This window comes from Malania oleifera, chromosome 3, assembly GCF_029873635.1.
Source record: "Malania oleifera isolate guangnan ecotype guangnan chromosome 3, ASM2987363v1, whole genome shotgun sequence".
Taxonomy (NCBI): Eukaryota; Viridiplantae; Streptophyta; class Magnoliopsida; order Santalales; family Ximeniaceae; genus Malania; species Malania oleifera.
The window spans coordinates 57,432,543-57,576,721 of NC_080419.1; the positions used below are offsets into that span (position 1 = coordinate 57,432,543).

Below are 144,179 nucleotides of genomic sequence, written 5' to 3' on the forward strand. Positions count from 1 at the left end.
AATTTCTCCAAGTCAAGAGAGTGGAGTGCTACAACTGACTTTGATTGGCTTGGTTCCACTCGGTTGCAACCTTAAACGACAGAGATTTTTCCCGGATTAACTTTTTTTTTAAAAAATATATTAAATAATACCCCTATTTGGGAAGTATTTCCCTAAATGACTTTGACGTAATCTCGCTACTCCAAGTAGCGAGATTTCCCACGTATTGACCTTAAGCAAATCTCACTGAGTAGCGAGATTTGGTTGCCACCCGTCTTTATCAGAATAGGTCCGGCATTTAAATCTCGCTACTTGGAGTAGCGAGATTTTCTATGCACCAGGTTTTCATTATTAATTAAATTGTTTTCTAAATTATTTGAGTGAAAAATCAATTATTAATTTACATTTTCACTTATAATAATTTACAGTTTGTAATTTAGTTAAAAATATTTTTTTATCAAAAATTAATATAACAGTCATACACTATAAATATACACTAATTATATTTAATTAAATAGGGAAATCTTCATATATTTTATTGAGAATGAAATATTTAAATATTAGCATGTTCCATTTGTTGCCGCTATCTCAAGCACAAAGAGAGCCACTGATCCATCAATTTATCATACTGTTCCTTTTGATAGAGTTAGGATTTTAATTTTCGCATTTCTAACATTTCGTATTTTGTGTTTGTTCCTCTTTTATCCTCTCTCTCTCTCTCTGATTTTGTTTCACCATTTTCCCTATAAATTCTAACGTCATTTTTATTTTGCTAATATGGGTGTTTCGATTTTCTTCTGTTAAGGGTTAACCATTTTTTTTTTAAATTACTGAGAAAATTGGAATGATGAAGAGTAGGGAATAAAATGTTGATAATGAGGATAACTAAAAGATTGGGATCTGCCTCCATTAATTTGGATTGTTAAAAGATTGGGATCATGACTGCCTCCATTATTCTCTCTCTCTATGTGTCAACTAATATATTACTCATTAGTCATTACTATAATTAATTTTGTTCCTTGGGAGCAGTCAGGTTGTGGGATGACCGCCTATATGGCTTATAGGATGAATAGCTTGGCTAACCAAGTAAGGACACCGCCTATATGGCTTATAGGATGAACAATTTGGCTAACCAAGTAAAGACTCTAACCTCTAAAGAAGATGAGACATGCGAGGATGATAAATTGAAGCAAACTTCAAAGAAAAAAGTGTACAATGGTAGCAATAAGAACAATACTGTTGCTATGGAAAAAGAACATCTTTGGTTTGTTAAGGTTAACATGGATGGATTGCCAATAGGGAGGAAAGTGGATCTAAATGCTTCTTCTATATATGAGACTTTAGCCCAAGCACGGGAGGACATGTTTTAGTGAAAAATCAAGCATCACTTCCATTCGTGAGTGTAATCTTTATTTTTTTATATTTTTTATCAGTAATGTATAATTTACTTATTTTCTATCAATTCGATTTTAAATGTTTTGATGTAAAACTATTGTTAAATCATTGTTGCACCTCAATCTAACGACTAACTTTTAGAACCAAGTGGTTTAAGATGACATAAACATTTTGATAATCAAGGTCAAATTAGTAGGACTAAGACAATAATGAGTTGCATAGATAATTCCTTTCTAGTTTTAAAATGTAATTATGATTGTATAACTAGGTTTGAGTGGAGAGAGTGAGCAATCAAGAAAGGCCACTAAGCCTTTATATGGATCATCCAAATTTTTGCTTACTTATGAAGATAAGGAGGGGGACTTGATGCTCGTACGAGATGTTACTTGGGAGTATGCACCTTTCATTTCATTTTAAATGATTCTTCTAATGCAATGTATATATACTTATGTATACATCTTTTTGTGAATGAGTCTTTGTGTGTATATATGCACATATTTATGCCTGATGTTTGTATATGCACTACTAAGCCCCAAATGGCAACCCATCAAATGTAACCTTGTGGAAGACTAGCTGGTCTATTTCGAGCAACATTTTAAGGTGTAGGAGCAGTAACTGCACTACTAGTAACGTAATATTAAACATTTTGGATCATGCTTTTAAGGCTTGTTTCATTCAAGTTCCTAGGTACTTTGGACTAGTAGAGGCCTATGTCGTTGGAAAAGATAATATTGTCTTTGGAAATTTAGATGTTATGTAAATGCTGACAATATATATGGTAAACATATGTTTGTTGGTTTGTATATAGGATGTTTCTCAACACAGTAAAGAGGCTTAAAATCATGTCGACATCGGCAGCTAATGGACTTGGTACCTAAGATTATTAATTATGAAGACATCGAAGTTTGGAAATGGCTAGATGATACGAAATTATATGTTAACTAATTTATTTAACACAATTATAAAAATCAAGAAAATGTCAAACGAATAGAGGAAAAACACTTTAATACCTATAAACAAAAATAAAGAATGTATTTACAATTGTACTAATTACTCTGCAATTACGCTTATGAGTCATGGAATGGAACTGCGGTAAAGGATAGTGGAACTAGCATTAATGTTAGAAGCTAAGGTTTCAAAAAATCAATTTAGTTTTATACTTAGGAGCTCTATTACAAAAGTAATATATCTTCTAAGAAGATTAAGCTTATAAAAATTCAATTCACAAGTTTTGTATACATTCAACCTATCAGAATACTATATTAATTTTGACAGAGTCCTGTTTACAAATTGAGCATATCCATCCATGCACCTGTTCAAAGAAAACATTCTTCAAATACAATTGATACCGGTATGTTCACAACGTTACATTCACAAGTTTCGTATACATTCAACCTATCAAAATACAATAATAATTTCGGTAGAGTCCTGTTTACAAATTGAGCATATCCATCCACGCACTTGTGCAAAGAAAACATTCTTCAAATACAATTGATACCAGTATGTTCACAACATTACATTCACAAGTTTCGTATACATTCAACCTATCAAAATACTATAATAATTTTGGCAAAGTCCTGTTTACAAATTGAGCATATCCATCCATGTACCTGTGCAAAGAAAACATTCTTCAAATACAATTGATACGAGCATGTTCACAACGTTACATTCACAAGTTTCGTATCCATTCAACCTATCAAAATACTATAATAATTTCGGCAAAGTCCTGTTTACAAATTGAGCATATCCATCCACGCACCTATGCAAAGAAAACATTCTTCAAATATAATTGATACCAGTATGTTCACAACGTTACATTCACAAGTTTCGTATACATTCAACCTATCAAAATATTATAATAATTTCGGCAGAGTCTTGTTTACAAATTGAACATATCCATCTACGCACCTGTGCAAATAAAACATTCTTCAAATGAACAAATTAACATGCTTGCCACTTTACATATGAGTCCTCTACACATTTAGAATTAAGAACAAATACATTATGTACAAATGAAGTAATGAACAAATACATGATGTACGAATGAAGTAATGAACAAATACATGATGTACAAATGAAGTAATGAACAAATACATTATGTACAAATGAAGTAATGAACAAATACATCATATACAAATAAAGTAATGAACATATATATGATGTACAAATGAAAGAATGAACATATATACATGTCGTACAAGTGAAATAATACGACCATCATCTCCTACTTGGTGCCGTAGGGAGGTCGTCTCCGGTGTCGAGGTGGCTGCTGTCTGCGTCTGCCCTTGCCTGGCTACTCATTCACGTCTGGCGTCCAGACACGGCGATATGCTGCATGTCTGTCATCTCCACCCATAGGTACTAGATCATCTATCTCCACGTGAAGCGGACAGGAAGCTATATCGTATGAAGTCTCTAGACGAGTCCGAGGTGGTAACGCGGGTGCGTCCAACTCCTCCATATCAAGAGGGTCATCTAGTAGGTACGACATCAATGGGATTGCGGCAGAGTCAGATGGATAATACGCCTATCTACTGGAGGGGCCCGAAATATCGGTGGCTATCGATGGGGTATACAGTGCGCATGGTCTAAATACGTACTCCGCCTATACAACGGGCGGCAAGAAGGCTGAACTCGACGGACGACTAGAGGAAGCTGCTCGACCACCTCGTACTGGAGCTGCTCGACCTCCTCGTGGAGCTAGGGCCCGAAGTGGGGTAGGGATCCGTCACCCATCGTCAAAAACCATGTCCAAACCTGCTTTCATTAAATCATTCACAGTATGGTCTGATGATAGTACGTCAACTTGGTGTAGTACGTCCGCCTGTAGTATACGAAAAGAGTGGTTACGACATTGAACTGTTTATGTAAATGTTAACAAATTAGGTATGCGTTCGATTATTCGTACGAGGCTCATGTAGACCACCGCAGTCCTATTTACGAAGCGACGTGTGATTGACTTGTACCACGTGTAATACGGGTCCTCCGGACCCATCGGGCCGCCTATGTCCCCACATACTCATATACATCGCGTGCTCGGCAGCTCAATCCGTGTTCCCCTGACTGTGACCATCAATCTCGTGTAGATCGTCCTCACGTACATCGACCCCCGACGTAGAGAAGCGGTCTGGGATGCCCTGTCGAAAGCTGAACTAACGCATCACTCAATCTGGGAGATGCCACTCGATAATATGAAAACATATGAGTGGCACTCGGGCAACCCAGAGGTCCTTCCCAATTGCATAATCAGTCGGTCAGTCGGCTAAAATGTCATCCGTGTATGGCACCCATATGAACTGCGCGTAAACATATTGTAAATGTAAGAGGTGGGTAGGGATATCTGCAAAATATGCAATACGGTCAATACACATGAATGAGACTATACCCCATGATCCCGGTGTATGTCCATCTCGAATCTGTACCAGGGCAACGTATGTTGCGCAACATTAGGCGCCAACAACTGATCCCTCCACATGTACAAAATAAAACGTAAGTGAAAAAGGTGTAATGACTAGTACGTAATACGAATCAATATTCGTAGCACTCATACCAGGAATAGATTGTTAGTGGAGTTACTAACCTCTATGCGAGTGGAGTTGGGTCAATTGGGCGTCTGTCCTGGTCCCTCTGAATAAGACGCCGGAGACTGTGACGCGTAGGAGCTATGGACGTGAATATCTCCCATGCCCAAACCTGTAATAAGTGGAGTGCTCCTCCGATCTGGGAGTGGGAAACGTCAGCAGCACGACACATCTCCCGGTAAAGCTATGCTAACGTCGCAGAGCCCCAACTGTACTGTTGTATATCTGCTCGCTCCGCGAGGAGTGGAAGGAACATCAAGTGCGCATAACTCCCCAAAAGGTTGTATAACAGCTTCCTGCATATCAATCACAGCAAGTGGGCACGTGCATGGTACGCTACTGTGTGATCATTGGCAGCTGCTGGGAGCTGGCGAAACATCTTGCCCTCGAGAAACCATATGTGAATGCGGGCACCAACCAGCTCACCCTCAAGAGGCACCATTCATAATAATCTTTCGCACAGTGACGAGCATCCCATCAATCGGCAGACCGAACAACACCACCACATCCTGTAGGGTGATAGTCGCCTCCCCGTACGGTAAGTGGAACATGTGTGTCTTCAGCCTCCATCACTCCACCAAGGCGGTCACGAGATGCCAATCCAACTGGATATGGCCAATCTGATATATCCCATAAAGCCTGCCTCTCGTATCTAATCAACAATGTGGGGGGTCTGCTCTTATCCCGTCGTGTATGCTCTGAGTGTCCCCTCGGCAATATAACACGTCAGCGTGCGAATCGGTCCACGCTCGACTGGACCAGTGACGATCGACCATCGTCGGTACACTGGGATCGGACGGCCCTAGATCGATCCTGTAAATAAAGCAACATTGTTAAAGAGTCAACATAACAATAATCAGAATTGAGTATCTGTTAAGGCTACTTTCTCTGGGGTGGAACTGAACGGAAATCTCTGGTTTCATCCTAGATGTGAACAACTGAAAATATCCCACCTAGCTCTTGTTCTCAAGATGCATTATTCACCATTGATCAACAGAGTGACTGAATTGCTCCAAAGCCACCAATAGCATGGAAGGAGATGTGTTCACCAAAAAAGGAAGGCGACTTAGGGCTCTTAGATCTGGAATCTAGGAATAAGGCTCTCCTACTCGAGCCCAAGATCTGGAATCTTGGGCTAAATGGATGCATCATATTTATTTGAAAGACTCACAGTTTTGAGATGCAAAGGCTAAGCATGATGCTTCCCAACTGTGGAAAAATAAATAGTTGATCTTAAAAATCGCCTTGTTCAGAAGGAAGGAAGTAGTATGACAGTTGAAAACTTGTTAAAATTATGGGGCTACAAATGGGCAAATTGATTCATCTATGGCCTATGGAATGTGTGTGAAACAAGGAGTTAGAAGTAGTATGACACAAAGATGTTTGGAAATGTGGTAGTATCCCTAAACATGCTTTTACCTTATGGTTGACATGTGGCTGCACCCATAATCATTCTTTCGCCCCTTTTATGGCAATTAAATATGTAGGACACGTCGTTTAACTTATAAGTAATAGGTCAGTGTGAAGGTCCAGCTGCATCCCCAGGTTGTGCGCTTCTCGGACACCTCGTACAGTTATGTCCTTCATGACGACATATGTTGCATGTGATATTTTTCCTACCTTATTGGGTGTCCATCTCGTTGTGTATACGTGAGCTCTTAGGCCGACCTTTATGTCGAGCATATGCAAGATTTTCTTGCAATTTCGACAACGAGGAAGCTGGCCAATATGCCTCGTGCATAATCAGATGAAAATCCGCAGCATATGTGGCATAGTGCTTGGCAGTACTCCAATATGGCTCAACATATTGGGTTGCATTTAGTCATGTCTTGGCACAGGCGGTGAGAAGGTGGGAGCAGGGATAGTGTAAAGATTGCCACTTCCCGCAAGAGCATTCGCCCCCCTGGATGCTCAAAGTTTGGACATTGTTTCTTTTATGGGGTCCCAACTGCGCGGTCGTGATGCTAAAAGTACCCCTAGACCGATTGAACGTCGTGACTCGATGTCCGGTCACCTTAAACTTCCTTATTTCCATCGTTAGCAATATATGCGGAGTCAACGCATTTCCTCCAGATATTGCATTACTAGTAGCCTCCTGTCGGCTATTGAAATAATGTGCAATGCGATAAAATGTTAGTTACACAAGGGCCGTTATGTGAAGGCTATGAGCGCCTTTTAGGACGGCGTTGAAACATTCAACAAGGTTAGTAGTCATGTTCTCATACCTCTTTCCATCGTCATGGCACTTAGTCCACATATGAGGAGGGATCTAATCGAATAATGACTTCGTTGGCTCCCCACCCTTATCGAATATTCTCTCCATCCACATGTCAAATTTTCTCACCTGATGCTCCCTTCCCACTCGCTCAGCAATTCTCTTCAGATTGACACTCTGCACTTTCATATTAAAGTTGCTCACCACATGTCGAAGGCAGAATCGGTGGTAGGCACGTGGTGGTTGCCAATCAGGATTGCGCTGCACTGCAGCGAGAATCCCTGGATGCCGATCTGATATCAGGCAAATGTCATCTCTGTCGGTAATGGAATGCAGACAACACAAAAACCAATTCCATGTGTCGAGGTTTTTCTCTTGCACAATAGCGAATGTAAGGGGAAATATTTGACTATTTGCACCCGGGCAAGTCGCAACAAGAAGTTTGCCTTGTACTTACCGTACAAGTGTCTTCCGTCCACACGTATAACGGGAGGGCAGTGACAAAAACCCTGAATAGCTGCTGCGAATGACCAAAATACGGATACGAAGGTTGCGCTGTTCTTTTTACCTGGAACAAAAGTCGACCTCCACCTAACTACAGTCCCAGGATTGTATGCGCACATCGCTTCCATCCACTTCGGTAACGTTTCATAGGATTTCTTCCAATCGCCGAATACTTGGAAAATTGCCTTCTGTTTGCTCAACCAAACCTTCTTATAAGAAATTGAATAGCCAAAGCGACGATCTATGAACTCCTTCAATGTAGCGATCGACGTCGACGCATCTCCCCTTATCATATTCACTATCTCCCTAGCAATGAGGGATGATGCGATTTGGTTATGGTCCTGCGACATAAGTTCGTTCAAACACATGTGCGGACCACCATATTGGGTGATTTCGAATAAACGGTGTTTCATCTAATACATGACACACAATCTCCATATGCAATCGTGGTCCTTACACCTAGCAACCCATAAATATGGGGTAGATCGCACGACGTGGAAGTCATGGTTGGTGTGAGCGTGATATATCCGCACTGCGGCAATCAGTTGATCCTTCAATCCGAAGAGCATCCCCCTACTCAACTCAGAGGATTCATCCCAACAAGTCACGCATATAGGAAGCTCATCTACCCCAATTAAATCTGCAGCATCTAGTCAATATGAATGTACATCGGAGGCTCGCCCATGAATTGGGAGTCAAACGTTGCGTCATCCGTGTCACGGTGGGATGAGTTCACATCATCGAGGACATCATTTAACCCTTCACCCATTTCCTGCTCTTGCATGTCTTCATCTTCAAGATGAACCTCGTTCGTAATGTCCATGCCCTCGTCCAATGCATCCTTCGCAATGGCGAACAACGATGTTGGTCCCTCTGTCGGGATGTCTTCGCAACCTCCCTGCGGAAACGTGTCAGGAACAGGTGCTTCGTACACCGACGGATCGAATGACGATCCCGGATATTCGTTAAAATTGACTGTAGACATACCATGAACCTCCGCACTAATATCGAGATGATGTGTTTGTTGGGTGTCTTCACCGACTTCATCCAAATGCTCGGCAGGCACGTCTGGCTGCCTAACCGCGAATACACCCATTTGAGGAATGGTCTCAACATATAATTGTACCGTTAAATATGTCTTACCTACGCAGTGTGCGTTCAACACAATGCGCAGACCATAATCATCAGATATGGAAACAACCACGTAGAAGCCTGTATTATTTAACCCTCGCAAAGGGTATCTTGCGGTCACCCGTAATGCATATTGATTTGGATCAATATGCAAATATTTATATATCTTCGTATATAATTTATTTAATTTACACATATGGTCAATTTGAATAGGTCGAACTGACGAACTACTATAACTAACACCGTCTGATCCGGTTATGATGTCCCCCCTATATATAATAATACCGTCACCGGAGTACTGCTTGAACTTCCTACCACTTAGATCAGCGATCGGGAAATAAAAAAAACCTACGCAAAATAAAATTGTATGTATAAGTGATATGTGTTACTTATAGTAATCAAAAATTAATTTCACTCAGTTTAGTCATCATATAACTCTATTATGATCATTAAACTATCTTATAGCTTTTAAATTTTTGTGTATATAAATTGTAGAGTGTCTTTATTTCGTTAAAAAAAAATTTGATCTTAAATTTGGATTTGGATGTATTTGAATAATTTGTAATATAATTTTCCATTACATTTTATTTAAATCCAATGCAAATTCACATTTAAATCCGAGATCTCTCCAAAGATAAGGTAATAATATTTGTTTATTATAAATACCCTTAGTGACATTCATATATCTACTGCAAAGTCACTTCCTTTTTAATACTCACCAAAACACTTCCCTATTTACTCTATCATGAACTTTATTTAGTTTGATAACTTAATTCTTTTATCAATTTAAAACAAGGTTCACTCGAGTTGAATTTGAGTTCAAACTTGCGCTTGAACTTGACTCGTTCATTAAAGTGAAATAAGTTTTAATTGATTTGGGTTTAAGTTATATATTAACCGAGCTCAAATAAAAAACTTTATGCTCAAGTCAAACTTGAACTCATTTCTTAATAAACAAACCAAGCTTACTAGTCATAGCTTCACTTATTTGTAGCCATAGTTTTGATTCGTATTTTTGTTCTTTATATTTGTTTTTCTAGACTGAATAAACATATTATGAAAATTATTTATTCATATTGTTAGTTTTTTAGTTATTTATTGAAAAAAGTAAAAATTAAGTTTATAGTTTTAGATGTTTAAACAACCTACTGTTAAGATACTTTAATATTCACGATTTGAAACATAATTTCAATTAAAATTGAATTAAAAAGAATTAGTAAATTTAAAATGTAGTTAAAATAAAGCTTTCAAAATTTTTTTTAAAAAAAACTCAAAATGATAAAAGTCAGCTAGAAGTATATTTATTTTTCTCAATTATCATGTCATAATTACGTAAAACAAACTTAATAATATTTATTTTTATCATAATATTTTCAAGTTTAGTTATTTTATAATTTTATTATTGTACTCATGATTTTGATTATTGTTTGATTCATAGCCAAAACCCAACATTTATTCAATCAAGTTTATTTATTTAATTATTTTAGTTTAAAAATATTAACTAAGCATGTCATTAGTTTTCAATTCATACTTTCTCATTTTAATTTTTAATTTTTATAATTTTTTTTATAATGATACTAAAAGTAATTTTTATCATAATAAGCACTAAGCTTCTTTTATATTTTTTTTATCAAGGCTCTCAATCAGCTGGAAAAAATAATAATAATAATTATTCCCAATTCTCTTAATTTATTTTATTGATAAAGCATACCACAAGCCTATAAGTTTTATTAATTTAGTAATTTTCAAATGGTTTAATTTTGATGATTATATTATTCAAATTTCATCAAAATCTTTGTCTATATATGTCATACAAGTTGAAGCTAAAATTTTAATAATTTTGTCTGCATAATTAGAGTTTTGAAAAGCTAAATGTGATTCATAAATATTTTTAAATATTGAGATCTTCACACAATGCATCATGCTTAGATTAGGCGCATCTCATAATTAATGTGCTATAAACAATTGAATTTTATGAAACATTCTTACAATTAAAATTTGAGATTCTTACACTAAAGTTTCCCGTTCTAAACCAAAATAACAGAAAAAAAAAAAATACAAAATCGAAAATGAGTAAATAATGTTTTATAAATTGCCATCTCACAATTAACATGCTATATACACATACGGATTTAGCAATGCAATAATCAAATATTTATGCAATACGAATCTAAAATTTATGTAAGTCTACAACTTAAAATAAATAATAAAGTATTATTCTCGAATTTTACCATTGGAATATCAGTTTTATCATATTCTATTTCATGATAGAATAATAGAAACTTTTACAATATTAGTTGTTTTAAAATTACAATAATTTATTTTAAAAAATACATAAACTTTTATACTATTATCATTTTATTCTTAGAATAAATATTCCGCAGCCCAGTTAATACAATCTAAGTGAATTATTATGTGTTAGGTATTTTTGCAATTTTAAATATTTCACTTTCGAATACAAGACACACAAAGTTTTATTCAAAATATTCATCTACTATTCAAATGTATGTATATATAATGGGAATTGCTTATGGACATGACATTAAAATTTTTTCTTTGAACTTTTGTTTCCACATATTTTGAAAAACATACCATCTTTATTTTATCCTAACATAAATAAAAAATTTTAAATATTATTGATTTTGGTCAATTTCGACTATTTAACATTATCAACCTGCATTTTCAAAATATAAATATATATTGCATACAAAATTAACCGAAATAATGTAAATGAAATGGTTTCAAATTTTCAACTATTGTATTATGTTATTATTATATGATAATATTATTATTTTTATTTTTCTTGATTCATATTATGTTATAAGAGAGCATAAAAATCCAATGAGATTCAGGCATGAAAAACAACATGCATTTCATTATAACTTAATGAAAACATGCATTTAGACATAAAATTGTTACTATATCATAAAAATACAAACAAAAAAATTTCAGCACTCTAAACAAAAAAATTTCATGTATGTTTTTGTTTGGATAGTATCATAAAAAATAAAATTCAAATACAAAAAAAAACTCTAACCTTAAAGAAAAGCGTTTCCGAACGAAACTTTCAGCACTCTAAACTCAATTAATTTTGATTATCAAACAAACATTCGACCAAATAAATTAATTTCAAAATTTATGAACAAGAAACATTCAGAATGTGTCTTACCTCATCTCGAGTTTATATATGCACGCCCTAATGGTTAGAACCCCTCTCGTCGCAACGGTAACCTGCGCAACATGTCCGGCCTGTCTCCTTTAACGGTAACTTGCAGCTCTGCTCCTCCCCGTCTCTCTACAAAGGTACCACTCTCTATTCGCGAAGACAATGGAAGGAGGAACTACTGAGTAATGGCTGAAGCAAATCTCGCTGATTCAACCAGCGAGATTTGTCACGCGTCGAACGCCGGGTGGACTAGCATTTAATATCCAAGTCAAATCTCGCTGGATGAACCAACGAAATTTGTCACGCGTCGACATGAGTCTCGTCTCTCAAAAGTAAATCTCGCTACTCCGAGTAGCAAGATTTGTTTAAACTCGCTATTTGGAGGAGCAAGATTATGGCATGAGATATTATTTAATATATATATATTTTTAAAAAAGTTAAAACTGGAAAAACTCTTAAACTACACCTCATTTTATGAGAAAAATATAATAAAAAACTAAAAAAAAGATGTCGAAGGGGTGGAGGTTTACTTTCACCGTCTTTTGCAGCAGGCAGCACAGCATCCATGGCAGGATGCCTTCCCCCGCCATCGCCAGCGACTGGCACCATCACCGGCATCGCCAGAAGATTGGGCAGCTCTACCAGTGGCTCGCTCTTTCCGGTCCTCTTTCTGCAGCAAGACCTCCATGGCTGGAGAGCTTCCAACGCCGCTTCCAGCGCCTGGCACCAACAAAGCCGCCGTCAGCAGACCCCGCAGCCTCGAGGCGGTCGCCTGATGCAGCCTCCATCTGGTAATCCTATCTCTCTATACCTCAATATGTAGAATTTCACGCGCCGCCTGGGGCCCGCATTGTGACCACCAGATTCAACTTTCTTTCTATTCTTCTTCCACAGTCCTTCTACCGTCCCACTGCTTTCATTATGCTGGTGATTGGTATCTGGGTTATTTTCTGATTATTTATGAATTTTCAGGAGAAAAGTTGAAAGCAGTGATAGAGAGCACAATTAACACTTCTGATTGAAAATTTTTAAGCCAATCCTGGAGTGCAGCTTTTGGTTTTGGATGCAATTGCCTTCCTTCTCTACTTTATTAATCCAATCTCACAATCTTTGGAACAACTATTAAATGAAAATAATCGACCGCCAAAGGCCCGGGATGTGATAACTCCATCCTGAGCAACAGAAAAAATGAAAACGGAATGGAGAAGAAATGAGATGTTCTTACCAGAATAGCAACTAAAAAAAGTGTTTTCAAGAAGGTACCCAACTTGAGGGAATGTAGATCCTTTAAGCAGGAAGCCCATGGAAGAAGAAGATTGACGAACATGAAATGAAGTCTAGCAGCAGTAGCAGCAGCATAATCCTGGGCATCCAAGGTGAATGTAGATTATATTTGTTAGAGGTGTACCTGTATGAACTGCAACAAATTTCTTAACACATATGGACCAGTGAGGACAAAGAAGAACAATGAAGGATGAAGAGGAAAGTGGTTACTGAAGGAGGAGGTTGAGATTTACGTTTGATTTGAAAGAATATTTTATTGTGCAGGGGTGGTGTTTTTCTTTTAAGTTGTTTTTTAAATGGGTAGTTGAGGGGTATATGAATGTAATATTGAAAGCAATTTTAGGAACATTTTAGAAAATCAAAAGACCTGACTAGTGCAGGGGAATCCTATTTCTAGCATTAGAAATTAGAGATTAGAGATATTTTAATGTGTGAAGCCCTAATTTTTTTTTGGAGGGAATGATGTACTGTTTGTGATGGGCAATTTATTCTGCCCTTTTTCATATTTGAGTGCTTGGTCACACTTATGAAATTTTAGTTGACATTTTATTTCTTTCCTCTATGCAATCTGACATCTAGCACCATGTTGATGATTGCACAAATCCTTGGGCCCCTGCATGGTTGTAACTGTTAAGTACTGTGAAATGCCAGGTTCTCACTTGGTGGTTAATCCTTTTAGGCTCCAACAATCTTCTCTTGCAGCAGTTGTCAGAGATACAACTACAGTGACAAAAGACTCTTCTGGAGATCAAACGGCAATCTCCGATTCATCTAATTCTGGCATTATCGATGGAGCACGCATTGATTATGATGATAAGGAATACGGAAAAGATGACTCTAAGCATTTGGATGACCAGAAAATGATACGAGTTTGTGACAAACTAATAGAGGTTTTCATGGTTGACAAACCTACTCCGACTGACTGGAGAAGATTATTGGCTTTCAGCAAGGAATGGAATAATATTCGGCCTCATTTTTATAAGCGTTGTCAAGAGCGAGCTGATAGTGAGGATGATCCTGGGATGAAGCACAAGCTACACCGCCTTGGAAGGAAGCTAAAAGATGTGGGTCACCTAATTGCTAAAATATTTCATGTTTTTTTTTTGGCATGCACCAGTGGTTGGACCCTCCCTGGGCTTACTGTGGGGCCCATCCCTGGGGAGCTTGCACCATTGTTGCCTCGCGATTTAAGTAATGATTGTTTGATGGAAATGTATTTTAGAATGTTATAGCCAAACACTGATGCTGGGGAATGATGCCTTTCTGCAGTTGAAGTGCAGGTGGCTTGTGAAAAAAAAAACTTATTATCTTATGGTCCCAATGTGTAATGTACCGAGGGTCATGGATCTTTGCTCTCTAATAAGAATCACAGATCTCCTTGATTATCCTAAATCATGATGTTGAAATATATATATATATATATATATGTATATGTATTTATTTATTTATTTAAAGCTAAAAACAGATTTATTTTTTTCTACTTTTCTCTGTAAGGATCTTTTATTTGAATTTAAGGAACGGATGATCGTAGATCCTTTGCTGGATCTGAATACATCAATGATGTTGGCAATTCATTTTCCCAAATAGATAATACTTTCTTTAGACTGTATTTCAATGTTCTGAGGACAAAATTGTTTGTGCTTGTTTTATTTGGTGCTTTGGTACAGAATTGTGCTAGCTTATCTAATTTTGAGTTTCACATTCTCTTCCACAGATTGATGAGGATGTGCAAAGACATAATGAACTTCTCGATGTGATAAAGGGTGCACCATCTGAGATAAATGAAGTTGTTGCTAGGCGTCGTAAAGATTTCACCCAAGAATTTTTTGTGCATCTTCACACTGTGGTTGAATCCTACTATGACAATCCAACAGAGCAAAATGGTATGATAAATATGTATAAATTTTTGCCTTAGCATGTTTGTGGAGCTATTTTTGCCTATTTTCTATGTTCATAGTATCATTGGTTCTAAGCATTTTGAGGATCACTGCTAAGTTAATTTTGTTTTGAGTTAATTATATGCACTAGCTGCTGAATCAATGCATATTAGATCATGTAAATGCAGGGCAATAAGTTGTATTCATCTATCCTTTTCTTCTTGAAGCATGGAATTGTAGTTTTCTTGTCTGATGTCAGTGTAAAACATTGACTGTCAGATCTGTGCTATCTTATTGTACAAGCTTGCCTAACAGTTTAAAGTTTATGAAACTTCTACATTGCACCATGCTTCATTAAAAAAATAATTCTGAAGCTCAGTAGGCCAAACACATTCAATGCTTAAAGAATATAGAAACCAACCCACTGGTATTTTTAATTTCAAACCTTTTCTATATTTTGACCATATTTATTGAAACGGCAAGCTGAGATTGGCATATGCTCAAGTGATGGGCCTGGGGGATTTCATTTGCTGTTCATTCAAGACGTGCATACATTCACATATCTGTGTTGTGTTTCACTGTTTATGCATTTCAAATTTGTTTTTAGTTCTGTATTTTTGACAAGGATGTTAAAAAAAATTTCTTGATGAAAAATTACAATTTTTCTTTATCTGAGAGTTTTTTTTATTTTTTTTATTTTTTTGAAGCTTCCTTCATTATCTTCACCATATGTGCAGTCCTGTTGCCATATAATTGATCATGATTACGTGCAACAGCTCACATCTATTTCTATGTAGTATTCAGGGTTTACATGAAATGAAAAATGATATTAACTTATATCGTATATATATATATATATATATATATATATTTGATAAACAAAGAAACCTATTAAGAGAAGAGGTAGAACACTGATCGAAGTTCAAATTGAGTTTTTGACATTACAGGCTTTTTGACTGAAAAATAAAAGAAGAAGAACTTGAATGCATATTTTTGGTTGGACTGGCAGACTATACCATTTATAGTTGACAGGCCAAGTATGTTCAAACTGTGTACTGAGGCCCAAGTGCCCAATTATATGCATTTCAATTCACTCATTCCTTTTTTGCTAAAACTGTTCGCTTACTGGGGGAATAGTCCCTGTTTTGTTGCATGTGGCTTGAATCAGAAACTCCTCGTGTTAGCAAATTGATTTGATTATTCCCAAAATAGGACGAATACATTTGTATACTTAGTGATACAATTGAGGTTGGGTGGACCTTAATGAACTTGTGAGCTAGGTTTTGTTGTAAACATTACACCTGTAGATTCAGCCAGGTCTGATGTAGCCTACGACTCCTTTTATTATTATTTTAACTGTACAGAGTCATCCTTGCATAGGGACCATGCTAAAATTCAATATATTCTCTCTATTTTTTTTAGATTCTCCCTAGAGGACTTGATACATATATATTATCTGTGCAATTTTATTATTTAATAGGCTGGACTGGAGTTTCTGTTATGGTTCACACTTAACACTTATAATTATAGAAGTAGGATGAATACAATTTTTTGTATAGAGATATATATAAGGGAAAGGACTTGCAATGAATCTCTCTCTCTCTCACATACACACACGCAGACAACCTCCCCTATTCTTCTGGCCTTTCTCACAGAATGTCATGCTGCATTAGAAAATGAATAAAGTGGTTTGCAAATATTTGCCTTTGATCTGAGATTGGATAAATGTGTGACATTTTTTCTTTTTTGTTCTTGAACACAATCAGGCATGTTATAGGTGGGTGAGATCATCTTCAATTACTGATAATTGGTCCACTTATGGGTTTTGTTGTTTTTGGGAAGATTGGGTAGGGATTTTTTTGGAAGCATTCATGTTGGAAGGTGAGATGTTGGATGATTCATATAACAAAGGTTGGAAAGTTTTTGGAGTTAGGGTTTGGGTGAGACTTTCGGTGTTTGTTCCTGGTGGGTCTAAAGGAGATGGGTGGTGTCTTTTTGGGGAAGAATTTTGAATGTTGGTTAGGGATCTTCTTCCTGGCGCTGGTGGTGAAGCTGATGAAAAGTGGGAGGTAATGGTTCATGAAGCCAAGTTGTCTTGGAAAAGAAGGAAAATGTAGGTGAAGTTAGTTGTCCATAAAATAGTTTGTGGAATAACGTTGTGGTAGTAGAGAAGCAGCAGATTGTGTTGGTTGTGGTGGGAAGATGCTAATGGTTGATCCTGGTTATTTGTCACTGGGAATCATTAATGTTCATCCTGAGATTAGGTCTCCTACAGTCGAGATGGCTAGGGTTTCAGATGGGGATACGAGGGTATGTCAGAGGCAGCTAGGGTTTCTTTTTGGGAAGATGGGGTGATTAGGATTGGGTGGTGTGGGTTTCGATGATGGATTGTTTTGGATTTGGGGCAGATAGTGGAAAGGAAGAGGGGTTTGAAGTGCATTTGAACCTGGTTAGTCTATGGAAGGGAGGCCCAGTTAATTTTCAGTGGGTGGCCTGTGCCATTTAAGTGAAAAGGCCCAAATTCCTAGCATTATTGTTAAAGAGTCCAAGAGGCTTTTGTAGTAGCCCATGGATCTAACTAAAATTTTAATGGCCCGGGGGGGTGGGGTGGGTCAGTCACATGTAGGATATATTTGTAGTGAAGTTCAGAATGCCTAACTATAACATTCCTGGGCAAAGGGTTCAGAGCAGGGAGCAGTCCAGTTCTCATTTTGCATTTGATGGTGTGGGAAGATGCCTCTTGTGGTAAAGAAAGGACGAAAGAGTAGTGTTATATCTGTGTCTGATTGTGGAAGATGCCTCTTCCTGTGGGGGATGCTAAGGGTGGAAGAACCCATATGGAGCTGAAGCTTCAGTCTGTTGGAGGTTAGGTGGGAGTGTTCCTAGGTGGGTCATACATCTGTGGACAGATGCAAGTGAAGTAATAGTGCTGGGAATATGAGGGTCTATAAGCATTGTTTTGAGGGGTGGGGGAGGGTGCAAGTAAGAAGGGACTTCTTGCTAATAATCAAATGACCTCAAATCAGCAGGGTTGGAATTTCTTAAAAAGAGATTCTTCAGAGAATTTTTATTTTTTTGAAGAATCTCAAAACTGTCCTACGGCAGTCTTAGGGAAGGATTAAGGAAAATATCATGTTGACTTTTTGAGTATGATCCCTGTTTTGATAATGACAAATCACAACATCTCATTGTGTGCTAAGTGTATGAACAGATCTATGTTTCTGGAAGCACGAATGACAGATGCCTAATGGAAGCCGTGAAAGTACCTAAATGAACATACCTCGGCGTATTCCACGGGAATTAAGACGAGCAAAGTGTGAAGACTTTATTCATTTTTTAGTTGTAATGTTTGTAAGTTTAATTTGTGCATGCATTTCATATGATTTAATTTGAAGCTCACACATGACCTTAGATTGACCCTAGGAAACTCCAAGTTACATGAAAAACCTTTCATTTAAAATGTTTAACTTACACAAAAGGTTTGAAGTGGTTTTGAACTCAAAAGAAGGCAAAACTCAAAAATATATTGGGGTCGGTCAACTGGCTGTTAAGGCCCAGTCAACCGGATGGTGCTAAATGGCCAATTTACAAAGGCTTGGCAGATTGGCTCTTAAGCTTGGTAGACCGAATAAAACAAACGGGCCAAAATTCAATTTTACAAAGGGGAGTTGACCGGCCTTCGAAGCCCAGTCGACTGGCTTTTATACGGACTTCTATTTGTCAGACCAGATCTTGAAAGCCCTGTGAAGTCCAGTCGACTTGTCAGGATCAGTGCTACTGGTTCTTCTAAAACCAATTAGTGTTAGAAGGGGCTCAACTAATTCCTTTAAACAGCAGTGCAAAGCCCTGCACTAAGCGTCGGGTGGACATGAGGGGCTGCACCAATCCACGCAGGAGTGCCGTGGGCTTGGACCGCCAAGCCAATGCGATCCTTGGGCCCCTGCTATAATGCAACAGAGTTGACTGTTGGCTCCCATAAAGCCAACAATCTCCCCCCCAGCAGCTACCCTAGGTGCTCGAACCCGCGACCTCGCTCTGATACCGCTTGTTAGGATCAACGCTTGTTAGAAGGGGCGCAACTAATTCCTTTAAATGGCAACGCAGAGCCCCACACTAAGCGTTTGGTGGACATGAGGGGCTGCACCAATCCACGTAGGGGTGCTGCTGGCTTGGCCCGCCAAGCCAATGTGATCCTTGGGCCCCTGCCAGAATGCCACAGGGTTGATTGCTGGCCCCCATAAAGCCAACATATCATATTGATAAGGGAAAGAATTCGGGGAATATTTTGGACAAGGGCAGTGAGCATGATGGTGATTTTTCCTGTGATAGTGGATAATATGGGATTGTGGTTGGTTATTTTCCTGGAGGAAATGTAGTTCAATTAGATGGTGATAAAAGAAAGTAATGAAAGGACAGTGTGAATTAACAAGTTTACCGTTCTGCCATTTAATGGAAAGGACTTAAAAAGGGGCTCTTTTATTTAGAGTTTGTTAGGTTTTGCTTTGGTTTTCTTTTCTTGTTATTAGGATCTCTTGTCCTCTTATAGGATGTCTTTTCATAGTTTTGAAACTCGGACCAGTGACTGATTGTCACTGAGTTGGTCAGACTGGGTCAGATTAGCAGTGTAACTGATGACCTACATTCACACACACACAAACAGTCGTAATCACCTATTAACAAATCAAAGTCAAAAAAATAATAGAAATAATTATTATAATTGGAATATTTTTCAAATGTTCTTGAAACTTATAATTTTAATAATAGTAATTAAATAAAAGAATTATTATCTTCTGTAGGAGCGAAATAAATAGTGAAGGCAAGATTTTGGTTTGCTTAAAAATTGATTTAAAGACTAAAAGAGTTAAGTGTAATTAATTTATGGGCATAATATGTATCGTTATATTTGGAAAATATATTTATCTATATATATTTTCTCTTTAATTTTACATCACAAGTTGAAAGCTGACTAAGCTGGTAAGACCCTCTTTGTATCAGCAAGTGGACTAAGGTTCAATTCCTGCCCTCGCATTGTGTCCCTGCATTTTTTTTTTTTAATAATAAAGACATGGTCGGGTCAATCCATCCTCTGAGCCCATATGAGTCAGGCCGAGTTGCTCGGTTTCAGTCGGGTTGACCCTGATTTGTAATTATTTCGGATTCAGAGATAACCTGGACTGGCAATTGGACCGGGACTGGTTTGTCTTGGCTGAATTTCAGAAGTATGGTACTTCATCTCCTCTTTCTTAATATATTTCTTTTGCTATAGAAAAAAGACACTGATTATATCTTTCTTTCTATATCACTAGCTTTGGCGAAGATTGGAAACATGTGCTTGGCTGCTGTAGAAGCCTGTGATACAGCATCTGAAAATATTGGGGCGCTGAATGCTGCTGAATTGAAATTCCAGGATATTATCAATTCTCCTTCTTTAGATGCAGCTTGCAGGAAGATAGACAATTTGGCTGAGAAAAATCAACTTGATTCGACATTGGTTCTAATGATCACAAAGGCCTGGTCAGCTGCCAAGGAGTCCAACATGACGAAAGATGAGGTAGAGTGACTATTGGCCTCAGAACATTCATTTCTTTTCTAGCATCGGTTTTTCTTTTACCTTTTTCCAATTTATGATAGAAGAAATATGCTACCTGTCTTTCCCTATTCCCATTTATTCTATCTTGTGGTATATGCATACTGTGCATAAGAAGTATGAATGGTGCAAATGATTTCGCAGGCAAAAATGTCGCTATTTTTTAAGACAAAACATCTCTAAAGAGAACCATGTTTAATTCTATTACTGAATATCATTAATTTTTTTAATACTATGAAGAAAAGTACAAATTGTGTAAATGATTTTGTGGACAAAAATACCCACATCTTCTAAAATAAATGAAATACCTTTTAAAAAATAGGGCTAATTAGTTTACTAAATGTTATTTTTTTTTTTAAAATTTGAAAAATATCCTTAGAAAGAGTGAGGTGTAACTAGATCAATTACTTCCAATTTAAACTATGCTAGTTCATTTGTTTCGCCTTTGGACTTCTGCTCACTGTAAAATGTAGAACAATCACACAGTTGATTACTGTACATAAAAATACAGATACTGTTGATCATTTTTTATATTAAACATCCTTATCTTTTAAAAATAGGACAAAACATTCCTAAAAAGAATTAAATTCCACCCAAATTAGATTAAATTGCATTTATAAGGTTTATTTTAATATATTAAGATTTGAACTTAAAAACTGAAAGTCAATTTGGATAAAATATAAAATAAAAACAATAGTATCACTAATACTAAATAATAAAAGAATATCTTGTGTTAGTCGTTGTAGCCCGGGAGTATGTATGTGTGCCCCGCAGCGGATATGCAGTATAGAGTCTGAGGGGGGTGAATGGCTCTTTTCGTGTATTTAAAAATTCTCTGTACAAAACAAAATACTTGGCAAGATTCAACCAATTATATCACAATATATGGAATTTAAATCATGCACAAAATAAACAATAAAGAGTAGGGAGAGAGAAGCTTAACACAGAGATTTAACGTGGTTCGGAACCCAGTCTACGTCCATGCCTTAGCACCAAGCTAAGGATTCCACAATCCACTATAATCGCTCCTTCCGCAGCGGAGCAAGCCTTACAAACTCGGGAACAAATCCTTACTGCTCGCAAAGAGCTTTTACCGATTCGGTTCACAAAGAACCGTACAACTTGGTTCACAAAGAACCGTACAACTTGGTTCACAAAGAACCGTACAACTTGGTCCACAAAGAACCTTCCATAAGAAGATGGAAGATTACAAAGAATGCTCTTTATAATGAGCAAATATGATTTATAATTCAAACCTCACACAACTCTCTTAAGAAATGATTCAAACAAGATTTAGGGGACAAGAGAGTTTGAGCACTTTGTGAATTGCAAGGTGCAATGTGCTAGGTTTTTGGATTTAAAGATATTTCTCACAAATATGATCAACAATAATGCAAAACCTTCTTAAACAAGTTTAGGAACTTGTATATATAGCCCAAAGCCCCTCATAGCCGTTAACTAGCTGTTGGGAGCACTCCCCAAACAGAACTAGCCGTTTTCTGCCCGTTAGGATGCTGGGCTCGAGACCGCTCGTCGACGAGTCCACATACACGTCGACGAGCCCCACATACGCACTAGTCGACGAGTGCCTGTTCTCGTCGACGAGACTCCTCTGCAAGTCTCAAGTGGGTCTCGGTATCTTTTCGTCGACGAGTCCCCTCTAGGATTTTAGGTGGTCTCGGGATCTCTTCGTCGACGAGTACCCTGTGTACGTCGACGAGCCCCCTTCACACACTAGTCGACGAATCCCCTATATTCGTCGACGAGTGTTTTGGGGTTGAAACTCACACACTGTTTTTCCTTGTTTGAAAAACCTTTTAACACTTAAAACATATCTTGGACAAAATATAAGAAAGATATTAAGTCTAATGAAGTTCAAAACTTGTTCAAGTGAGTTTCCCTTTGAATATAAGATATCTTGTTAATAAAAACACATTTGAAAGCTCTTTTGATATCTTATATGCCATTATGCCCCTTTAATGAAATATACTTTACTTCTTTGAAGCTTTAGGACATAAGACTCGTTTTGATACATTTGGGACCAAGTATGAAAATGTTTGTAAAACCAAGATGTTAAAATTTGTCCTTTTGAAAACCATGTTTGAGTTTAGGATTCATTTAACAAACTCTTTAAGTTTAACTTTGAAAACCATGAAAGGTGAGTTTGTGTTTATGACTTTAGTGCAATCATATAAACTCATGTGTCCTAGTATGCATGTGCATTGCTCAACTCTTGCTCAGAAATCATGCAGAAACAAAACGCAAGAGTTACAACAAGTTCCTACCACACACAACCCTTATTACAAATAATTCAACAATTATAAAACATTTGGTTGTGCTTGGGTCCTTCCGAGTATGTGTCCATTTGATCTTTCCTTCTTGACGCCTACTCGGTCCGATCTTTGCCTCTCACTCGGTACTTCAAGCATTTGCCACTTGTACCTCTACTAACCATAACTGCAAAGATAGGAAAACATTAGCAACACACAAATAGGTTAATATCATCAAAACACATTAAATATGATATTGTAGCCAACAAGGCTAACATCTTGAAAGGAAAGTAGAATAGATAAGGGACTGTTTGGTATCACTGTCAAAAATTAGAGAAAAGAAAACCAAAAACAAAAACCAAAAATCAGAAACAAAAACCAAAAACCAAAAACAGAAACTAAAAATTAGAAATCAACAACATGTTTGGTTAACATTTATAAAACAAATATAAATTAAAAATTTACTTAAAAAATGCTCATTTTCATCTTTAAATCAAATAATGTTGTAAAAAAATTATTAAAATAATAAAATTACAAAAATACACATTAAAAAATTACTTTAATAAAAATAAAGTTATTATAATTATTTTACTTAATTGTTCTACCTTCAAATTTTACTTTACATTTCAAATTTTATTGGACATGACAATTGAAAAATAGTGAAAGTATTTTGTAATTGGCTTTATTATTATTTTTAAAAATTTATTTATATTTTTCTTTTAATTATATCTAAATTCATATGATGATTTAATTTTGATTTTAATTTAAAAGTGTATAAACTAAATAATTTAATCCAAAAAAATATTTTGGATATTAAAATTTCTGGAAACAGGTTGTCAAAACAACTGAAACTATAAAATCTGATTTTTAGATTTTTGGTAAACAATTGAGAACCAGCAACAGAAACAGAAAACTAACAGCATAGGCAAACACGTTTTTATAATATGTTTCTTCACCATGGAGGAAAAAAAACAGAAAAAAGAAAATAGAAAACAACAACGATACCAAATAGATCCTAAATCTTGGCCTATTCTATTCTAAAGTGTCAAAATCACCCAATTGAGTATTAACCTAATTTTTAAAGGATAAATACTAAGAATAAAATAATACTTGTGAAGGTACTCTCGAAATAAGGTCAATTTTATTTGAAATTAGAAGAAGCCCATTAATTGACCATTCAGTAAGCGAAAAAAAGAAGTCATACATATTTCCATTAATTAATCACAATTTTAATATAAATAGTTCACAAATGGGTATATATAAGAATTGTGTATGACAATTAATTGGATTATGCTTGTGGGTCTTCTTGTATCACTTTAGGTAAAGTAAACATATTTCAATATTATTTAAGTTGGAAGCATAACTTGCATTCACACGAAATAAAAAGTTGATATTATTCCTCTAAAAATTAATTAAAATCAGTTAAAGTGGCGTTTAAAAAATATCAATTACAAAGATATTAGTTAGCGAATCACAATATATATAAATGGTTTGCAATGGATATGTGTAAAAATATGAGTTAGATACATGATCCATAAATTAATATAATTTCAATAGGAATTTTAAATTTATACCCAAAAAATTAAATTCCATCTTACCCTTACCAAAAAGTTAGGATTACTATCATATATTTAAGCACCTATTTATATTCTAAAATTAAATAACAGCAAAATCTATACTATAGATTAATGTATGGGTGGCCCTAATATTTTGTGGATGTAACTATCATTGTCTATTTAAATTAAGGAAAACTATTTTTAAAAGGAATTGTATTTAACCAAAATTAGATTAAATTGCATTTAGCTAATGTATTTTAGATAACTTAATGTTAAAACCTTATAAATATTCATTTGGTTTAAAAAAAAAGAAGGTAAAAGTAATACTATACGCTTCCAATAGCTCATCAAATTGCTTCCTCAACTTTGCTAACTTTGGCGGTGCCATCCAATATTGCCCTTTAGTAGGAGGCTTCACCCTTAGTAACAATTTGATCTCATGTTCCACATTCCATTGTGGAGGCAAGTTGTGAGGTAGCTTGTTTGGCATCACAACTTTATTATATTCATCCAACATAGCTTGGATGATAGTAGGCACTTGCTCTTGGCCTACCTTTTCATTCACCACCAATTTGTTGAGATATGTTTGTTAACCCTTTCTCAATCCCTTCTTGAGTTGCATGGCTAATAGGAACTTCTTGCCTTTTTATTTATTTATTTATTTTCTGCAATGGCTTGCACCATGCAAGGGTTATCTCCCATTAGACAATGGGAACTAGACAACGAAATTGATGCTGCCTTAGTCTCCCTCAAGAATTCCATGTCATGTATCACTTGGAAGGCATCCACTAGCATGATTGTGAAATTTGCATGTTTCCCCCACTGTCCAAGCTTCATAATCATTTGCTTGGCTACTTCCATTTGAGCTGTAGAGTTCCTTGTTTTCATGCGTCCTAAGTCTTTCTCCAAGTTCAAGTTGAGGCTTTGCATTTCCACTTCTAAGACTAAGTTATGTGTAGCTCCGGTATCCACCATAGCATAGGCGCTCATTCCATTGATCCATAGATCCACAAACATTAACCCTTTGGTAACTTTTGGTTCTTTTAGCTTGCCTCTCCAATGCGTTGAGTAACCGCATTGCACCCATCCTTGGGGTTTCCTCCTCATCCTCATCATCTCCTTGTGCCCCCTACCAAATGGAAGCTTGCAAGGTATTGAGTGATGACTTATAAGGGCAATTAACCACTCTGTGAGGGCCTTGACATAGAATCATATGAGTTTTCCCTTACCATTAGATGTGTTGAAAGATCGAGCGACAAAAATTCATTTGAAATTGATGCCATGGTGTTGACTCCTCCACTTATGGGTTTGCCCTAGAAAGACTTTTCGCTATTTCCCCATGCCACTCTCTTTGGACATTGTGGAACACTCTCTAGCATAGTAAATCAAGCATTCGCCGACAACCTGTGTAGTAGGCAAGTCTTGAACTCTTCGTTGATGAAGTTCTGCCCCTGCCCATGGTTTCAACCCTTTTAAGAAGTTCAATAGCTTTTTCATTTCTGACATGTCCCGAATATCCAACATCAAAGTAGAGAATTGTTTCAAAAACTCCTTGATTGCATTAGTGTGTTTGAGATCTCTCAGTTTGCACCGAGCATTGTGCTCAACACTCCTGAGAAAGAGTTGGGTTTTGAGCTCTCTCTTCAAGTTTACTCAACCATTTCAGAGAGGAGTAGTGGGGAGAGTCGGGAATGAGAGAAGATGGGGGAGTATTGGGGAGAGTTGGGATTGGAGTGGAGGGTTTCCTACTTTAGGTTAGAATCAACATTCCTCCATTTTAATAATGGAATCCCTATTCTCACTTTTAGTGGGAATGAGTATTCCCACTTTGAAAAATATAATCAAACATAGGAATGAAAATAAAATGTTGGAGTGATCATTTCATTCTATTTTACATCTAATTCTTCATGAAAAAATGTAACTTTGTAAGTCGTAGGGAGGAAAAGGAAACCTAGAGAGTTACAAGTGAAAAATGAAAATAGAAAATAAAGAGACATGAAGTAGCCAATAAAGTCACTCCTCTGACCCTATGCTGTCCATAATTAGAAGGAAAATGCTGAAGGACGCAAGCCCGTGATGACACGGGCCTACATGGCATAACACTGCTCTAATAAGAAGGATTCTAATGCCATGCTACATGGCACGCAAAGAGACACAAACTCAAAGTAATACATTCATAGATATAGATATGTTTGCACATACAAAGCCTCCGCTAAAATTTTCTATAAATTTAACTTTAACTTATGGAATGAAGGTAGCCTTATTATTCAAACATTTCCACAACTTCTCTGTGGGATCAAAATTTAAGCCAACACTCTCTACTATTACAATCTTAACTAAATTCAAGAAAATATATAGAAGGTAATGATAAACAAAACCTAGATTGTGTATGATTTGTAGAACAGAATAAGAATAAGAATAGTGTAACAAAAATTTGAATAAAAAACATGATAAAATTAAATAATAAATTTGATTCCATTCCACCCAATTCCATTTCATTCCTAAGTACCAAGTATATAGTGTAATTACCATGTTTGAACCCCTACCCCCTCTCACTTTGAAAGGCAAAGAGATGATCATTGGATCGAAAGGCTTGCGAGAAGTACTTTTAAATGCTCCCTTATCGTAATAGTTTGTTTGAGAGATGAACAAGAGAAAATCGAAGAGATTTTGAAGATCTGAAAGGAAGTTGAAATGGTGGAAGGGATTTTGAGGCCTCACCTGTTCAAAATTTATTTAGCTAAAAACAAGCAGGAAACCCACAGGTCACCACACAAGAAGAACTCAAAAACAATCAAACAAAAACAAATCTCCAAAAGAGTGCAAATTCCAACACTTGCACACACACTGAAAGCTACTGCAAAGTATCTGTCCTTCTACTGTAATTAAAGAGGACATTGTCTCTCCAATCCTTGAGGCAACTGCCCACACAACAAGGCCGAGCTCAAATACCAGGCATGGGAATTTGACCCATCCTCTTTTTCTTTTAAGCAGCCAAAGGTGCAAAACCATTTGGATCCTGGGCCTTGGCTATCCTTAGTATGGTCATTTGGAGAAAGAAATAAAAGTTGCACATCAAGTACAGAATAAGGCCACAACAATTACATCCATCCTACAGTGGGATGGATAGTAATTGAATGCTTTCCCTCACATTACTAGGGCTCCTACTTTCCTGAATTCCCAACCCCAAGAAAGCAAGACTAAACTGAAAACAAAATAAAAAAGTTTCAATCTCTCATTTCCTCTTCTTTTCAGGTGACTGACGAATCTCCTATTCATCCTCTTCTTCCTCTTCCTCTTCCTCTTCCTCTTCCTCATCTTCATCCTCTTCCCCATCATCTTCATCATCATCCTCATCTTCTTCGTCCTCATTATCCTCATCTTCACTTCCATCAGCATCATTGGCCTCAGGGTCATCCTCAAGATCCCCTTCATCCTCATCATTCTTTCCATGCTTACCATCTTCATTGTCACCTTCATCATCCTCTTGTTTATCAGCACCATCATCCTCATCCTCATCCTCATCTTCAGTTCCACTGTCATCTTTGTTCTCAGGAATAGGTTGCTTCACTGAGTGAAACTCCAGTATAGAGACCCTGAAAAGGGAGAAAAAAAAATGCTACCAAAATATTTTCACCATTTCTATGCAATAAAGAAAAGAACACAAACACAGCAAAAGACATCATGTCACCGACCAATCAAAAGTGACAGGCTCTCTGGGGAACATATCCATGCCATATGGAAAAGACAGCACTTGAAACAACCCCAAATTGAATTAACATACCACTTTAATAAATGTGCTGGTGCATGTGCGTGCGTGTACGAGAGAGAGAGAGAGAGGAAAACTATTGCACAGGATGCAGCAGCAAGGCATGTTGAGGAAAATTCCGAGGAGGGATGGGCAATATATACTAAAAACACCCATATGCATCTGCTTTAACAAGTGAAATCAATTTCTCAATATCCTATTATTGATATTTGACTGCAAGCGAGGAAAAAACAAAACATGTGCAGCACATATATATGATGTGAAGAAAGAAAAACACACACACACACACACACACTCAACAACTACTAGGAAGTCTAAATGGTTAATGCATGACCATAACAGAAACCATGTCCAATAATCAAAGTAGTTCCTTGACTAATAAAGAATAGGGATGGGTCAGTAACCTTGCTCTAGATCACATTGTTTAGTATGCACTCTCCTGACTCTGGTGCTTTTAGTAATCACTAGTGCGTTGACATCCAAAAGATAAAAAAAATCTATGCAGTACTAATTTTACCAATTCAATTACGTTCTGTTTGGATCAAGAATTTTGTTTAAGGAAAGGAAAAGAAATTAAGAAGGAAATTCATTTTCCATTGTATTTTTTCTCTATTAGAAATGAAAATTTGTTCTAATATTATTAAAAATTAAGAAAAACCAAATGTCAATCATGTATGGAATCATATGTTTGTTCATCGATTTTCCATATATGTTACTTTTGTCACTTTGATAACCAAAGGAGAAAAAGTGGATTCGTTCACATTTTTCTTTCCTTTCCCCAATATTTTTTAAGTTCCAAACAGGGCCTTAGAGAGAATATTACAATCACTTCTAAAAAGGACATTAATAAAAAAAATTCTTACAACATAACATAATGGTTCTTTCGTTTGATTTGAGTATTACAATCTTTGTTAAATGCCATAAAAAAGAAGAAGAAAGAAATAAGAAAAACATAAACTTTAATTATTAGTGAGAATAATGTTTGGGTTCAAGTCTTCAACACTCTGTATGAATGCTAGAATAACGCCAAGGCTGGAATGCAATCAAGGTAGGAACAGAATTGAGGTAAGAATGGAATGGAGGTCAGAACACAATTGCAACCATCTGGATATATATGCAGAGTAACAACCAGAACAGAATGGAAAAATGCCCAATTCCAGAAATGCCCTTAGTGGAACTTCAATGAAGCCTCACTTTCTTTAAAATAAAATTTATTTTAATAAATTAAATAATCAAAACATAATGTGAGATGCCAGCCATGGACGCCAGAATACCATGAACAGCAACCAAACTTTCATATTTACAGATGTGCTGAAAAAATAGAGCATTACATGGCTGGTGACGATAAATGTATCACTCTCCTTCATAAATTTTATATTCAATACCTATTGCCATTGCCAAGTTAGCCATCACAATGCGTTCAATTTTTTGCAATCAATTGCTGATTACAATTCCTTCATGAACATTGTTACCGCCGCCTTACATGTTTGGCTGTGTAGATACTTTCCAAGTTTAAACCAATCCCATCTTAACATCAGTCGAGTCTTTGACTAGATCTGTTATGTTCAGAATCACGTGTATAAATTGATTCATGTATTAATTAGATTCAGGGGGTGATAGATTCAGCAATGATTCGTTTGTTTTTTGATTCTCCAGAAAGATTCAAATTTATTTGGTGGGGAATCGATAGGAATTGAGATATTCAAATTTCGAATCATAAACAACAATGCTTACATCACATGCCCCCAACTAATCTTCTTCACAAAAATTGTTAGTATCACCTTTACAAGTCGAAAAGAAAAAATGAGAGAACCCAAAAAATAAAATAAAAAATGATGTTGCCGTGGACATCAGCAACTGTGGGTGCCCATGAAGAATTTTAGAGAAGGGAGATTGGTGCACAAATGATCACAAGGGAGTTGCAAGCAGACGAGAGAAAGAGATGGATTTCCTATGCATAGGCATGGAGTCGTATTAATTATTAGAGGTCATATTGGTCTTGTGAAATATAGGCTGGAATGGAACAGGATTCCTATGAACACAGTGCAGTTAAATGGGGAATTGTTGTTTCACCCACATTTACAGTAACCCAATGGCAGGATGGGAATTAAGGCCTGACTGCTATTGTATTCCAACCCTAATTTTTTTGGAGAAGGGAAAATATATTAACAGAATGACATTGTAAGAGAGAAGAAAAGGATGCCCCTCAAAGAAACAAAAGAAAAGATATAAACAATTACAACAGACCGGCCCTCCAATCAGTTTGCAGGTCGGGCAGCGCCATCCACTGAGAAAAACCGAAAAGAATGAGTCCATAAAGAGGCACAAAACATAACTCTATTTCATAACAAACTAGGAAAAGTTGTGCAGTCCTTGAAGATTCTCAAGTTCCTCACAATCCAGAGGGTCCACATCAATTTCACACTATCCATTCTATATCATGTTGTACTTGGTACTCCATAACTTAGCGTCATTGCTCAAGTACATTATCACCATGGATAAGTTCTTCACCACTTACAAGTATTGTTCCATGTTAAATAAGTTCTTCAACTCCGTAGCATCATGGGCACCCCCATATGCTCAAGTTCTTGGCACCTTTGTTCTTCCATACTCTATCATTGAAGAGTTGGAATTTCCCCATAGCACAAACCATCAGGTTCATCTTGGCATTTAGCTCGCTCATCTAGATCTGTAAAGCTTGTACTGTATTGTGGAAGTCCTCTGACATTTCCACAATAGAACCCTGTTGATGTTTTTGTGATCCCTCCAATACATCAATTGTTAAAATCCCAAGTATCTTTGTGAATAATGAATAAATTAGGAAAGTGGGTAAATGTAGAAGATTTTATATTATTCTGTAGGGGGATTATTTCCTTGTTTAGAATAGTTGATTGTATTATATAATGTAAGATTGGGATGTACATAAATATAATAAAAAAGAATTCTGTTCACATGGTATTAGAGCCAGGGTTTCTAAGCCATAGCTAATAATGGCAGATGACGCCGTCAACAACAGAGGGTCGAGCTCCTCTGAAACTCTCGACGGCAACTCTGAAGCCATCTCCATCGTGGGTTCGTATGGGCTAGACAACACGGCCTTTCTACTCTCGGTGGAGAAATTGAACGGAAAAAATTTCCATGAATGGACTCAGTCCATTAAACTTGTGATTGAAGGCAAAGGAAGGTTAGAATCCTTACCGGCGAAAGGAAGAAACCCCCCACAACCGACGTCGTAGCTCTGCAAAAATGGAAGTTTGAGAATTCCATGGTGATTGCGTGGCTCATAAATTCGATGAAGCCCTTAATCGGCAAGATCTACTTGTTCTTACCAACGACGAAGGATGTTTGGGACGCTGTTCGTGAGACGTACTCTAATGCCGAAAGCTACTCCCAGATCTTTGAGATTAAGACTCGACTGTGATTTGTGGGGACCATCAAGATTCCTCAATTGCACCTAAACGAAATGGTTTGTTATTTTTATTGATACTCATCTTTGTTGGGTTTACTTGTTGAAAGATAAAACTGAAGTCCGTTCCATTTTTGTCAGTTTTCATTCTATGATTCAAACACAATTCCAAACTCAAATTCAAATTTTACGTATTGATAATGGTACGGAATATTTTAATGATATTCTGGGAACTTATCTTCAAGAAAATGGGATTGTTCATCAAAGCTCTTGTGTGGATACCCCTCAACAAAACGGGGTTGCTAAAGGAAAAAACAGACATATACTTGACGTAGCTAGGGTATTGATGTTCACTACAAACATGAAAAACTATTTTTGGGGAGATGCCATCTTAACAACTACCCATCTCATTAATTGAATGCCGAGTCAAGTACTTTCCTTTGCCATTCCTCTCTAGAAATTCCAGGAGCATTTTCCTACCTCTCGAATCTCCTCCAGTTTTCCGTTGAAAATCTTTGGATGTATTGCATTTGTTCATGTTCATGCTTACCATTGGGATAAATTGGATCCTCGTGTTGTTAAATGTGTTTTCATCGGTTACTCCCCTACCTAGAAAGGCCACAAATGCTATAACCCTGTCTCAAAAAAGATGTTTGTTAGTCTTGATGTCACATTCTTTGAAACCACTCCTTATTTCCCAAAGACCTCTTTTCAGGGGGAGACATGGAGTGAAGATCGGTTCTTTGACTTCTTTACTACTGAATTTGTGCCATCTAAATCTATACCATTTGAACTTGTGCCATCTATTGAGCCTCCCATTGCTTCATTCCCTGACCCATCTATTGAGCCTTCCATTGCATCACTTCTTGACTTGTCAAACACAAAAGAGCACTTAACCTCAGGGGGAGATGCAGGAAACCAAAACAACGCAGACATACTTGTTTACTTAAGAAAGCCGAACACAAAGAACAGGGAGAATCTCATACCTGAGGCACCAAAAGCGTTGGAGCCGGTGATGGCTCCGAACAACCATGAGTCCACGCCCAATCTTGATATGGTAATAAAGCCCTCTTCTGATAATCCTGTACCTGATGAAATCAATTTACCTATTGCAATCAGAAAACAAACCAGGTCATATAGTCAATATCCCTAGTCTAAATAGATGTCTTATAAAAACTTGTCTTCAGGATATCGTTATTTTGCCTTAAACCTTGACAGGATGAGAATTCCAAAGAATATTCAGGAAGCTTTGGAATACCTATATGGAGAGAGGCGGTCATGGAGGAAATGTGGGCCCTAGAAAAAAATGGAACTTGGGATGTAATGAATTTGCCGAGAGGGAAGAAGCCAGTTGGTTGTAAATGGGTCTTTATAGTGAAATATAAATCTGATGGGACAGTTGGACGATATAAAGCCATATTTGTTGCAAAAGGATTTACACAGACTTATGACATTGACTATACGGAGACATTTGCACTAGTGGCAAACTTGAATACAGTTCGGGTCCTCTTGTTCTTGGCAGCCAACTTAGATTGGTCACTCCAACAACTTGACATTAAGAATGCATTTCTAAATGGCGAGTTAGAAGAAGTCTACATGACTATACCACCAGGTTTCAGTAAGAAAGGTGAAGAAAACAGAGTGTGTAAACTCAAGAAGTCCTTGTATGGACTCAAACAATCTCCCAGAGTTTGGTTCGACAGATTTGCAAAAGTAATAAAGAACCAAGGATATCAATAAGGGCATTCATATCACACCCTGTTCTTCCAACAGTCTGAAAGGGGTAAGAAAACAATTCTAATAGTGTATGTTGATGATATAATCCTAACTAGGGATGATACAGTAGAGATGGAAAGATTGAAGAAAGTTCTAGCTATTGAATTTGAAGTTAAAGACTTGGGAAAAATGCGGTACTTCTTGGGCATGGAAGTTTCTAGAACAAAAAAGGGTATCGGTGTCTCTCAGCGAAAGTATATTACTGATCTCCTAATTGAAACTGGCATGCTTGGATGCAAACCTAGTGAAACCTCGATTGAAGCAGTAAAGAGGGTCGAAGACTGTGGAATACCAATTGAAAAGGAGAGGTATCAGAGATTGGTTGGTAAGCTAATTTACCTATCACATATTAGACCAGATATTGCATTTGCCGTCAGTGTGGTAAGCCAACACATGCATTCACCAAAAGAAGCCCATTTAGATGCTGTGTACAAGATCCTTCGATATCTCAAGGGCTCCTTGGACAAAGGACTCTTCTTCTAGAAATGTGAAAGCAAGGAAGTAGAGATCTTTACATACGCAGATTGGGCAGGATCAGTGGAAGATAGAAGGTCCACCACAGGTTATTGCACATTCGTTTGGGGAAATCTGGTAACCTGGAGAAGCAAAAAACAAAATGTAGTGGCTCGTAGTAGTGCCGAAGCTGAGTTCAGGGCAGTTGCTCAAGGAATATGTGAAGGACTGTTGTTACGGAAACTCTTGGAAGAACTACAAGTCCCGGTGAAATTTCCTATCAAACTCTACTGTGACAACAAAGCAGTCATCAGTATCTCTCTTAATCCAGTTCAACATGTCAGGACTAAACATGTGGAAGTGGACCGACACTTTATCAAAGAAAAAATTGAAGAAGGAACTATCCGTATGACTTATGTTCCAACCAAGGAACAAACTGTAGATATCTTTACTAAAGGGTTGACACGACAGAATTTTGATGATCTTATTAGCAAGTTGAAGATGATTAATATCTATGATCCAACTTGAGGGGGAGTGTTAAAATCCCAAGTATCTTTGTGAATAATGAATAAATTAGGAAAATGGGTAAATGTAGAAGATTTTATATTATTTTGTAGGGGGATTATTTCCTTGTTTAGAATAGTTGATTGTATTATATAATGTAAGATTGAGATGTACATAAATATAATAAAAAAGAATTCTGTTCACATCAACATGTTCAGTAAGTTTGACCATTTCCATAACCACATTGTTGGTGTCTCAGCCTGTGCCTCTAGCGACTTAATTCTCTTGGTATTGGTTGGCATGGTCTCTTATTGATGCTTTACACAATCCCATGATATGAAGGCAACTGAATTTATGAAGCAGTTAACCCAGCTCTGATGCCAACTGTCATGGATTGAACACTTGACACCTTGTGAAGGGCCGCGCAACACTAGTTAAAGCACTCTTAACTAGTTAGCTAGAAGTATACCGCACTTTACCACAAGAACACCTATACAACCATCGAAGGCAAAGTAAGTGGAAGTAGTAAACAAGTATGGAAGCAAATAAGAATCACGTGATAAACAGTAAAACAACCATTAACAACACATCCATAGGCAAGCAATTTCTTTGCTATTCTAGCTCTTGCACTAGGAAACGTAAAATTGATCAAACAGTCATACTCCCATTTTACACTAATGCACAAACACGCTAAATGAATAAGCCCTATACTACTATTTACATGATGGTTACTTATTCCATGTACACAAGGCAAGTGGTCACAGGCAAGCATAAAATGCCTTGAACAAGCTTGGCTTGTGACAAACAGAATGGGATTGCGGGTATGGTACATGCTTTAAAATGTGAAACGTTAGCGGTATACTTGATTGAATATATTGGTGAAAAAACTGTAATGGCACTTGTATATTTTATGAGAGGATGTTGAGGTGTTTCTAAATCAAGAAGAGATTTTCCTTGAACATGCTCATTTTTGTCTAAATCTAAAAGGCATGTTATGTTAGAAGTATTGAATTAAAACTTTGGATCATTAGATTTAGCTTTTTGGAACAAAAATGTACCATGTTTTGGAACGTTCATAGCAATATGTGATTTTATAGGGTGTTAATGTTTTCTGGTTACTATGGAATATTTAACTGTTATTTGATGATTCAAAGAGAAAAATGAGCATATGTTCAACAAAAAATTTAATTTTTTTTAGTTTTAAAAATATTAACCAAACAATTTGCAAATTTTCAGTTTTTAGAAAGTTTTTGGTTTTAGTTTTCATTTCTTGTTTTTGTTTTCATATTTTTTGATAGTGATACCAAGCAGTCGCTCATCTTTGTTTTGGTACTCTTGTTGATAAGAGTTGGAGACATTGCTATGTTGAGGAGTGGGTGGGTTTTAGGTTTATGAACTTGAAACACCTTAAGGAGGTGACAAAGAAGGAGTGTTGAGGTGTTCGGCGATGTGAGGGTTAGGGCGACTAATATCCTAAAGGAGATAGGAGCAAGACTCTATTGATTGGATGAGGGACTTGAGTGATGTTTCCAAGGACATGGCTTTGAGGAGAGTTTTTTTTTTGTTTTTTTTTATTTTAAGAATGAGCTAGAAGATTTGCTTTTGCAGTAAAATGTTTGTTGGAGGTAGAAGGTTGGATTTTATGGGTTAAAGAAGGAGATTGTGACTCTAGGATTCTTTGTAAGGTTGCTAATGGTAGGACGAAGAATGCGACTAAAACTTGGAAACTAGTGCTAGGGTAGTTGCAAGGGATCCTAATTTGATAATGTTGAGGAGATAAACAAGTTTTTATTTGGAATCTTTACTTGGTGCCTGGAGGAGATTTCGTTTAGGCCTATGATACGAGGGTTAGATTGGTGTCCTCTTTTGGGGGACAAGTTGTCGTGGTTAAAGATGCTTGTTTGAGGAAAGATATTAGGAAAGTGTATTTGGTATGGGGAGAATTAAAGATCAACGGCTTGATGGTTTCAATTTTGCATTCCTTAAAAGGTATTTAGATGTGGTTAAGGTTGATCCTTTGAAGATTTTTAGGAATTTTATGCTAATTGGGTGATTGGCAAAACATGTGTTGAAGTGTTGTGTAAATTGGAAGTCCTAATCCTAATGATACATTCCTCCCTCTATTTAAAGTATATGCCAAGTACATCACAATGACCATAATACCCTCACTAACTCTTATTTACTAACATAAGTAATAATATTAAATAAACAAGAACCAATAACGCTCCCCTCAAGCTCAAGTTTATATATCATTTGCTCCTAACTTGGTACAAATTGATTTAACCGGAGCATCCCCTAAAGCGCTTTAGTGAACAGAGTAACACAGTGGCTTCTTTGGGGACAATCTGGAATTGGCTCACCATACTACTTGTGAAAGATATGTCTAGTTGTGTGATAGGTAGGTAATTTAACTCCCCAGCAGTCTCCAATATCATCCAAGTTTGACCAACAAGTCACTCGCATCCTTAGGATCCATTGGTGCATTAGAGGATGGCTCCTAACAGCCCAATACTTTGATCTCCTTTGTGACATGATGGTCCCTGTACGAGGTTTGGATACTTATATAAGTATTTTAATGGACCCAACTTTTTTATTTTGAAGCTTTTCTTGTAGAAACCACTTCAAACTCTAGATATCCAAATCATTTTTATAATTAGCAAAACTACCAGGGGTAGGGTGACAATAGAATATGGAGTGTCCAACATCGCTTAAGGCAAACTGAAGCACAATTGCACTGAACCTACCAAACCATGCTCTAGGAGATTGCCTGAGACCATGTAAAGAATTTTTTTAGACAACACACCACGACTTCCCTTGAGCTACAAACTTATGTGGTTGCTCCATTTAGACCTCCTCTTGAAGATCCCCATGTAGGAAGGCATTCTTTTCGTCTAACTGATGAAGGCCAATGACAGCTGGTGGCTAAGGAGATAAACAAGGAACTGAGGCAAGTGAAGATGTGTTAGAATAGTCCAAACTGTACACTTGAGTGTATCCTTTAGCAACAAGACAAGCCTAATATGAGCTTCACAATATGCATCCAAACAACGACCAACAAGATATTCTTGAGTAGGAAGAGGTACTAGTTCCCAAGTGTCATTGTCCTGTAGCCTATGCATCTATTCAATCATTGCGGTCTTCCACCTAGAATGGATAAGGCTTTAGAGTCGATAAAGTACTAATGTAATCATAACAAATGAAATTAGGAATTGGATGCCAGCCAGGTGCTTTTATCATTTTGGGCAACAATAGGAAGATCATCTTGGAGAATTGGATCATCAAATGAGGAAACTAAAGGCATAGTAGTAGAAACTGGAATAGACTCTCCTCCTTTAAGTGCTTGTCGTGTTGTACACTTGCAAATTAAGATGATCCAGGCAACTAGAACGACTCGAACTAGATGATGTAAGAGGATCATTGGAAAACCAGAATTTGGAATTCTTGGTAAAGGAAGGGACTAATAAAGATACACTCAAGAAATCAAAATAGTATGGTGTGGACTTCAAGAAGGTAACATCATCAGAATCAAAAGGGCAATGCAAGGTTGGAGTATAGTAACGATATCCCTTTTGCGTACATAAGTAGCCCAAAAAAAACGTGTTTGATAGAATGAGGATTCAACTTATCCACCCTAGTTGGTAATTCTTACAAAGGACATGCATAAATATAAGGGGATGCAATAAGAATAAAGGAGCTTTTGGGAAGAGAACATAATAGGGTATTTTACTACCAGGAGTAGAGAATGGCTTTCTCTTGATACGAGAGTAAATAGTGAGCACAACATTACTCCCAAACACTTTATATCATATAGTATGAGTGACTCCAGAATGTCGATACTCCATTTTGTTGTGGAATGTGAGCACAAGATGACCATCATATTAGACTAAGTTATATAGGAAATAAATTGGGTACTGAAGTACTCTTTAGCATTATGACTAGATTTTAGCATTCCAGAACAAGTTGAGTCTTTGCCTTGGAGCAAAAGGCACGAAAAATATGACTCAAAATAATCCTTTATTAAATAAAGCTAAATCATCCGTGAGTAGTCTTCTGCAAAAGTGACAAAATATCTTAAATTCAACTTTGACATAACCCGACTGGGATCTTGAAGGACTAACATGAAAGGGCTTATTATTGTTTGACTCAGAAAACAAATATATCCTAATTGACAAGACTCATACTCAAGACTAGACGCATAACTCAAAGTAGGAACCAATCGTTTTAACTTGTCCAATGAAGATGATCAACATGACAGTGGATTTGAAGTGGTGTAGTAGTAGCACTGTAGGCAATAAATGGAGATAGCAACTCAAAGTGGTAAAGTCGACCAGCCTCATGTCCTCTACTAATCGTCTTCCTCGTCTTCAAATCTCAAATGGCTATAGAACAAGGAAAGGAAGTTATGAAACAATTTGTTGATTCTGTGATCTGGTTGACTAGCATAAGATTAGAGGACAGTTATGAATATGAATAACAGAAGAAAGAAAGATAGTGGGAGTAGGATTATTGGCCCTATTCCCTTAATGGCTGTAGTGGTACCATAACAAAGGTAACAAGAGGTAAGCTTTCAAATATTGGAGGATGGAAAAGAAATTGGTTATACATGTGGTCAATAGTGGTTGAATCAATAACCCAAGGACTAGTAGGAGAAATATTGGACCATAGGCAGACTGTAGGGGTTACCTATATGAGCAATAGATGCAAGGGAATAGAAGCCTGCTGGGGGGATGCCTGATATTGCTAGAACTTTGAATACTCTTTCTTTGAAATAGATACAATATGCTCCTTATTTGCTAAACTCAGAATGTGGTGGTTGCATTGGTGACGTGTGGGGATTTTTCATGAAGATCCCAACACTGCTCAATCATATGACCTCCTCATCCACAATGAATACACTTGCATGGTAATCTCTACCATGTTAATTTGTTTGTCATCACCTTTTGAACCACCTTGGGAAGCTATCCAACTAGTTGGTCGAAAATTAGAACCACCTTGTGTAGCAAAAGCAGTCTTCTCGGAGCTGGAGGTCAAAACACCAGAACCATTGACTGAGAAATGGGTGTTGGAGGAAGCACGAAGTATGCCATAATAACCATCAGCAAAGGATGACAATTCCACTGCCAAGAGTCTAGGACCAGATTGCTTTGAACTTGGTTTCAAACCTACTAGGAAGCGAAGGACTATCATTTGCTCCTTCTGCTTTTGTTTCTAAAGGTGTATTCTTGTCTTGTCAAGTCAAGATATTGCAAAATTCAAACTCGACTCGATAAAGGAAAATTGGGCTTGGAAATCAACTCGAACTTAATTGAGCCTATATATATATATATATATATATATATATATATTATTATTATCATTATTAGTAACTCAATGGAGCCTATATTATCTAAACTCGAATTGGCTCGATGAATGCCTCTAAACCTCGGCTTTGCTTAGCTTGATTAACTCGATCTGAAGTTCAAGCCAATATGTTGGAATTGGTGTGATCCCAAGAGGGGAGGTGAATTGGGTTTTAAAACATTTTTTGACTAATTTAAAACATTTCTCCGATTCACCACAGTTCATATTCCATTCAACATATATACGTGTATGTACAACAATTAAGTTATTAGTGTGTGCATACATACGCATGTGTTGCATTTCTCATTTAAATCAGTTCTCTGTGCATGCAAGATGATTATAACAAAATATGAACAGACATACACATGCTGAAATTTAAGTGCAAGAATTTAAATGAGGTAGAGAGAGAATGACACACAGATTTGTTAACAAGGTTCGGCCAATACCACCTACGTCCGTGCCTTGGGCATACTCCCAAGGATTCCACTGTACCTGCTCACTTAACCGGGCGGAGCAAAAGCCTTTTACATCCTCTCCTTACGGGGTGAGGAAAACCCCAACTCAATTATTAGGCTGAGCCAAACTAATCTCACTTGCGGGGTTGAGACTCTCCAATTCAATTCCGGGTTGAACCGAATCGGTCTCACTTGCGGGGCTGAGACTCCCCAGTTCAATTAACGGGCTAAACCCAACTGTTACATGAAAACCATTTTTGTACATGAAAATGTTTTTGAAATACAAGCAGAGATGTACACACTAAGCTTATACAAATACACACTCTAATGATGTGAAATAATGCTTAGGGGAGTAAGGGTGCTTGATTATATTTAAACCCTAATAAAAAGTTTTTCTCCAAAAAGGTATTTCAATAATAATATAGGAGAACCTAGGGTTTTGCTCTTTCAATGATTTTGCACTAATAAAATGTGTGTGAAAAATGTGTACTATTGTTCTCCAACAAAGATTTATGCAAATGAAAAACTACTTGGAGAATCTAGGAGTTAAGCCCAAGATAAATATTTGTGCACTAAATAAATTCTCCCAAAATATTTATCATGAAAATAATCAGGAGAAACCAAAACTATGCTCTCAAAAAGATTTTCAAAAATAAAGCATAAGTGAGAGTATGCATGTGAAAATAAATGCCCCAAAAATAAACATGCTCTCTTCAAGAGTGATTTTGAGATGAAAGAGTGGAAGAGAGTTGGAGAGGTTTGTTTAAAATATTTTGCCCCAAAAGAATGATTTAAATAATAAAAAACATTTTGGGGGAACTTTGATTAACAATGGATTAGAGAGAATATTTGAGTTAATCAAAGTTGCTAATCTGAAGTAATGAAGGGGTATTTATAGAGTTTGTGAGAAATATGACCGTTGGGGATACCCTCGGTATTTTGGAAAAGTTTAATTAAGTTTTAATGATGTTTTAAACACTTAAAAAATATTCCAACCCGAGAGCACTGATCGACCAGAACACTTTCGGTTGACCGAAGTTTTTGAGGTTTGGTCGACTAGGCATGAAATGAACTAAAGGTTCAGTCGACTGGAACATTTTGAACTGAGAAGTTCGGTCGACCAGGTAGTTGGGGCATCTCCTGAGGACCCTCGGTTGACCAGAGTGTTAGAGTACATTTTGGGCTCGGTTGACCAGGTGGTTAATATGTTGACTCTAAGGGAGTTCGGTCGACCGGGTATAAATGAACTGGTAAGTTGGGTTGATCGGGCTGTGGTCAAACTGTTGACCCAGACAAGGTTCGGTCGACCGGGACCATTTTGAACTACATAGGTCGGTCAACCGGGCTGTGGTCAACTAGTTGACCTGGTCCGGGTTCGGTCGACCGGGACATTTTGTACATGGTAGTTCGGTAGATCGAATGTGCACATTTTGTGCATTTCAGTCCTGTTTAAGCCACCAGTTAGCCTATTTCAAATGACCAAACATGTGTATGCATAAGTGAGTGTCCTAAGGTTATTCTAGGTCTTTTTTAGGACACCGAAAAAATCCAGTGTCGGTCGACCGAAGTTTTTGTAAACTTCGTTTTGGCCCCAATTTTGACCCTAAAGCTATTCCAAAAACTTTGTATGATTTTAGTCTTTTTAGGAAAAAGGTTTTTGGTGAGATAAGATGATCCCTAGGGTCTATCTACGGTCGTTCTGAGCATTTAAACACATCATGTAGATGCATGCATTATTACAAACCAAAGATATAAAATTAAATGCAAGTACAATAAATAAACGTCTTTTTCATCTTTTTGCTCTTCTGACTTCATGGAATGCGCTTGATCGTATGGTGTCCTTAAGTCCCGCAAGCTTCCATCGCCGTTTTCTTATGTGTGCGGTAAATAAATGAATATGTTCACATGCTAAATACACACATAAGAAATATGTGCTTTGTCAGCATCAAAACAGGGATCGGACTCAAAAAGTCAACACAATATTCTTGATATAAAATATTCCCTAAAATATTACTTGTTAGGCTGCTATTTTTTTTACTCAAACTTAAACTCAATTAGAAATTAGCAAAATGCTATTTAAGCATAATAACAATGTCCAAACATAATAATGAAAATCTATAATAATAACATAAGCATGTCAATTTGCCAAGTGCCAACAAGGCAATTAAGGGGCTGTTTGGTAGCACTATAAAAACTTATGAAACAAAAACCATAAATGAAAATCAAAAAATAGAAATAGAAACTAAAAACTAGAGACGAACAACTTGTTTGGTTAATATTTGTAAAGCTAAAACAAATAAAAAACATAATTAAAAAATGCTCATTTTCTTCTTCAAATCAAATAATATTATAAAAATATGATTAAAATATAATAAAATTGAAAAATAACACAAATTAAAAAAATATTATAAAAAAATAAAAATTATCATAATTATTTTACTTAATTGTTAAATTTTTAAAATTTACTTTACAATAACAAAATTATTGTACATGTCAATTGAAAAATAGTAAAAATATTTTGTAATTGGCTATTGTATTTTTAATTTTTTTGAGATATATATATATTAATTAAATTTAAATTTATATGATAATTTTATTTTAATTTTAATTGAGAAGTGTGCATAAAATGAATGATTTACAAAATTTTATTTCTGGATATTAAAATTTTTGGCAGCAGGTTCATTGTTAGAACAACCAAAAACCATAAAATCTGATTTTAAGTTTTTTTACGAATAGTTGAAAACCGACAACAGAAATAGGAAACCAGCAACATAAACAAACACGTTTTTATATTTTGTTTCTTCATTGTGTAGAACAAAAACAGCAAACAAAAAATAACAATGGTACCAAATGGACCCTAAAGTTTAGTTCTGTACCCAAATTGGCAAGTACCCAACATACAAATAGTCTCTAATATAATTAGTTAAATGAAAAAATTGCTATGAAATATTCTTCTTCAATTCCTCTTGTTCTTCATTTTTCTCTTTTGTATTCTAACCTACTTTTCCCTTTCGCCATAACAATTACTTGAAATGAAATAAAACAAATATGTAAAATATTATATAATATGCGCCAATTTTGACTTATAAATTGGGAGTGAGGACAAATATATTAATTACTTTAGAAAATAAGAAATGAGAGAACACAAGCAACAATTATATTATTACTAGTGAAATAAAAATGATTATTAGTTCTAAAATTCTAAATCATTCCAAGATCATTAATCATTTTTTGATTTTCATGATAAAAGAAAAAGAAAGAAAATGAGTTGATATGAAATTGATTACCTCAACTACAAATAACATTAAGGGGTTGTTTGGTTTGCGGTATAAAAAATATTCTCATGAAATGACATTCTTGGGAATCTTATTCCTGGGAATAGGATACCTGTCTTATGGGAATATTTTTTTTTGGTTCGCATTATAAGATTTCCAGGAATGTACACAGGATTCTCATGTCAATGTTTGTTTTAACATGAGAATCGTAGTAGGTACTTTAAGAGGATGACTATTATACAGTAATTTATTATTTAAATCTAATAATATAGCATAATTATATTATTTTATAAAGGCGTTCCTCCTTTTTCTTATTTTAATTGAAACCGAAGCTTATCATAATGGATTTTGAGGTTATATGAAAAATTAAACTTCAATGTTAGCAACAACATTTTGTTTAGAGATTTATGTCTAAATTAGCTTTCTTTGTATGATAAATTATATTTAACTGATTTTTGAATTTCATTTATGTTAAATGAATATGTTTAGTTCGAGTATTATATTACATCTACTGCACTTCATACACAACATACCTGTCATTGATATATATAATTTATAATATATTAGTTCTAAAACTTGCATTATTATGTCTATTAACCATTTCTAAAGTTTCATTAAAGAATTCCATGCTTTATTACAAATGCCCATCATTTTCTAAAATCAAAATTGAGAGTGAAATTTCCACCAAAATTTCCATACTTTCGAAGCTTCGTAATTTTAGTTGAAATTAGGTTTAAGACCTTGCTTTTAAGCAGAGTTCCAATGTGTTTTGCAAACAAGAATCAATTTACAATGTGGCAGTCGTAGCTGCTGCACAATCTCAGAGAACATTTTGATCCTTATCTCACTTCCATTGATATAACTCACATTTTCATTAATATTGTAGTTCATTTTTTTTTTCTGGGGTTGAAATTTCATTAATTGAAGGATAAAAGGTATTAATTGGTCATGATGCAATTAAATGAGGATTCTTCACCCTTCTCTTGGTCATTGATTGTGCAATTCAAAATTAAGACTCAATGTCACTTTTTAGGATTTAATTGCTTTAATTTTGTCCAATAGGGAGTTATCCTTAATTGAGTTAAGGATTTTACCTTATGATAGAATGGGGCCTGCGTGCTTCCATACACCTTTATGGGACAAGGAAAGGATTTCCTTGTTTCTGAAGGGTAATTTTTGAAATAGGTCATTAGGGCAAACACCTAACCTATAAAAAGGAAGCTAAGGCCCCTCCCTCACACACATACACACATGTTCCATTGCAAAGGGGCGAGAGGGGGGGGGGGGGGGGGCCCGTTCAAGAGTCAAGGCAAGAGAGTGTACGCTTATTGCAAGAAGAAGAGGAGGAAGAAGAAGAGTAGGAAGAAACAATGTGAAAAGGAAAAGGGAAGAAAAGAAAGAGAAGAAAGGTATGATCTTTTTTTGGCAAGATGTTGTGCTAGGGTTAATATTTTGAGCTTGGTTTCAATATTTTAGCTTTGTTTTTGGTTTAAAATTAAAACAAATATCTTCATATCATGTTGGGGTTATACTAGGGTCTTTACTTCATCATTAATGTAAAAGTGTGATTTTTAATCCTGACCACCCTCAAAGTAATTTCTTGTGTAAACAACACATACTAAGTAATGCCCGATCTTGGTGTTCTTACTTTGATGGAAGGGGAGGGTGTAAGGTTGAGTTTAAGACCGTGAAGAATGAGAGGAAGTAGAGTAGAGAATTGAAAATTAAGAGGGATGTCGATTTTAGTGTTTCTGTGTGCAGGGGGTGTTTTGGGCACTTTGGGGATTAATAGCACAATTTGTAGATCATGGGGATAGTTTTAAAAGGTCAGAACACCCCTGGGATAACCAAAAATTGATGCTTTCACCATTGCTGCTGGTGATGGCGAGTCCAGATCGCACATGGGAATTCTGGCCAATTACAGCCCGGATTTGGGGCTCCATGAGGTTAAGAGCCAACCCCAGGAGTCGAATAGTGGCGATGGGAGGCAGTTTCCAGTGTTGGAGAAGCCATGACGACATTTCTAAACCCCTGCAGCTGCTAGGGTTCTGGCAAGAACCCCGGTGGCTGCAGGAGAAGATGATCAGAAGGGTTGTGAGGGGTGCAGTTTTGTTTCATGTGCCGTGCACGTGTTCTATTTAAAAGATGTGGACCGATCAACTGGTTTTTTCCTTCTTTTTTTTTTCAATTTTTCTTTTGTTTATTTCTAAGTCTAGTTTAAATTTCTAAAATCATTTTAAAGTAGATTGCCTTTGTAAATGGATCTAAAAAAATTGGGAAAAATCAGGGAAAAAAATTCTTTTACATTTAAGGATAATTTTCATAAGCCTTTCTGTTTATTTGCCATCGTTTCTTGTGTTTTTTCCTTTATTTAGTTCTTTTAATTAAAAGCATGTTTTTTTTAAATTATCCTAAAATGAAAAAGAATTTTTTTCCTAATTTTTTCCTATTTTTTGAGATTTTTTACACAGGAAATCTATTCTAAAATGATTCTAGAAATTTAAAACAGATTTAGAAATAAATAAAAAATAAAATAAAAAGGGAAAACCAGTCTATTGGTTTAAGTGGACTGGTTGACCAATCCACATCTTTTAAACAGAGCACGTGCATGTGAAACAAAACCTTGCCCCTCACAATGCCCTCTGGTCATCTTCTTTGGCAGCCGCTGGGGTTCTCACCAGAACCCTAGCAGCTGCATGGGTTTAGAAATGTTGTAGTGGCTTCTCTGATGCCAGAAATGGCCCCCACCGTTGCTGTTCGATTCCTGGGGTTGTCCCAAATCCTTGCTCTAACTAGCCAGAATTCCCACGTGTGAGCTGGACTCACCAATGCCAGTAGCAATGGTGACAACTTCAATGTTCGGTTATCCTAGGGTGTTCTAACCTTTTAAAACTACCCCCATGATTTGCAGATCGTGCTATTAATACCCAAAGTGCCCGAAACACACCATGCATGCTGAAACTCTAAAATTGACATCCTCTTAATTTGATTCTCTCCTTCACGGTCTTAACTAAACCGCACATGCCCTTCCATCAAACTAAGAACACTAAGCTTGGGCATGACTGACTAAGTGTTGTTTACACAAGAAAAACTATTATTTTGAGGGTGGTGGAGATTAAAAATCACACTTTTACATCAATGATGAAGTAAAACCCTAGTTTAACCCCAACATGATATGAAGATATTTATTTTAATTCAAACTAAAACCAAAACTGTAATGCAAAAATGGAGCTCAAAATATGAACCCTAGCACATCTTGCCAAGAATATGGAGAAGAGAGTCAAAGATCATACCTTTATTCTCCTTTCTTTTCTTCCTTTTTCCTTTGCATGTCGTTTCTTCTTCCTCTTCTTCTTGCAATGAATGTGCACTGTTTTGCCTTGACTCTTGAATGTGCTCCCCCATTTTGCAATGGAACGCATGGTGTGTGAAAGTAAGGTGTTTGCCCTAGTGCCTTATTTCCAAAAATGCCCTTTAGAGACTAGGCACCCCTTGTCCCATAAAGGTGTTTTGGAAGCAAGCCCCATTCTACCCTAAATCCTTAATTTAGTTAAGGATCTCTCTATATGACAAAATTAAAGCTGTCAAACCCCAAAAAGTGAAATTGAGAGTCTCAGTTTTATATTGCACCAGCAATGACTTAGAGAAGGGTGAAGAGACCTCAATTACTTGCTTCACGACCAATTAATACCTTTATCCTTTAAGTAATTGAGAAATTTACACCCTGGACAATTGGATGTCTGCAAATATCTTCAATGATTTTTTTAGTCTCTTTAAGACCACATTGAACCATAATATTTAAAATGTGAGCTGCACAAAATTGAACATGAAACATCTTACCCCCACAAACCAACCTTTAGTTCTTTAGAATGTGTCGTTCAGTATTCAAATACAAGAATCATTGGCACCAGCATTATCCACTGAAATAGTGTAGATCTATAAAAGCATAAGGAAGAAAAATTTATGTTAGGCTTACATTATAAAGATTTTATATCATTATAAAAATAATAGAAAAATAACTGTTTGACCTTATAACAGTCTGCCATTTCTTAAAAGACACCCAATAAAATATGTAGAGAATTGGAGCAAAATTTTGGCCCCCAAACTATGAGATCATCTGGCATGGACAATTAAGTTAAAGTAATTTCATATCAACCATGTTGTCCTTATTAATATCCAAACTCTTCCGAGGAAGTAGTTCAATATGAATCATAAAAGATACTGAAACGTTTGCAAAACAAGGAATTGCTATTAGGGAACATAACATTCATCTATGAAAGTGAAGAGAGAACTAGCAGTATTCGAAATGAATTCCCTCTTGCTCATTGTCACTATAGTAGGAAGATAATGAATATGGGAAAAAAAGATACCATAGTCACAAAGAAGGAAGCAAAAATTTAGCGAGGTAGAGAGGTAGAGAGAACGTCACCTACCGGAGGAGGACTAGATCTGCTGAGGAGGACCTGCACAGAGGGGCAAAGGCAAACCATGAGCACACTAAGTCTGCAAGGAGCTCAACTTCTCCCCATTTTGGAATGAAACTCCATGAAAATATCCCCAGAAGATCCTACATGGTGACTTTTGTAAACCCCTGCAACTCAAAACCAAAACAAGTCTTTCAACTCTCTTTATCAATACACCCTGAAGAGGCAATGAACAAAGGAAAGCAAGCATAACTTAAAACATTAGTCTCTGATTTGAAGAAGCACTTAAACCTTTGGGACAATGCAGAAGCCCTTGAAGGGAGTTCTGATTCTGAAGATTGAATATGATCGCAGCTTGCTGGTGCTTTTCGTGTGAACAGTGGGTGCTACTGTTTCCAGAGTTTGCAGGAGTAGAGGGAACCCGTTGTACCCGTCGTGTGCGTGGTGAAGTGGTGGCTGGATTGCTGGAGCCGGGAACTTGGAAGAAAAGCCCTAATTTTTGATTTGTGTGCTTTGTTCCACTCGCTCTGCCGTACCACCCTTACCTTTTAACTTTTCTACCTTTAATTTGAAAGTGTAAAATAATATACTATTATAATAGTATTTTTATATTATATACTCATATTTTATATCATATGTAAAAGCTCGATTAAGGTCACAAGCTTGTGGGTTAAGTTCCTAGGAACTTGAACACTCTTTAGGAAGCTCAAATAGCTCGAGTTTAATTTGAACTTGAACCCAGTTGAGTCGAGGTGAATTCTAGGTCAAACTAAGCTCGAGTAGCTTGCAAGTAAGCTTGACCTGCTTACACCCCTATTTGCATCACGATGTTACGAATTGCAAGATGTTGAGCTCCTCGTGGATTAGCTTCATCTTTGAAAATTACTTTGTGATACTCTTGTCACCCTATTGTAGTTAGAAGTACGTCAAGGAGAGGTCATACATATGAGCAGTGGTATTGGAGTATGAGAGTTTGACATATTCCCAAATCTACTTTTGTAGTCAGTAATTGGATTGGCCCATAGTTACTAGAAAACACTAACATCCTAGCAAACCATGCATTGGTACGAATGATTCTAATGTGGCACATTTTCGTTCTGGAATGCTAAATCTAACGATCCGAAGTTCTAATTAATACTTTTCACACAACATAACTTTTTACTAGCTAAAAGTGGGGAATCATTAAATTTAGTTATGATTCTATCATTATTAATCTATTTCACAATAGAAATTCTCTTCTAGATGTAGAAATACCTCAACATCCTCCCCAAAAATACATAAGTGCCATTATACTTTTTTTCAGCAATATATCCATTTTAAGTATACAGCTAAAGTTCCACATTTTAGAGCATGTGCCAGACTGAAATCCTGTTCCCGTTCCATAGACTAAAGCATTCCACGTTGATGATTAGTTCAAGCCATGTGGGAACATATTAGGGCAAAAGTGGTGCTTAATGAAGCCTCATAGAGCAGTGTATGGCTTTCAGTAATGTGAGGTTCCACGGATGTTCCTCTGACAATGAAATTTCAGAGGGCTACAGACTGGCATTATACAGATAACTGTGAGTATGTTTTTGCAAAATCTAAAGGGATTCTTGTGGTTTTGAATTGGCAGCGGCATCTTAGATTTTCCTGCAATTGTTGTGTTTTCCTGCAACTGCTAGAGTTGTTTTAGGCGATTGGTCGTGTGGACAACCCTTTTACATCAGCGGACTTGCATCGGGTTTAAGGTTATGAGGTTTAAGATTTTGTTATGCACTGGCTGCAGCGCCTAGGGTTTAAGTCTCCAGATCATGCTCTAATACCATGCTAAAGTGTTGCGTAAATTGGAAGACCCAAGTCGTCGGTCTCTCTTATCTTTATATAATTTTATAATGAAAACCAAGTGCATCACAATGACCATATCCTCATTGTCTAACACAGATAATAATACTAAATAAGGAATGACAAATAACAACATGACTTCTACTTTTATTACCTTGGTTTCAAAAAAGGATTGGTCATATTGAAATACATTAGACCTATTAGCTTGGATACAAGTTTTCATGAGATTTTGGCTAAGGCTCTCGTTAATGTGTTGGGTGAGGTTTTGGATGCTACATCTAGTTCGTGGATTGCCTTTGTTGGTGGTGGGTAGATTCTAGATGTTGATTTGGTGGCAAATGAGGTTAGTGAGGATGCGAGGAGGAATAGAAAAGGCTGTGTTTAAGGTGGATTTTGTGAAAGCTTATGGCAGTGTGAATTGGAGTTGGATGGGGCATTAGGTAGATATGATTTCATGTCAAAATGGAAAGGTCGGTCTCGGGATTATTTATCATTTTCTTTGCTTTTTTGAAACTATTAAGGGAGAGCATAAGACCTATTTTTCAGTTTCTAGACATGTGACACTGGGAATAGAGGATTCTCTGTCTCCTTTTTGTATATGTGGTAGGGCCGTGGATAGGGGCTTAGTGCACTGGGGGTGTTGTTTCTCATTTGTTGGTGATATCATACTGGGATGTCGTTCTCATTTGTCAGCGATACCGTTTTCTTTTGTTTAATGATGGGTTGCCTTGTGGTAATGTCCTTACCTTTTTACAGTTTTTTTGTTGAGATTTTTAGGTTTGTGTATCAACATGGATATGCGTGTTTATGTGTCATTAATATGAACTAAGATGTCACTCTGGTAGTGCGTTGGCAATTCTGGAGTGGTCTAATCAAGGTGTTTCTTTGGAAGGTAATCTTGGCTAGGTTTGTTTTAGGATCTATGAATGATAAGGCCTCTAAACACCTTGGTAGTTGGAGGGGTGCTCTTTTTTCTTAAGGCAGCCAAATTACAGCCCACAGCAGTACCTTGACCAACTCCAGGACCAATGGAAGAAATCCCTATGGTCAATCAAGCAGCTAGTTGGCCCTTGCGAACAGCTTGATGCACTATCTCCGTTCGACCCTTCGAGTGAAATGCCGCAGAAGGAAATTTTGGTTCAGGCTTCTCTTCTTTTGATTTGCCTTTATTTTTTGTTTCTGAGATTCCTGCTGCGTGGTTGCTAAGTTGGAGCTTGTGCAAGGGATTTCATTGGTCTAGGTTTTGATGAGGGCGGATCATTTAGTGATCTGGTGGGTGTCTTGTAGGTCGAAAGCTTTTGGTTTTGGTAACTTGGTATCTAAGAACATCGATCTAGTGGAAACTGGTTTTGATATTTCCATTTAAAACTAATTCTTTTTGGTACATGGTGATCAAAGTTAAATTTGACTCGTAGGAAAATAAATGTGATACTGATATTGACTTTAGCTTTATTACCTATGAAATCCCTTCAAAATCCATTTCCCGTATCTCATTCTTGCTCTTCTCATTTTGTTTATTATAAAGTGGGGAATGGTCCTTGGGTTTGATTTTGGAAGGGAAGTAACAATGGTGGATGCAGGTTCCAGGGATGAAGACTATCACCTAAATTTTTAAAAAATATATATATATATATATATATATATATATTAAAACGTATATTTTTTTAGGTGGGGCGGGAGATGTGTATTGTTTTTATTTTATGAGAAGATTGTACCATGATAAGGGAAAGACCCAAAAAACATGATTCCTTGGTGTTATATAAGAAGGGATTTGATGAGACTATTTTTTTTTTAGTTGTTTCCCATCTGTTTTCTGTTTTCTAACTATTCATAATGCACTTATTCCTATTTTCCCTTTATTACTCAATTTGTTAGCCTATTTCTGGCCTTCTTCTAGAAGAGATTCCACGGTATACTTGGCTTTGGATCCTTCCAGGGTGATATTTGTAAATCCTTTTATATACATCTGATTCATTCCTCAACTTTTTTTCTTCCCATAATTTATATTTAGGAAGCTAAGGTTTTGTCAAAGTCGAGGCCTTTGTTTTGTTGGCATAGAGTTAACACAAGCAATCTGCTACTAGGAGATAATACGAGGCTTTATCTTCTATTCGAATTTGATGTGTTATGCTAGTGATGGGTGGCATTCTGATCCATTCTTGCATAGTTTTATTGTCTTAGAGCTTTGGAAATTAGTTATTTGACATTTTTTCAAGTGTTGGGTGTGCCTGAGCCCTTTGAAACCTTTTTATTGACTTCTTTTGACAGGCCTTGGGAGGCATAAGCAGATTGTGGTTTTGTGTGACCTCTGGTATTTTAGGGCATATGGCTGGACCTGAACTGGTTATTCTATGCCTTTATGTTTGCTCTGGGACCATTGTTTTCATTGGTTCTGTGTGGGCTTTTTCATTCAGTTGCTGCTTAGGTTTTTGGTGTATTGCATTGCTTTTTTGGCTTGACTTTCTTTTTGTATTTTTATTTTTATTTAGTTATTTTTTTTTAAATTTCCTCATTTTTTATTAATCTTTTGTTTTCTTGAAAGAGGATATCTTATCCTCTTCTTTGTACCTATATTATATGTGTTTTGTCTTAATAAGATTTCTTTTTCTACATAAAAAGATGGATTAGTTCTGGAAAAACATTCTGTATTGTGCTATTGCTATGGTTTGACATTTATGAATCAAACATGATGTCAAGATGATGAAGAGGCATGCCATAGCTTGGCATGTTCTGTTCATCCTATGTATCATGTAAATTTACTAGTTTAGCCTGTTGTGATTAAATCTGTGGTATTATTATGATTCCATCTTTACGAGCTAAGCATGATATCAAGCATAATGTTTTGCAAGGAAGTTTATAGAATGAATGATTTAATCTACAAAAACTGATTTTGGATATTAAAATACTTAGGCAATTAACGTAAAAGCTAGCATTCATTTTTTTGTCAAAACAGTGGAAAAACGATAATAGAAATAAAAAATTGGCAACATAACCAAACAAGTTGTCATAATTTGTTACATTGTACTGCGACGAAAACAGTAAATAGGCATAATACAAGCAAGTATTACTTGTGTTTGGGAGCATGGAATTTGAATCTTGGATTTGTGTTTGCATGAAGTTGGATAAAAAGTAGTACAAAATTGTATTGAGTTTCAGCCAAATAAATCCAATTCCAATTCCCAAAATCTGTGTTCCCAAATATAACCTTAGAAATTTCTTGTAAACCTAAAGGATAACTTTTTTATCAATGCATTTTGGAAAGAGATGTTAAGGGGAACAGAGAACTAGGGCATGTCATATTCTAGAAGACACTATTTGGTGCATTTTTCTCATTTTAGATATCTTGTTTTAGTATTCTAGTAGATTTCATAGGAAAGAAAAACTGGAGTAGTTGTCGTGTTTGGAAATCCTATAAACATATTTATTTATGAAATAACATGTTCTATCAAATTGGAATGGGGCAAAAAGAACTCATTATAAATGTCATCCAAACAATCTGCTGTGATTTAGTTGTATGGTGTCGAAACACTGCTTTGGTGTTTGCCATTATTAATTTATTCTGTTCTGCTTCAGGTAAAAGACATAATGTATCATTTGTACATGACCGCAAGAGGTAATCTTCAAAGGCTTATGCCAAAAGAGATAAGAATACTTAAATATCTTCTTATGATCGAAGATCCCGAGGAGCTCAAGTGTGCACTGAAAGATGCATTTACCCCAGGGGAAGAACTTGAAGGAAAGGATGTAGACTGCCTGTACACGTAAGTATACAAGAGATTTTGATCAAATTAAACAATTTGCTTTTAATTCTAGTGCTGTTATTAATTGGATTGTGAAGACCAATGGCTTTCAAGAATTCGTCAAATCATTTGCTTTCCTTTAGGGACTTGCACCCATGCCATCCCTCAATAGGGCACTCCTTTAGGGGGCAACCCGCTGCCTAAAAGCTAACACACGCACACTCACACTCACTTGTTTATGTGGGAGGAATGGAGGATCCTTGATATTTTTTTTTTTGTTAGTGAAGGGACTTGCACACCATACAATGGATACTTTATTTTCTCGTTCATTTTCTTTTCCGACAAAATCTTCAATCCTAATGGATTCTAAAAGACAATTTGTTACAGCATGATTAATAAAGAAAATAGTGATGCCGCTGATGATAGAAGAAGAAGAAGAAGAAGAAGAAACAGTATAAATTGATAATTTTTGTTGATTATATGCTGATGCTCTTTCTATACCCTTTTATGAACTAGTTTTAGTGACTCATTATCTGCATTCTATTTTCTAATGTAAGGTGCTGGTATATGTGTATCACAGGACCCCTGAGAAGTTGCACACCTGGATGAGGACGGTGGTGGATGCATATCATTCCAGCAGAGAAGGCACGCTCATAAGGGAAGCCAGGGACTTGATGAACCCAAAGATCATCCAGAAACTGGAGGAGCTCAAGCGGTTAGTGGAAAACAGCTTCATGTGATATTGTTGAATGGAATTTGACCTCTAAGCTGAACTCTTGAAGATGATCAGGAACAGTGCCAGCCAACCTTGAACTATTCCTGCATCCTTGTAATTTAAGACTTCAGATCTGAATAGCACCCCATCTTCTCCATACTAGTGATGCCTCAGAGAAATCTTGTATAGGGATATACATTAGCTAACCAGATTTGTAGGAGAGTCTGTATCCTTAGGTAGTGCTGTTGGCTGACTGTGAACCAAGATAATCTTTCAGTTGGTTACTGTGACCATTTAGAAGTTTTATGCAGTTGACTCATTCTTTTGAATTTGAATTTCATAAAATTCTTATACAAAATTTTATTTTTAACAAAAAAATTTATGATTGTTTGAAAGACAATATGTGAAGACATAATTAATATGAAATTCATCTCACAATAACAGGAGGGCCCTGAACTTGCCTAAATATGGTATTTTCTGAAGAAAATGATATATTAAAAAAAAAAAGTGAACATATTCCCATAATTATTCTTTATTTATGTGATATTTAGTTTATGGAATCAAAGCTAAAATGAAGTTGAAATTTGAGTCCTGATTCCCATTACTATATTTATGAAAAACAAACTAGGAATGTGATCTTGTATGAAATCATAATTAAAAATAGTAAGCATGTCAAGTACGTATTCCTTGGGCTCTACCACGAACCAACATAACAACACTTGGGACTCTCATGTGTTTGGGGTCCATTATGATATCTATTTGGGAAGCAAGTTGGGGTATATACCTGGAATGCACAATGAAATCAATCCTAATTCCTACAATTACTGCTCTCTCTCTCCTTCTTGGTCCAATATATGGGGGGTAAATTGGGTGACAATATTTTTCAAGAGTAATAACAAAGATAATATGCAGAAGCAAGTCTATATAAACACCCAAGCAAATAATCAAACCACATAATAAAAGACAACCAATTTATAGTTGGTTCTGTCAATTGTGACTTAGATCCATTCCCCAAACAACTTACTTGAGATTTAGTTATTTGTAAATAATACAAAGCTCATGCTAGAGAGCACACGAACAGCTTGTCCACACCCTGAATAAAAAATCGCTTGGGATAAAAAGCCATCAACAAAATTGTGATAGGAAACACTTAGACGACGAACTGTCCAAACTAATAACCTTCAGGTTCAAGTCCCACATAGCTAGAAAGCCCTCACCCATGTTTTTAAACCTGGGTTGGGAAGTAAATTGGAATGATATTCGGTTCCCAGCTTAGGCGGTTCAACCAATTCAACCAGTCCATATCAGTATGTATTTTAGCTTGGGCTAATAGATTTCAAGCTTCTACTTTTGTTCTTGTGGTCAAAAGCATAAATCAAGTCATGCGAAAGAGTAAAAGGGAAAACTGTCCTTAGTCAGGTAGAAACCCCTGTCAGATCATAAGATCCTTCACAATAAAGTAACAACAAAAACATACTAAATAAAAAGCCTCTCAAAACGTAAAATTATAGTAAAAGAACTAGTAAGCTTTTAGGTTGTCAAGAGGATGAACACACAACTCTTGAAGTTTCAGAAAAAATCTGCGACAACACTTTCTTTCACTTTAACAAGTGCATCTACAAACAAAGCTCTTTGTGCTGTTTTACTCTTATGAAGAACGACTTGCATATTTTTAGACAACACAAGGACAGACTTCTTTGCAACCACCAAGGTCCAAGAGTTAATGTCTAATTGTCAACAACTAAAATTAATATATAGTAATGGCGCATTTAAATTTTAATATAATAATACCATGATACACATGATATCAGCAACTCGAGTAAAATATTAGACAAGTTTAAATTCACATTTTAAGCATCGAAAACTGAAAGGGCAGTACAATTAAGTGTAGATAGAAAGAAAGCAATTGGTTCCAAGAGCCAACAACAATATTTGATGTACAACATAATTCAAATTCAAATTTAGAGCTTAAGGGAACACAAAGAACATCAAATGCTGCTGGGACATAAGGTAATTCCAAGAGGTTAGTTCCCAAAAAAACATTAAATACAAAGAAACGCAAAGTCATCATAATTTGAAAATCGTCCAATCCTATAAAATACAACACATAATCTGTTAATATTCATTTCTTAGTTAAACAATCTTAGTAATTCAAATTCAAATAAAAATAATTTCTTTTTCTGAATTTCTTAGCAACAAAAAAAAATAAAGCCTATTGGGAATGCATTTGAAGATGCTGCACAAAGTCAACATAATTTGAAAATCATCTAATCTTACAAAATACAACACATAAAATATTTTAATAATTATTTATCATAATAAGTTAAATTGAAATAAAAATCAATTCTTTTGAATTTCTAGACAAAAAACACAAAATAGGTCTGTTAGGAATGCATTTGTAGATGCATCTGTTTGATGCGTTTATGAACACATCTGATGTTGCTTCTATTGATGTGTGAAGATACATCTGTAGTTAACACTAAAGATGCATCTAAAAATAATTTTCATACGAAGTTGACTTCTTAAACAAATGATACAACTTATATATACAAACTCAATTCTTAAATATATTCATAAGATAAACGATCTTAACATGCAAACTCAATTACCAAATATTAATAAGATAAAATGCAAGATCATCAAATCAAATAATTTGAATAGAAAAAATTTACAAGATATTTCAACATTAAAACTAGTGTATTGGAAATTAGCAAAATAAACTCATAAGCATGCAAGGTAGATCAAAACTTATCTTTTTCATTTATTTGGGGAGAAATATTTAGACTCACTTGAAATGTGGTTTTATATAAAATCATAACAAAAAATACTAAGAATCCTGGGTGTATGTATCTTGGCCTCTATCCTAAAGAGACAACAATGGATCCTACACTTGGGACCATATGGATGTAGTCTCCATCCTTGTGTATATCTCCAACACAAACCAATTTTGCAAACTAAACTTGTTTATTCATCATCATTGGTTAGGTTGTTAGAAAGTCTTGTTGAATTCGAAGATGTGCATAAATGAGTTCATGTGTACATGGTTAAATTTTTATATAAATCCTACAAATAGTCATACTCAAGTCATTTTCATCAAGTGTAATCAAAGTTTCACAGTATTCCATAGTTTCTCCACTCCTCTAACTATTTTGAATTTTCAATTTTCCAAGAAAGTAGTATCAAAGCTAAGTGTATGTATAGTGCTTTAGATGATGGCAAGCCCATTTCAAGTCTATCTACTCACTAAAGATAATTTTGATAATTGGACTTTTCAAATGAAAGCCTTGCTTGGATCTCAAAATGTTTGGGAGACTACTGAAAAAGGCTATGTGAAACCTTAAGTTGAGGATACCTTGAATCAAGAGGGGCGGCAGGGTGAATTGGATATTTAAAAACTTCCTAAGTTAATTATGTCCTAATTCTGGACCACAAATTGTATTACACAACCTAGGGGGTCTTTCTAAGTAATCTCAATATCCCATAAATGTTTAAAGCATGTATGCAAAACAATTAATCACAATAAATAATCAAACATATATGTGTGGAAATTAAATAGCATAGGGAAAGAAAAAGACACAATATTTGTTATCGGGGTTCGGCCAATCTTGCCTACGTCCCCACTTCAAGCCTCAGTTCAAGGATTCCACTATTTTCTCACTTAACCGGGTGGAGGGACGCCATTTACAATAATACTCCTTACGAGGCATAGTCTCCTCAGCTCAATTATAGGGTTAAGCCACAACCAGTTCTCCTTACTAGGCGGAGTCTCCTCAACTCACCAAATTGGGTTAGAGCCAAATCGTTACACCTTACAAGACGATGTATTCCTCTTCAGGCCACACATGGAATACAAAGATATAAATTATTTATACAAACAAAGTGCTTCTACAAAAGCAGAGATGTACAAATTAAAGCTTTAAAATGCACTCTCGTATGATATGAATTATGCTTAGTAGAGTATGAGTGCTTTTCTCAAAATAATTTTGCAATCTTTGAAAATGATGTATATGATAAAAACTTTAAAGACTAAACCCCAAAAAATATTTATCCAAAAATAATTTTCAAAAGAGATGCAGGAGAACATTGGGTTTACTTTCAAGTGGTTTTTGCCTAGATAATAGTATATGATCTTTGATGAAATATGAAATCTGTACCGACCCGGAAAATGGGAATAATAAGAAAAACATAGAAAAAGAGGAATTTGGTTTGGTGTAGACCAAACCGTAAACGATTTGGTGGTCGAGTAGGAAACCATCGACGATTTTGTTATTACCGCGACAGGGTAAGGGTAAAACAGTAAAAACGGCTTGGTTAAAAGACTAAATCGTTGACGGTTTCACTTGCGTCAGCAACACTATATAAAGGGTTTAAATCATTTTAATTGATTAAAAATCAAATCACTCTCTCTCTCTCTCTCTCTCTCTCTCTCTCTCTCTCTCTCTCTCTCACCTTGATTTCTCTTATGATTTTAGCCCGAATCAGTTGATAAACATGATTTTGGGATCTCGATAGAGATTCTCAGCAGTTTAATCGGAGTAATTTTGAGAATCAGGAATTTAAGGCACCACTCCAAAACCAGGGTAAGAAGGTTATTCTTAAAAGTTTAACTAGTTATTGGTAATATGTGGGCCTAGGTATGTTGAATGGCCATTATTCTGGGATTAAGTTGATTGAATTAGGGTTTATAGGTACATGCATTATGTAGGCGCCACAAGCATAGTATTGAATTCCATGCAGGCATAGTTCTAGGAAATAAGTAAGGGGATATATTATTTCAGGTATTTTCAGAAATTATATCGTTTAAAATATAGTATTTGATTCATAAATTATATATATGCATTTTATGGATATTCAGATTTATGGAAATAGATTTAATATTATTTTTCAAAAAAATCTAATCTTTCCAGACAGTCAGCATATTATAGAATAGCACTCACTCGTGTGACATGAGTATAAATATTTTACTACAGATATTAGTATGTCAGGTTATTTTATGGTTATATAGAACAAGCATGTTTTATAACGATTTTTTTTAGAAAATCTATAAACAGTACAAAACTTATGATATTTTTAGTATATTATGATTATTCAATCGGCCCAGATGTCGTGATTATTCAGCCGACCCAGATGTCATGATAATTCAGCCGGCCTAGATGCCGTAATAATTCAGCCAACCCAGATGCCGTGATTATTCAGTCGGCCCAAATGCCATGATAATTCAGCCGACCTAGATGCCGTGATAATTCAGCCGACCCAGATGCCGTGATATTTCAGCCGACTCAAATTCCGGACTAGATATATTTATAGCAGTTTATTCAAAAACATTATTTTGAAAGATTTTACAATAACCATGAAATAGTTATATTACAGTTAATTATGAAATGTACTATATGATAGCAAAACCTAGATGATTTAGTTTAGTTTCAGAGCATGGTACCATAGCTATCAGTTCAGATTAGTGCCACCACACATCTCAGATAGAGTGTTGGTGTATGGAGAGTCAATTGAGCCCAATGTAGTAGTGCCCCCCCCCCCCCCTAACAATTCAGAACAGGCTAGGCAGGCCAATCGTACTCACAGACGAGTCAGTTTTGACTTAGCATGGTAGGCCAACCATTACTATGTCTCGCCTATGGGCCACACAACCCAATCATGTGGGGGGGAATACATGATATCAACTAGCTAGCCATCTTGAAAATGATTTCAATATTGTACAGATATAGTAGACAATTTTTATACATACAAAATTTTAGTATTATACAGATGATTTATATGCATACAAAAATTTATTATGACTCAACATGTCTATGTTGAAATATGATTTCTTCAGATTCATATAGAACATATTTACTTGATTTATCAGATGCAATTAATTATGTACAGTATATGATTATAACACAATAGAACTCATGTGCCACACACTGATGCTAATCTATCCCACTTACTATGAGGCGTCTCACCCCATAATTCAAACATTTCAGGAAACCCAAACAGACGAGCGGAGCGAGCTCCGAGATAGAGGAGGTTTTAGTACTACCCTAGCTGTAGGGTAAGTGTTTGAGTTGGAAGAGGGATTTTGTGCAAGTTCCTAGAATATTTATGTAGATTTTTGGAGATGTATATGTATAATTATGAAGTTAGTAGGACTCTGGTATTGTGTATAAGGTTCAGGTATATCATGTTTTCCACTGCACAATTGATAGGTATTTATGAACAAGTATATCCCCGGTACCCCATTTTGGGAACGGGTTGACTTTGTTTACATTTCATGGTATCAGAGTTTATTAAGTAAAATAAAAAAAATATAGCCAAAATTTTCGGGACGTTACAAAATATGAAAATATATGCTTTTTCAAAGATCTTGAAATCCCAGGTGCTTTCTTCTAAAAATAATATTAAAAAATGTTGTTCATGAAAGTTAGGGTTTTTGGGTCAAAAATATTTTTGCAAACAAATACAAATGAGCCTTTGGATCTTGCAATAGATGTGCACAAAGATCCACAAGCTATATGAAGTTTTCCCAAAAATATTTATCAAGAAAAATATGTGAGAGAAACTATATACTTACTCTCAAAGAATGATTTTCAAAATAAAACTTAAGAGAAAGTAAGTGCTTTCAAATGCTCTGAACTATGTCCACTAGAATGTTTCTTCAACTATCTTTTAGAGCAATGAATTTTCTAAATAAGAAAGTGAGAAATAATCAATGCTCCCTTTCACAGAGATTTTTCAAAGAGAAAAAGAGAAAGAGAGTAAAACTTTAAGCACAGAATATTTGGGAAGATTTACAATATTAGCATTAGTTAAAAAAATGAGTAATGAAGGGGTATTTATAAATTTTCTAAAAATATTACCATTTGGGGATACGAAGGGTATTTCAAATTTGTTTAATTAAAAATTAAACATGTTTTAGCATTGAAAAATTGGGCAACCCGAGAGGGTCGGTCGATTGACGACTTCGTCGGTCGGCTGACCTAAGCCAAAATTCAATTTTTTTATGTTGGTCGATCGACTGTTGAAGGCATCAATCGGCTGGCCAAAGGTGATTCCGAACCCTTTGTTAGTTCGATCGACTGTCTACAAGAGCCGCTCGGTTGAATGAACAGCTCTGGTCGATTGAGCATTGTTAAAGCATATGTCTCAATCGGCTGGGCTTTGGATTTTAGGCCTATAACCAGCGTTGGTCGACGGGTGCTTTTATGCTTTGAGATGGCCGGTCGGCTGAGCTTAGTTAAAATACAATTTTGGCCTTTAGGCATAGTCAGTCGATTTAGCCAAATAAAGCTGTCAGGGGCCGGTCGACTAAGCTCTTGCTAAAAAAAAAGAGTTTTAGCCTAATTTTGACCCTAAAGTTATTCCAAAAACCTTTATATGATTTTAATTTTTATGAAAAAGGTTTTTGATGATAGTGATGGTCCCCTATGGTCAGTCTATGGTTATCTGAGCTTTCAATCATATTATGCAAGTCATGCATTATTACAGTCCAGAACTTAAATGCATTTACAAATTAAAATATATGTCTTCTTCTTCTTCTTCTTTTGCTCTTCATTTTTCCATGGAATACGCCAAGTGCATAAGCTTGAAGTCCATCATTGGCTTCCATTTTCAATCCCCTTATGTGTGTGTTGAAATATAAACTTATTCACATGCTAAGTACACACATATGATACGAGTGGTTTGTTATAATCAAAATGGGATCGCACTCAAAAAGTCAACAATCTCCCCCTTTCTGATTATGACAAACACACATGAGCAAAATGAGTTCAGCCTGAAAAGGCTCCCCCTAACAATATGTGTTTGTTTTGGTGTATTCCCAAGAGGAGGGTGAATTGGAATTTTAAAATTTATTCTTAGGTTTAGCTAATCTAACTGCAGTGTATTATGCGCATATAAATATAACATGCGGAAATTAAAATCATGCGCAGCACTCACCAACTATAACATACATGTGCAGAAATGTAAATTGCAGAAAGATAAATAGTGCACACAAGATATGTTATTGGGGTTCGGCCAACTATGCCTACGTCCCCGCCTCTAGCTTACAAGCCCGAGGATTCCACTAAAGGCTCACTTAACAGGTGGAGTGGCACCGGTTACAACCAGGTCAATTAGCACAGTGCTGACCTTAACCTTTACAAATTCTCCTTGTGCGACAGAGAAGACCCTAGGTCAAATTCACAGGGCTGACCCCAACCTGATCTTTCCGAACTAGATCAAGCCCCCTCAGGCCACGCCTGGAAATACAACAGATGTGTAATAAAAATTTCGTGTACAATTTCAGTGCTTCTCCAACAAGAAGATTTGTACCAATACGCACAGTCACTAAACAATGCACATCAACACAATAGGAACTATAAGCTTAGTGATGTGAATGTGTGCAATCTACACTCACTACAATATGTGTTCTCAAATAAGCACAAGAGTGTATACTAGAACTATCTTTGAAACTATATATCAATATATGTCAATCATAAGTCTAGGGTTTCAAAGATGTCTGCCAAGAGTATTCTAAATATCTCAAAACAATATTTTCTCAATATTCAAGCACAAGGAGATATTCAAAAATTAAATTTGTAAAATATTTTTGCACAAAAAAATATAAGCCCAAATGAGTCTTGCAATAATAATGCAAAGACCCACTTAGCTATAAGATTTTTCCCACACAAAGATTTATCGAATTAAATCAGTGGAAAAAATCTTTGCTTAACTCTCAAAATGAAAATCAAATATCAACAAATGTAATTAGAGTTATAGCTTTGTAGGATCTCTCAAGATATACTCACTTAAAAAGATTTGACAAAGGAATGATACAAGAATGAGTATATGGGATGTGTATGAAGAAAGGGCACTCAAAAATTTAGAGAAAATGCTTCTTAATCAAACTCTCTAATCTTGCCTTAATTTTTGCAAATGAGGACCTATATATAGAGATAGGAAAAATTATAGCCGTTAGGACATGTAGGGTATTATTAATATTATTTTTAACCATTTTAACCCTAATTAACCCCGTTTAAATATTTTAACCACGGTAAAAATATTGGGGCAACCCGAGAGCACCGGTTAACCGAAGGAAGTTCGATTGAGCGAGTTGTGCTAAGTTCGGTCAACTGAGCATAAAATGAACTACAAGTTCAGTCGACCGGACATGGAGGTTTCAGGGCGATTTTCCTAATTAGCGTGGTTCGGTCAACCGGGAATAAAATGAACTATAAGTTCGGTCGACCAAACCATTGAGTTCTCATATGTGGGAACTCAATCGACCAGGTGGTTGGCATGCAATTTTGGCACGGTCGATTAGATAGTCAAAGTGTTGACTTCTAGGGAGTTCGGTCGATCGGGTGAAAATGAACTGGGCAAGTTCGGTCGACCGGGCCATGGTCAAACTGTTGACCCGACACCAGTTCGGTTGACCGAGGGAATTTGTACTTAAGCAGTACGATCGACCGAACATGCAACTTAAGTGCATTTTGGTTCTTTTCACTTATGTAATCACTCATTCCATTTAGCCACATATATATATATATATATATATATATATATATATATATATATATATATATATATATATATATACATATTTGCATGTATGAGTGTCATAGGGTCATTCTAGGTCTTCTTTAGGACACCAAAAAAATCTGGTGTCGGTCAACCTTTGGTCACTTGAAGGGTGATCCCTAAAGTCTTTCTAAAGTCATGATTTTGTGTGGGGACCTAGAGTCGTTCTAAGGTCTTTGAACTTTGTAGTTCCTACATGTATGATATGCATTAAATATTACAAACATTTTTCACCTAATTACTATTACAGACCCAAATTGAATGATAATATAAATTACAACATCAATGAATCTTCAGGGTCTCTAGGCTTCAAGCTTTCACATGCCATCAAATATGAACTTGCTAATAAGAACCTACACACAAACTTGAAAGCCATCAAATACTTGACTATTTGTCATTATCAAAATCGGAATATGACCCATAGGGTCAACAATATGTATAACTTGAAAATAGATAGTATAACTCAAGCATTTTTAAGAAAAAAGACATTTCACATAATCATGCATTTAGTTTTCACAGTGAAGCACAGTTGCTCGCAACTTAGATATTTAACTCATTAAAAATATTTCCCTATAAAAAATTTTCCTTTTTTTGGATAAAGTCATTTATCATTTTGCTCAAAAAATTCTCCCATTTTGGCATCAGCAAAAGGGTTAAGCTAAAGAACAATTTGATCATTTAAAGCAAACTTAGGTTAAGAGAACTCCCCCTTTTTTAACTCAACAACTAAGCATAAAAATTTATAGCTTGTTAAAAAAAAGTAAATAGTTTAAAAACTATTTGATTTAAAAATTGGGCATAGCAAATAGTTTTATAACTGTTTAAAAAGATTTGACATTTTGCACACAAAATAGTATAGCTGGTCATTTAAGATAAAAAAAAATGACATTATAAACATGGCCAGACCAGAGATATCTTCAAACCATTTCAATTTAAACATTATATAAGACCCGTAAAAGATTTGAATTTAAAACATACGACATATGGTAGCAAGTGTAGGTTTGATCATAAGATCGGTCTAACTATTTAGCATGCATTTTTACATATATGATCAATGACCCATTCATGCTATGCATTTTTTAAAAAATAATTTAATATATATAAACTTCATGACACAAAAATTTGTATAACAGTCCTAATAGCACATGTCATGAAATTAAGCATACTAGCAAGAGATAAGATATATTTTAGTCTTGAAGTCTTCTTGCCATAAGAAACTTTCCCTTTAAGATATGTCTAATAAGAATAGGGGACAAATGCTTGCTGAAAAAGAAACTTTAAAGATCATTGTTGACTTTTTGAGTCTGATCCTTGTTTTGATTATGACAAACCACAGTATCTCATCTGTGTGCTAAGTGTATGAACATGTTCATTTTTCTAAGCACCGATGATAGATGAGAAATGGAAGCCGAAAAGCACTAAATGTGCACACCATTCGGCGCATTCCATGATATTGCGAAGGAGAAGAGAATGAAGATTTTTGTTTCAAGTTGTATTGTGTTGCACTCATTTTATTGGGTTTGTAATATTTAATATGGTCTGTAATAATGCATCTGTATGCATGATAGGGTTTAAATGCTCAAAAAGCCATAGACTGACCATAGGGAACCAAACCTGACTTCGGTCAACCAACGCCAAATTTTTGGGCTTAAATTAAAAGCTTAGACCATAGATAGATTATTAGGTCCTTTGACATCACTTAGAAAATACCTTTAAACTCACAACTCATATCTACGCAAGTATGGGGTGAAATTTAAGCAAAAAATTGGACCAACCTTTAATTTTGAAAGGGTCTCGGTCAACCAAACCTAGCTAGTTATATTTAGCTCAGTCGATTGAACCATTTAGGGGTCAACAGTTTCACTAAGGCTTAGTTGACCGAACATTTTTGAACGTATCTTTCTCAGTCGACCAAACCTTGATGTGACTGATCCCCCAACGGTTTAATCGACCGAATGTTCAGTTCTCTTTTGACTTAGTCGACTGAACCTGATAAGTAGCCAACCGAACTTTGCCTTAGTCGACCGAACCTCAAAAGGGTTCAAAATCGCCTTAATTTAGTCGACTATATCTTTAGTTCAAAAGTGCCTTAGTCGATTGTACTAATTAATATAGCCGACTAAACTTAAAATACAGTCGACCGAAAACTCTCGGGTTGGATATTTTTACCGCAAGTTAAATGAGGTTAATTTTAATTAACCTTCAATAATCTTTTCTAAAATTCCACCTATGTCCCCCAATGATTATATTTTTATGAATGTCTATATATACTACTTCATTTGGGAAGATTAAGTAGAGATTAGCAAATAGATTAGCGAAAATTCTCTTTGATTTTTCTTAAACTCCCATTGCATATACTTCATATTTTCAAGCCTATATTTCATACTCTCATAGATTCTTGCTTGAAAAATCTTTTCAAAACTAGAGAGTATTATTTGCTTACTCCTTTCTTGCAAACTGATTGCAAGTTAGAGGGAGTTTGATTTTCACTTGTTGTGTGCTTCATACATTATCTTAAAGCTAGTATACTCACTCATTCATAACTGCTGATTTTTTTTTTTTAGAGAGTTAGCTTGAGTTGATCCTAGATTATTTCATTGATAAATATTATTTGGGGATAACTCTTTTCAACTTGAGGATCTTTACATCTTTGTTGTAAGATTCAAAGGCTAGATTTTGTGCTTATTGCAAAATATTTTTGAGATGCTAATCTTGACTATCTCCTAATTTTATTGCTGAAAAATATTATTGAGGTATTTGTTTAAGGTTATTTAGATTCTGTGATTGCTTACATTGTGAATACATATTCTAGAATCAAGGACCTTACTCACTCACACGTATACTTCGATACATATCTTGTCATGAGTAGATACACTGTTTAGAACAAATCTCACTTGAGCATTAATTCTCTATCATATGTGAGTGCATTGTTTACTGTGCTGAATTGTAGTACATATCTGCTTATGTAGAAGCATTTGAAATTGTACACAAAATTGTATTGATTATCTTTTGTATTCCAAGCGTGGCTTGAGGGGGTGTTGATCTAACCCATAAGGATTGATTGTAAAGGTTGAGGTCAGCCTAGATAATTTGACCTGGTATTGTCTCTAATGCTGCTCCACCCTTTAAGTAAGCATTAGCGAAATCCTCGGGCTTGCAAGCTGGGGCGGGGACGTAGGCAGTGTAACAACCCAAAAATTACACCATTTTTTTCTATAACAATATAAATTATTCTGATACCTTTATATTACCTGCTATAACATATCATGCCCAAATGGCACTGAGGTATCCCTGTACAAAAACCAATACACCTATGTAGCGGAAAACAAAAAAGTCATACATCCATATTTATAATACCAGAATTCAGTGTTTCCAAACCATATATATGTATATATAATTACACATCACCCTAGTATCATCTACTCAAAAATGTAATCCCCTGAACACACTTACCCTATAAACAGGGCAAAATAAAAGATCTCTCTATCTGCGAGCCTAACTGGTTCACCTGAAAAATGTTAAATCACTAGGATGAGACAACGCTCAGTAAGTGAAAATATGCTATTACTAGTGTGTGGCGACTGAGTTGCATAAATACTATGATGACAATATCTGAAATTGTATAAGCTGGTAAATCAATATAAAGTATAACTCACATTTATCATAGTTTAAAGTATAACTGTATCATCTGAGTTTTCTATTTTTCAAACTTCTAATATCATATTATATCTACTGAAAATTCTGTAAATTTGTATACATATACATAACTGAGATTTTTCCCTTGAAAAACTGTATGTCATGATTTAATCCCTCGTGATAGGGTTGTGCGGCCCGTAGGTAGGACTTAATCCTGGTTGGCCTACCAGGTAAGTCCACTGTACTCTACCAATCCTTAGCTTGGCCAAACTGCGTCCTTTTCTAGGCACCGAACTAGTAACTACCTCGTCAAATTGGCCCCCCTCAACCCAGAGTACTGGGGAGACTACACCTCTCTAGGCTCGGTTGATGGAATCCATATACTATCTGAGATATGTGGTTGCACTCTGATATGAAAATAGCAACGGTACCGTGCTCTGCTGACTAAATCTGTCTTAAATAATTCATTCAGGGATTTGATACTGTATATACTATTACTATAAATACCCTATTGTTTTTATCATGTTTCCAAAATAACCATAACACTATAAATCTTATCTGTAAATATTGTAATATCAGAATAAAATAAATGTATGTCTGACTGTAATATTTGATTGAATAATTTGTAATTTCTGAGTGTTATGGTTTTGGAAAACATGGCATTCTGTAATTACTGTAAAATATTGGTCTGTAAAATATTTGTAATCTTTGTCTGATAAAAATCTGTCTGGTAAATATATTTGTCTATATATATATATTGTAAATCATGATATTATGAAAAACTACGTAGATTATGTATCAAGCAAACATCTACTCAGGCCACACAAATAATACAACTCATATTTTGGAAAAACTGAACAATAAACTAATATATATACATAATTTTCTATTAAACTTGCTAAAATTCCTAGCATAGCATATTTCCCTTACCTAACTAACTAAGAGGCTTGCCTCCAACTTAATCCTCATGACGACTATTCCCCAAAATCATGAAATAATACACATGCATATTTCCAATAAATCAACTAGATTTCCTCAAGCCTACATACTCATAAATTTCTGAATTATAATTTACCTAGGCTTCTAAAAATACTCACTGGGGTCTCAAACCCATATCTGCAGGGTCTCGAAACACCCTATTCCTGAAAATATAATACTCAAATTTTACTTCACAAAACTTCAGTATATTCCCATATAACTTAAAATCTAAACTCAAATAAGTTTGATACAACTTAAAATACCCAATTATTCAACTTACCTAAATTTTGGGATGGTATCTAAGTTGGCTTAACCAACGATTTACTCCAGCAGACTTGAAGAGAATCTTCCCAGGAGTAACGTGATGATTTCTGATCGTCGAACCGACGAAAAACAAAGCTGAAATCGTAGAGAGAAGTGGAGAGGGTCGATTTTGAGAGAGAGAGTTTCCTGTGCGACTTTTTGCTGAAAAATCTGATTTAGGCCTACTTATAGACTTGGATTGGTTGATGAGTCCATGAAGGAAGTTCGTCACCAAACACGAATCCCTCGTCGATGAACTTCAGGCTTTGCAAAACCCCCTCTTGGTAAATTCTCGTCGACGAGACATGTGTCCTCGTCGACGATCCCTAGAAGAATACTCGTCGATGAAATTCCTGTATTCGTTGACGAGACCCTATGAATCCTCTTTGAAATTTTCCTTTCCTTCTTCTTTTTTATTTTTTAATTACTATATATTCTCTAGGTCTTTACATTCTCCATTCCTTATAAAATTTCGCCCTCAAAATTTACTATCTGTACTGAACAACATCCATTAAAGAAAATAGGCTACTTATTTTATTAATTACCCTCACTTGTGGTGGAGGAATACCATGGTTACATTCAAGGTCCTAGGAGATTACAAATATACCCATAAAAGAAAATTCTCCCAAAACCAAAACATTACCTATCCTATAATCTAAAACACAAACATATAAGTTGTTGGCCTAAATGAGCTTTTCAATCTTGTTTTGATGATAACAAAATGAAGGATGTTTTAACATGTGTTGTTGAGTGGTTTTATTTCCAAACCAAGCCGAAGGACACTCATGGTTAATCGGCAAAGCAAGCTGTAAATCAAAGACAATCAAATGAAAGTTTCTCAAAATATTGAAGAAATAAAAGACACATGAAGAGCTTAAAGGCTTGGTAGGACTTAAAGTAAAGATTGAACCTCAAGAGGCTGCAAGACCTAGTGATTAAGGAGATCATGCTTAGAAGAATGTTTGTAAGTACTTCGAATTCATTACTACTTAGATATGTGAAGCTCTTTAGAATAAGAAGACTTAGAAACCATTTCTTTTAAAACCCTTGAAAATAATTTTGAAAGAGTGGTACTTAAGCTTTTCAAAATGAACTAGAGTTTAAAAATCAAAAATGAAAAAGAGGACTGGTCAACCGATTGACTCTCTAGTTTGTCTATCTGACTGACTATTTTGAACATAGTTGAGTCAGCCGACTGACAATTTATTAGAATTAATTTTTTGAGAGATAGATTGGTCTCAGCCACCTGTCCAGCCGACTGACTAATACAAAAATGACCTAGTTGAGTGAGTCAGCCGACTGACTCTACGAAGATTTTGAATTTCAAACTATACGGGAAGTTTTTCACAATTAATTATATGATTTAATATCTTTTAAAAAGCTACCTAAATACTCCATGTCAACTTGTTAAATGAGGAAACTTTTGTTTAAGAAGTTTATAAATACCTTTCTTGCTCAATGAAAATAAACGCTCAAGCAATACACGATTTCTACGCTAAAACTCTTTTAAAGCTCATACTTGCTCACACTCTTATTAAGGGAAAACTCTACGAAATTGTTCGTTGATTAAAAATCTTTGGTTCTAATTTGCAACTAAAATTTCTATATCGATAAGAAAGAACCATTGGTGACTTCTAAATCTTGAGTTTCATATTTTCTATTTAGTTTTGGTTTTGAAGTATGATTAGTGATTTAACTTGTACAATTTGCTCTTTGTTTGAGAGTGTTGTTGTACGCAGATATCTGTTCCTTTCTACTAGATCTTTGACGGTTCAAGGTATAGTTGGATCGTTGCACGAAGCATAGGTTGTTGCTTGGTGAGGTTTCTCTTCCTGAAAAAAAAAATAGGTTGGTTATTGTAAAGGTTTTTTGTTCCACCCAAAAGGAACAAAGTATAGTGGAATCCTTAGGTGGTTGACCTAAGGCGAGGACGTAGGTTGAGGTAAGCCGAACCTTGTAAAAACATCATGTCACTCTCTTCCCTTATTCTCTTTAAATTCCAGCAATAATATAAACTGCAGGGATGTGTTAATCTTACAAACAATCTTGGATATTAAATAAACCTAAGATTAAAATTGATTGGGTTGATCATCATTGATTGCGGAAACCAAAAGGGAGTACATTGGTTAATCAATTCCTAAATTCTTTTAACTAAGGGTTTATTTAAAATCTAAGTTATTGAAAAGAGTGATTGGATGTTATTTTAATTTTTAGTTCAAAGGCCAACTACAGGACTTGCACATTCATATACATGGCTGCTAATAATTAAGCTGAATAATGCAAAACATACATTAATTGATTACTTGTATTGTGTTTGATTGGTTTGAATAATTGATTATTTGGTTGTTTATGTTGTGGATGTGGATTGAATAGAATACATAAGTTTTTCGTGTGGATTACCTAATCAACAACAAAATAAGAAGTCTTTAAAAGGAATTGTAAAAGGTTAAGATTTCAAAAAGGGACTCAAAAGAAAAATTTTAAATAACCTAATTCACCCCCCCTCTTGGGACTACACCCTAGGTTTCATAAGTATCACTCTACACTAAACAAGCTTTGTCCTTATTTAAACAACACTGCCTAATACTACAATTCATTAAATAAGTGTGGGTACTTCTGTCTAATTTCTTCCTCAAGCTCCCATGAAGCTTCTTTTATATCATGGTTTCTCCACAAAACTTTCACCAGCTAAATTTCCTTGGTTTACAATTCATGTGTCTTTCGGTCTAAGATCTGTACTAGTGCTTCCTTATATGTTAGTGAATCTCTAAGCTTTATTTTTGTATAAATGTATATGGGACGGGTCTGAGACGTATTTCCTTAATGCGGCAACATGAAATACGTCATGTATTCTAGGTAAAACTGGTGGCAGAGATAGCATGTAGGCAACTGACCTCACTCTCTCAAGTATCTCAAAAAGGTCAATATATCTAGGGCTCAACTTGCCCTTTTTCCCAAACCTCATAACCCCTCTCAGAGGAGCTACCCTCAAGAATACTTGATCCCCCACATCAAATTCTAACTCCCGGCGGCGAGTCTCTGCGTAGCTCTTCTGCCGACTTTGAGCTGTGTTGATTCTTTCTTTAATTAGTCGAATTTCATCATACACCTGCTGCACCATTTTCGGACCCAAAACTCGCCTCTCACCTACTTCATCCTAGAAAAAAGGAGAACGACACCTCCTACCATAAAGTGCCTCATAAGGTGGCATGCTGATACTGGCCTGATAACTGTTACTATAAGCAAACTCAACCAACGGCATAAATTGGGTCCAGCTATCCCCAAAATCCAACACGCATGCACGAAGCATATCTTCTAATATCTGGATCATCCTCTTAGTCTAACCATCTGACTGAGGGTGAAAAGCAAAGCTGAATGCTAATTGTGTTCCCACAGCCTCCTGAAAGCTTTTCCAAAATCGAGAAGTAAACCAGGGATCTCAGTTTGAGACTATAGACACCGGCACACCATGGGCGTGAACTATTTCCTGAACATATATTTCTGCCAGTCTATCCATGGAATAGTTAACTTTAATAGGGATGAAGTAAGTGATTTTCGTCAGACGATCAACGATCACCCAAATAGCATTCAACCTTTGTCGCACTGGTGGTTGCTCAGTTTCAAAATCCATAGAGATGTGATCATTTCCACACTGGAATGAAAAGTGGCTGCAACTGCCCTGCGGGTGTCTGGTGCTCAGCCTTTATCTGCTAGCATGTCAAACACTACTTTAAAAATTCAGCGATATCCTTCTTCATGCCGCTCCACCAAAAGGATTCCCATAGATTCCGATACATTTTAGCACTACCTGGATGTACGGTGTATAAGGATTTGTGAGCCTCCTCCAATATTGTTCTTCTAATCTCGGCATCTGTAGGAACACATAGTCTGGTACAAAACCACAAGGCTCTGTCATCTAATATGATGAAATCCTCTCCTTGACCATCATGTACACTGACTATTGCCTCTGCTAATTCTGCGTCATTTCCCTAAGCAGCCTTAATCTTTTCATATAGCGTAGGCTGCACAACTAGGCTGACAATAAATGCCTGAGGATTATTTTCTACCAACTCTACACCAAGTCTCTCCAGATCCATCAAGATTGGATGCTGAACCTCCATAGCTACCAGTGGTGGTCCCCCTGATTTTCTGCTCAGAGCATCTACTACCACATTCGCTTTCCCTGGGTTGTAACTAATAGTGCAATCATAATCTTTAATGAGTTCCAACCACCTTCTTTGCCTCATATTCAGCTCTTTTTGGGTAAAGAAATACTTTAAGCTCTTGTGGTCCGTGAAGATTTCACATTTCCACTATATAAATAATGCCATAAACCACTGCAGCTAATTCCAAATTATGCATAGGATAGTTCTTCTCATATTTTTTAAGCTGCCTAGAAGCATATGCAATAACTCTACCGTGCTGCATCAATACACATCCAAGTCCCTTCAAGGATGCATCATTGTATATCATGAATCCATCTTCCCCTGATAGAATAGCTAGTACCAGTTCTGAAACCAACCGCCGCTTTAACTCCTGGAAGCTCTACTCATAATCATCGATCCAATCAAACTTCACATTTTTCCTCATGAATCGTGTTAGTGAACCCGATAATCTGGAGAAACCATCTACGAAGCATCAGTAGTAGCCTGCCAAATCCAGAAAACTTTTTATCTCCTGGACATTTCCTGGCCTTACCCAACTCATCACTACCTCTATCTTACTCGGGTCAACCGATATACCATCCTCGGAGATCACACGCCGAGGAAAGTAACCTGCCTTAACCAGAATTCACATTTCTTGAATTTTTTGTACAACTTTCTTTCTCTCAATGTCTGCAACACCAGCCTCAGATGATGCTCGTGCTCCTCAAAACTTCTCAAGTAGACCAGTATATCATCAATGAAAATCACAACAAACTGATCCAAGCACTGATGGAACACCCGATTCATTAAATCCATAAATACTACTGGTGCATTAGTCAACCTAAATGGCATCAGCAAAAATTCGTAATGCCCATATTTGGTTCGGAATGTTGTTTTTGAAATATCCTCTGGTCAAACTTTCACTTGATGACAACCAGACTACAGGTCAATTTTAGAATAGACCTGGGTCCCCTGGAGCTGATCAAATAAGTCGTCAATCTTGGGAAGAGGATATCTATTCTTGATTGTCAATTTGTTTGTCTCCCTATAATCTATGCACAACCTCATGGTCCCATCTTTCTTCTTCACGAAAAGAACTGGTGCTCCCTAGGGCGACACACTGGGCCTGATAAATCCTTTATCCAGTAACTGTTGTAACTAATCTTTCAGCTCCTTTAACTCAGCTGAAGCCATTTGGTAAGTTGTTTTAGATACTAGTGCCAACCCTGGTAGTAGATTCACGGTAAATTCAATCTCTTGGTTTGGTGGTAAGTCATACAATTCTTTTGGAAAAACATTTGGAATTCTTTTACTACTAAAATATTAGCCCGTTTTAATTCTTCTTTTAGAAATTCCTTTATGTAGGCAACATACCCCTGGCAACCACCCTGTAGCAATCTCCTCACCTGAATAGCTGACACTAGCTGTGGTGAGGCACACACACGTGACCTAATAAATCTGTATTCTTGCTCACCTGGGGGTCTAAAAATCACCTCTTTCAAATGACAATCAATATTGGCATGATGAGTTGCCAACCAATCCATACCTAATATTACATCAAACCCCTACATATCTAATATCACAAGATCAGCTAGTAGTACTTTTCCCTAAATGGCCACTCGAAAATCCCTAAGTACCTTCCTACACCTCACCACTGACCCAGTCGGTGTAGCTACAGCCAACTCGACATCTAACAACTGTGCCTTATAACCAGTCAATTTAGCATACCCCGAAGAAATAAAAGATGGATGGCACCCGTATCAAACAAAGTAACAAATTTTTATGAAAAAGTGGTAAAGGTACCTGTAACTATGTCTCCAGCTGCCTTGGCGTCACCCGGCGTCATTGCATAGACCCTTACTAGTGCAATGTTCCTCTGCTGGCCTCCACGGGGTGCCTAATAACCATCTCAAAATGGTCTAGGAGCTGATGCCTGGGCTGGCGATTCCTGACATGATTGAGCCATATGGCCAGGCCTCCCATAACGATAGTAGAGATTCTCCCCTAACCGGCACTCACCTGGATGTTTACGTCCACATCTGGGGCAAGTCGGATAAGACTGCCCACCCTGAAATCCATTGTGCTTTACTGTTTGCCTTTCACCCACACCAAATCTATCCCCTCGCCAAGGGCCTCGGCTAGAGCCCGCCTGAAAACTCGAAGGTGCGGCCCTCTTCTTATGGCTTTGTATCTCAATATCCTTCGGCAAACCCTCCTTTGCTATTATGGCCCTGTCAACCAGCTCTGAAAAATCTCGTATCCTTAGTAATGCCACCTGCCTATAAATATCCCGCTTCAGATTCCTCTCAAACATCCTGGCCTTTTTAACTTCATCTGGAACAATATAAGGGCAGAAACGCAACAACCCGATAAACTTTTCCGCGTACTGTTGGACTGTCATCGATCCCTGGGATAAGTTCAGAAACTCTTGTACTCTAGCCTCTCTAACTGAGGCAGGATAGTATCTGTCAAAGAATATGTCCCTGAATCGGACCCAGGTCATCGACACTAGAATTGATCTCTATTCCTCCAGTAATCTAGTGGTCGTCCATCATCTCTCAGCCTCCCCCGTCAGCATATACTAGCATAGAGTACCCTTTGCTCATCTGTACAGTGAAGTACCATCAAAATCTTCTCTATCTCTTGCATCCAATTCTCCACAACTGCAGGATCAGCCGCTCCTGAAAATGCTAGTGGGTTCATCTTCGTAAATTTTTCTATTGTACACCCCTGAGCTGTAGATGGACCTCCTTGTTCCTTGGAGCTCCGAGAAATCTCAGCCATGACCTGCTGAGCCAGACTGTGTAACATAGCATCTGAATCCCTGCCCCCCACACTAGAAGGCCCTGCTCCGTCATCGCCACTAGCGTGAGCACTACTACCTCCTAGGTCCATCTTGCAATATTACCAAATTATTCTGAGAATCCGAACCTTACAAGACTATACTAACTAAAATACCCCTTACCTCTTATCACTAATTTAGGATCTGACCCTACCATATAGAAATAGAAATCGTCGATAGTTTACTATGGTTTTCCTAGAATTGTCACCCAAGGAAAATCACAAACACTACCCTGAAACTTTACCTCCAAATCGCAGAACAGAACCCTAAATTCTCATCCTAATTTCCCAACATTAACTCACTGTTATCCTGTTCTATCTTTCTCCGAACTCTATTGCTATATTTTGGTATTGTTTTTTGTTGTACTTTTGAGTCTACAAAACCTAGCAACCTAGGCTCTGATACCAAACTATAACAACCCAAAAATTACACCATTTTTTTATATAACAATATAAATTATTATGATACCTTTATATTACCTGTTATAACATCTCATGCCCAAATGGTACTAAGGTATCCCTGTACAAAAACCAACACACCTATACAGCGAAAAACAAAAAGTCATACATCCATATTTACAATACCAGAATTCAGTGTTTTCAAACAATATATAATGTATATATAATTACACATCACCCCAGTATCATCTACTCAAAAATGTAATTCCCTCAACACACTTACCCTATAAACAGGGCAAACTAAAAGATCTCTCTATTTGCGAGCCTGATCTGCTCGCCTAGCTAGTTCACCTGAAAAATGTTAAATCGCTGGGATGAGACAACGCTCAATAAGTGGAAATATGCTATTACTAGTGTGTGGTGACCGAGTTGCATAAATACTATAATGAAAATATCTAAAACTGTATAACCTGGTAAATCAATATAAAGTATAACTCACATTTATCATAGTTTAAAGTATAACTGTATCATCTGAGTTTTCTACTTTTCATATTTCTAATATCATACTATATCTACTGAAAATTCTGTAAATCTATATACATATACATAACTGAGATTTTCTTCTGGAAAACTGTATGTCATGATTTAACCCCTCATGACAGGATTGTACGGCCCATAGGTGGGACTTAATCCTAGTTGGCCTACAAGGTAAGTCAACTACACTCTACCAATCCTCAGTCTGATCAAACTGTGTCCTCTCCTAGGCACAGAATTGGTAACTACCTCATCAAACACCGCCCCCCTGAACCCGGAGTATTGAGGAGACTGCAACTCTCCAGGCCCGGTTGACGGAATCCACATACTATCTGAGATATGTGGTTGCACTCTGATATGAAAGTAGCAACGGTACCATGCTCTGCTGACTGAATTTGTATGGAATAATTCATCAGAGTTCTGATACTGTATATACTGTTACTATAATTACTTTACTATTTTTATTATGTTTCCAAAATAATTATAACACTATAAATCTGATATGTAAATATTATAATATCTGAATAAAATAACTGTATGTTTGACTGTAATATCTGACTAAATAATTTGTAATGTCTGAGTGTTATGGTTTTGGAAAACATGACATTCTGTAATTACTATAAAATACTGGTCTGTAAAATATTTGTAATATCTGTTTGATAAAAATCTGTCTGGTAAATATATATGTCTATATATATACACCGTAAATCATGATATTCTGAAAAACAACGTAGATTCTGTATCAGGCAAATATCTACTCAGGCCACACAAATAATACAACTCATATTCTGAAAAAGCTGAACAATAAACTAATATATATATATATATATATATATATACATAATTTTCTGATAAACTTGCTAAAATTCCTAGCATAAAATATTTCCCTTAACTAACTGGTTGGGAGGCTCGCCTCCAACTTAATCCTCACGACGACTATTCCTCAAAATCTTGAAATAATACACATATGCTTATTTCCAATAAATCAACTAGATTTCCTTGAGCCTACATACTCATAAATTTTTGAATTATAATTTACCTAGGCTTCTAAAAATAATCACTGGGGTCTCTAACCCATATCTGTCGGGTCCCGAAATACCCTATTCCTGAAAATATAATACTCAAATTTTACTTCACAAAACCCTAGTATATTCTCATATGACTTAAAATCTAAACTCAAATAAGTCCGATACAACTGAAAATACCCAATTATTCAACTTACCCAAATTTTGGGATGGTTCCCAAGTTGGCTTAACCAACGATCTACTCCAACAGACTTGAAGAGAATCTTTCCAGGAGTAACGTGGTGGCTTCCGATCGTCGAACCAGCGAAAAACAAAGCTGAAATCATAGAGAGAAAGGGAGAGGGTCGATTTTTAGAGAGAGAGAGAGAGAGAGAGAGAGAGAGAGAGTTTCCTGCACGACTTCTTGCTAAAAAATCCGATTTAGGCCTACTTATAGACCTAGATTCGTCGACGAGACACGTCACCTCGTCAACGAGTCTATGAAGGAAGTTTGTCACCAAACACGAAATCCCTCGTGGATGAACTTCTGGCTCTGCAAAACCCCCTCTTAGTAAATTCTCGTCAACGAGACACGTGTCCATGTCGACGATCCCTAGAAGAATACTCATCGACGAAATCCCCGTATTCGTCAATGAGACCCTATGAATCCTCTTTGAAATTTTCCTTTCCTTCTTCTTTTTTATTATTTAATTACTATAAATTCTTCGGATCTTTATAGGCAGTATTGGCCGAACCCCGATAACATATCTAGTGTCAGTTTTATTTTCCGCAATTTTCTTTTTGCATCTGCATGTTAATATTTATTGCTCTGAATGTTAGATATAATGAGTGTGCTTTGATTACTTATATATTTACTCAGTAGTTTATATATTGAATTGGTATGTGTTTTAGACATACCCTAGGTTGAGGTATACTGTTGTTGTATTAATTATACCTAGGAAGAAATAATTTTAAATTTCTAATTCACCCCTCTTGGGAATACACCAATTCCAACAATCATGCACGCTCAATTTTTTTGGTATTCATTTAAGTACAAAACTAATATAACCAAAAAAATCAACCACATAGATCCTAAAAATATCATAAAATTTAAAACAAGGATCATATGGCCAATCCAAAAAATTTGTGGCTAAGCAATATATTTCAAATTAAGATTTTCAATAAGATCGTCACAATTTAGCACATGCCACAGTGAATTCAAAACAGATCTAAGACAAAAATATTGGTGAGCATAACAAGATGGAAATTTATTTTTAGATGCTACCCCTTTCAATTTGAATCGTGGCTTAGATGCAATGAACTGCTTATACTTATCAAAGATTAATTTCACTAATAGTTCCAAGTTGTATAAGCAATCATTTTAAATCTTTTAAAACAAATATACTGGATCAAGATTAATGCACTCTATTATGCAACCAGTATAATTATCCCTATATTTCACGCATTCATTAGAAAAGAAATATTAAGGCAAACACTAATGCTCATAACCCTGAAAACAATCCATATCTATTCATAAAACTTTAAGAGCAGAATATGATGTTCATGTTTCTTAGAAGAGCCTCAATATTCAAAAAGCGAGACATGACGCACATGAGTCCTTTATGCTATTTCTTTAAGAATGGAGCTCAGCTCCCCTATATGTTCTCATGCATGCAATTTCTAATCAAGGATGAAGTTTAGTTATCTATTCTTTTATCATTCACTCATCATTTCAAAAATATTTTAAAATGCATTTTATTATAATCATCTTAGCGCATGTTTTATAGACTTTGAATATTTTGGGAAAAATCTAACGAAATTTCGGAAACATGCCATTTGTAAATAGAACATTTTCCCAAACCTGTATATTGAAAACACATGCATCAGATATCTTTGGAGTTTCTACAACATGTAATTCACAAGACACTGCATCAGCCATGCATATGGCATTCAATGCAAGCATGCATTTCAGTAGACAAACAACTTAGGATATTCATTATAGCTCAATGACAATTAAAAGAAATCAACATATAAATTATCCATTACATAATATAATCATTAAGTGAGTAATGGATAGTAAGGTGAAGTGTTGTTCTCATAAAGGCATATAAAAATATGACCATTAGAGCATTTAATTTAGAGAACTATGAAGATAATGCTCCTCTTGAGTTATGCACTTATCCATCTTATGTCTTTTCCTATTTTTCAAATTCTTTAGCCAAGTGCCCTAATACTTTCAATGATTTAATCTTGGCTTTTAATGCTTAGGCTTAGAGGACCAAAAGGTCACAATGAATATCTCCTTAGATGAATTAAGCCTATTTTGCCTCTTTTCTTATGAATCTCAATTTGTGAGAGACTCAAGTTTAGAATGGCTTTGGAGTTTTATTGTTTGTGTATAGGTTTCTATGAATTTTGTTCCATCATCTAGATTGAAACCTAGTGCAGTCATCTTAGCTATTCAACTTCACTATAAAGATACGAAGCTCTAAAGGATTTGATTTAAAATTTGAGAGCTTGTGAGAGAAGTATAGGATAAATATTCTTAAGGATTTAAATTTCTATTACGTTTAGAAGAGTATTCAGGAGTGAGCACAAGTGGACAATATTCAAAATATTTTCGTGCTAATGAATATGTCCTAATTCGTTTAGGCAAAGAGCAACTAGGAGTATATGATCTTTCTTGAACAATGCGCCTTGGTCATTTTTTATTTTCCATAAATAGAGGGTACTTTTAAATATGATCACAATTTTGAGCGAGCATACAAACCAATGAAAATGAATCTTTACCAGATATGATCGTGGTTTGGTAAAGATTTCCTATGGAGGAGATGGTGAACCAAAATAGAAAATTTTTATATTTTAAAGCTTAAAGGGAATATTTTGATTTAATAATAAAACTTGAATCCCTTAATGGATGCTTCTAATTTTGATTACGAGAAGGAGACTTAAAATGAGCACTTAATGATTTGGAATTAAAAAAAAAAAAAGAAACAGTGCTTATGACCAAAGTGATGACTACATTTTGATCACGCATAATAGGCTCTAAGATGAGTTTAGGAATGATGATATATGATATAAGATTGATTTCCTAAAATTCAAACTTATGCAATGGATAGAGTATGCTCAGCTTAAGATTTACATTTAATCATGAGTTAAGCATTTAGAATTATTTACCAAGCAAAAATTCTTTGTCCATTTTGGAAGTGGTTTTAACTTAGCATGCGTCTGAGATGTTAGTCAAGATAATGATTTATGGTTTATATCTCAGAAACGAAAGGTTCTAGATATATTTACAATTAAGTCCCCAACCTTTACTTTGAACCACTCAGAGGAATGATATGAATTATGTGGAAGCTTACGAACATTCAAGAGAGACTAATTCATTCATTTCGGTTCAAAGTTAGTATGTCATAGCCAATATTTGCATATTTTAACCAATCATCATGATGTATGTGTATTAAGTTTAGATTGGATATATCATTTGAGTTCTCATATTGGCTTGATTTTCTAATGTTCTTAGTATAAAAATGTAATGATTGTATATACTAAGATTCTTCATTTTAAGCACATCCCACTTCCCGGGCCTTTAGTCATCATTACTCCTTTTAATTTAAATAATTAAACCTAAGATCTAAGGAAGATTTGAGCAATTATGTAATTTCAATTGGAATCTGATTTTCCTTAGGTCCTAAGGGGTTTACTTTCATGACGAACCATTTCATATTTTTATCCACGCCTCTAACACTTTTACATAGACAAGTAAACTAGACATGCCCTTTTCTTTTATAATATAAGCAAGCTTTATGCGCAAGTGAAGGATTTTGCTTATATATTCTACTTTTTATTCGCGAGCATAAAAATGGCTGTTGGATTTATAAGATGTCCCCTTTATGAAAGTATTATTTCTTTTGACTCCTAGGGGTCCTTTAAAGTTATCCTTTTCATTTTTAGCTTTGAGAGTCATTCTAAATTGATCGTCTATTTTTCCCTCCAAGCAAATTATTTTCAACACCTTCTCAATCTTTTTCCCTTCTAAGGTGGCATGATAATCTTTTAGATTTTCTAATTGTGCTGCCAACCTTTTACTCTCGTTTTTCAAAAATATTTTTTGCTTACACACCCTAACTATAATCTTATGAGCATTAATAAATTTATTTCGAGGATTCTCATAAGATGACATAATTTTAGTATCGGATACACTAAATTATTCACAATTAGATTTATTACAATATTTATCACTATAATCATTGTATGTATTATTAACAATACTATTACAAGATTTAGCAAAATTTTCACAAGAGGCATTAGATTATTCATCACATGATATAACACAAGAATCAGCACAGGACTCATAAATAAAGATAGAGTGAGGATCATATACCTCTTCATCTACTAAAGCTACTTGCCCATGATTTTCCATTACCTGATCATTTGACCTTGGAGCTTTTGGAGTGGTGGTCTCTTTCTCCTGAGTCTCTCCATACCTCTTTTCAAGCTCTTCTCATATATCCCTCACACATTTACATGTCATGATCTCAAGAGAAACATTAGAATCTAATGCATGATATAACATATCCATGGCATTTGAATTCGCATGAATTAACCTAATATCATTTTCATTCATTTGCATACAATTCCTTTTAGCAATCACTTGCCAGACACCCTAGTCCATTGATTTTATAAATACACTTATTTTTAATTTCTAGGCGATAAAATTTTTATCGCGAAATATTGGAGGCCTAAAACAAGATAATCCCTCACCGAATGGGGATACACTAATACGAGCCATTGCGATCTTTAACACAAGCGGTTAAACTTTTTGCAATGAGGCTCTGATACCAGTTGATGTGAATGGTGTAATCCCAAGAGAGAGAGGGGTGGATTGGATATTTAAAAACTTCCTAAGTTAATTATGTCCTAATTCTGGACCACAAATAGTATTACACAACTTAGGGTCTTTCTAAGCAATCTCAATATCCCACAAATGTTTAAAGTGTGTATGTAAAACAATTAATCACAACAAATAATCAAACATACATGTGCAAAAGTTAAATAACGTAGGGAAAGAGAAAGACACAATATTTGTTATCGGCGTTCGGCCAATCATGCCTACGTCCCCGCCTCAAGCCTCAGCTTAAGATTCCACTATTTCCTCACTTAATCAGGCAAAGCGACACCATTTACAATACTCCTTACGAGGCAAAGTCTCCTCAGTTCAATTATGGGGCTAAGCCACAATCAATTCTCTTTACGAGGTGGAGTCACCTCAGCTCAATCACGGGCTAAGCCACAACCAGTTCTCTTTACCAGGTAGAGTCTCCTCAACTTACCTAACCGGGTTAGAAACAAACCGTTACACCTTACAGGATGATCTATTCCTCTTCAGACCATGCATGAAATACAAAGATATAAATTTTTTGTACAAACAAAGTGCTTCTTCAAAAGCAGAGATGTACAAATTGAAACTCTAAAATGTACTCTCGTATGATTTGAATTATGCTTAGTTGAGTATGGGTGTTTTTCTCAAATCTTTTAAAATGATGTATATGATAAAAACTTCAAAGATTAAACCCCAAAAAATATTTCTCCCAAAATAGCTTTCAAAAGAGATGCAGGAGAACCTAGGGTTTGCTTTCAAGTGGTTTTTGTCCAGATAATAGTATATGATCTTTGATGAAATATGAAATATGAAAATATATGCTTTTTCAAAGGTCTTGAAATCTCAGGTGCTTTCTTCTAAAAATAATATTTAAAAATGTTGTTCAAGAAAGTTAGGGTTTTTGGCTCAAAATTTTTTTTGCAAACAAACACAAATGAGCCTTTAGATCTTGCAATAGATGTACACAAATCTCCACAAGTTATATGAAGTTTCCCCAAAAATATTTATCAAGAAAAATATGTGGGAGAAACTATATACTTACTCTCAAAGAATGTTTTTCAAAATAAAGCTTAAGAGAAAGTAAGTGCTTTCAAATGCTATGAACTATGCCCACTAGAATGATTCTTCAACAATCTTCTAGAGCAATGAATTTGCTAAAGAAGAAAGTGAGAAATAATCAATGCTCATTTTCAAAAAGATTTTTCAAAGAGAAAAAGAGAAAGAGAGTAAAAATTTAAGCACAAAATATTTGGGAGGATTTACAATATTAGCATTAGTTTAAAAAAATGAGTAATGAAGGGGTATTTATAGATTTTCTAAAAATATGACCATTTGGGGACACGGAGGGTATTTTTAATTTGTTTAATTAAAAATTAAACATGTTTTAGCGCTGAAAAATTGGGCGACCCTAGAGGGTCAATCGACTAATGACTTCGTTGGTCGGCTGACCTAAGCCAAAATTCAAATTTTTTGTGTTGGTCGGTCGAACGTGGAAGGCATCAGTCTGCTGGCCAAAGGCGACTCTGAACCCTTCATTAGTTCTATCGGCTATCCACAAGAGTCGGTCGCCCGGGTGGACAATGTCGGTTGGCTAAGCATTTTTAAAGCATATGGCTCAGTCGGCTGGGCTTTGGATTTAAGTCCTAGAAGCAAGGTCGGTCAACCGGGCTTTTATGCTTTGAAATAGTTGGTCAGCCGAGCTGAGTTAAAATACATTTTTGACCTTTAGGCATAGTCGGTTGATTGAGCCAAATAAAGCAGTTAGGGGTCGGTCGACTGAGCTCTTGCTAAAAAAAATGAGTTTTAGCCTAATTTTGATCCCAAAGTTATTCCAAAAACCTTTATAGGATTTTAATTTTTATGAAAGAGGTTTTTGATGATAGTGATGGTCCCCTATGGTCAGTCTATTGTCATCTGAGCTTTCAATCACATCATGCAAGCCATTTATTATTACAATCCAAAACTTAAATGCTTTTACAAGTTAAAATATATGTAAGAGGTTTTTGATGATAGTGATGGTCCCCTATGGTTAGTCTATTGTCATCTGAGCTTTCAATCACATCATACAAGCAATTTATTATTACAGTCCAAAATATTTGCTCTTCATTTTTCCTTGGAATACGCCAAGTGTATAAGCTTGAAGTCCCTCATTGGCTTCCATTTTTGGTCCCCTTATGTGTGTGTTGAAATATAAACCTGTTTACATGCTATGTACACACATAAGATACGAGTGGGTTGTCATAATCGAAACGAGATCAAACTCAAAAGTCAACAAAGCATAGAAGGATGCTTGAAAAGATTGAAGAAAAAGGATTTGAAAGTTCACATCCCCATACCTTAACGTTTGGATGAAACCATGTTTGAAAAAATATTTCAAGTGAACTTCTTCTAAACAAACTTGGATAGCTTACAAAACTCACAAAAAGGAGTCAATAAAGTGGGAAAAGTTCATCTCAAAAAATTAAAGGTGAGTTCAAACCACTATATATATAAAATATTCCAAATTATTTTCATATTATTTTTCAAGAGTTTTGGATACTATTAACTGATTGAGAAGATATGGTGAAGATTTTAAAGAATTTTAAGTGATAGAAAAAATCCTCTGATCATTAGACTCAAAATTCAGTTACGTTGTTCTAGAAATTAAAGAATGCAATGATTTGGAGTCCATGATGATTGATTTTCTCGTGGGCTCAAGCCTAAATGGGCTATGTGGTTGCCAATTATCATAGAACAAGCAAGTGTTCTTGTCATTGCCAATATGAAATTTGAAGCAATCATAAGCTAGAGGTCTAGATTTGATGATCATTTTCCATATCCAAGTGCATCTTAGAGAGGTTCAACAGCCCAAAAACTTTTGCCTCTCAACTTATTAGTATCAATATGGTGAACCTAAAGGAGATCTTTTGCATTGTGAACATTCTAGAGCATTTTCAAGGTTGAGGCATGTTCACTATGTTTAACTTTCAATCCATCTTCTAATTAGGGTTTAAAATTATTTTCCCAACCAAATTTCAACCCCCTATATTCCACTCATTACCTATCTAGCCCTTTATGACACCAAAAAATCCTAGAATACGTAGAAGAACAAACTTGATGACTTGTAATAGCCAACATAGGAAAGATAAGAATGAGACAAGCCATAAATCGTTGAAGTAACTCTTTCAAACAAAAGAGCATGACCAATCTTTCTAAAACCCTTTTAGTCACAAGAGGGAGCATAGGGTAACTCAAATGTAGGTAGCTTTTAGGAATCCCTAAAACATAATATTAGGCTTGATGCTATTAGCAGAGCTTATGTCTTTATGGGCAAAGATTAGAAGGTCATTTTCAAAGCAAGATTAAAAATACGAAGCTTCCAACACTTTTTGTGAAAGGTGAAACAAACCAAGATGCTACTCTATAAAGAATTCTAGTGAGGATTTGCATTACCATAACAAACAAATAGGGTAAGATTAAGTTAGCTTGTCCTATAGTAGGAATCTCCTATTGATAAGCTTGTTGATAGCCACTATGTTATCTTGAATGTGTCTCCCTTTAAACGATGCAGTCTAATTAGGACTTCAAAAGGAATTCAAACAAATTTATGTTAGGGTGTGGCTCGTATTGGAGTCGGCAGCCGCACCACCTTGCTGTAATCGTTGACGCTGGAAATCAACAGCCACCAAACAGTTGCCTACCATGTTGAATTTGCAGTCACCTTGTATGACTTTCCCCTCTCCCATATGTGTATGTATATGTGATGTATGTGAGTGGCAAGTGTGTGGGCTGAGAGCTGTGTGTGTTGTAAGAGGTGTGGTGTGCTGTGTGAGGCAGAGTTAATATTTGTAGAGAGAGAGAGAGAGAGAGAGAGGGAAAGAGAGAGGGAGGGGGAGAGAGAGAGTCTGTAGTTAAGGGCAGTAGTATCCTCCTCCTCCTTGTAATTCTCCAGGTTATAGTAGATTGCGTTTGCTCTAGTGGATGTAGGTCATAGTGGACCGAACGACTTAAATCTGGTCTTGCATTATTGTTTGTATATTTTGCTTGTGCGATTATTGCTCATAGATCCACTTCCCAACAAATGGTATTAAAGTTAGGGTGGAGCAAAATAGCCATATTGGAGCAAAATTCCCATATTGGAGCCTTTGACCAGTAGCTCAAAACTCATTTTTTAGACCACCACAACGTTCCTCTCATCAATATGAAGCCAACGGCAATAACCGAAGCTCGAATGGAGCTCAAACGAGGCTGCATGCGCTCACACGTCCCAACGACGGAAAGACTGCGTCGTCACGCGTCCACACGCGCCACCACGCACCTGTTGGTGATTGGTAGGTGCACTCACCCGTTCTCACGTGTCGGCAAAGGAACAGAAGGTGGTTTTACACACTCCCACTTGCTGGCGCACGTACAGCGAGCGTTCGAAAGTTGAAGACACTGACATTAGTGTCACGTTAGCACTAAGTCAGCAAGTCCACGACCATGTAGCGCCACGTCAATGCACAAAGTCAGTAGGAAACCTCACACTGCGTCAGCAGCCAGAGTGCCACATCAACTGCCACTTTAGCAGCTGGGATCCATGGTGGGCCCCGATGCCATGTTAGGAGGAGGGCCATCGGCCACATCAACAAACGACGTCAAGTAATGGTTTTAGTGACCGTTAATGGTGTCAGGAATATTCCGTTTAAGGAGGGAATATTTCGTTAAAATTGATGGATAGTTGACTGGTGTTTGACCAGTTTGACCTAAAGTTGACCAAGCTTTTGGAGCCATTTCGGGTAAGTTTTTCGAACGACTTGAACCATTTCTAAGGTTTTTGGCCATTCTAGAGCCATTGGTGGTGTCTGTTTTGTGAGATTTGGAGCAAAATGGTGGATATTGAAACTTAAAAATTTGAGGTGGGGAAGTTTGATGGGTGAAACAACTTCAGCTTGTGGCAAAGCACGATGAAGGATATTTTGGTTCAACAAGGCTTGATCAAGTCGTTGATCGGGAAGAAGGCATATGACATCAAAGATGATGATTGGATTGAATTAGAGATGAATATTGTCAGGATAATCCGATTGTGTCAGGCAAATGAAGTCAAATATTCGGTGTTAGACGAAACCTCACCAATAGAGCTCTAAAATAAATTGGAGCAAAGATATATGTCAAAGTCCCTTACCAATAAGTTGTTTCTGAAGAAGAAATCTTATCAACTCTGAATGAACGAGGGAAGTAGTCTTTTTTAGCACATAAATGATTACAACAAGATTTTGACCTAGATGTTGAGCCTCGGCGTAAAAATTGAGGAAGAGGATAAGACGCTTCTACTTTTGTCGTCTCTACCAGTTTTATTTGATGGTCTGGTAACTACATTGCTCGTGGGGAAGGATACCTTGACGTTGGATGATGTGATGACATCACTTCAGGATTCTAAGACGTTAAGAAAGCTGGTTGTGACTTCTCATGAGCAAGCTTTGGTGGCTAATAGTGTGAGACAAGGAAGAAGCAAAGATTGAAAGCTCGAAGGTAAAAAATGGCGTTCAAAATCAAGAGGACGAGATATGAGCGAGTTCGTATGTTATTGGTATGATAAAAAGGGGCACTTCAAGAGGGACTGTGAAGATTGAAAATGATATGAAGAAGAAAAAAATACATGGGATGATGTCAAAGTATCGGAGCATGCAACATGGCATGGTAATGATGAGGTCCTTGTAACGACGAGCAACTTAGATCGACAAAATCGAAATAATGTGTAATGTCAATACTATAAGAAGTATGGCCATATGAAGAGGGAGTGCTGAAAATTGATGAGAAAGAACATGAATTCTTTTGACAGTCCAAAAGATGATGGATGGGTTTTGGACTCTAGGAGTTCAATTCATGTTTGTTTTAAGAAATAATTTTTCCATTCTTTCAAAGAAGTTCACGGTACGGTATCACGCGGTGATGGATCTTCATGTGATGTTAGAGGGATTGGATCAGTCAAGCTGAAGATGCCTGTTGGAGCGGTTTGTATTTTGGATGACGTAAACTTCGTTCGAAGGATGCAAAGAAATTTGATCTCCCATAGTTGATTGGATTTTAAGGGTCGTCAAATCTCTATCGCGGGTGGAGATATGGAGGTAACCCGACATGACTCAATGGTATTTACTAGGAAGGAGTCTCGCAGGCTATATCAGTTGATGGGAACCACAGTGGTTGGTGGTTTGACCTCAGATGATGATAGCGGCACGTCGTCAGAAATGAAAAGACGAGTTCGGTTTGCCGATGAAGAAGGTGGTACTCTTTGCACGGTTCAGACGTTTGAACCAAGTTATGAAGATTTGCCTTGATTGAGTTCGTATCAAGGTGGAGCTGTGGACTTGGGAGTTGATACTCGCTAAGGTGGAGATTGTTAGGGTGTGGCTCGTATTGGAGTCAGCAGCCACACCACCCAGCCGCAATCGTTGACGCTAGAAACCGACGACCACCAAACAGCTGCCTACCATGTTGAATTTGTAGCCGCCTTGTATGACTTTCCCCCCTCCCATATGTGTGTGTGTATATATATATATATGTGTGATGTATGCGAGTGGCAAGTATGTGGGCTGAGAGCTATGTGCATTATAAGAGGTGTGGTGTGCTGTGTGAGGCAAAGTTAATCTTTGTAGAGAGAGAGAGAGAGAGAAAGAGAGAGGGAGAGAGAGAAGTTGATGGCAGTAGCCTCCTCCTCCTCCTTGTAATTCTCCAGGTTATAATGGATTGCTTGTGCTCCTGTGGATGTAGGTCACGATGGACTGAACCACGTAAATCTGGTCTTGCATTATTGTTTGCATATTTTGCTTGTGCGATTATAGCTCATAGATCCACTTCCCAACACTTTACAACCTATTTGCAAGGATTTTTAAGATGAACTTATAGATAAGACTGCAGCAAGCAGTGGCTCTGAAATCGAGGGGGGTAGATGGAGTTTCACCTTAGGAGCAAGGAAAAACATAGTGGAGTCGCTTCTTTCAAGAGCTTGGAATTTTTAGGCCAACAAAACTTGAAAAATTTGGCATTGATTCCATAAGGTAGGGGCTTTGTCATTAAATAGAGTTTGGAGTCTTTAGGCCAAAAAATTTGAAAATTTCAGCATTGAAGCCATCAAGTAAGGGCTTTGCCATAAAAAAAAAAAAAAAAAAAAAAAACTTTTTTTTATTTTTTATTTCATCTTTATCAGCATAAGCATAGCAGATTTTTTAGAAACCAAGAGAAATCAAAGAATTGTTAGGAACTATGAATTGCGTGTATTTACATCTTTATTAGAGTTTCCCAAAAGCTAAGAGTAGAAGTTAACAAATTCATCCCTTATTTCACCATAAGAAGAAAGCTTTTGCCCATTCTTATTTTCAAGATATCTGACTTAGGATGTAACTTCCCTACTTTAACAACTACAAAGAACTTATTTTTTTGGTCTCATATATGAATCCAAGAAACTCCAGATTTTTGCCTTAAAATGCTTTCCACAATATTCAAAAGTTGATAGTAATCATCTTGCCTTCTTGAAATTTTGATAATTGTCTCAAAATTTGGTGTATAATTGAGGAGGTTGAGATGAGTTTGATTTATATCATGTTTGGAAGTTGTAATTCTTTCACATAACATAGTAAAATGCACTCTATGAAATCTTTTAAGCTTTTGCTTCATTTTTTTTTTTTTTACTTTTTCCATAGAGTGAACATATTGAACAAGAATAACTATGAGCGTTTTTGGCAGTATTTATAAAATTTGAGTGATAGGTCCAACAATTAAGATATTTGAAGGGTCTTTGATCCTTTTACTTTGAAGGTTGTGGTTGAGTTTAGTCAAGGTTGGGCAATAATAAAAAAATTCCACGAAGGAGGAATTTAGCAGCAAAGCTTGGAAGATTTTGTTTTCATAGTTACAAAGTGAGAATCCTATCAAGTTTTCTGGAGATGGGTCGATGCTCCCTTCTATTTCACCGTGTGGAATTGAACCTAGAATAGAGAAAGTCATCCAAAGCCAAGGACAATAGGAACTTTTGAAAATCAAATATCCTAGACATATTTAAACTAGGCATTAAACAAGTGCACTTTATATCGACTTTCACTGTGTTAAAATCACCAAGATGCATCCATGGAAAATTATGAGATTTTTTTAATATTCCTCCTATCATTACTAAAATTACATTTCATATATTGTGTCTTATTTCTTCTTATCCTAAAGCCTCTAAATTCCAAAACTTCTCTCCATAATTCTAACTAAACCTCTATTCCGTCCCTAGTTTCATCAATTAATACAATATCATTTGCAAACAACGTATATCATGAAACCTCCTTTTGAATACTTTTAGTCAATTAGTCCATCACTAATGCAAAAGATAAGGACTCAAAGTAGATCCTTGATATACACCTATGGTGATTGCAAATTCTCTAATTTCTCCATCTATAGACCTTACACTAGTCATTACTCCATTGTACATATCCTTAATGACATCTATATACCAACTATATATACTTTTTTTTTTAATTCTAAAACCCACCATATAACTTCCCTAGGTATCCTATCATATGCTTTCTCAAGGTCAATAAATATCATATGCAAGTCCCTCTTCTTTTCCCTAAACTTTTCCATTAATCTTCTTAAAAAATTTATAGCTTCTATGGTAGATCTCCCAGGCATAAAACCAAATTGATTTTTTGAGACCTTCGTTTCTAACCTTAATCTTTGTTTAACTACCCTTTCTCATAGTTTCATTGTATGACTCATAAGTTTAATTCCATGATAGTTATTACAATTTTGAATATCTCCTTTATTTTTGTATATATGTATTAAAGTGCTTTTCCTCCATCCATCTGACATTTTCTTAGTTTTTAAAGTTGTATTAAATAAATTAGTTAACCATGTAATTCCGTTATCACCTAAGCATTTCCAAACTTCAATTGGGATGTTATCTAGTCCCATAGCTTTACCATTTTCATCTTTTTTAGTTCAAACTTAACTTCGTTAACTCTAATTTTGTGAATAAATCTCATATTTTTAGTCTTTTCCTCATTTTACAATTCTAACTTTAAGCCTTCTATTTAGTTTTCATTAAACAACTTAGTAAAGTAACTTCGCCATCTTTCTTTAATGTCTTCGTCCTTAACCAAAACAATATCATCTTCACTTTTTACACATTTTACATTTCCTAAGTTCTTGTTCTTCCTTTCTCTAGCTTTAGCAAGTTTAAATATATCTTTTTCCCCTTCTTTTGTATCTAATCTATCATAAAAACTATTAAATGATCTATACTTAACTTCACTAACGGCCTTTTTTGCATTTTTCTTGCCTCCTTATTTTTTTCAAAGTTATCTCTATTTCTGCATTTTTGCCACGTTTTATACCAAATTCTTTTTGTCTTTATGATTTTTTGTACATCTTTATCCAACCACCAACTTCCTTCTCTATTCAAGAATCTTCCTCTTGATTCACCTAAAATCTCTTTTGTTATCTTTTTAATAAAGCTAGCTAATCTACTCCAAAGAGTATTTGTATCTATCCCATCCTCTATAGTTTAATCCCCATCTTTGATCATTTTATCTTTAAATTTTATTATATTTTCTCCTTTTAGGTTCCACCACCTAGTTCTCTTACACTGGTTTATTTTATCCTTTTTCTTCCATTTTGTTAATATATAGATCAAACACTAAGACTCTATGTTGTGTGGTTATAGGCTTTCACCTGGAATAACTTTACAATCCTTGCATGATAAACGATCTACCCTTTTAGTTAGAAAAAAAAAAAATCTATTTGACTTATATTTTGTCCACTTTTAAAGGTTATTAAGTGTTCTTCTCTCTTCTTAAAGCAAGTATTCATTATACTAAAATCATATGATATAGCAAAGTCTAGGATCATCTCCTCAGGCTCATTTTTGTCTCCATATCCATATCATTTATGTATCCTCTCATAATTTTTATTATCCCTTTCAACGTGTCCATTTAGATCTCCTCTTATAAATATTTTCTCAGTCCCTAGTATGCCTTGTATAATACTATCCATATCTTCCCAAAATTGTCTCTTAAGATTTTCTATTAAGCCAACTTGAGGAGTATAAGTACTAATGATATTTATTATCTCTTGTCCTAATACCATCTTTATTTTTATAATTCTATCCCCCCATCTATTTACATCAACAACGCTATTTTTAAGGTTTTGTCTAAAATAATTCATACTCCATTCTTATGTTTTTCTTTTCCAGTGTACCAAAGTTTAAATCCTAATTTATCAATTTCTCTACTTTTCTCCCCCACCCACTTAGTTTCTTGAAGGCAAATTATATTAATTCTGTTAGGGATTCATACTAAAAGACATGCTTTATGTAATATATTTTAGTAAATATTAATAACTTCATGTTGACTTTCTGAGTCTGATATTTGTTTTGATGCTGACGAAATACAGTGAACTTATGTGTGTATTTAGCATGTGAACAGGACCATAATTGAGATCACACATAAGGGACAGGGAGAATAGAGGCCAAGACGGATAATACGCATATATCAGTCTTACTTCATAAAGTGAAGAGCAAGGAGACTAAAGACATTTATTTTTATTATAATTGCATTTAGTTTCTGGGTTTGTAATAATGGTCTGTAATATTTGCATATCATGCATGATAGGGTGTGTATGCTCAAGAGGCCTTAGAATGACCATAAGAATCATCACCCATATAACCTAAAATGCCCCATGCTTAATTACACTAGGTTGATGAAACACTGAGACCAAAACATGACTTAAATGCTCATTTTAAGTGGTCTCAGTCGACTGAACCCAAAGCTATATAAAAGCTTCGGTTGACCAAACTTACCAGAGTCAACATGTTGACTACTCAGTTGACCGTCTTAAAATGAACTTGCCTTCCACGGTCGACCGAACTAACACGTGGCTGACTCCCAACAACTTGGTCGACCGAATCACTAGTTCAAAACTGACTTGGTCGACTGAACCTTAGAAAATGGTCAACCGAACCTGCCTTGGTTGATCGATCCTCAAAGGGTTCAAAATCGCCTTGTCAACAAGATCTCCAGTTCAAAATGGCCATGGTTGACCGAACTCAATAATATGGTCGACTGAACCTCAAATATGGTTGATTGAAACCTCTCGGGTTGGACATTTTTACCGCGCGTTAAACAGGGTTAATTTTTATTAAACATAATTAAATAATTTCTAAAATACCCTATATGTCCCCAACAGTTAGATTTTTGCCTTACTCTATATATACCCCCTCATTTGTCATAATTAGATAGTGATTAGCATATAGATTAGCAAAATTTTTCTCTAAAAATTTCTTGTGCTAAATCTTTCATACTCCCATTTTTTACAAAGCATATTGCAAAATCTCCTTCTTATACTCATTTAATTACATATCTTTGAGAGAGATTAATTTTGTGGGTGTTCATTCATTCTCTTTGCAAGCTAACAACTCTCCCATAATTGCATTTTTTGATTGTCAATTTTAGAGAGTAGCTTAAAGGTTTTCACATTGTATTTTACTTATAAATATTAGATTGGAAAAAAACTCTTCATTGGCTTAAGAACTTGCATCCTTATTGCAAGTTTTATAAGCTTGCTTTGTGTATTGATAAAATCATTTTTTAGCAACCTTAAAGATATCCATTGTGCTTGATATTTGAAAAATATTTTTGGGATGTTTACTTAGGGTTCTAAAGATGCTTTGAATATTCACATTGCAAATACATTATCTTGAAATCAAAGGTCTCACTCTCACATATACTTATTGACACACATATTGTTGAGAGTTAACACATTGGTAAACAAAATCTCACTTGAGCTTAATATCCTATCATATGTGAGTGCATTAATTGATTGTGTGTAGTGGTACATATCTACTTAGTGTAAGAAGCATATTTGTTTGTACAAAAAATTTCATATCTATTGTACTCCTGATGTGTGGTTGGAAGAGGGAGACTTACCATGTGAAAAGTCCCGGACTGGTTCAGACCTAGTTAGGAGAACTAGGTGTACCATCCTATTAAGGTGTTGTATTAGGTGCCGCTTCACCCATTAAACAAGTCATAGTGGAATCCTCTTACTTGTGAGCTTGACGGAGGGATGTAGGCAGTATTGGCTGAACACCGATAACATTTATTGTGTCTACTTATAATTTCTACACTTTAAATTTCAGCACTTGAATGTTTGCGTTTAATTATTTAAATATTTTATTGAGTTTATGACTGTATAGAAAGACCCTAGGTTTGTGCAATACTGTTGACCTTATAAGTCACGCTTGGTTTTGATAATAACAAGTACCTATTATATTTAATGCACGCTTGAGGTTATGTGCAGGTATTCTAATTGGCAGATCATAATGATAGCACAAAGAGAGATTGAAGTTGAAGACCCAATATATACATGTTGTATTTTATTTCATTATTATTCAAAGGTTCAATAATAGTAAATAGGGCTTGACTTGTAATAATTGCATGCATCACCTACATGATGTGATGGGTAAGTTCAAAACTAAAAAGAACCTAAAAATAACCCAAGGACACTCACTCATGCATATACATGTTTGGTCATTTGATTAGGGTGTTTGCACAAATTCAAAAGAACCGAAATGTTTGAAAATTACATGTTCGGTCGACCAAACTCCCATGTATAAAAAGCTCCTGGTCTACCGAACTAGGACCGGGTCAATAGGTTGACCACAACCTGGTCGACTAAACTCACTTTATTCATTTGACCTCAGTTGATCGAACCCCCTAGGAGTCAACTTTGTTGACCTTCTGGCCGACCGAGCATAAATTGTATATCAACACCCTAGTCAACCTTGTTCCCACATATGGGAACTCAACGGTCTAGTCGACCGACTGAGGTAGTTCAAAATGTCCCCGGTCGACTGAACCTCGCAAAAAGGGAAAAATCGCCCTTAGACTTACAAGTCTGGTCGACCGAACTCATAGTTCATTTGATGCCCGGTCGACCGAACTTCAAGTACTTCAGTCGACCGAACTCGTCTCGGTCAACCGGTGCTCTCGGGTTGCCCCAAAAATTTACCGCGATTAATATTTTTTTAATGGGATTAAATTAATTGAATAATATTAAATCTTTTATAATTATTCCACTTGTGTCCTTAACAACTATAATCAGGGGAAAGTCTATATATACCCCTTCATTTGGAATGATTAGTAACCAGATTAGCAAACCCGATTAGTGAATTCTCTCTCAATCTCAAAATTCATATTACTCATTTCTAAGCTCCACACACTCATTCTTACCTTGCCATATTGCCAAAAATCCTTTGTAAGTTTGATTTGAGTGTTGATTGTTCTATAGGTTTGCTCTCCTAAGCGTTGTGCTTGATTGATACGATTTTATTTGAGAGCAAATTCTCAAGTGTTCTTAGGGGACTTTATTAATAAGTATTTTCTAAGAAGACTTCGTTTGATCTTCTAAGTATTACATATTCATTGCAACATTTTGAGAAGCTCGTATTTGTTTTTGGTTGCAAAATCTTTTCAAATCACTTTCAAATATCTAGTGTGTTTCCTCTTGACAAATCTTTGAAGAGATATTTGTTTATGTGATAGAAATCTTTGTTGCAATATTCATTGAGTTATATCATTTGTTGAAAACAAAGATTAAATCTTTTTTGCAAACCAAACTTATACATTACTTGAGCTTTATACATTAAGAAAACTTGCTGGTTGAAATATATGAAGTTTGATTGATATCTTTGCTTTAGCACTTAGATTGAATACATTTTGTGATACAAAGATCATATTGTTTGCACTCTCACCCACTGATTACAACGATTGCAAATATATTTGAGAGTAGATATCTTAAACCACATCGAGCTTACTTCATTATATCATTTGGTGGTGTACGTGATTGCACGTAACTGGGTACACATCTGCTTTACATGAAAACATAATCACTGTATCAATTTCATTGTTGTGAAATCGGAGTGTTTCTAGGCGTGGCCTGAGGAAGCGATAATCCAGTCCAGTAAGGATTGGTTGTAAAGATTGAGGTCAGCCTTGTGCTAATTGACCTGATTTGTTTAAGTGTCGCTCCACCCGTTTAAGTGGGCAATTATACTAGTAATCCTTGTGCTTGTTAGCCAAGGCAGGGACGTAGGCAATTTGCCGAACCTCAATAACATTTCTGCGTGTCATTTTCCTTTACTGCTTTCTGGTGTATGTGTAGTTAATTAAATTTCTTTATTTAATTTCTTGTACATTTTATAATTGATTTACATTACTTGCACTAGATTGACCCTAGGGTTGTGAATATACTGCTGTTAGGATACTCACGTAGGACATAAATTTTAAAAGTACCAATTCACCCCCCCTCCTCTTGGGATCATGGTAAAGCTAACAAATATTGTTTGAGGAATTTGAATTGACCTAGGAAAAAAGTTTAAATTTCCAATTTACCCCCCTCCCCCCTCTTAGGAATACACCAATTCCAACATTTCAGTTATTCCATTTTAACGAGAATCTTTGTGAGCAATGTTTGTCTGACATTATTTATTTAATGATTATACATGTCTGTCTTTTATTCTATATAGTAGGTGATCTAGTGTGTAGAGTACTGCTTAGACACAGAAGATAGACACAGAAGATTAGATCATCATTTCTTATAGAATATAAGTTTATTGTTCACAGTCTTAAATAGAATTGGACACACCATTGGTAAGACTGTAGCACAAGGTTTTAATAGGTCTATCTTGACTATGAGGAATGGTATAGTTCCAACTCCTTGTGCTAGTACACTTTGTGTGTATTGAACAAGACCGTCTTGGGGTAATTGTTTTTATACTAACTATATAAAACAAATAATACTTCATGGTTATTATGAGTGCTTATGCTCTTAATCCTGATATGATTATTAGACACATGCATATAGTGTTTATTACTTTGATTCATAAAAGAGTGAGATTCTTTATGGGTCAAAATACTCAGTGAGTTGGGTGATGACATTATGTGTATGGTGAACATTAATTATTGATGGAATCCACATCCCGATATTGGGATTGATGATACCCCCTTAAGGAAGCTTATAAGTTTTGATTGTGTCAAACCCAGTAGGTGGATTTTGAATCATGCACATCAAATAAGTTAAGTGGAAGGTGTTGGCCTAACATGACTTTTCAATCTTGTTTTGATGATAACAAAGAAAGGATGATTTAATATGTGTTGATTAAGTGGTGATGTTTTAGGAAAAACAAAGTTCAAAAGAATAGCAATGGAAAGCTCAATGACTCAAAAAGTCACATTCATATGTAAAGTGATCCAAAAGAAGCTCAAGCAACACCAACATGAATAAAGTGCATATGGAAACTTAAAGCTAACTCAAGCTCAAGTCAAAAGGGACATAAAGCAAAATAGATCATGGAAGATTTGAAGACTAGAGTTTTAGGCTTTAAGAACATTGATGTATGTACTTCATGTCTAAATATCTTGTGAAATATGTTGAAGCTCTTTAGGAGTAATTATGGACTTAGAGACCTTATTTCAAACCTTGAAAAATGTTTTATAAGTAATAAAAGTAAGAGAGCAAAAGGAACTTTTGAAAACTAAAATGAAAAATCAAAAAATGGTATGTCCAGACGATTGAGGTACACTGCCAGAAAACTGAAGAGTCACTTCAGAAGACTGAAGATTTTGTTCAGCCTTTGAAGAATTTCTTCAGAAAACCAGAAAACTGAAGAATTAGTTTAGTCTGCTGAAGAATTTCCTGAAGGAATATAGAACAGGAAGCATACCCTCAAAAGATTGAACCCTCAGTTCAGTCGTCTGACCCTGTGTCCAGACTAAAATTTTCAAAGTTTGAAGGTACTTCAGAAGTATGAACCCCGAAACTTCAGTCTACTGAACACTATTAACGGCTAATTTTTTTAAATGTTTTAAAAGCCAAATAATGGTTTCTTGTACCCCAAATTTTCTAAAAACTTGGAAGACACTCCAAGTAATCTTGGGCAACACGAAACTACTTTTCTAAGCCTATAAATACATGGTTTTACAAATCAAATTATACCAAGAAACTCAAAAAATATGTTCATAAGCTGAAAGCCATCTTGCGATCAAAGCTCTCTCTTGCTCTCAACTTCTTGCAATACTAATTTGCTGAATTTCTGAAGTGCTAATCATCATACTACTGAGTTCTAATTGCTAATTCTCATTTGGAGAAAGAACTTGGTGAATTTATTCTTGAGCTTCATTCTATTTCCTTTGATATTTAAATATTGAAGTATATTAGCACTTTTGAATTGTACTAATCAGCTCTGTGTGAGAGTGTCTTTGTACACCATCTTGTTTCTTGTCTCTTGTAGTTCTTTGACGATTTCAGGTTATTGGATTGTTGTACCAAGTAAGGGGTATTGCTTGGAGAGGTATTGCTCTAACCTAGTGTAAGAGTGATTGAGCACGGGGTATCACTTGTAAATGGTTTGCTCCGCCTGAAAAGGAGTGTTCTAGTAGAACCCTGGGGTGGTTTTGGCCCAAGGCGAGGTCATAGGCTGGGGATAAGCCAAACCTCGTAAAAATCTCAGTGTCTCTCTTTCCCTACTCTTTATTTTCAATGTTGGTTTATGCATGTGCAGCTAGAGAATAAAATTAATTCCCAAGTTATAATATAAATTTTTTTTATAAAAAAATTATTAAGGGAATTTGGAATTTTATTTGGTGTGTTTAATTTAGTTACCAATATCGGAATATTAAATTTATTTAAATATTAAACACATGTTTGTATCCCTCATGAATTAAATAACTAAGTGGGTGAGGGAATTTATTACATATAAATCTCATGGTCTCCATCACTAGTTTATAGGTGAAATAATTAATTTTATATGATGATATTAGTATCTTCCTCCCCATCGGATGGAATTAATTACAGACTCACCAAGTATAAACTCTAGTAATTGTTAGTATTGGGTCACCTCTCCATCTAGGGATTCACTATGGGACAATAGGTGTCGTATTATGTGATGGTATACACTTAGCTATGAATAATAGTATCCTCACCATCTGAGTCGCTACTATTGTTTATAGGACCAAAGCTAAGTCAACAGTTTAATTTTGCTTGGGATAGTTACTTGCCTAGATAGTAAAGTTAATAGGTTTTCACCTGTCTACACAAATGTTGAATAGTAAATGACCTCCCATCGAGGTATACTACTCATAGTGTGCTAGGTTGCTGACAGATTCTTTAACAGAAAATATTGGTAAAGGGAACCATATTTTTTAAATTGAATTAAAAGTTTATTATTGCTCATCATATTTTGTTATAATATGTGATTCTCGGCACTAAAATGGCTTTCAATCCCCTAGTTGTTATTCTCAAAGAAAACAAACTGGTTGGACCTAATTATACTGACTAGAAAAGGAACTTAGATATATACTGACTGTAGAGGACTACAAGTATGTGTTCATAGAGGTATGTCCACAGAAACCCTGTGAAGAGGCAACTAATGAGGAAACCTAGGCTTACCAGAAGTGGATTAAGGCTGATGAGATGGCGCGGTGTTACATTTTGGCATGTATGTCGAATGTTCTGCAACATCAACATCAGTCTATGCCTTCTACTTATGATATAATGCATAACCTCAAAGAAATGTTTGGGAATCAAAAACATGCTGCTAGGCAGACTGCTATGAAGTAACTTATGAATACTACTATGGCAGAAGGCACTCCAGTAAGAGATAATGTTCAGAAGATAATTGGTCTTCTAAATGAGCTAGAGATCCTTGGAGTTGAAATCAATGGGGAAACCTAGGTCGATATCGTTCTCCAGTCGATTCTTGACTTTTTCAAGCAATTTTTTCTGAATTACAACATGAATAAGCTCTCTTACTCATTGGTAGAACTACTTAAAGAGTTTCAAGCAGCTGAGGGCCTCATTAGAAGGCCAACTATTGCTCTTGTGACTAAGAAAGGTTCTTCTTTTAGGCCGAAATGCCGAAAGAAGTAGAAAAAGGTTTAGAAACCACATGGACCTCCTCCAATAGTACGTTGGCCGCAAGATGGAGTGGAAAAGCCTAAGGACAAGTGTTGTCACTGCAAGCAGCTAGAGCACTGGAAATCACAATGTCCAATTTATCTCACCAAACAGAACAAAAAAGATACATCTCATTCACTAGTAGTTGAAATGTGTTTAGCGGTGATATCTACTAGTACCTGGTGTGTAGATACGAGAATCACTAATCATATCTGCAATTCTTTGTAGGGGTTCTAGCAAACCCACCAGCTAAGTGATGGGGAGATTTACGTATTTTTGGGAGATGGCACAAGAGTGTCAGTAGTTGCAATAAGAGATATTCACATTTCTTTTGATAGAGATAGGATTTTAATATTGAAATACTCTCTTTATGTACCTTCCATTAGAAAGAATTTGATCTCAGTTTCCAAGTTGGTTGATCACGGATATTCCGTTTATTTTATTAACTCAGTTGTTATTAAGTTAAATAAGCCATTTATTTGTTTATATTATTAATCATGTTTCTTGTATAGTGCAACTAAATGAATTGAATAACACTGATAAACTACCATGTAAAAGAAAGAAACCTTCTAAATTAAACCAAACTTGTCTTTTGCACTTACGCCTAGGTCATATTAATCCGAGACGAATTTCAAGGCTGGTTCAGAATGGACCATTAGGTTCATCAGAAGTGGAGGCACTACCAGTCTGTGAATCTTGCTTAGAAGGTAAGCTGACCAAGCGGCCCTTTTCGGCCAAAGGCTATAGAGCAAAAGAGGCATTAGAACTGGCTCACTTTGATTTTTGTGGCCCCATGAATATCCACGCTAGAAGTGGCTTTGAGTATTTTGTTACTCTCATTGATGATTACTCAAGGTATGGTCTGAATGCTTTGAGAAATTCAAGGTATTTAAGGTAGAAATGAAGAAGTGTTAGGGTAAATGTATCAAGACACTACGATCTGATCGTGGTGGCGAGCACCTCTTCGAAGAATTTGTGGATTACTTATCAGAGGAGGGAATTGAATCCCAGTTGTTTGCACTTGGTATGCCACAACAAAATGGTGTAGCAGAAAGAAGGAATAGGACTCTTATGGACACTGTCAAATCTATGATGAGTTATTCAGATTTTCCTAATTTGTTTTGGGGGCACACACTAGAAACAGTAGCCTATATTCTAAACTTGGTCCCATCTAAGTCAGTACCGACTGCACCCACAAAATTGTGGACTGAGCACAAACCTAGTCTGTGGCATGTTTGGATATAGGGTAGTCCAGCACACATACTAAAAAAGAAAACAAATAAGTTGGAATCAAGGAAAAAAGCCTGTTTATTTGTTGGCTACCCTAGAGGAATGAAAGGTGGTTTATTTTATTGTCTTAAGGATTAGAAAGTCATTGTTAGCACCAATGTTCGATTCTTAGAAGAGGAATATGTAATGAACCACAAACCCAGAAGTAGGATTGTTCTAGAAGAGTTGTGAGGAGATATACCAACTATACCAATAGTGCAAGAAGAACCACCACAAGATAGAGTTATTGACATCCCATTGCCTCGTCGTAATGGGAGGAATGTTATAACTCGAGCTGAGTCTAACCCATCACGTGCAGCTACCATCAATACGCCAATTGTACAACCAAGGCAGAATGATGATGCCCAAGGATCAGGATCAACACAGCAAAATGTGCCTTGTCGTAGTGGGAGGGTTGTACACCAGCTTGATCGATATATGTTCTTAGGAGAGTATTATGATAGGATCCCTCATGAACTGGATACCGAACCCAACAACTATTGTGAAGCACTTCAAGATAAAGATGCAGAACTCTAGCAGAAGGCTATGAAATCAGAGATGGAGTCCATGTACTCTAACAAAGTCTAGGATCTTATAGAGCCACCCAAAGGGATAAAACCCATCTGATGTAAGTGGATCTATAAGAAGAAGAGAGGAATAGACGGGAGGGTGGAAACCTTCAGCGCTAGGCTTGTTGCGAAAGGGTTTACGGAGAAAAAGGGAATCGACTATGAGGAAACTTTCTCGTCGATAGCCATACTAAAGTCAATCCAGATTCTTTTATCCACTGCAACTCATTTCAATTATGAAATTTGGAAAAATGAATGTCAAGACATCTTTCCTTAATTGAAGTCTTGATGAGTGCATCTATATGGTGCAGCCAGATGGTTTTGCAGCAGTAGGCCAACAACACATGTTGTGCAAGCTTAAGAAGTCCATTTATGGACTTAAGCAGACATCTAGGTCTTGGAACATCCATTTTAATCAAGCCATTAAATCTTATGGTTTTGATCAATGCCCTGATGAGTCATGTGCATACAAAAAGCATGATAGAAACGCGATAGTATTTTTGGTGCTATATGTGGATGATATCTTACTCATCGGAAACGATGTGGGGGTATTATCTTCGGTTAAGGTATGGTTATCTGGACAGTTCGACATGAAAGACTTTGGAGAAGCGGTCACATCCTTGTGATCAAGCTTTTGCGAGATCGCAAGCAAAGAATGTTGGGCTTATCATAAGCTACTTATATCAATATGATTCTTGCCTGTTTTAGCATGCAGGATTCCAAGAAAGGGTTACTCCCTTTCAAACATGGAATCTCTCTATCCAAGGATCAGTGTCCTAAAACATCGATTGAGGTAGAGAACATGAAGGCAGTTCATTATGCATTGGTAGTAGGAAGTCTCATGTATACTATACTTTGCACTAGACCTGACATCTGTTTTGCTGTAAACATGCTCAGCAGATATGAGTCTAACCCATGGCGGGAACACTGGACTACGGTAAAACATATAATCAAGTACTTGAAAAGGACTAGGGATTATATGTTGGTTTATCAAGCAGATAGTCTAGTATCCATTGGGTACACAGACTCAGATTTTCAGTCAGATAAGGATTTCAGAAAATCAATCTCCGAAAATGTGTTTACCCTAGGAGGTGGACCCATTAGTTTGAGGAGTATCAAGCAATCATGTGTTGCTGATTCCACTATGGAGGCCGAATATGTGGCAGCCTCTGAGGCAGCCAAGGAGGCCGTTTAGCTCAGGAACTTTCTAATGGATCTAGGAGTAGTGCCTTCAGTACAATCGCCTATTACACTTTCTTGTGATAATAGCGGGACGATTTCTAACTCAAAGGAACCCAAGAGCCACAAGAGGGAAAAACACATCGAGCGCAAGTATCACCTGATACAAGATTTCACGCAGAGAGGTGATGTAATGGTGATCAAGATTGCATCGACAAGCAACCTGATAGACCCGTTTACAAAGAGCTTACTAGTTAGGACTTTTGATAGTCATGTAGAGGGAATGGGAGTGAGATGTATGGCAGCATGACTTTAAGTCTAAGTGGGAGACTGTTAGGGATTTATACTGAAATACATGCTTTATGTAATCGGTTTTAGCATTTATTAATAACTTCAGTTATTCCATTTTAATGAGAATCTTTGTGAGCAATGTTTGCCTAACATTATATATTTAATGATTATGCATGTGTGTCTTTTATTCTATATAGTAGATAATCTAGTGTGTAGAGTATGACTTACACATAGAAGATTAGATCATCAGTTCTTATAGAATATAAGTTTATTGTCCACAGTCTTAAATGGAATTGGACACACCATTGGTAGGACTGTAGCACAAGGTTTTAATAGGTCTATCTTGACTATGAGGAATGGTATAGTTCTAACTCCTTATGCTAGTACACTTTGTGTATATGGAACAGGATCGTCTTGGGGTAATTGTTTTTTATACTGATTATAAAAACAATTAATATCTCATGGTTATTATGAGTGCTTATGCTCTTAATCAAGATATGATTATTGGACACGTGCATATAATGTTTATTACTTTGATTCATAGAAGAATGAGATTCTTTATGATTCAAAATACTTAGTAAGTTGGGTGATGACATTATGTGTATGGTGAACATTAATTATTGATGAAATCCACGTCCCGGTATCAGGATTGATGATACCCCCTCGAGGAAGCTTATAAGTTTTGATTGTGTCAAACCCTGCAAGTGGATTTTGAATCCGGCACATCAAATAAGTTAAATGGAAGGTCTCGGGGAATTAATATGTCAATTAATTAAATTTTCAGTAATTTATTTTAGTAGACGGGTATCTGTAATATTTACATAGGGAGATAAATAAGCATTTAATAATAGGAGCTCGAAATTTAATTTCGAATATGACAGGGAGTGCAATTATAATTTTTTAGTGGTATGAATATAAACGTAATTAAGGATGAATTTGGGTCGGATTAGGAATTCTTAATTACGTGGGAAGCCCTAGTCATATTTGCCCAGAGGTCCCTACTGTAACCTATATACACGAGCTCCATTCAGTAGCTAGAAAAGGACGAATAAACTCTCACAGAGGCAGACATTTTCATGAGAGAAGAAAACCCTAGCAGCTGCTTACGAGCCCACTCTCTTAGGAGTAAGGCGTGTTCAAGGAATATAGTAGAAGATTCTTGGTCGTCTTCAAAAGCTCGTTTTCGTACTTGTAGATTCGGGATCAAACCAGATAGATCTCGTAGGTATAATTCTAATCATGTAATTAGGGTTTGCAAGATCAATTTTTTTTGTTATTTGTATGCACTATAGCCGGATCTTAGGACTATTCCACAAGTCCCTTTCAAATTCTTCTTTTGATCATTGTGTCAACAATTTTTATGCTTTTACCCGTAAGTGTCCCTATATTCCAAGTTGTTAATCTAATCCTTGTTTCATGAACTAACGTCTTTACCTGCCCACATCCAAAATGATACAGGAACCCTTGCATATTTGACACCGTACTTGGGCACTGACACGGTGCATCACTTTGGGGCAATAACCTAGCCCACCCTCGCCCACTTTTCTCTACAGCCGGGTGGTACGAGTGCAACATTTCGGTTGTAGGGGACACCCCAACAAATATTCGGTAAGCATATGATGATCGGCAATAGGTGTACTGATGTCATGAAGGATATGTACAATGGAGTAATGACTAGTGGTAAGGACTATAGATGGACAAACTAGAGAATTTCCAATCACCATTGGTGTACATCAAGGATCTACTTTGAGTCCTCATCTTTTTGCTTTAGTGATTGACCAACTGACTAAAAGTATTCAAAAGGAGGTTCCATGGCGTATGTTGTTTGCAAATGATATTGTATTAATTGATAAAACTAGGGACGGAGTAGAGGTTGAGTTAGAATTATGGAGAGAAGCTTTGGAATCTAGAGGTTTTAGGATAAGTATAAATAAGACAGAATATATGAAATGTAATTTTAGTAATAATAGGACGAATATTGGAGACAAAGTTAAACTTGATGATGAAGAAATAAATAACACTTGTAGATTTCAACAAAATTGATAGAGACAGAAAATAAAAGCTAACTAGCAAATAGGAAAATCTTGTATATGGACTTTAATAATAGTAAAATGAGGTTTAGGATTGACTTTATAATAGTATAGAGGCGAGGGTTATATCCAAACCAGATTCTTCCTAATTGAGCATCCCCTATCGTAGTTATGGAGAAAAGCTTAATCCTTATGTATAAAGGAAGAAAATTTAGAAAAATTAATTTACTTCACCTTAATTTCAAGAATATTAATCATGATCAAATTTCCCTTATTGGCTTTCTTATATCTTTTCGTTTAGTGGATTCATTTATACCCCTGATGTTTTAAGAAGATATGTTACGAATCATCATTTAGAATTAGTTGCAATGAGTTTTCTCTCAAGCATAGCATGATTTTTTAGAGGCCTCCCTTTCTTCCTTCCATCCCTAAACCTTGAATTTTGACAAATCCTGTTGTTTTAGTACCTGATCTTAGGGTTATTTGAGGTGTTTGCATTGGCAACAACACCATTTTTTGTTAGTGCTATTATCATTGGGTCTAGAGTCAATAACATAAATAGGAGATTTGCCTTTTCAACACCGTAATTTAGATTATTCTCCTTGCTTGTGTTTAAATCATTTTAGTGTAGTGCACAAAAACATCCTTCAAGTTAGCATACTATCGACACCATATTCTATTTGGGATATCGACGAAGAGGGAATGACGATCCCCAAATGAGAAAGAATTTGAAGAAAAAGGGGTGGTACAACAGCTGAAAACACATGATGCAGATTCGCCACCCTTCTTCTTCTTCTTCTTCTTTTGAAAACACAGGAAAAATAAGAAAAAAAAAACCTTGAAAAAGGACTACGAAAACCAAATTTAGAGTTTAAGAGTACACTTGTATGTAAGGAAGGTGATTAGCCAATAATGTCAATGATGATCGGTCTTTCAGCATCCCTAATAACATGTGTTCGCAGAACGCTTATTGCAATTACACATGTATTGCTTTCAAAAAAAAGAAGAAAAAGAAGATAAAAGAGAAAAGATCCCTTTAGTCCTTTAGTGATGATACCATTGTCCAAGCACTCCAACATGGGTTTGAGAATCCCAAAGTATTGTTCTAAAAGGGATTGACCTCATAACCCTTGGTTTGATGAAAACATGATGATGATGATGATGATGATGGAAAACAATTGGTTTAAAAATGTCAGACCTGTATTACCCACTGAAAAACCAAAGTTTGGGAAAAGGAGAAAAGATCCCTTTTAGTCCTTTAGTGATGATACCATTGTCCGAGCACTCCAACATGGCTTCGAGAATGCCACAGTATTACTCTAAAAGGGATTAGCCTCATAACCCTTGGTTTGATGAAAATATGATGATGATGATGATGATAAGGAAGGAAAACAATTGGTTTAAAAATGTCAAGACTTGTATTACCGATTGAAAAACCAAAGTTTGGGAAAAGGGCACCGGTCTGGTATTACCGATCTTTGAACCAAGTGAAAATTATGATTTTTGAAAAAGGTTTTAAGTTGAAAGTAATGAAATGCATGAGTTTTGAAAAGAACTAGAGTTTCTTCAACCTTTTAAAATCAAGCAAAACACTAAAAAAATACAATATTTTTGGAATTTTTTAAAATATTTTCAAAAAAAAAAACTCTCAACTCTAAACAAACAAAACATGATTCGTTTAATCTAATTTTGATGGATGAAATCCTAATCCTTCTTAAATTATACAATTCTCGAAGGTTAAAGACCCGGCCATGTCTAGGAATAAGGGGAAGAAATCACTATATACTAAAATTTTCCTCTTTTATCCCATCATTAGCTAGAAACAGACTATGGGGACCAATAGGCAAAATTCATATTTTTGAGATTTTTCACATTTTATAATTTCTTCTTTTTTTTTTTTCAGGATTTTCAATGAAGACCAGATAAAAAACACATTAATGCACATACTAACAAACCACCACTGTACACACCTACCACATACAAATACACATACTAATACACACACACACACACATACCATATACAAATACATATATGCTAGTACATGTATATATATACCACATGCATACTTACAATATATACACATACACATACATACTACCATACATACATTTATACTAAATACTTCATACATATATTAAGTAGACACACACACACACACACAATATATATACTTTTAACAGCAAAGGATTATTCCCCGTGTTCTCAGAATCCTTCTTAACCCATATCCTTGTGCTTTGAAATTCTTTGTTAAATAATCAAAGACTTCCTTGAATGCTAATCTCAATACGAATACTAGCAAAAGCTATAGGTTCTTTAGCAGCTTTGGATAAGAGTCCATGAATAGAGGGACCCCAATTGAACTCGCAAAACAATTAGACTCCAATAGATTGAAGGAATATTAAACAATTTTACGCAAATAAGAATCTTTTTCAAGTTTAATCTTTTCCTTTCAATCAATGGATCCCAATGAGATAGAAACATAGGAGAACTTCCTATAAACCATGGTCCATTTTCAAGGACCCTATCCTTCTCTTCCTGATTCCGGAATTTAAAAATGAAACAACCCATAGCCATATATTGAAGAAATAGAAGTCAATCGCCCAACTGACCTAAACACTAATCCAAACAAATGGTTGTACTAGTTGAGTAGGATTAGACAGTGCATTGAACAAGCTTGACAGCAACTACCGACTTGGAATGCCAACAACTGCATGTTTAGCATGCAAGAATAGAGTACAGAATTCAAGATCAAATTTATCACTTTAACTCATCATGCTCCCCATTTAAATTTTCACTCTATTTCTTTTCCACCTTATTTCATTCCATAACTAAACATGAATAAATGAATTTTTAATAGAAATAAAATTTGAATGAGTTAAGCATCTATAAGCCAAATCGAAGTGCAGACCGGCTTGGGAACGATGTTCCAATCAAACCACTAAAGAAAATTTGTATACTTCAAGCCAGTTTCGGCCAATAGATTGCATTTAAATTTCATTCCATCATAATTTAAAACAAGAAATGCAGTCCATGATTATCAAGTAATATGAACCATAATTTATAAAAATTAGAGTCCAGACAAGTTTACAGATTCAAAATTCCAGCCCATACTAACATCATTTAGCAGTCCAACATGAAAAAAATTAGCCAAGCAAAACAAATCACATTGTTCAATCTTGTGACAAACCATCTTTGACCTGCCATGGCATCATCAGAGCGCTCATACATGAGTTTGGATCCGAAGAGGAACAAGGATTCCTACAAGAAAGAAATAGTCAGCACGCGTAATGAAAACATGAATACTCAAGCGAAATATTTCAAGAATACTCAAAAGTGAAATATTTCTTAAAAATAAAAAAATATTTAAAGCAACATTAACAACTAGCGTTGTATCGAGAAAACATCCTGACATCACTTCACAACCTCTCCCTTATTGAGGATTTAAAAGCACAGGAGAGATTTTAAAATTGTGCCATGCAACAGAAAAGAGTCCTTTTAACACCTGGCGCTCTTCATTTTAACTGTGCTCGTGCTTTTTGGGCAAATTTGTAAAAATGTGATGGAAGAATTCCTAGATTGAAAGAATGAACCCAAAAAAATTTAGACAAATGCCACAGGCACAGGGGTTTAGTCAATGTTTTCTAAGAACCTAACTAAAATTTTTTATATCCAAAATCTGCCCATGATTCCAATACCAAGAAAATTATGGTAAAATTGACCTCTGCTGATGCATTGCACCTACTAGAATGCAACTATTTGGGCGCATAATTGTTCAAATTACCAAAATGGATATTTTAAATGTCTCTGCTGGTCTTAGACCTTCATTGAAGATATTTGAAATGTATTTACCCTATGTTTGGAGAGACCTTAAATTCGGATTTATATTGAATTTGAATAAGTAACATAAAATTGTACTGAAATTTATCTAAATCCACCCAAATCCAAATCTAAATAAATATCCAAGGTCCAAAATCCATGAATATTTACACTTTTTTAGGAGAATGGCTTCTACTACTAGCCACCGCTAAAAACAGAAAATACACAAGCCGAATTAATAAAGCAGTCAGTTTGTAATGAGTGAAAAAAAAAAAAAACAATCCGACCTTCGGTGGTGTGAATGATACCAATAATTGGGGCTTAAAGTGATCTTAGATACCACTAAGAATTTTATATCTGGTCAACAAATACCAGTTAGAACTCTTGACATTATATTGACATTGTTCTTCAAACATTCCTGTTTTAAAAAAGCTACAAAAAATTGAACAATCATTGTTCTAGAGAGTTGAACAACAACCTTTATACACTCACATTCATCATTCAATAATCTCAGACATTCTTCGGGAAGTTCCAGCCCAAAAATTCCAGAAATTCATATATTCAAGATGTGCAAGCTATATATTATTCAAGATTTTTGAACTAACAATATTTCAGAAATTTTGAGCAAACAATCATTATTTAAGAAATATGAACAAACTATTGTTATTCCATAATTTTGTACAAAATAATTATTCCAGAAATTTGAATATATTATTCTATGACATTCACAGAAATTTAAACAAATTATCATTATTCTGGAAATTTGAATAAAGCACAACAAAAGTCTAACAAAAAGTTGGCTTTCAATATTCTGGCAACGAAGCATGCAATGAAGCACAATAGATTGAAGCATTGTTCCAGAAATGTAGAGTTAAAAAGTAAAAAACCTACAAACTGAACATGATATGATCAATTGATGCATACCGCTCACTGGCTTTTTGCCGAGTTGCTGCAAGTTCAAACAGAATAGATTTGCTTCATTTTTCTCATATATGTGGATATACTATCATTAGTTCAATGGCGCTTCAAAGGTGATACCAATCAGATTATGGGTCCATTTGTGCTGCAGTGAAGAGAGAGAGCAAGAAAAAGAAAGAAGAGACATCAATGGCAGTTGCCACTCTGGTCACTGCTCTAGATCTGTTTCAACAAGGAGGTTGCTGCCATTTGGGTGGGGGGGGGGGGGGGGGGGAGGGGAGAGAGAAAGAGAGAGATTCTCTTAAGTTGATGGTGGTTGCTGAGAGAGACATTGGGTTGACATCTTTTTTATCTAATTGATTTCTTTTTCAACTTAAAGGGACATCAATGTTCGTCAAGTGAGATCTTCAGTGTCATGTATGGGAACCACGACTTAGTTGGCACAGTTTTGAGTCAGGGCAGTCCCTAAATAATTTCTCCCCTGCAGGAGAGTGATGTTGTGCCTCTGTGCTTGTGAACATTATAACAGACAGACAAATGTTTGACCCGTATCTGTCCACACAGGTCTATTGCTGTGTGGTCATCAGAAGTCAATTCATCAATTTAGGAGCATACACTATGGAAGCAACCAAATTTAGAAGGAACCATCCATAATGCTCCATTAAGCATATAAGTCTCCATAGAATGCCTCAAAATAGTTTACCCATTTTATGGATTCAGCTCTAGTTGATAATCATGGGCAATGAAAAAAATATATACTAGTGTCTTTAGCCAGAAGAATAGCAAGGGATGAGCGAAGTAAAATGTTAAAAAAAAAAAAAAAAAAATGAAAAAGAGATGTGATAGCCTTACCAGTGATACAACCATCCAGCATATGAGAAAGTAAATGATTCCAATTTACTTTTCAATTACCAATACATTATAAAATGACTCATTGTTCGAAATATCAAGTTATCGACCATCAAAACCACACTCTTTTGATCCTCACAAACGAGCTATGAACACCATAACAATGTCCATGCCAAAAAGGAAAACCTAAAAAAGAAAAACAATAATCCAAAAAGTGGATTTTGTTTTGACTTTTTTTCCCCGGAGCTAGGAGGATAATCAAAGCATATGAGAAATAAAGAAGAATGTGCACTGCAAAGAGGGAAAGGTATAAGATTGGACAAACCCAGAAAAGACAGTTGCAAGGACCCTTTTTCTTATGATCATGCTTTTATCAAATAACTCTGCATTCCGCAACCTTCTGTCATCGCATTTCAGTATTGAGAGGTGAGACACAATTATCATCTAATACAAAGACCATGACTCTTGATGAGAACAGAGTGGGGTTCCTATTTGCTATCAACTTAAGATCCAATTTCAAGAACAAGCTTCAGCAGATCATACTACCTTTCAAACCTTTTTCACTGAGCTGAAAAAACTTATTGTCGGTAGCAATGTTTTAAAAAGCATTCGTAAGGCACACCTCAGAGGCATTTTGAGCATAAAACGCCCTAAGGCGTAACTGGAAAGGCGTAATGCCCCAAATGCATATGCCTCAGTGAGACAGACTCGCCTTTTACGCCCCATTTGGAAAGGCGTACGCCTTTCGGAGCACCTGCTTTAGAATATTAAAAATAAAAAATAAATAAAGGCAGCCTAATAGGAGCAGCAAAACCCCCTTTCTCTCGATGAATCTTCTTCACTCCAAACTTCCGTATCTCTCCGACGATTCCTCCAGCTCCTCCTCTCTCTCCGATGACTTGACGGCCGCTTCCAATGATACCTCCAAGCTTCTTGTCTCTCTCTGACGAGTCGACGTTCCCTTCCAAACTCTGATCTGCCTCCAACAACTCCTTCTGATGTATCCTCTCCCTTCAACGAACCCTTCAGAGCTGTCGTCTCTTTCGAAGCTTGCGTCTGGCTTCGAATACTCCCCCAACTTCTCGTCTCTCTCCTACGAGTCAACGATCTCTTCCAACCACTAATTTGCCTCCGACGACCCCTTCCGACGTCTCATCTCTCTCCGACTCCCCATTCAAACCTCTCGTCTCTCCGCAGCGACCCTCTGCAGCCTCCCGTCTCTCTCCGTGACCCTCTCGTACTCTCTGCCACTGTCTCTAAAACTCAAGGTAGCTGCAGCTGGCTTTTAGAAATTAGAATCTTTGATGATGAGACATTGTGATGCTTTAATTTGGCTTTTTCTTATGGCTCATGCTTATTTTTTAACAAATATTTTTTGTGTTTGTTAGTTATAATTGGCCTATATGATATTTAAAAATTATGTTTTTATATTTTTCTCCATTATTTGTAAATTTTCACATTTTTTTACTATATATAAAATTGATTTATTTATTAATTATTTTAAAAAATACAATCCCAAAATGCTTACGCCTTCACCTTTTTAAACATTGGCCGGTAGAATTGCCAATAAACTTTTTCTTACTCAGCAGCATTTACAACGAAACTAGCTTAACTGTACCTCAGATACACAATCAAGAAATGCAATGCCAGTTGCCCTCTGTCCTTTTTTCTAGTGCTATCAAAAGAGATAGTCTCTGCCAAAACACGTGAAAGTCCCAGAGTGAACCTTATTTTTCTTATGATCATGCTTTTACCAAATGAGAACTCTGCATTTCACAACCTTCTGTCACGGCACTTCAGTATTGCAAGGAGAGAGCCACAATTATCATCTAATACTAATGCCGTGGCTCTTGATGGGAACAGAGTGGGGTGCCTACTTGTTATCAACTTAAGATCCAAATTCAAGTACAAGCTTCAGCAGATCATATTACCTTTCAAACCTTTATCACTAAGCTAAAAAACTTATTGCTGCTAGAATTTCTTGACAATAAACATTTTTTAACACAGCAGCATTTATGACAACACTAGCTTAACTGTCCCTCCGAGACACGATCAAGAAATGCAATGCCAGTTGCCCTCTGTTCTTTTTTCTGGTCCTACCCAATGAGACTCTGCCAAAACACGTGAAAGTCCCAGTGTGAGCCTTATTTTATTAGTAAAGTCAGGCTTCGGCTTCCAAAGCCTTAAGGACCAAAGAAGTGGATGGCTGCACACAATAGAGTGTACTAACAATATCAAAACTCAATTTGTCTTCTGAAGCTAGAATGAACATGTGATAGAAATTGTGCTTGCTCTGTTTAAACTGTTACTAAGAACTTGGTCCCTCGCATCAAATGTGACGTTGGTCACAAGTGTTCAACTACATTTTGGTACCACAAAAAGAAAAAGCCCTTTGGGGGGAGTATGAACATAGACAACCATGCAGAAGACATTTTCTCATTCTTTCGAAAGTATAAACGGCTATTCCCTTCAAAACCAAAGAATAATAAATAAGAGAGCGAGGGACAAGTGCAGATTAAAGTAAAAAGCAGAGAATATGCAAGCAGCTAACTGCTAACCTGGTTCATTCAATGGATGTCTTAAAATCCTCTTCTAAAATAATTTAGAATAGTCAAATATAAAAATTAACAATGAATTGAATGCTTGAAAATAAAATAAAAAATAGAATTAATCAATTAACAATGACAGCAGAAATGTTACTAAGATGGAAAAAGAAATAAGGGCAGCCCAGTGCACAAAGCTCCTATTTATGCAGGGTTTGGGAAAGGGACGGACCACAATTGGTCTACAGTATGCAGCCTTACCTTGCATTTTTGCAAGAGGCTGTTTCCACACCTCGTACCCATGACCTCCAGTCACACAGTGACAACTTTACCGTTGCACCTAGTCTTCCCTTCACTAAGACGAAATAAAACATTGAAGAAATCTTTATTTTACGAGGTGCAATAAAATCAATTGATAATTTCAAATACAAGAGTGCAGGCTTACACTGTTCTCAAAGGCAATCAAAATTCTTCATTATGTGGAAAGCCATCAACGAGAAATTTCTTGCTTTTTCCGTGCATTGTCTGTTGCAGGAGCTTAACTATAGGGAATTTTCCCTTCTTTCTTGATGTCCAGGATAACGGTTCTAAAACAACCTAGAATTAACAGTAAAATTTTTTAAGGAAATAATAATACCAGACACAGCAGCTACAGCAGCAATAATGACAACAACCATGACAATATCAACAATATTTGATACCTAAGGAATGCAATTAGTGAAACTTTAAAGGCAAAATTGTGTATCATCAGGAAAACAATTAATTCTGCAGACCTGTTTCCTGATCCAGATTCTATTTCAGCTTGATAATCACTGATGCTAACACGGATAGACTGAAACACCGATAATGAAGAGGCACTAAGTGCCTTTCTGCTGCCTGGATCAGCTGCCTAAAATATTGTCGGAATCATTTAATCTGTTAATCTGGGCTTGAGAGCAACCAACAGCAGCAAATGTAGCCTTATTGCCAACACATCACCATCTTCATTCCCACAGAGCAAGCCAGTTCTCTCCAGATTAAGGACCAAAAAAATTCGAATAATTTTACTCTTGTTTTGATAGTTCATCTTTTAAGCTTCAAAAGTAATTTTAGGCATGTCTCTGGCAGGATTTTGAGGAGAGTGATGAGCCTAACAATGCCATCTCCATTTTTTCCACATTTCATGATATCTAATGAGGCATGCATCAGCCATATGATATGGCATGAACATCTCACTGGATGAGTTCTCCTGTGATGACATGTCTTATGGTTTGAAATTATAGCTCACATTTCTTACGTTGGAACATGGTTTCTAAAATCCCAGCCACATCTCACCTCTCACTCTGTCAAGATTAGTTTCTCCCCCACCCCCCCCCCCCCCCCCGCCCCAGTTTTGGCATCTACAATAGATTTTCTGTACCACCAGTGCTCAGTTCTATTAATGTCTGTGTGTGAACAAGTGAAACCAATTGAGCAGCTGAGTCAAAGGAAAATTATGCTAAGACTATCTTAGACAGTAAGCAAATGCTGTATGAAAAAATAACTTTTATAATAGTTTTAACAGACATGCATATAAAATTCCAAAAAACTGGCCTCTAGAATTATTTTTAACCACACACAGTTAAGTTGTTAAAGATAAAATTTTAGGCTTTAAGGTTGTGTCCAAAAATGTGTATATCAAGCCTTGATACCCCCAGCAGATGCAGCTGATTGCATGTAGAGAGACAAACAGACGATAAATAACATGGTTAACACCCATAATGGAGTAATAGGATAATCTTAACAAATTGATAATAAACACAGCAGCAAGAATAGGACCACAATTTCCTCACAACCATGGCCTGATATCATTTTAGGCTACAACTTCACCCCAAAGCTCAACAATGTATGTCAAGCCCTAAAAAGTATGTATCTGTACACTTATGCAGGTGAGTTTGTATTTGCTTGCATGTAAACAAGAAGAGGCATTTTAAAAATCTGAAATCACATTCCAGCAGGTCTCAAAGCTTTCATCAAATATAAGGGCTGCTTATATTTGTACTTTAAGTGGCAAACAAGTATCAATACAATGGGTGTAGGAGTTTCATCAATTTCACCAGTAACACAATAACACAAGCCTACCTCACTTTTCTCCTCTACTAATGCATTCTAATTTTTTTCAATAATAATTTGAAAATATTCCTTGTTTTTCACCATTGTTGTGTACAGGACATTCATGACCATGTGGCTTTCAGCATTTTGACTGACAGCTGATCACAGCATCCAGAAATTATAGATTTATGATACAATATTCAAGAATATATAAATTTACAAAAGCAGATTCACCTCGATGTTTTATGTTCTTTGACAAGATAAGGCATTGGTGACATCCATTTTACCACGAGCGCAGATGTCCCCCAACCTTGCCATCAAGAAAGAATGAAGCATCTGCAGTCCAGAACTTCCCTTCCTCATTAGTGTCCTCGTCATCATCATTATCATGTTCAACAATGACATCCTCACACTCAAACAGATCCTCAAAACCATCAATGTATTCATAATCACCACTGACATCCTCATCAGAGACCTCATTATCATGTACATCATTGTCCTTATCAACACAAGCACCCTTAACATTACCCTTTCTCCATTCTCGTCTCATCCTCTTTCCTTCCCTAATCAACTCCAGCAACCGATCCTTATACACCAAGCTTTCATCTTTCTCAAGAAGCACCCCCTTATCGTCAAAAGCCTCCACCAAGAATACAGAGTCCCTCTGCCCCTTTGGACTCACATAAAATAACTCAGGATGTCTCACCAGCATTGCCCACAACTTGTTGGGCAGCCCAAAGTCCTTCCTAAAATGTGTTAGGTGGTCCACCAAAGTCCTCTTCTCACCCATCATCCCCAACACTTCTCTCACTACGCTGCAAGACCTCTTCTCGGACTCAATGGACTCTTTGGCCAACTCCCCAGGTGCAGTGTTATATGGGCACACATTTGGCAATTCTTCAAATCTGATCAAAAAATCACGGTGGCGTCTCTTCAAATTCAACCCCTTTCTGAGTCTTAAGTGCTTGAATTTCAAAGGCCTGTCCATTATGAATCCAAGTGACTCAACACTTCGAGAGGGAAAAGGATTGGCCAGGTCTGGATTCCATGAGACAAGCTCAAGCGCACGGCCATAGGAGGTGTTAACAGTTTTGAATTTATCTGTGTGGTCATTGCAAAGGCGGGAACGGAAGTTAGGGGGGAGGCCAAGATCAGGGGCTAGATGAACTAGCTTTGACAAGAGGAGCCGACGGTGAGAGGAAAGCATGAGAAGTTTCTGGAGTTTGGTAGCCAAGGTGATGGATATGTCCAATTTGAGTTTGGATTCTTGAGCAGCAAGGGCTGCTGCTGCCGGGGTTAGGCGGACACAAAGTTGAGAGCACGATGTGGCTGCATTGAATGGTGTAGGTGGTAATGGTAGGCTGAAGAGTTCAAAAATGGCAGGGTAACGGCGGATCATTGACAGAAGTGAATGAGATTTAGAGAGGGACAAATAGGAGCGACACTTGGAAAGAATGTGCAGTGGCATGTAGTGTTTTGGCTTAGAAAGGAGTAGCGTTTTAAGCTTTTGAACAAACCGAATCCTGTTTTGCTTCTCAGCATGTTTGTCCAGCGAAGGACTACGGACAATCTTTATAGACAAACAAGAGATGGACATAGTAAGGATCTTTTTATTGTTACCCTTTCTATGAATGGTTTTAGGCATCCACAGAGGCACTGAGCTGAGGACATTGTGATTAAAGGAAATGAAGGATTTATCTCGTTGCATTGACATGGGCAAGGATAATGCCATTTTTCAGGTTTGATGAGTTTACAAGATTATGGTCTGCATCATATGAACGGATTGCTAAGAAATGTATTCAACTGCACGCTAATCTCACTCTTCGTCACTTGCATAAACAGCTTTTGCGGAGGAGCTGAATCAGGTACTACTGCTAAAATTTTCATGCCATGGCTCACCTAACCAGAAGAAGCAATTTCATGTTAGTTAACGCTGAGTTTGGAGAGGATAATTCATCGACTGTTGTTCAAATTAACGCATATGAACAAACATTAACGCCCGGAAAAGGGTTAAAAAGGGGGTCGTAAAGCTAGTGGCTTGCCTTCATTAACTAATGCGTCTGAAAAGCTCAAATCCAAAGATGAAACGGAAACACTAGTTACCAAACCTTTAACAAAAGATCCCTGGTATCGGTATGAGAGAAGCATGTAAAGGAGATATAACTGCATCACTTACTTGCCGAGCAGGACACGACCACCGCACCTCAGCACAGATGTCGATGGATTCTGTCTTTTCTTCGCCCCTGGAGGATCTAAAACTCAGTAGCAATGATATACAGCTCCCGGCTCCGGGCTCCGGGCTCCCACTCCGTTGCCTGCCGAACAACTTATCTTCTTCCTCTCCTTCTGCTCCCCCTTTCCTTCGGCTCTAGGATTCTGGGCCATCTCTTCTTATCCCCTTAATTAGATTTTCTTTTTTTTTTATTAGGTCTTCCTTTCTTCGTGTTTGGCGTTTAGCATAAAATAGTGTTTCATAACATAAATTAAATTTAAAAGTTTGTAATTAAATTTGTTTAAATTTTAAAAGAAATGTAGTATTGTTATAAAATAAAGTATGGTGGCAGTCAATCATATGGCCAACAATCACCTCTCCCTGCTCCCTCTTATCAGTCCCAGCTATCTCCCTCATCTCTCTTATCCCGTCTCCTTCATTCCTCTTCTCTCTCATCCGTTATTGTACACCTACCTCCATTACGATAATAAATACAAATCATCACTAACCGCTCCTTGGCTATATAAAGATGAGTTGCGAAGAAGAAAGGGAAAAGTGCAATTGCAGAGGAGAATGCATGCATAAGATAAAAAGAAGTGAGTAGAGAGCAAAGTGCAGGAAGAAAAACACGAAGAAACTAAGAAAATAAAGAAAGAAGAGAAAATAGTGAGATATTTTATAAGATAGGGAAAAATTTATACACACCTAGATGCATATTATAATTCTTCTTAATATAGTGGATTACTGATATCATCCGTCCGTGGAGTAGGTATAAACCGAACCACGTAAATCCAGTTTCACTATTTATTAATTTTATTTTGTCTGTCTTCATTACCTTCTGATTATTCATGTTTATTTATTCCTGTATTATTTTATAACACGTATCAGCACGATGCTCTACCAAACTGGTATATTTATATATATATATTGCCTTAATGGACGGTTTTATTTTTATTTATTAATGTCGCCTTAGTATATATATATTACCAATCTCCAGAATAAATGGTAAACTAGTCCTCCTGAAAAGACTATATATGAATATTTAATCTCCCGAAGAGATAAGTCTCCTAAAGAGACAATATATTAAATTTCCAGAAGAGATAGTAATTGTTTACCTCTTAAAGAGGGTATATTTTTAATCTTCCAAAAAAAATATTATATTACTATTTCTATATTATTACAGTTAGCATATTTCGCTTTTCTAAATCACTTTATTATTGTTAATTTATTCATATGTCGAGTCTAAGTAAAGTTGAGTTTGTTCCCCTTAACATCAAAGGCAATAACTATCTCTTATAGATTCTTAATATAGAAATTCATTTGAATGCAATGAACTTAGAAAATACAATATGAGATGGAAATATCGCATCCCTACAGGATCCCGCTAAAGCCATGATCTTTATCCGATATCATTTATAAGAACAATTAAAAACGGAATACCTCATTGTTAAAGACCCACTTATCCTATGGAGAAATATAAAGGATAGGTTTGACAACAAAAAAAAAACAGTGATTTTACTAAAAACTCGATATGAATGGTTGCACCTAAAGTTGTAAGATTTTAAAACTATCAGCGAATATAACTCAGGTCTACATAAAATTAGCTCAAAGTTAAAGTTATGTGGAGAAAATATTATTGATAAAGATATGTTAGAAATAACTTTTACTACTTTCCATCCCATTAATGTGCTCCTGCAGCAACAATATAGAGAAAGAAAATTTACTAAATTTTCCGAACTTATATCATGTTTTCTTGCCGCTGAACAAAATAACGAGCTTTTGATGAGAAATCACCAAACTCGTCTAACTAGTTCGACCCCATTCCCTAAAGTGAATGTAAACACATCTCGTAGTCGAGGGCGAAGCCGCAAGAATGGTCGTGGTTATGGTCGCGACCATGGTCAAAATAATTACCGGCATCGACATGAGGTAACAAACCCCCAGAAGAGGGATGACCCCTAGAAGAGGGCAAATTATCAGATTCAGCGACCCAGACACTATGAAACTAAATGTTACAAATACGGAGGAAAAGGTCATTGGTCGCGTACCTGTCATACGCCCAGACACTTGGTAGATTTATACCAAGCATCCATAAAAGAAAAGGAAAAGAATAAAGAAATTAAAACAAATTTTGCTGATAATATTGTTCCAATGGACCTTGATACTGAATAGTCCAACTCTATGTATCTTGACGTTGTTGATTTCCTTGTAAATCCAGATGAAAATAATGATGTAATATTTTGGGACATAGTAAATAATACTGTATTTTCATAAATTGTAGCTATTATTATAGTAATGAGTTTTTAAAATATTTGTTGTAGTGAAAATTGTCTTAAAGCTTTGAACGAACCTAAGATGTCTATGGAAGAAGTTTGTTTAGCTGACAATGCTACAACACACACAATTCTCTGAGATAGAAAATATTTCTATTATTTGAAAATATCACCAACAAATGTTAATACAATATATGGGTCTACAAATTTGATTGAAGGCTCCGAAAGAGCTAATATAAAGTTACCTAATGGTACTTTATTACAAATCAATGAAACTTTATATTCTAGTAAATTCAAAAGAAATCTGCTAAAGTTTAAATATTTAAGACTTAATGGATATCATATTAAAACCACAAATGAAGGCAATAAAGAATTTCTTTACATTACTTCCATTATTTCTAGGAAGAAACAAATTTTAGAAAAGCTGCCAACCTTATCTTCTGGACTATATTATACAAAACTTAAAGCAGTTGAATCATATAATGCCTTGCACCAGAAGTGCAATGACTTAAAGTTATTTACACTTTTGCATGATTGTCTTGGACATCGTATATTTTAATTGTGACCTTAGGGTTACCTAAGTATCAGAGTTGAGGGGTGCTACTTGTATGGGTGGGTAATCACCCCTATCCTTGGGTAATCTCATGGGTAAACCTTTGCATGTGATTGTTAGGTCCATAAAATGACTTTCAATATTATGTTAATGATTTGCAAATATTATAAAATGATATGTATAATCTTATGATGGCCACACACTGAGTTTAATATATTGTTTCTTCCCTTACTGAGAGATCGAACTTAGAGAGCTCGAGATTTTATAGCATTTTTGGTAAATAGAAAGAGAAAATGGTATATTTTTATGTTAATTTTGATATGTATATTTTATGTTTTATGATTTATGTTTTAAGTTTTATAAGATATGGATAGTTGTGAAACATACTGGTATTAGTGGATAATGTTTTGGAGACATGTATATATTTGAATATAGGTGGATGATTAATTTATTATGGTTGGTAGTTAGAATTAGTAAACTCTAGTATTATGTTATATGGAGATTATGGTGTGTTTTCCGCTGCGTATATGTTGATTATGGATTATCAGGAATTTTATCAGGTATAACGCGCTGGACCCGGGTTTAAGGATTTAGGGCGTTACACCCCTATTGTTCGTCACCGATTTCAGGCTGGATTTGACTCGGTTTGACGATCCAGAACCATCACTAGGTTCGTAGGATCGTTCTTTACAATGCTGTAAGAGCTTATTGTTGGTTTGAGAGGTTTGAGAAACATCTCAAAATCAGGGTAAGTGTGTTATTTTGAGAATTTCTTAACAAATATTATTATTTGGAGTCTAGAAAGTATTAAATAAGTATTTTTCTTAAGATTTAAGTCAATTGGGATTTATTTTAATTAAACTAGAGTTTTTGATTTAGGGTCCAAGTGAACACCGTGGGTATCAGTTCGAGGATCCTGCCAGCGTAGTTCAAAAGTCAGGTAAGGAGAAATTGTATATTAAATCAGATTTTATGAAATTAAAGGAAATAAATTATGTTATATTTATGTTTATGTTTTGATGTGGATTATTAATATGCCAACCATGTAAACTATGTTTTATGAGCCTAGGACCATTTATATAGTTATGTATATGTGAAAATGAATTGATGAAAGTGAAAGGTATTTTCTGGGAAATTATATAAGAAATGGAAATTATGTTTTTAGTATTTAAATGCTAAATGTGGGGTGGCTTATTTTACAAGGAATATGTATGAATTTTACAACTAAATTATGTGACATGAGTACATGTAAGTTTTGTACAAATATATGTTAAATGTATAAGATGCAGACTAAGTAATGCATAAGAATGAAATATGATATGAACCATACTGCTTGTGTATGTTAATGCAACCATGTAAATGTAAGACAACTAAAAAGAGATGTGTTAGCATATTCTAGCGCATTTCTATGTGGACTAATGATGACAGCTAAAAGGAGTTGTCTTAGCAGATTTTAACGCATATCTATGTGGATTAACTGATGACGACTAAAGACCAGCTATGGTACGAATGAATGAAATGAAAATGGAATGAAATGAAAATAGAATGAAATGTAAAATGTGAACGATAAAAATGGGAAAGAGTCACTTAAAGTGAAATGTAATACAATGTTAAAGCTATGAACATGAATAGATGTGAATGGTTGAATAATGACAGAAAGAATAATGTATTATGATATTAGAAGTATCTATGCTTGTAGAACATGTTATGAGTGGGCGGGGCACACTCTTCACCCGAGGGCTTGCTGAGAAAGGCGAGTGCGCTAGTAACTTCAGATGTGGCAATAGCTGCATAACATACTAGGGCAGAGGGAACCTATTTATATAGGCGGATAGATTTCTCTATCTTTGGGGCTTTTGCTGGTAAACCTTTGTTGAACTGTGTGAGTACGAGATCAATTTAATACTTGAGGGCTCACTGAATAAGGTGAGTGCTCTGGTATGCTTCAGCAGCAACCTTAGGGTTGCCTAAGTATCAAAGCAGAAGGCTGCTACTTATATGGGTGGGTAATCACCCTTATCTTCAAGTAATCTCGTGGGTTAAATCTTTTGCATGTAATTAATTAGGTTTAGAGAATGATTTCAGTGTTATGATAATGTTTTGCAAATGTTATTAAAATGATGTTTATAAACCTCATGTTAGCCACACGCTATTTTAATATATCGTTTCTTCCCTTATTGAGATGTGTCTCACCCAAATATGAATATTTCTTTTTCAGGACATCCTCGAGGTCAGGCTTAGAGAGCTTAAGGGTTTATAGCATTTTTTAGGACTATAAAGAGAAAGGGTATATTTTGATAATACTGTTGGGTTGTATAAAGTTTAAGTTTATGTTTTATGTTTTAAGTTTGTTGAGAAAGGAATGATTATGAATACTAGTATGTGGATTGAGTTTTTGGAGGTACATGGATTTGTGAATACAGATGGATAACTGGTTAATATGGATTATATGTAGAGATAGTAAACTCTAGTATTATATCTATGGAGATTATGTTTATGTTTTCTGCTGCGTACGTTTTAATTTATGGACTATCAGGATTTTATCAAGTATAACGCACCAGACCCAGGATTAAGGGTTCGGGGCATTACATAGACAAAGCTAACTTTTATACCCAAAAGGGTTTATAAGGTTTAAAATTCAAAACATGAAAGTTCTGTAGAAAATCTCGCAAAGGAATTTGGGTCTGGCGACCAAATCGCACCCCTGTTCTCCCCTAGTCGCACTCTAGTTGAGGCTCGCGAAAAATCAGGGATTCAAACTTTAGGCATTCTCGACCTAGTCACACCTGTAGATCTTCCTAGTCGCGCCGATGGTCGAGACTTGCAGGATCTTAGCTTCAGTAATTCTTTAGGATCTCGACTTAGTAGCCGCTCAAGGTCTCCTGGTCGAGTTTTTGGTCGAGACTCTCGGTATTTTTGGTTTAATTGGTCTTAGGTTCTCGACCTGGTTGCCCTTCAAGGTCACTTGGTTAAGCACTTGGTCGAACCTTGCAGCATTTCTCTTTTAGTCTGAACCTTGGAGTCTTTCTTCTGTGACCTGGTTGCACCTTGTGTTTGCTAGTCGCACCACATGGTAGAACCATGTCTTTTTTCCTTTGATTACTTAAGGCTTTAGGGGCTTGGTGAACATCTTATTTGAGTTTTGTGTTTCCCAATTACTCCCTTAGCTTCTCGTATTTCTTAAATCCTCGGTTTTAACCAATTTTTCCTGAAACATAAACAAACCTTGCATAACTTCAAACTATGATAAGAAAAGGGTATTTACAAGATAAATGGGAACAAAACAAAGGTAAATGGGGGCCTAAAATAGTACATTTTAGGAACACATCACAACCCCCAACTTACACTTTGCTAGTCCTCGAGCAAAGCAAAACTAAGAAAACTATAAAATCCTATCAACCTCCTCTTTCATGGGAAACACGATTGCATTTACCATTTGCAACAAGGCTTTAAACCCCTAGGTGACCCTAGTGTACGAGTTATAGTCTTGTGAGGGTTTCCAGGGCGATACCCACAAAAACCAACCTCAGTGATGTTGACTTTATAAGTCATATTCCGTTTTGATCATGACAAATACAAGGTATCGTACTTGTGCATCTAGCACTTGAACAAGTAATTCTCTTAGATGGTACGAAGAATGGAGATACTATCAAAGCTATGAGGAGCCAAAAGATCACTTCTGGCATGGCAACATGAAGAGCAAAGGATGAAGACAACTCTCATTTCTATTTGTAAATGCATTTAAATTATTGGGTCTGTAATCATATGGTTTGTAATAATTGCATCGCATGCATGGTAAGGAACTTATGCTCAAAAGATCATAGATTGACCGTAGGGACCAAGCATCTTCTCCTAAAACCCTTTTTATAATTGCTCAAATCTTTCAAAGGGTCTAGAATATCTTTAGGGTCAAATTAAAGGCAAAATAGTAAATTTCAATGCCCTTAGTCGACCGACCATTCTTGTGTTATAATGCAATGGTTGACTGATGCACTGTTTGACCGAAGTCAACTTGTTGACCAAGGCTTAGTCGACCAGCCCTCTTTGAACGTGGCTTCCACAGTCTACCGGCCCATTAAAACTTACTTTTCCACTGCCCTCTGTCAATCGGCCTATCAGTTCAAAAATCACCATGGTCAACCAAACTACATGAGTAGTCAACCAACCTTTCGTGTGGGTTGATTGAACCCATGAAGGGTTCCAGATTGCCTCTCAGTAGGTTGACCGACCCACTCAAAGGTCAATCAAGCTTAGCCTAAAAATTCAAATCTTTGGCTTGGTTGGTCAACTGACTTGTGCCTAGGTCTACCGAACCTCTTGGGTTTGCTATTTTTAACCGCATTAAACAAGAATTAATTTTAATTAAACTTTTTCCAAAATCCTCTCTATGTCCTCAATGGTCGAAAATTTTGAAGATTCTATACATACCCCTTCATTTGTCCAGATTAGAGATGATTAGCATCTTGATTAGCAGAAATACTCTCTTAAATTATTTGTGCTTCCATTGCTCATATACTTTGATTTTAAAGTATAATATATACTCTCTTCCATCCTTTCTTGCCAAAAATTGTTTTAAAAGAAGAGAGCATTATTGTTATACTCCTCACCTATAAATCAATTGCAAGTTGGAGAGAGTTGTATTGTTGATTGTAGTTTGTTTACTCATACATTTATTTTTGGTTTATACTCTTATATATTCATATACTTGAAAATCCTTCCTTGAGAGTTAACCTTGAGATCTTCCCATATTATTTCATATATAAATATTGTTGGGAAATCTCTTCTTCAGCTAGTGAGTCTTTTGCATCCTCTTGCAAGACTCAAAAGCCTACATTTAACTTATTAAGAAAACTCCTTGTTAGGCTAAATATCCAATATCTCCTATACCTTCCTTTGAAATATTTGTTTGGAGATATTATTTACATATAATCCTTGAAGTAGTCCCTAACATATATTTTATTTGACTCAAAGATTACAATCTCTTACATATCTCATTATCTTGCATTTGAGAGATACATTTACATAATCTCACTTGAGCATAATTCTTTATCATCTGTGAGTGCATTGGATATATAGTAGTACATATCTGCTTAGCTTAGAAGCATATGTGTTGTACATGAAATTTATATTGATTGATTGTATTCCAGGCGTGGTTTGAGGTGGGTTTTCTCCATTCCTTTAAGGAGAGGTCATAAAGGTTGGGGTTAGCCCTGTTAATCTGACTTGGGGTTTCCCTTGCCCAGTAAGGAAAGGGTGTTGTAACTGGTTTCGCTCCACCCATAAGTGAGCATTAGTGGAATCCTCATGCAGGTTAGCTAGAGGCGGGGACGTAGGCACAGAATCCGAATCTCGATAACACATCTGGTGTCACTCTTGTTTTACGTGCTTTGAATTTTGTGCTTGCTTGCTTGCTTATCTTACCTACTAGATTTATTGCACTAATAATTGGATACATATTTCTGGTTGCTTGAGTAACACTGGAACAATTTTATTTTCTTAGCTTGTTTAAACAATCTTGAATCGGTTAAATTGGATCTGCTTGGAAAGGACCCTAGGTTAAGTTATACTGCTATTGGTTAATTGACCTTAGGATTACACCAATTCCAACAATTGGTATCAGAGCTGAGTTGTAGCATATCTTAACATGTTGCTACATAAAGGTCAATGGCTCATTTTGGTGTATCTCAGTTTAGTGAGGGTTATTCCTTATCAAGGCCTAAATTGTTCTATGGTGTGGATTACACCACCTGGAAACAAAGAACGACTATTTTTATTCAATCTGTTGATTGGAGGACTTGGAGAGTAATTGAGCAAGGGAACTATATCCCATTGAAATTTTTTTATAATAAAGAGGTTCCCAAACTCTATGATGAAATGAATGAGCATGACTTGAGTTTATTGAAAATTAATTCTAGCGTCATGCATATCTTATGTTGTGCTGTAGATGCTGACATTTCAAGAGAAATCATGGCTTGTCAAAGTGCCAAAGAGATATGGGAGGCACTTGAAAAGCTATATGGAGAGAATGAGAAAAGGAAGTCTACTACTCTATAAGCATCAAGATCAAACGTTCAAGGAGAAAATCGGTGTTTTATTACTTTTACCGACGAGGAGGTAAATTCCTCTCCTTCTACTTCATTAAATGATTCATGCAATGCTATTTGCGATAAATATTGTGATACTCATTGTAATGAATCTTGTAGTGAATCTAATGATGATTGCATGTCAAATTATGAGGAACTTAAAAAGGAATATATTAAAACTCAAAAATCTCTGGTTAAAATGCTAAAGCATTATACTAATTTGAAAAATGAGAATGAGGGTTTATTGAAAGATCTAGAATCTAAAATTCTTGTTGTAAAAGAAAAAATTTGAAAATCATAAGATTAGATAACAAGAATGTAAAGTTGGAAAAAGAGCTAAAAGATTCAAGATCCAAAGTTTCTATTGAAAATGAAAAGGATCTTCAAATATTTGCATTGGAGTATAAAGAAAACACAATGACCAAAGAATTCGAAAAACTACAAAGTGTTTGCAAGGGTTTAAAAGATCTAAAAACTAAAGGCCTAGAAATAAAAATAAAAGACCAAGCTAAGATTATCCAAAAATTCACTAGAGGCCAAGAAAATTTTAAAAAACTTTTAAGCTCACAAAAGATGACCTTAGACAAGGAAGTATAGGTTATAATGGAATTGAGAATTGGAAAAGAAAGAACCTATACATGGGGTACTTTGTGTAGAGACCGAATAATTTTCACAATTTAAAAATAGAAGAAGGAGAGAAAATGAATTAAAAACTGGAAAATTAAATAGGACTCGTCGACGAACACAGGGGATTCGTCGACGAGCACATATGAGGGTCTCGTCGATGGGGATGTGTCTCGTCGACGAGAAGATACCGAGAGGTTGATTTCCAAGTTCTGAATTTCGTCGACGAGGAGTAGGCATTCTTCGACGAACGTCCTTCTTGACCTCGTTGACGATGTGACGTGGCTCGTCAACGAAGGCCAGTGTATAAATAGCCTAAACCTCATTTTTTTAGCTAAAATTCTCACACAAATTACTCTCTCTCTCCCCAGTTCGTCCCCTCCCCCTTCTCTCTAAGTTTTTGGGCCGGATTCTCGTCGAGTCGACGATCCAAGGCCACCATGACGTTCCTGGGAAAATTCTCTTCAAGTCTGCTAGAGCGGATCGTTGGTTGGATTGCTTTGAAATTCATCCCAATCTCAGGGTAAGGGATTTTATTTAGTATTTGCCTTTCCCACAGTTATAAAAAAATGTAGAATACGAAGAAATACTGATATTTTGTTCTGGGAGATGATGTTTTCAGGGTGTGGAGTGGGGAACCCTACAGGTGTAAGGCCAGAATACAGTAGGGGCTTTTCAAAAATTAGGTAAGGAAAATATGCTATGCTAGGGAGTTTTTAGAATGTGTAACAAGGGATTATGTATGTATATTTTCAAGCATGTTGATCAATTTATTTTTTTAGAATATCATGAGTATTATTATTTCAGAGAGATTACAGATATGAAGCATGAGATTTTAATTACATAGTTGTGTGACCTGAGTTTATTATAGTTTAATATGTTGAATATGAAATTTTACAAATATCCAGTTATACAAGTTTATTAGTAGAAAGTAAGATTTATAGCATTTTTTCAGAATAACATGATTTCTAAACCATAACACTCAGACAGATATTACAGATATTTTAAAAAGAAATTACAGATATTATAGACAAATATTACAAATATTACAAACAGATGTTACAAATATTTCAGATAAATATTACAGATATTACAGACAGATATTATAGATAATTCAGATATTACAACTCAGATTTATAGTGTTATGGTTGTTTTGAAATAATGTTAAAAGCAGTAAGATATATATATATATATATATATATATAATAGTATTACACAATATCAGATCCCTGAGGATATTATAGACAAATACCGATAGCAGAGCACGACACCATTGCTATTACAGATAGAGTGCAACCACATAACTCAGATAGTATGTGGATGCCGTCTAATTATGCCAAGAGAGATTGCAGTCCCCCCAACAAGCTGGGTTGAGGTGGCCGGTTAGATAATGTTAGATTTGGAGATTGCCCGGAGGGATTGCAGTGGGCTAGATTGGCGGATGATAGAGATATAGATTGACTTGCTTGGCAGACCAATTAGAGTAAGTCCGGCCTACGAGCTACACAACCTTGTCATGAGGACTTAAATCATGACATACAGATCCCGGGGTATAGCAGAAGTTCCTATGTACAGATATATCATATAGCAGCAGTTATATTATCATATTAGCAGTATGTATAGATAGTAAACTCAGATACGCAGTTGTATTTTAAACTACATTACTTGTGTTTTATATAGTATATCAGTTTACTCATTTTACAGTATCAGTATTATTTCAGTATATTAAATGTGCAACTCAGTCGCCACACACTAGTGATAGCATATTTTCTCTTACTAAGCGTTGTCTAATCCCAGTAACTTACTATTTTTCAGGAGATCTAGTTAGGTGAACAGATCAGGCTCGCGGGTAGAGATTATCTTGCATTGCCCATACTGGAAGGGTAGGTATTTTTATGATACCAATAGTTTTGGGGTAGATCCCAGGTTTTTGATGATGTCACTGGGTGCTTTTGTGATATATGTGTATATACCTTGGGACTTATAGTTTTCTGGCATTGTATAAAGATGTTTACAGTTTTACAGTTACCACTGCTTAGGAATGTATGCAGTATAGAGTTCCTCAGTGCTCTTTTGGGCCTGAGAAATTTCAGTAGTATTTCAGTCAGTTTGATGATATGTTTTATATATATTTATTATGAAAAGAAAAATGATATAAGTAGCAGGTCATTAAAGCTTGGTATTAGAGCCTAGGTTGTTAGGTTCTGTAGACTCTAGAATGCAACGGATACAATACTAGAATATAGGAAAAAGGATTTGGGGTTTTGTTCTGTGGTTTAGATACATGATTTTCATGGTGGTTTCTGTGTTTTTCCGAGGGTGACGATTTCAGGAAAGTCATAGTAAACTATCAACGAGTCGTGTGTTTAAATTGCAGGATTGGATTTTGGGTTAGAAATACGGGTGATAGTTAATAGAGAATCTAAGGTTTTAGTTGAATGAAATAAATTAGATTGGCATGGGAAATTGGATCCTGAAATAGTGTTCTTTGTATTTTCAGGATGGATCTAGGGAATAGTGGTACGAATGTTGGAGGTGATAGACTAGGACCCTTCAGTATGGGAGGTGGAGATATAGATGCAGTATTGCGTAGCATCACCCAGCAAATGATGGCTGAGATGGCTAGGAGCGAAGGAGAGCGTGGCTACACGATTAAGTAGTTTACGCGGATGAAGCCTCCATCTTTTGCTGGAGGACCTAACCCGATTATAGCTGAAAACTGGGTTCAGGACATTGAGGAGATTTTGGCAATGCTGGCATGTAAATACGAGCAGAAATTATTTTTCGCATCGTTTAAATTGGCAAGAGAGGTAAAGCGCTGGTGGACATCATCGCATTTCATTAAGGAACAGAGGCCTGATCTAGTGCCAGTATCGTGGAGTCGGTTTAAGGAGCTATTTTTCGAGCGATATTTCCCTGCTATTGGAGCACGAAGGCAGCAGAATTCTTACATTTAGCTCAGGGATAGATGATAGTGTCTCAATATGCTGCACGATTTATTGAGTCTTCTCATTTCGCCCCACACTTGGCACCAAATGAAGAGAAGAAAGCAAGGGAGTTTGAAGAAGGACTAAGACAAAATTTGTTTGAGTAAGTTATTGGTGTTCGGGCTCAGACGTTTGCGGAGGTAGTAGATAGAGCTGCTATTATTGAGAGTGGTATGCAGAGAGGTGCCACGACTCAGAGTCAGGGAAAGAGGTGCACGTCTCAGGATCTTCAGGCAAGTTCCAGCTGAGGGCCATGGAAAGGAGATCGATATAGGGGTAGCCAGGGACAGATGACGGGCCGTGGTGGTCCTCAGGGTGGATGGGCTATCTCTACCTGTCTTAGATGTGGCCGGAGATATCGAGGTGAATGTAGAATGAGAGAATACGTCTACTACCATTATGGGAGACCTGGGCACAGGTTGTGGTCATGTTAGGGATTGCCGGCCTAGGCACTAGCTCCTAGACCATATCAGGGTGGTTATCAGGTGCCCCGTGGAGGCTAGTAAAGGAACACTACACCGGCGAGAGTGAACGCGTTGACGCCGAGTGACGCCAATGCAGCTAGAGACGTAGTTATAAGTACCCTTACTACTTTTTCATATAAAGCTGTTGTTTTATTTGATACAGGTGCCACCCACTCTTTTATTTTATCGGTATATGCTAAGTTAATGGGGTATAAGGCACAGTTGTTGGATGTTGGGTTGGTTGTAGCTACGCCGACTGGATCAGTGGTGAGATGTAGGAGAATACTCGAGAGCTTTCCAATGATTATTCAAGGGAAGGTATTGCTAGCCGATCTTGTGATGTTAGATATGCAGGGGTTTGATATAATTCTGGGTATGGATTGGTTAGTAGTTAACCATGCTAGTATCAATTGTCACTTGAAAGAAGTGATTTTCAGACCTCCAAGTGAGCAAGAATTCAGATTTCTTGGTTCACATGTCCTTTCTTTACCACAGCTTGCGTTCAGCCATACAGGTGAAGAAACTGATTCGAGAAGGCTGCCAGGGATTTGTTGCCTACATAAAGGAATTTCCAAAAGAAGAATTGAAACAAGTTGATATTCCTGTGGTAAGAGAATTCTCAGATGTATTTCTAAAAGAATGACCTGGTTTGCCACCAGACCGTGAAGTTGAATTTACTAGGGATCTTTTACCAGGGTCAGCGCCAGTGTCTAAAGCACCATACTAAATGGCCCCACCCGAGTTAAAAGAACTAAAAGATCAATTGCAAGAATTTTTGGATAAGGGATTTATCAGGCCCAGTGTGTTGCCCTAGGGAGCACCAGTTCTATTTGTGAAGAAGAAAGATGGGACTATGAGGATGTGTATAGATTACAGAGAGATAAATAAACTGACAATTAAGAATAAATATTATTTTCCCAGGATTGATGATTTGTTTGATCAGCTCTAGGGGACCCAGGTCTATTTTAAAAATGACATGTGGTCTGGTTATCATTAGGTGAAAGTGAGGGTAGAAGACATTTCAAAGACGACATTTCGAACAAGATATGGGCATTACAAGTTCTTAGTGATGCCATTTGGATTAACTGACACACCAGTAGTATTTATGAATTTAATGAATCGAGTGTTCCATTTGTACTTGGACCAGTTTGTGGTTGTATTCATTGATGATATACTGGTCTAGTTGAGGAGTTTTAAGCAGCACGAGCATCATTTAAGGCTGGTATTGCAAACATTGAGAGAGAAAAAGCTATATGCGAAGTTTAAGAAATGTGAATTTTGGCTGAGGCAGGTTTCTTTTCTCGACTATGTGATCTCTAAGGTAGGTGTATCAGTCGATTTGAGTAAGATAGAAGCAGTAGTGAATTGGGTAAGGCCAGGGAATGGTCAAGAAGTTAGAAGTTTTCTGGGTTTGGCAGGATATTATCGACGCTTTGTTGACGATTTCTCCAGTTTATCAGGTCTACTAACGCGACTTACGAGAAAAAATGTAAGGTTTGAATGGGTAGATGATTATGAGAAGAGCTTTCAGGAGTTGAAGCAGAAGTTGGTTATTGCCCTAGTGTTGGCTATCCCCTTAGGGGAGGAAGGGTTTGTGATATATATTGATGCATCATTGAAGGGCCTTGGATGTGTGTTGATGCAGCACGACAAGGTTATTGCGTATGCTTGTAGACAGCTTAAAGAATATAAGAAAAACTATCCTATGCATAATTTGGAGCTAACTACAGTGGTGTACGCTCTCAAGATCTGGAGGCATTATCTATATGGTGGGAAGTGCGAAATCTTCACGGATCAAAAAAGCTTAAAATACTTCTTTACCCATAAAGAGCTGAATATGAGGCAAAGAAGGTGGCTAAAGTTTATTAAAGACTATGATTGCAATATTAGTTACCACCCAAGGAAAGCGAATGTCGTAGCTGATGCTTTGAGCAGGAAATCGGTGGAACCAGTACTGGCAGCTATGGAAATTCAGCACTCGATCCTGATAAATCTGGAGAGACTTGGTGTAGATTTAGTAGAGGGTAATCCTCAGACATTTATTGCCAGTCTAGTTGTGCAACCTACACTATATGAGAAGATTAAGGCCGCTTAGGGTGATGACACAGAGTTAGCAGAAGTAATAGCCAAAGTACGGGATGGTTAGGGAGAGGAGTTCAGTATCTCTAATGATGGAGCTTTGAGGTTTCACACCAGATTGTGTGTGCCTGCAGATGATGATATTAGAAGAACGATTTAGAAGAGGCACACAGATCACTATACACAGTCCATCTCGATAGTACTAAAATGTATAAGGATGTGTGAGAGTATTTTTGGTGGAGTGGAATGAAAAGGGAAATTTTTGAATTTGTATAGTAGTGTTTGATGTGCTAGTAGGTTAAGGTTAAGCACCAAAGACCCGCATGACAGTTGCAGCTACTCTTCATTCTAGAGTGGAAGTGAGATCACATCTCTATAGATTTTATTACTGGGTTAGCACCAGTACGACAGGGACTGAATACGATTTGAGTGATCGTTGATCGTTTGATGAAGACCGCTCATTTCATCCCCATTAAAGTCAACTATTCCATGGACAGATTGGCAGAATTATATGTTCAAGAAATAGTTCGCGTCCATGGTGTACCAGTATCCATAGTTTCGGACCGAGATCCTCAGTTTACCTCACGATTTTGGAAAAGTTTTCAGGAGGCTATGGGTACACAGTTAGCATTCAGCATTGCTTTCCATCCCCAGACAGATGGTCAGACTGAGAGGAATATCTAGACATTAGAAGATATGCTTCGAGCGTACGTGCTAGATAATGGGGGTAGCTAGACTCAGTTTATGCCGCTAGTTGAGTTTGCTTATAATAACAATTATCAGGCTAGCATTGGCATGACACCTTATGAGGCATTGTATGGTAGGAGGTGTTGTACCCCTCTTTTCTGGGATGAAGCTGGTGAGAGGTGAGTTTTGGGTACAAAGATAGTACAGTAGGCATGTGATAAGGTTCGACTAATTAAAAAAAGAATCAGCACCGCGCAGAGTCGGCAAAAAAGCTATGTAGACACTCGCTGTAGGGAGTTAGAGTTTGACGTGGGAGATTGAGTATTCTTGAAGGTAGCTGCTCTGAGAGGGGTTATGAGGTTTGGGAAGAAGAGAAAGTTGAGCCCTAGGTATATTGGCCCTTTTGAAATACTTGAAAGAGTAAAGTCAGTTGCCTATAGGCTAGCTTTTCCACCAGCTTTATCTAGGATACATGATGTATTCCATGTAACTATATTGAGGAAATACGTCCCATATCCATCCCACATAATTAGTTATGCAGAAATAGAACATAAAAATTCATTAGCTTATGAAGAAACACCAGTACAGATCTTGGACAGAAAGACACAAGAATTGCGTACCAAAGAAGTTTAGCTAGTAAAAGTTTTGTGGAGAAACCATGCTATAGAAGAGGAAATAAGATAGAAATACCCATAGTTATTCCAAGAGATTTAGTTATAACGAGGTAAATGTAAGTAGTTAGATAATGTTTCTTTTGCAGGTACATGTAATAATTTAGTTAGTACGTAGTCTTTTAATTTTATATGTGTATCTCCCAAAACATAGAATGTAACCACGGTATTCCTTCGCCGTAAGTAAGGGTAAGTAATAAAATAAGTAGACCATTTTTCTTCAAAGAATAATGTATGGTACAAATAGTAAATTTCGAGGACGAAATTTTATAAGGAGGGGAGAATGTAGAGACCCGAATAATTTTCATAATTTAAAAATAGAAGAAGGATAGAAAAGTAATTAAAAACTATAAAATTAAACAGGGTCTCGTTGATGAACACAGGGGATTCGTTGACGAGCACATATGAGGGTCTCGTAGACGGGGATGTGTCTCGTCGACGAGAAGATACCGAGAGGCTGATTTCTAAGTTCTCAATTTCGTCGACGAGGACTAGGCATTCTTCGACGAACGTCCTTCTTGACCTCGTCAACGAAGTGACGTGGCTCATCGACGAAGGCCAGTGTATAAATAGCCTAAACTTCATTTTTTCAGTTGAAATTCTCACACGAATTACTCTCTCTCTCCTCAATTTGTCCCCTCCCCCTTCTCTCTAAGTTTTTGGGCCGAATTTTCACTCGTTCGACAATCCGAGGCCACCACGACGTTCCTGGGAAAGTTCTCTTCAAGTCTAACAGAGCGGACCATTGGTGGGATTGGTTTGAAATTCATCCCAATCTTAGAGTAAGGCATTTTATTTAGTATTTGTCTTTCCCACAGTTATAAGAAATGTAGAATACGAAGAAATACTGATATTTTGTTCTATGAGATGTTGTTTTTAGGGTGTGGAATGGGGAACTCTGCAGGTGTAAGGCCAGAATATAGTAGGGGCTTTTCATAAATTAGGTAAGGGAAATATGCTATGCTAGGGAGTTTTTAGAATGTATAACAGAGGATTATGTATGTATATTTTCAAGCATGTTGATCATTTTTTTTTTTCAGAATATCATGAGTATTATTATTTTAGAGAGATTACAGATATGAAGCATGAGATTTTAATTACACAGTTGTGTGGCCTGAGTTTATTATAGTTTAATATGTTGACTATGAAATTTTACAGATATCCAGTTATAATACTTGTCTGATAGACCAACCAGAGTAAGTCCAGCCTACGGGCCGCACAACCCTATCATGAGGGGTTAAATCATGACATACATATACCAGGGTATAGCAAAAGTTCTTATGTACAGATATATCATACAACAACAATTTATAATATCTGATTAGCAGTTTGTACAAATAGTAAACTTAGATACACAGTTGTATTTTAAACTACATTACTTGTGTTTTATACAGTATATATCAGCTTACCCATTTTACAATATCAATATTATTTCAGTATATTAAATGTGCAACTTAGTCACCACAGACTAGTGATAGCATATTTCCTCTTACTGAGCATTGTCTCATCCCAGTGACTAACTATTTTTCAGGAGATCCAGCTAGGCGAGCAGATCACGCTCGCGGGTAGAGATTATCTTGCACTGCCCATTTATGTTACCATGAGAACTCATTTTGGGGTTTATTGGGGATCTTCAATCTGCTTTTTGCTGCAAATGACATTTTGTAAATCATTGGAAATAAGATGAAATTCATTCGTTTCTCTGTGGAAATTTCAAATGATGGTTATTGTTTGTCATATCTGTCATGTTTGTCATCAATTCGTCTCTTTCTTACTGATGATTACAGAAATGTTATGCAGCATAGAATTCCTTAATCAAGAAGGTTATTATCAATATTGTTGTATTAATTTATATTTTTTAGAATTGATAGAAAAATATAGACATATTTCAAAACTACTTTACCTAAAAGTAAGCCATAGTCTGAGCGTGGCAGGTCAGCCCAATTATTTCGGTTAACACGAGAGGAACCAAAAGAAGTACGAACACGGGCAACACTTTTCCCTTTCCCACTCTTTATTATAAGCGTCTCTCCGCCGGAATATCAAGAAGGCACCTCTCTCTCTCTCTCTCTCTCTCTCGAAATATCAAGAAGGAACCTCCTATAGCATTTGTAAGTGTCATGAGGCCTTGATGAAGGATAATCTTCTATAGCATTTGAATACCTGCCCAACCATCATAGACCCCGAAGTGGGCATTTGTTGGTGAGCACATTTCTGCCTCTGGGCATCAAGTTGAAGAAACTCTTCCCACTATTTAGTTTGAGAGCCCCTTAAAATAACCAATTTCTTCATATAATTTTCTTACATTTCCCTGACATCCTTCTATCATATGAATAGAGCGTCTTGAAACAGAACATCTAGAAGCCCCAAAACAAGTTCAAGTTTCCGTGCGGACTCTCTCTCTCTCTCTCTCTCTCTCTCTCTTTGAGACTTCTTTGTGTCCATTAAATTTGTGTAGAATGTCGGGAGGAAAAAAAAAAAGACAACGAAGGGAGGTAAAAGGGTACCTAAAAAAATTATGAAAGCAATTATATGCGGGCCAAAAATACTTGTAAGTGCCCAACTTGCAGAAAGCCCTGCACAACATTTGAAGTGTTGCGAGCCTGTTGCAAGGCATATAATGATGGTAAGTAGGGGCATAAGTAGCCCAATATAAAGGATGGGACGCACACTACCCAAGTGAGGCTCAAATTTTAGCCAAACCCTTTCAGATTTGTTCTCTACAGTGCATTTGTCGTGAGCCTTGAACAGTTTAAATTTGTAAGGTTGTTGTTTGCCCACACTCATAGTTACTAAACAACTTCAGTTTTTGGGTAAAGGGGTATATGTGGCCTGTAAACCAAGTTTGGTGGTTGATGTATTTTACTAGTGAAGATGCGGTTCTTGCTGAAGGTTAGGTTTAGTCACAAGAGATGAAGCAGCAGAGGAAAATGCATGTTTTTTGTTTTTCAGTTTCTTGGGGTTTATTGTGCATATTTCTGCCTATTGCGTGAAGAACATGATTGAGACTTTTTGCGTTTAGGTCATCTCTCGAGTCCCTATGGCACTTGTTTCTATTGGCATGGGATCTCATTTTGGGGTTTGTTAGGGATCTTTAGTATGCTTTTGGCTGCAAATGACATTTTGTAAAGCATTGGAAACAAGATAAAATCCATTCGTTTCTATGTGGAAATTTCAAATGGTGGTTATTGTCTGTCATATCTGTCATGTTTATCATCAATTCGTCTCTTTCTTGCTGATGATTACAGAAATGTTATGCAGCATATAATTTTTTTAATCATGAAGATTTTTATCAACATTATGGTATTAATTTCTATTTTTTAGAATTGATAGAAAAATATAGACATATTTCAAAACTACTTTACCTAAAAGTAAGCCATGGTTTGAGCGCGGCGAGTTAGCCCAATTATTTAGGTTAACACGAGAGGAACCCATAGAAGCACGAACACGGGCAACACTTTTCCCTTTCCCGATCTTTATTATAAGTGTCTCTCTGCCAGAATATCTTGAAGGCGCCTCTCTCTCTCTCTCTCTCTGCCGAAATATCAAGAAGGCACCTCTGGCAGATCCTTCCCTTCAAAGGTAATGATCTAATATCCGCTAGAAATCACTGTAAGTGTTGTGAGACCTTGATGAAGGACAATCTTCTATAGCATTTGAATACCTGCCCAACCATCACAGATCCTGAAGTGGGCATTTGTTGGCGAGCATGTTGCCGCCTTTGGGCATCAAGCTAAAGAAGCTCTTCCCACTATTTAGTTTGAGTGCCCCTTAAAATAGCCAATTTCTTCATATAATTTTCTTACATTTTCCTGATAGCCTTCTATCATATGAATAGAGCGTTTTGACACAGAAAATCTAGAAGCCCCAACACAAGTATAGGTTTCCGTAGGGACTCTCTCTCTCTCTCTCTCTCTCTCTCAGAGACTTCTTTGTGTCTGTTGAATTTGTGCAAAATGCTGGGAGGAGAAAAAAAATAGCGAAGGGGGGTAAGAGGGTACCTAAAAAAAAATTATGAAAGCAATTATATGCGGGCCAAAAATACTTCGAAGTGCCCAACTTGCAGAAAGCCTTGCGCAACACTTGAAGTTTTGCGAGCCTGCTGCAAGGCATATAACGACAGTAAGCAAAGGCATGAGTAGCCCAATACAATGGATGGGACGCACACTACCAAGATGAGGCTCAAAATTTAGCCAAACTCTTTCAGATTTGTTCTCTACAGTGCATTTGTCATGAGCCTTGAACAGTTGAAGTTTGTAAATTTGTTGTTGGCCCACACTCATAGTTACTAAAAAACCTAAGTTTTTGGGTAAAGGGGTATATGTGGCCTGTAAATCAAGTTTGGTAGTTGATGTCTTTTACAGGTGAAGATGCGGTTTTTGCTGAAGGTTAGGTTTAATCACAAGAGATGAAGCAGTAGAGGAAAACACTTGTTTTTTTGTTTTTTGGTGTCTTGGGGTTTGTTGTGCATATTTCTGCCTGTGACGTGAAGAACATGATTAAGACTTTTTGCATTTGGGTCATCTCTCTAGTCCTTGTGACACTTGTTTCTGTTACCATGAGATTTCATTTTTGGGGTTTGTTGGGGATCTTCAGTATGCTTTTCGCTAAAAATGACGTTTTGTAAAGCATTGGAAACAAGATGAAATCCATTCGTTTCTGTATGGAAATTTCAAATGGTGGTTATTGTCTATCATATCTGTCATATTTGGGTTAACATGACAGGAACCCAAAGAAGCACGAACACGGCATCACTTTTCCCTTTCTCGCTCTTTATTATAAGCGTCTCTCTACTTGAATATCAAAAAGGCACCTCTCTCTCTCTCTCTCTGCCAGAATATCAAGAAGGCACCTTCAACGGATCCTTCCCTTCAAATGTAATGATCTAATTTCCGCTGGAAATCATTGTAAGTGTCGTGAGGCCTTGATGAAGGATAATCTTCTATAGTACTTAAATACCTGCCCAACCATCATAAACCCCGAAGTGGGCATTTGTTGGCGAGCACGTTACTGCCTTTGGGCGTCAAGCTGAAGAAACTCTTCCCACTGTTTAGTTTGAGAGCCCCTTGAAATAGCCAATTTCTTTATATGATTTTCTTGCATTTCCTTGACAGCCTTCTATCATATGAACAAAGCGTCTTGACACAGAACATCTAGAAGCCCCAACACAAGTTCAGGTTTCTGTGCGGAATCTCTCTCTCTCTCTATATATATATATATATATATATATATCTCTCTCCCTCCCTCCCTCTCCCTCCCTCTCTTTCTCTCTCCCTCTCACTCTCTCTCTCTCACACACACACACACACACAGAGACTTCTTTGTGTCCGTTGAATTTGTACAGAATGTTGAGAGGAGGAAAAAAAAAAGACAGCGAAGGGGGGGGGTAATAGGGTACCTAAAAAAATTATGAAAGAAATTATATGCGGGCCAAAAATACTTGAAAGTGCCCAACTTACAGAAAGCCCTGCACAACACTTGAAGTGTCGCAAGCCTGCTGCAAGGCATATAATGATGGTAAACAGGGGCATGAGTAGCCCAATACAAAGGATGGGACGCACACTACCCAGGTAAGGCTCAAAATTTAGCCAAACTCTTTTAGATTTGTTCTTTACAGTGCATTTGTCATGAGCCTTGAACAGTTGAAAATTGTAAGGTTGTTGTTGGCCCACACTCATAGTTACTAAACAACTTAAGTTTTTGGGTAAAGGTGTATATGTGGCTTGTAAACCAAGTTTGGTGGTTGATGTCTTTTACAAGTGAAGATGTGGTTCTTGTTGAAGGTTAGGTTTAGTCACAAGAGATAAAGCAGCAGAGGAAAATGCATGTTTTTTGTTTTTCGGTTTCTTGGGGTTTATTGTGCATATTTCTGCCTGTTGCGTGAAGAACATGATTGAGACTTTTTGCATTTGGGTCATCTCTCGAGTCCCTATGGCACTTGTTTCTATTACCATAAGATCTCATTTTGGGGTTTGTTTGGGATCTTCAATCTGCTTTTGGCTGCAAATGACATTTTGTAAAGCGTTGGAAACAAGATGAAATCCATTCGTTTCTATGTAGAAATTTCAAATGGTGGTTATTGTCTATCATATCTGTCATGTTTGTCATCAATTCGTCTCTTTCTTGCTGATGATTGCAGAAATGTTATGCAGGATAAAATTCTTTAATCAAGAAGATTTTTATCAATATTATTGTATTAATTTCTATTTTTTAGAATTGATAGAAAAATATAAACATATTTCAAAACTACTTTACCTAAAAATAAGCCGTGGTCTGAGTGCGGTGGGTTAGCCTAACTATTTGGGTTAACATGAGAGGAACCCAAAGAAGCATGAACACAGGCAACACTTTTCCCTTTCCCGCTCTTTATTATTAGCGTCTCTCTGTCGGAATATCAAGAAGACCTCTTCTATCTCTCTCTCTCTCTCTCTCTCTCTCTCTCTCTCTCTCTCTCTCTCTCTATCTCTCTCTGTTGGAATATCAAGAAGGCGCCTTCGGCGAATCCTTCCCTTCAAAGGTACTGATCTAATTTCCGCTGGAAATCACTGTAAGTGTCGTGAGGCGTTGATGAAGGATAATCGTCTATAGCATTTGAATACCTGCCCAATCATCATAGACCCCGAAGTGGGTATTTGTTGGCAAGCACGTTGCCACCTTTGGGCATCAAGCTGAAGAAACTTTTCCAACTGTTTAGTTTGAGTGCCCCTTAAAATAGCCAATTTCTTCATATAATTTTCTTGCATTTCCCTCACAACCTTCTATCATATGAATAAAGCGTCTTCACACAGAACATCTAAAAGCCCAAACAAAAGTTCAGGTTTTCGTGCGGACTCTCTCTCTCTCTCTCTCTCTCTTTGAGACTTCTTTGTGTCGTTGAATTTGTGCAAAATGCCGGGAGAAGAAAAATAGCGAAGGGGGGTAAGAGGGTACCTAAAAAAAATTATGAAAGCAATTATGTATGGGCCAAAAATACTTGGAAGTGCCCAACTTGCAGAAAGCCTTGCACAACACTTCAAGTGTCGCGAGCCTGTTGCAAGGCATACAACGACGGTAAGTAAGGGCATGAGTAGCCCAATACAAAAGATGGGACGCACACTACCCAGGTGAGGCTCAAAATTTAGCCAAACTCTTTCAGATTTGTTCTCTGCAGTGCATTTTTCATGAGCCTTGAATAGTTGAAATTTGTAAGGTTGTTGTTGGCCCACACTCATAGTTACTAAACAACTTAAGTTTTTGGGTAAAGGGGTATATGTGGCATGTAAACCAAGTTTGGTAGTTGATGTCTTTTATAAGTGAAAATGCGGTTCTTGTTTCTGTTACCATGAGATCTCATTTTGGGGTTTGTTGGGGATCGTCAGTCTGCTTTTGGTTGCAAATGACATTTTGTAAAGGAGTTAAAAAGAGTTGAAGAAGATTTTTTTTTTTTTGGTGCCTCAGTTTTTTCAAAGGATGATAAGGAGTTAAAACGAGTTGGAAGAAGTTTTTTTTTTTTAAAAAATTAAAGTAAAAATATTTTAATAAATTATTATATGTCAATAATTTGTAATAGACTTAATTTAATTTATAAGATAAATTTTAAATTGTTGGCATTTTTCAGAAGATGATTGAAGAAAAAACCATCATTAAAACCACTCAGGCTTCCCTTAATTAATATCACTTATTTCATGTTATTGAGTTTGAGATAAGCTAGCCTACTCATGACCAATCTTTATTTTAAAGTCAGTTGTAGTTTCTTGAGTCTAATTTTAAAATGAGCATATCCAAACCTATGAAACAAGCCTAACTAAACTTGAGTTGAACGTCAATATCAAACAAGCTCCAAAATTAAGCTTAAAATCACTCTTTATATAATAAATGAGCTCGTACTGGATTGAACTTTGAAATTTTAGAAATTTAAGACCTTGCATCAAACAAACAAATTTCAAATCACGACTTTAAATTTTGTACTTTTCATATATTTCTTTCTAATTGTAGGATAAACAAATTTTCTGGCAATGGCTTTAGGAAAATTAAATGTTCAACCAAAACCTACATCAAAACCATTCCTAATGCATAATTTTTCTTTTATAAAAATTTTAAAGTTAGTTTGAATCATTTTGTTCAAGACAAGAAAAGAAATGGAAAATTTTAAAAATAAAATTAACCATATGCACTAGTCTTATCACATATATTTCGGGTTATAGAGTTTGAGATGAATAAGTCTACTCATAGATAATCCTTATTTTTAAGTCAATTCTAGTTTGTCAAGTCTAATTCAACATCACTAAACAAGGACGTAAATGAGCATATCCAAGCTTATCAAACAAGCGTAACCAAGTTGCGCTTAAAATCACGAGCCGAAATGAGTCAAACATCATTGTATTCAAGTTTGGTTTTTTATTAAAATACCAAAATTGAGCTTAAAATTTACTCATTTATATATAGTAAACAAACTCTTATTAAATTGAACTTCAAAATTTTAGAAATTGAAGACCTTGCATTAAACAAAAAAATCTCAAAACAAAACTTCAAATTTTGTACTTACATTTCTTTCTTATTGTAGGATAAACAAATTTTGAAGCAATGGGTTTAGGAAAATGAAATGTTCAACCAAAACCTGCATCAAAACCATACGCAATGCTCAAATTTTATTCAAAAATTAAAGTTGGTTTGAATCATTTTGATCGAGAGAAGAAAAGAAAATAAAAACTAGAAACAAATACTTTCCATTGTATTTTCCATTATCAAATATGATTTAAAATAAAATTTATTTCAATATGATTAAAAATTAAGAAAAAACAAATGTCAATGATGTGTGAAATTAAAATTTTGTTTGTTAATTCCCTAAATATTTTATTTTCTCTCACTTTTTTTTTATGATCTTACATGAAATAGTAAATCCCTTAAGGGCCCTTCGAAACCGTGAAAAATAAAATTATTATCAAAGAAAGTAAGAAAGAAAATAACATATGCAACCAACCAATGAACAAAAAATTATTTTAGAGTATATTAACATTTCACATATTTTAACTTTTAGTTGTATAAAAACAAATTTTTACTTTTAAAAATATTTTGAGAAAGAGATAAAATACAATGAAAATTTAATTTTCTTTATAATTTCTTTTCCTTTTTTCAAACAAATTTTTGAGTCAAATGGAGGCTAGGATCCATTGGATCAAGAATTTGGTTTAGCAAAGGAAAGGAATACAAGAATGAAATTTATTTTTCATTATATTTTCTCTTAATATTAAATATTGTTATAAATAAAAAAGTTATTCTATATGATTTAAATGTTCAAACAACCAAAATACTTACAATATGTAAAATCAAATTCTTATTTCTTACAACATGTATTTTATTTCTTTCTCACTTTCCATGATAACAAAGAATGAAAAAATAAATTCTTCATATTTTTCTTTCCTTTATGTAACATTTTCCAAATTTTAAACAAGTCCTTAATTTTTATGTTCTTTTAAAAAAAAAAATTGTTTTCCAAATTCTAAATTGCAACTAAAGCAAAAATCAAAATTTCTAAAATTTTGCTCATCATGAAATTCAATAGTTAGCTCAAAGATGGC

General features: G+C 36.1%; 2 protein-coding genes across 12 annotated transcripts; one reads left to right on the forward strand and one right to left on the reverse strand.

The window, feature by feature from the left end:
• Positions 1–12,462: 12,462 nt before the first annotated feature.
• Positions 12,463–54,555, forward strand: LOC131150534 (uncharacterized protein At4g37920). Of its 3 annotated transcripts, none has more exons than XM_058101302.1 (6): positions 12,463–12,762; positions 13,907–14,319; positions 14,970–15,138; positions 20,439–20,683; positions 53,345–53,532; positions 54,092–54,555. In XM_058101302.1, the coding sequence occupies exons 1-6, from the start codon at positions 12,537–12,539 to the stop codon at positions 54,249–54,251; spliced, it is 1,401 nt and encodes a 466-aa protein (XP_057957285.1). In that variant the 5' UTR covers positions 12,463–12,536; the 3' UTR covers positions 54,252–54,555. The 3 variants fall into 3 exon arrangements, with proteins under 3 accessions (XP_057957285.1, XP_057957286.1, XP_057957287.1); XM_058101303.1 differs by having other exon boundaries at positions 12,470–12,762; positions 13,958–14,319; XM_058101304.1 differs by having other exon boundaries at positions 12,470–12,762; positions 13,961–14,319.
• Positions 54,556–108,827: 54,272 nt separating this feature from the next.
• Positions 108,828–118,393, reverse strand: LOC131150535 (protein WHAT'S THIS FACTOR 1, chloroplastic). Of its 9 annotated transcripts, XR_009135557.1 has the most exons (6): positions 118,166–118,365; positions 116,224–117,888; positions 114,693–115,604; positions 114,365–114,516; positions 114,181–114,274; positions 108,828–109,051 (listed from the first exon to the last, which is right to left on the reverse strand). XR_009135557.1 is itself a non-coding variant. In XM_058101307.1 (3 exons), the coding sequence occupies exon 2, from the start codon at positions 117,719–117,721 to the stop codon at positions 116,273–116,275; it is 1,449 nt and encodes a 482-aa protein (XP_057957290.1). In that variant the 5' UTR covers positions 117,722–117,888; positions 118,166–118,382; the 3' UTR covers positions 108,828–109,051; positions 116,224–116,272. The 9 variants fall into 9 exon arrangements, 3 of the variants coding, with proteins under 3 accessions (XP_057957290.1, XP_057957289.1, XP_057957288.1); XR_009135558.1 differs by lacking the exon at positions 114,693–115,604 and having other exon boundaries at positions 118,166–118,388; XR_009135559.1 differs by lacking the exon at positions 114,693–115,604 and having other exon boundaries at positions 118,032–118,382.
• Positions 118,394–144,179: the final 25,786 nt, after the last annotated feature.

Coding starts and splice junctions, on each gene's coding strand:
- LOC131150534 (XM_058101302.1), top strand. CDS start 12,537: ATGGCAGGATGCCTTCCCCCGCCATCGCCAGCGACTGGCACCATCACC. Junction 12,763..13,906: donor CCTGATGCAGCCTCCATCTG/GTAATCCTATCT, acceptor GTGAAATGCCAG/GTTCTCACTTGGTGGTTAAT. Junction 20,684..53,344: donor CCAACATGACGAAAGATGAG/GTAGAGTGACTA, acceptor GTTCTGCTTCAG/GTAAAAGACATAATGTATCA.
- LOC131150535 (XM_058101307.1), bottom strand. CDS start 117,721: ATGGCATTATCCTTGCCCATGTCAATGCAACGAGATAAATCCTTCATT.